This window comes from Kogia breviceps, chromosome X (assembly GCF_026419965.1).
Source record: "Kogia breviceps isolate mKogBre1 chromosome X, mKogBre1 haplotype 1, whole genome shotgun sequence".
Lineage (NCBI taxonomy): Eukaryota > Metazoa > Chordata > Mammalia > Artiodactyla > Physeteridae > Kogia > Kogia breviceps.
In genome coordinates this window covers 40,897,658-41,041,836 of record NC_081330.1, presented here as the reverse complement: position 1 = coordinate 41,041,836, position 144,179 = coordinate 40,897,658, and positions in this window count along the sequence as shown.

Here is a 144,179-nt window from a genome sequence, read left to right as displayed (position 1 = left end):
CATTTTTTTCCAGACAATCTGTGATAGACTTGGTAGTACCTTTTTTCTAGGATCTTTGTGAGAATTGGAGATAATGCATATCAAGAACTCAGTGAAGTGACTGGTATACTAGGTACTCAGCAAATGATGGCTAAAGTGTATTACATTGTACCTGACATACAGTAGGTGTGTAGTTAAGGAAAGTTCTCTTTTATGCCCACTCTCCTTCCCTCATTACCTGGCTATTAGAAGAAAACTGTGATCCAAGAAAAGACCCCACAAAAACAAATAAAAAAGCAAACAAACCCACACCAATGACTTTAAATTTAATTGAATTTTTATAAATTAAACAAACAAACATCCACAACAAAACACCAAGTGAAAAGAAATTCCCAGACCCAAAGTAACAGGATTTTGGGACTGAGCACACACTTTATTATTGTACTTTCTTCACCCCTAATGATAGGGTCTAGTGACTCTGAGGCCATACAGGATACTGGGTGTCCAAAGAAAAATTTCATTATAGTGACCAAGGCAGTGAAGAAGACACAGACATTTAACAAAGAATTTCTACACCTGGGAGTTGAACCAAAACAGGTTTTGGGGTTAACTCTGTTTTCCAGACAATTCCATTGAAATCCTTGACTCTTTGAGTTAGAAGGGACTTCAAGAGGCCTTTGCATTTTAGACCCTCCCTTCCTCCTCAGCAGTTCTCAAACTTTTTGATCTTAGGGCTACTTTACATTCTTAAAAATTATTGAGGACCCCAATGTGCTTTTGTTTCTGTGTTTTATATCTATCAATACTTACAATATGAAAAATTTAAACTGAGAAAAATTTTTAAAAAAGAGTATGCAGCATATATTTAGTTACTTGTCAAAGCAATGTTTCATCATATATCATATAGCTCCTGGAAAATTCCACTGTACATTTATAAGAGAATGGGAGTGAAAAAATAATTGCTTAGAATTATTACAAAAATGGTTTTGACTTCACTAAACATCTGAAAGAGTTTCAGAGATTCACAGGGGTCTCTAGACCACACTTTGCAAATTGTTGCTCTACAATCTTCCTGTTAGATAGGAGTTGCTCAACTGAAAAATTTGGAGGCAGTGTGGTATACTGAAAAGGTTCCACTTGGGACACATGAGATTAATTTCCCCATCCATAAAATGGGGATTATAATAATTAAATCAACCTTATATAGTTGTAGAGACTAAACAAAATGAGGCAATGCACCTAACTTATATTAAGGGCCTTGTACAAAACCTGGTATATATCAGGCTCTCAATGAATGTCTGTCCTCCCATCACTGAAATAAATACCTAGTATCTCACTGCCTCATGAGGCAGCTTATTCAGGCTCTGGCTTTTAGAAATTTTCCTCCTCCTGCCTCTCTGTGATTTCTATCCCATATCTCTAGTGCTTATTCTTCTGTACAGAATAAGGCAAAGCACTTGAGTTTTAGATTAAAGCAGTTGTGGCAACTTTAGTTCTTCTTTCTTATAAGTTATGTTATGGTTGTCAGATTATCCAGATCATTTTGTCTCTGGATGCAGTAGTTCATTAAACAAATATTTATTGAGCACCTAAATGCTATGTACCAGTAGTGAAAAAATAGACAATCCCTTTCCTTTCCTGAGGTTTATATTCTAAGTGTAGGAGACAGATCATATGTAAGTAAGCAAACAAATAACAGATGTGATAGGTCCTACAATGGAAAACAAAGCAAGGCAGGAAACAGCGAGTGATGGGGGAGTTCTCATTTACGTAGGGTGATCAAATAAATGCCTCTCAGAGGAAGTGGCATTTGAGTAGAGACCTGAATAAAGTAGGAGGGCAAGTTAGGCTGAGGAAAAAGTCGGTGCAAAATTTGAATTTTATTCTAATCGTGATTGGAATCTACTGGAAGATTTTAGGTACGAAAATGGAGTGCTATGCAGGGAGATCAGCGTGGTGCTTTGTGACCACCTAGAGGGATGGGATAGGGAGGATGGGAGGGAGGTGCAAGAGGAAGGGGATATTGGGATATATGTATATGTATAGCTGATTCACTTTGTTATAAAGCAGAAACCAACACACCATTGTAAAGCAATTATACTCCAATAAAGATGTTAAAAAAAGATATATTTGGGTAATTGACAAAATTAACTAAAATTAATATTAGTTAATTATATAAATATTACTAAATAAATGTTTATTTTGCTGAATTTGACAATTGCAAAAAATAAATTATAAATGGTGATCAGAGGTATAAATGCTAAAAAAATGGAGTGCTATGAATTGTTTTAAAAATATCAGTCTTACCATTGTCTGGAGAATAGACTAGGAGAAAAGAATAGAAGCAGAGAGAACAGTTAAGCAGTTCTTGAAATAATCCAGATAAGAGATGATGGTGCCCTGGAGGTGGTGAGAAGTTAAGTTAGGGTAGAAGGCAGAGCCAACAGGGTTTACTGATGGATTAATGAGTTATGTGAGGGACAAGGAGGAATCAGGGATGTTACCCTAGGGTTTTGGCCTGAACAACTGGATGGGAGGTGTTGCCATTTACTAAATGGGGAAGACTGGGTGAGGAACAAGGTGGAGAGACAGAATCAAGGGTTCTGTTTGGGATATATGTTAAATTTGAGCTACCTATTAGATATCCATATGGAAATATGGAGTGAATAATATAATCTGGAGCTCAGGGGAGAGTCAGGGCTTGATATTGCCATTTGGGAGTCCTCAGTCTCTAGATAGACAAGAGATAACATTCAAGAATTGAGCCCTGGAGCACTCCAATGGTTGGAGGTTGGGAAGATGGGGAAGAACCAGCCAGGGTGTCTGAGAAAAGGTGGCTGAGATGTAGGAGAATAAAACAGGAGACTGTGTCCTCACAGAAGCCAAGTTATGTTTCAAAAAAAGGGAGTAATCAACTGAGTCAAATGATGCTGAGAAGTTTAATAAGATGAGGAATAGGAGCTTGCTTTGGCCTTGGCAAAATGAAGGTCGTTGGTAACCTTGGTAACAGTGCTGTCAATAGCAATGAGACACAAGCCTGTTTTGAGTGGGTTGAAGAGATAATGAAAGTTGAGGAAATGAAGACAGCACTATAGACAATTATTTTGAGGAATTTTGCTATAAAGAGGAGAAAAGAGATTGTGAGGTAACTGCAGGTGGATATATGGTCAAGGGGCTTTTTGTTTGTTTAAGGTGGGAGATTTTTGTAGCATGTTTATATGCTGATGGGAATGGTCCCTCAGCATACTGATGGAAAGAGAAATTGGTGACATCAGAGAGAGAGAGGGGCCTTAACTGCTGGAGCAAAATGCTTGAATAGCTGACAGTGGAAGAGGTTCTGTGCACAGTTGGAAGGACTGGCCTTACAGGAATGTGCAGTTCCTCCTTAGTAACAGGGTATATGGATAGTGATGCAGGTAAGTTGATAGACTTGTTTGTTTGAAGATGAGGCAGTTCTCTTCTGATTGTTTCTATTTTCACCATGAAATAAGAATTGAAATCATCAGCTGAGAATTCTGAAGGGAAGTTATTTGAGCTTTCACGGGGGAAGAAAGGCATGAAATAGTGGCCTTAGAGAGAAGGAAAGTGAACTGACTAGGAACATCTAGAATTGTCAGGCATTGCTGAAGGCTCACTTAAGATTTCTGGACAAATTAAATTTAAAGTGGGACAATTCTGCTGTGTAAGTGGAGTCGTTCCTAATCAGGACTAAGTCCAATGGAGGGAGTACGAGGACACCTCCCCTACTTGCAGATTTATACAAGACAGTGGATATAATGATAGAACCTGGGATTTAGCTGGGTAGTGTGGAAAGATATGAAAGGACAGATGGACAGTGAGGGTAAAAGGATCCGTGGGTTGCAGGTAGAGGTTATGTGGCAGAGAGGGAGGCCTGAAGTTGAAATTATGGAGGTGATGCAGTTATTATTGGTCATGACAACATCTAGAGTATGACCATTAGAGTGTTTGCCTGCACTGGGATGATGGGAAATAAAAGATTGTTTGAAGTGACTTCAAGGGATGGTGGGACCCAGGGATTGGCTATATTGTCCAGTGGACATTGAAATCACAGGAGAAGTGGTGGGAGAAGAAAACTGTGAGCCAGGTGCTAACATTTCCAATGAATGAATGAAGGACAGTGACTAAGAGGTTGATTGAAGGCAGCCATAAGGAGGGTTGGCATAGTCGATGGTGTACACTTAAATTGGGATGGGGTTTTTGAGGAAAGAGGAGAAATGGCCTGGAAGTGGGAAAGAGGAGGAAGGAGAATACTCCTCTACCTCCAGGTCCAGTGAGTGATACGAAGGGTATGGGAAAGAAAACATCCACCATCTGAGAGGGCTGAATGGAAGAAGAGACCTCAGGGAAGAGCTAGACTTCCTTTAGAACAAAAAATTGAATTAAATGTTGAGGATATAGAGGAATTTACTGATAATGGGCTTTGAGTTTCAGAGGCCATGGCAGGAGGGCTTGGGGGTTCATTGATAAGCAGGGTATTGTGTAAGATTAGGGAATATATGGAGCCTAAAGGGATTCAGAATCCAGATAAGGATGCATGCTGGGAGGCTGGGACTTGTGGAGGTGACTGATGTAAATGGAGATGGAAGATGTGTTGGGATTAGTCCTGCTGGGCTCTTAGGAGGTGGTGGATGATCAGTGCTAATTAGAGCCTCCTTCTGGGGCTGCTCTCTTGGCCACTTTGTATTGGTGAACTGGGGGAGAGGAGCTTACACCAGGGGCACTTGATACTCCCTGGCCTCCCTTAACATTTTCTGTGGTCCTTTTCAAGCCTGGAGTAAGAGATTTATTAGGGCTTTTCCACAATGATAGTACCTTGGGGGATTTTAAGTTATGCCCTCCAAGTCTCCATTGGTCCCCACCAAAGCCATGTCAAATAAATACACGATCTAAATAAAAATGTGTGCTTGATGTGTAAATGCAGTTTAAAGACAAATACCCTAGCCACCCCAAGCACCTTCCAACCAGATTGCTACACTAAAGCCCCTTACCATATAGTATCAAAATTTCAATCATACATAAAAGTAGATTCACATAATGAGCTCCTATATACCCCATCACCTAGATTTAACAGTTGTTAACATTTTGCCATCCTTGTTTCATCTCTTCTATTCTTTTACTGAAATATCTTCAAGTAAATTACAGACATTATGACATCTTATTCTTAAATACTTCAGTATCATAAGCCCTTTCTATATAGAAATTCTGAAGCTGTCACTGCCTTTTAAAATGCGGTGCCAAGAACTGGACAAGAGTGTTCCAGATGTGGACTGATCAGCTGAGTGTACAGAAAGTGTGACTAGACCCAGTTTTTGTTAATGCAGATTACAATCTCTAAATTTAGTCACTTTAGAGGCCACAGCACACTATTGACTCAAGTGCATTTGTGGTCAGCTAAAGTCCCCAAGTGCTTTGCACATGAACTGTGGCTGTCAAGTCAGGCTTCCACCATCTTGTATTTGTATAATTGAATTTTTGTTGGTTTTAACCTATTGAAAATATCTTGAATTGGAATTCTGCCTTCCAGTGAATTAATCTTTTCCCGCTTTGGTTCATCAGCAAAGTTGATAAGTAAACCTTTTATATATTCATGCAAGTGTAGAGTAGCTACTTTCTAAAATTGAAGGTTATGCTACCTCAAAATTGTGGAGACTGCAGTAAGATCATCTCAAGTGTTAAGAGTGGACTCTTTGTAGGGTAAATAATCTAAGTTAAGTGTTCTTGATTAAGGATTGAAATTCAATTCAAACTTTCTGGTTTAACAGACTGATGGTGTCCGAGTACAGTTTTTTAAGACATTCTAAATCATTCCAGAATAAATATTTAATATAAAAAATCACTGAACAGTTTCTTAGTAGAGCCTTAGAAATACCCACATTCATGACAGCTAAATCCAGGGGTTGGATTGGCTTTCTGAGAATTCCTTGGGTTTGCTTAGGTGGCTTCTCAGCCAACTGTCCTCACAATTACACAGGGATCGTTTTTTAAACTCATGTGTGTGAGTGAGCTGAATGGACAGCCCCTGCCTCTGTCTCATGCTTAGAAAATGGGACTGTACTGGGAACATGTCGTCAACTGCCAGACAAGTGATATTTTTGTAAATTTTCAAACTGGATATGTAATATGCCTAAACAGAAGGCATAGTCATGGCAATTTTCAAGGCTCAAAATAGCAGATCAGTATTGTAGAACTCCGCATTCCTTGGTATGTTTCCCAATTCTTAGGTTATTTCAGAATGAGAGTTCTCTGACACTAGCCTTCATGGAGAGGCACCATACCATAGTAATTGAGACCATGGGTACTGGACCTTGACTGTCTAGGTCTAAAGTCTGCCTTACCACTTATTGACTCTGGGACTTGGGCTACTTATTCAACCTCAGTGGAGAGTAATTTCCTCATCTATTAATGACGAAAATAGTATAAGCACCTCTTCTATACAGCAGTGTGAGGATTAACAGTGTTAATTCAGGCAACATACCAAGCATTTAGTAAATGTTAGCTACTATTATTTATCATGGTTCTGATAGTTCTATGGGGACCCAAGTTATTGCATACCATTTGGTGCCATGTTCATGAAGTTCTTCATCTACATTTAAATGCATCTAGTCTAGGGATGCTCTAGGCTGCCATGTAGTCTCCTGTATTTACCTCATCATCCTAATTTCCACTTCCGTGCATCCAGAGGCCTGGTAAGAACAATTTAAAGGTACATGGAGAGTAATTACACATCTTCTGCTTTGAGCAAGCCAAAGTAGTAGTTCTGGCCTCTTGATTGCTTGTTCTACATCTTCAGATTAGTTCCCATGGTGGCTGACAACCACACTAACATTCCAGGGGAAGAAATATAGGGAATCCTTCTTTTCTTCATATATGAATCTACAGGTACATACATTGCTTTCAGCATCCCAGTAATAACCTAGGAAATGATAGTGATATCACCTCCTGTGTATATCCAGTTACGTGGTAAGAAAACTACTTAAAAACAGTGACAAAAATTGACACAAGTAACTTTGATAGGTATTGCCCAGAGAAAGAGTTGACATGTATGCCTTTTTCTTTTTCTTCACTCTAAGTTATAATGTTCCTTTGCAATGATTGTTATGAAGGGTAACTATTCTCTTAGCCAATAGGAGTGTACATCTTGTACTTTCCATTACTAGACTTACCTTTTCCAAGAAAACAAAAGTAGTAATTCATTTTTTGAAACTTTTTATTTTTAGGTAATTTTACACTAATGGTAAAAATAGTCCAGAGTATTTCTGCATACCTATCACCCAGCTTCCCTTTATGTTTGCATATTATTGATATATAACCATGGTACCATTATAGAAACTAAGAAAATAACCATGGTAAAGTACTATTAACTAACCTATAGAATTTATTAAGATTTTACAAGTTTTTCTACTAATGTCCCTTTTCTGGTCCAGAATCCAGTTCAGGACCTCACATTGCAGTTAGTTGTCATGTCTTCTTAATCTCCTCTGATCTGTGACAGTTCTTCAGTCTTTCCTTATCTTTCATGACTTTGAGACTTTTGAAGAGTACTGGCTAGTTATTTTGTAGAATATTGCTCCACTGGGGCTTTTCCAATGTTTTCTCATGATTAGATTGAGGTTACATATTATTGGAAATGCTAACACAGTGAGGTGCCCTTCTTTGTGCAATCAGGGGGACAGGATGTTGCTATACATTACGGGTGATAATCTTGGTTAAGGTGGTGTTTGTCGGGGTTCTCCACAGTAAACTTACTATTTTCCCCTTTGTATTTAAGAATATTTGGGGGGATATTAGAAAGTATGCAAATATTTTATTTATGCTTATGATTTGCCCACTAATATTAACATTCATCAGTTGATCTTGCCTGCAGCAGTTATTACTGTGATTCACTAATGGTGATTTTCTATTTCTCTCACTCCTGGTACATTTATTAATTGGAAAACTGTAATTCTTCTGTTAGTAAGAGTTGTCTCTACTTTATTTGTATCAGCACACACTAATGGATATTTATTTTATTCTTTGGGTTATATTCTTATAATATTATCTTTATTTAGTTTGTTGCTCAAATTATTTCAGCTTTGGCCATTGGAATCTCTTTCAGGTTGGCTCCTGTGCTCAACATGCCCTTTAACTTTTTTTAAAAAAGCATGTTCTTATTTTCATCACTACAAGATGCACCAGGTTCATCTTCTCTATTCCCTACTCTAGCCCTGGGGTCAGCCTGCCTTTTGTTTAATGGGGAATAGCATTTCAAAACCATGATCTGTGCCTTAAGTGTGCTTGCTATTGGGATATCACTGCTTCTGGCTCCTTTCAGTGGGTATAGGTATATATATATATATATATATATATATATATATATATATATATATATATGTGTGTGTGTGTGTGTGTGTTAACTTATACATATATACATTTTTATCTATTTCTCTGTCTATCTGGAGTATGTTAATTAAAAAAACCCACAAGTCTATATTGATACCTATGACTCCAACCCAGCATGTAGGGTTCATTTTAGTCTTCTCCCTTTCCTTATTTGTACCTTTTTTTCTCTGACCCTGAGAAACTGGGTTCTCGTTATCTACAATACATTTATTTAATTTTTCAACCCTAGTGTATTTATAAAGTAGTTTCAGAATCCTTAAGCTGTACCCCTGTGAGGAACGAATTTATGAACTAGAGTGCAGTGTTTGTACACCAGTTTTTGTTGTTGTCTTTAGCCTTATAGTAACCAGTCACCCTGTTTTCCAAAATTATTTAGGTCAGCTCCTTTCTTCCCAATCCCCTTCATCATGTAACTTGTTTGTAATATAGTTAGATTCATTTATCATAGTCTGCAGTCCTATATCCCTTCCCCCAACACTCTGGTTGAATTTTCTAAAATTTGCATACATTAAAATTCACTGGGGACTTCCCTGGTGGCACAGTGGTTAAGAATCTGCCTGCCAACGCAGGGGACATGTGTTCGAGCCCTGTTCCGGGAAGATCCCACATGCCGGCAGAACAACTAAGCCTGTGAGCCACAACTACTGAACCTGTGCTCTAGAGCCCAAGTGCCACAGCTACTGATGCCCATGCACCTAGAGCCCGTGCTCTGCAACAAAAGAAGCCACCACAATGAGAAGCATGCACACTGCAACGAAGAGTAGACCCTGCTCGCTACAACTAGAGAAAGCCCACACATAACAACGAAGACCCAACATAGCCCCCAAAAAATTCACTGAAGGATGTATAGTTCTGTTCTATGGGTTTTGACAAATGCATATAGTAGTGTATCCACCGATACCATACACAGGACAGTTTCATCACTCCAAAAAGTCCCTCATGATGCTCCATTGAGGTCAGACCTTTGCCACACCCCTGACCCTTGGCGACCATTGACCTATTTATCGTCAATGGTCAATGGATTTCTCTTTTCCAGAGTGTCATATGAATGGAATTATATGATGTATAGCCTTTTGAATTTGGCTTCTTTAATTTAGCAAAATGCATTTAAGATTCATCCAAATTATGTGTATTGATAGTTCCTTCCTTTTTAAAGTTAAGTGGTGTTCCAAGGTATCATGCACCATAGTTTGTTTAATCATTAACCCATTGAAAGGCATTTATATTGTTTCTACCTTTTGACTATTATGAATAATCAGTATAGCTTTAAGCATTTGTGTATAGGTTTTTGGGTGAACATAAGTTTTCATTTCTCTTGGGTGGTTACCTAGCAGTGGGATAAGTACTTTTTAGAATGTATTTATTTAAATATCCAGAAAATAAGAAGGAAAACATATGTATTCAGTACTACATTTTTGTAAATACCGTATTAATACTGTACCATTGCAGTGTAGTTTCATAACTCTCAACCTTACACCTCTATTACCATTTACTGTCAGAATATTCTGATTTTGGTCAAACTGGATGCATATGTGTTCTCCCAGAATTTCTGTCTTATAATCTCCATAGTGATACAACACGTTATATTTTGGTTTATTGTTACGTGGATTAGAATCAGCCCTGAAACAAGTGTACATGGGTACAAAATGGGTAGTCTTGAAGTCAGATACTGGCCCTGTTTACTAGCCCCTGAAAAATTTTGACTTTATAATGACCATTCTTTAAGGAGATTAAGCCCTTTGTGTAGTCAGAATGAGCAATGACCTACCTGAAGTTAATTGAGAGTCTTCTTAAAGAACCCCTGTCTTAATATATCAAACCTATCAGCTTGCTACAGAACCTGGAGTCGCTGCCATTAGCATCACTCTTCTGGGCCAAGGTTCAATCATTTTCTCTGGAAGGTTTCCGTTAAAAATGAACATTTTTAATCTGGGAGGGCAAATGTTTAGCACATTAGCTGGCTGTCACCTCAGAGATATCACGGCTCTGGTCTCTGAGATTTCTCTCTACTGACACCTTTCTGTTAGCAGGCAAATATTCATTTCTGTTTCACTGAACTGTGAGATCTTAGACTGAGGGCAGAGTTCATGTCTGTATTTCCTGTGCTTGGCATTATAGTAGTTGGTCCACATATACATCTAGAATGGATGAATAAATGCCAGATGAGTATGTGATTCTTGAGGATAGAAGGTGGGGGATTTGTAAGGAAAGGCTCCCCATATGTGGCACAGGCAGGAAAAGGCAAGCCTAGGGGGAAGGGCAAAGCATGGGTCTGGAATAGGAGAGAACAACAGGATGATATAGGTCTATTGTGGGAACAGTAAACAAGTAAATGTAGGAACTAATTGGAGGCCAGCTTCAAAATTTAAAGCTTTGGGGAAGCTGTGGCTAAGGGTGTGAACTCTGAAGACAGAATAGGATAAATTCCAGCCTTGCTACTTTCTACTAGAATTTGGCTTTTGCTTCGATTGAGACAGTGGTCAACTTGGGGTGGGGTGTTTGAGTAAACGAATAATTTGATCTGACTTTTATTTTGCCGGGATCACTCCGGTTATAGTGTTGGGAGTAGAATGAGGTGTGAGGGCAAGGCCAGCATCAGAAACATCAGTAAAGAGGCTATGAAAGTAATCCACACTAGAGATGAGAGTGGCTTAGACCAAGACGGATGCAGTGCAGCTTGTGAGAAGTGGTCAGATTCAGCATATGTGATGAAGATAGAGTTGTCAACATTTCATGATGGATAATACTGGACCTCTTTCCTCTATGCCCAACAAAGCAAAATGAAACACTATAATGTCTATAAACTATAAAATAGAAGTTGATATTAGTGGGTTAAGCAGAGCTAATTTCCCAGTAAAGCAAAACTTTCTTGATGTGGAGTTAGCCTTGGATTCAGTATGTTTCCACCAACTGACATGAGGCTTTCAAGTCCACATTTTCCTGCTGTCTTCTATAAGGAGCTTCAGCAGAGTAGTATTTACATTACCTCTTTTCCTGCCGATTGAATCTGTAGGAAACAGAGCAGTGTGTACAGTTTCATCTCACTTGAGAGTATTTCTGACTGTGGATCTGTCACTCTTTATATGGGGAATAGAATTCTTTCAGGATGTATTTCTTGCAGGAAAAGCTTTTACCCAGTGGGGTAAATACACTATGAAAACAATTTGATCAGATAAGGGTTCATGAACCCCGCCTTATCCACCCATGTACACGCACTCAACTTCATGTATTTTAAGTGCAAGTCTCTCTGGCCCTGATATGAGAAGACAAAGCCTTGGTTAGAGTAACAACTGATATCCTAATCCCTGAGTAAAACTTTCATTATTGAAATTCTTCTATTTATTAGCCAGATGATTTTTATAGGATTGTGTAACAACTGCTCCGTGAGGATATTTGTGAATAGGGAAATCTCTGAATAGAGTATCCTTATGTCACTCAGATGGGAATTAACCTCCTTAATTCATTAGCACCTCTCAGAGTAGTGCCCCATCCCCTGCCTGCTCTGACATAACTAAGTATACAAGCAGCAAGGGGTGTGTTGGTATAGGGACCTGAATCCCTCCAAAGATGTGTAGTCTCATGACTGAGCCTAACTGTGATTGAAAAACATAGTCCACCTTCATTCCCACGTCTGTGGCAGCAACTAAGAGCAATCTCCAGGAGTCCTGTGTATCTGGGGAAGTCACCCGGGGACAGCGGGTAGATGCAAATGGTTTTGGGCAGTTTGGATAAAACCCCTCCTTTGCAGGGATGACATTTGATCCATTGACTCTTTCGTTGAGGTGAGAGCTGGAAATGTCCTTGTGATTACTGTCAGTGTGCCTATCCACAGATTAGTAGCCAGAGGATGAGCTTGCAGACAAGAGGGTGCCTGTAAATGCAACAGTTATATCCCATTTATCTGAAAACTCAAGGGAAATTCCATTTAGATGTACTCTTCTTTGGGCAGCAGTAAAATTTTTAAAACAAGTGTTGAAGACTTAAGTGATAGTTTTAGAACTTCTTTTTTATTGTGCTTCAGTGTATCGTAAAAAGTATACAAAGTCAGAAAGTTTATTCTTCCATCACTATTTAAATATCAATAGATTAGAATTATCAATATGTTCATAGAGCAAATTACTAATTCCTGGAAAATCTGTTCTTACAGAGTGCATTTTATGTCTGTCCATTCTGTAAAAATGTAATTTTCTGGGTAAATATGTATGTATGTATATATATATATATATATATATATATATATATATATATATATATATATTCAGAGCCAGCTTATGAACCACATAAGAATATCAGAGTCATGACTGTAATCTCATGACATACAAACAGAGAATAACACAATGCAATCCAGAACCAGGCAGTGAGAAACAAAAAGGCCTCTGAATAATAAAAATATTTTCATTTATTCAACTTTTAACAAATATTTATTGAACAATTATTAGATGCTAAGAACTATTGTAAGAGATATTAATACAAATATGAGCCAAACAGATAATATCCCTGCCCTCTTATGTTCTAGTATGTGTGTTGAGGGAGATGTGAAACAGGCAATAAATAATCAATAAAGCAACATGCAAAATGAGTTTCATAAATAGGCAAATGCTATAAAGAAAATAAGATGGGACTCTGTGATAGAGTGACTATGTTGGGGTGCCAGTGGAAATCAAGAGTCCTGCTTTGTACATGTTAAGTTTAAGTTGCCAATTAGACACACAAAAGCCATTGCCAAAAAGTCATCACCATAAAACTCTTGTTCATACAGAAATTCCTTGGGTCCTCTGTCAGAGCTATTTTTTGTTTTATGCACAGATTAAATGAACTTGGTTCTCTGTTTTTTTCACCCACAGCAGAGTAAAAGCTTGGCATCTCTCTCTCTCTCTCTCTCTCCCTGTCTCAAGCACCCGATCCCATATGTATAAAATTCCCTGCTGAAAATATCCACCCAACCTAACATGTTCACAGCTAAATCTAACTTCCTCTTCACACTTGTTCCTTCTGTTTTTTTATGCAGCTTAATGATTCCTTTATTCACCCTATGACCCAAGCTTATTCCTAGACTCTGCCCCTCCCTCACCCCAACATTCAGTGAATGACTAAGTTGTGTCGAATAATACCTCCCAAATGTCTCTCTAATCTTTCTCCTACACTCCATCTGAGCTGCTACTACCATTCAACACCACATTACTTCTTGCCTGGATTACCATATAAGCATATGCTGCTGAACCATCTTCTTAAATCACCCTTTACCCCCTACATTTTGGGTAACTCCTGCTTAACCTTCAAAATTCAGTTCAGTGATAACTTCTTCCAAGAAGACTTCACAAACATCTCTGACTTGTCCCCCACCCCATCTAGATTAGATAACCTCTATTATATGTCCCTATAGTACCCTGTGATTACATTTATTTTAGCACATATCACATGGTATTATAATTCCCTCTTCACTTGCCTGTCCTACCATTGCACTGTGAGCTCCTAGATGTTAGGGACTGTATCTCTTATTGTCACATCTCCAGTGCCCAACATGTGTCTGACACATGATTGACACTCAGTAAATGTTTTTGAATGAATACATGCTTGAATCAAATTAGGAGAAAGATCTGCTTAAAGAGAAACTGACAACAATAAGGAATGATAGCTTATACTTGTATAAGTGAAGAAGGAAACAATGAAATAAGTCATAAAAATCACAAAAAGTACCATAGTCTGCAGTCACTTAGCATTGGGACTATTAATATTATACTGTATTATAATTTTGTGCTATAGCTTGTATAGCATAATATAATCGTTCCCATTAATTTTAAAGACTTTGGAACATCTAGAAAAGACTAAATTATATTTAGTAGCCTCCATTTAAAAGTGTGGGAGTATGTACTACATAATATAACTTATGACTTATGACTGATCTACATCAAACCAGGTTTGGGAAAAACGATTAAAGACAAATACTTTTAACACACTCAGTTCTGGATCCTATGTGTTTCCTTCAAATTGATTTGAGGGTTTAGATATAGATAAATGATATCATAGCTGAAGCCCAAACCATCATATTATTTTTACACAAAGATGCTATTGAGTTCACTTTCTGAGACCATCCTAAAAATCTCTCACATACTATACAATCAAAGAAAATATTTCTCCAAATAGAAATGTCTTTAAAATGTTCATGATTCATAAAAATAAAGTTATCAATGCTTTGATGTAAAGGAGCTTGGAATTGATGACTTGTGCCCAGACCCCCTGCTTAATTCCTCCATAACACTATACTTGTTGGCCTCATTTTTCTGTCCCTGATGTTTGCCCTAAAACTATTCTCTCCTGTTGAGTAGCTCAACAAATGGCTAGAGTACATATACAAAATATAGGTAATAAAGATCTGGGTAACTATGAACATACTAAGTGGTCAACAACCTTCTAAATATTTGTTTAGGAGTGATTGATGACTATCACTTGGAAGCAACAGAACCAGGATGAATTGTTTGGGCACAGTCCACTCACTACTTACATCTTCATAGCAGGATCATTTTTGTTGTTGTTTTATATATATATATATATATATATATATATATATATATATATATAGTATCTTTATTGCAGTATAATTGCTTTAAAAGGGTGTGTTAGGTTTTGCTTTATAACAAAGTGAATCAGCTATACATCTACATATGTCCCCATATCTCTTCCCTCTTGCATCTCCCTTCCTTCCACCCTCCCTATCCCACCCCTCTAGGTGGTCACAAAGCACCGAGCTGATCTCCCTGTGCTATGTGGCTGCTTCCCACTAGCTATCGGTTTTATATTTGGTAGTGTTTATATGTCCATGCCACTCTCTCACTTCGTCACAGCTTACCCTTACCCCTCCCCATGTCCTCAAGTCCATTCTCTAGTAGGTCTGTGTCTTTACTCCCAACCTGCCCCTAGGTTCTTCATGACCACTTTTTTTTAGATTCCATACATATGTGTTAGCATACGGTATTTGTTTTTCTCTTTCTGACTTAATTCACTCTGTATGACAGACTCTGGCTCCATCCACCTCACTGCAAATAACTCAATTTCATTTCTTTTTATTGGTGAGTAATATTCCATTGTATATATGTGCCACATCTTCTTTATCCATTCATCTGTCGATGGACAGTTAGGTTGCTTCCATGTCCTGGCTATTATAAATAGAGCTGCAATGAACATTTTGGTACCTGACTCTTTTTGAATTATGGTTTTCTCAGGGTATGTGCCCAGTAGTGGGATTGCTGAGTCATATGGTAGTTCTATTTTTAGTTTTTAAGGAACATCCATACTGTTCTCCATAGTGGATGTATCAATTTACATTCCCACCAGCAGTGCAAGAGTGTTCCCTTTTCTCCACACCCTCTCTGGCATTTATTGTATCTAGATTTTTTGATGATGGCCATTCTGACTGGTATGAGGTGTTACCTCACTGTAGTATTTTTTTTTTTTTTTTTTTTTGCGGTACGTGGGCCTCTCACTTTTGTGGCCTCTCCCATTGCAGAGCACAGACTCCAGGTGCGCAGGCTCAGCGGCTATGGCTCATGGGCCCAGCCGCTCCACGGCATGTGAGATCTTCCTGGACTGGGGCACGAACCCGTGTCCCCTGCATCGGCAGGCAGACTCTCAACCAATGTGCCACCAGGGAAGCCCCTCCCTGTAGTTTTGTTTTGCATTTCTCTAATTATTAATGATGTTGAGCATTCTGTCATGTGTTTGCTGGCAATCTGTATATCTTCTTTGGAGAAATGGCTATTTAGGTCTTCTGCCCATTTTTGGATTGGGTTGTTAGATTTTTTATACTGAGCTGCATGAAATGCTTGTATATTTTGGAGATTAATCCATTGGCAGTTGGTTCATTTGCAAATATTTTCTCCCATCCTGAGGGTTGTCTATTCATCTTGCTTATGGTTTCCTTTGCTCTGCAAAAGCTTTTAAGTTTCATTAGGTCTAATTTGTTTACTTTTGTTTTTACTTCCATTTCTCTAGGAGGTGGGTCAAAAAGGATCTTGCTGTGATTTATGCCATAGAGTGTTCTGCCTATGTTTTCCTCTAAGAGTTTTATAGTGTCTGGTCTGATATTTAGGTCTTTAATACATTTTGAGTTTATTTTTCTGTATTTTTTAGGAAGTGTTCGAATTTCATTGTTTTACATGTAGCTGCTCAGTTTTCCCAGCACCACTTATGGAAGAGGCTGTCTTTCCTCCATTGTATATTCTTGCCTCCTTTATTAAAGATAAGGTGACCATATGTGTGTGGGTTTATCTCTGAGCTTTCTATCCTGTTCCATTGTTCTATATTTCTGTTTTTGTTCTAGTACCATACTGTCTTGATTACTGTAGCTTTGTGGTATAGTCTGAAGTCCAGGAGCCTGATTCCTCCAGCTTTGTTTTTCTTTCTCTAGGTTGCCTTGGCTATTCGGGCTCCTTTGTGTTTCCATACAAATTGTCAAATTTTTTGTTCTAGTTCTGTGAAAAATGCCACTGGTAGTTTGATAGGGATTGCATTGGATCTGTAGATCGCTCTGGGTAGTATAGTCTTTTGCACAATGTTGATTTTTCCAATCCAAGAAAGTGGTATAACTCTCCATCTGTTTGTATCATCTTTAATTTCTTTCATTAGTGTCTAATAGCTTTCTGCATGCAGGTCTTTTGTCTCCTTAGGTAGGTTAATTCCTAGATATTTTATTCTTTTTGTTGCAATGGTAAATGGGATTGTTTCATTAATTTTTATTTCAGATATTTCATCATTAGTGTATAGGAATGCAAGAGATTTCTGTGCATTAATTTTGTATCCTGCCACTCTACCAAATTCATTGATTAGCTCTAGTAGCATCTTTAGTATTCTCTATGTATAGTATCATGTCATCTGCAAGCAGTGACAGCTTTACTTCTTTTCCAATTTGGATTCCTTTTATTTCTTTTTCTTCTCTAATTGTTGTGGCTAAAACTTTCAAAACTATGTTGAATAACAGTGGTGAGAGTGGGCAACCTTGTATTGTTTCTGATTTCAGAGGAAATGGTTTCAGTTTTTCACCCTTGAGAATGATGTTGGCTGTGGGTTTGTCATATATGGCCTTTCATATGTTGATGTAGGTTCCCTCTATGCCTACTTTCTGGAGGTTTTTTATCATAAATGGGTGTTGAAATTTGTGAAAGATTTTTCTGCATCTATTGAGATGATCATATGGTTTTTATCCTTCAATTTGTTAATATGCTGTGTCACATTGATTGATTTCCATCTATTAAAGAAGCCTTGCATTCCTGGGGTAAACCCCATTTGATCATGGTGTATGATCCTTTTAATGTGCTGTTGGATTATGTTTGCTAGTATTTTGTTGAAGATTTGTTGTTGTTGTTGTTGTTGTTGTTTGCGGTACACGGGCCTCTCACTGTTGTGGCCTCTCCTGTTGCGGAGCACAGGCTCTGGATGTGCAGGCTCAGTGGCCATGGCTCATGGGCCTAGCCGCTCCGCGGCACGTGGAGTCTTCCCGGACTGGGGCACGAACCCATGTCCCCTGCATCGGCAGGCGGACTCTCAATCATTGTGCCACCAGGGAAGCCCTGTTGAAGATTTCTGCATCAATTTTCATCAGAGATATTGGCTGTAGTTTTCTTTTTATGTGACATCTTTGTCTCGTTTTGGTATCAGGGTGATGGTGGCCTCGTAGAATGAGTTTGGGAGTGTTCCTCCCTCTGCTATATGTTGGAAGAGTTTGAGAAGGATAGGTGTTAGCTCTTCTCTAAATGTTTGATAGAATTTGCTTGTGAGGCCGTCTGGTCCTGGGCTTTTGTTTGTTTGAAGATTTTTAATCACAGTTTCAATTTCAGTACTAGTGATTGGTCTATTTATATTTTCTGTTTCTTCCTGCTTCAGTCTTGAAAGGTTGTGCTTTTCTAAGAATTTGTCCATTTCTTCCAGGTTGTCCATCTTATTTGCATAGAGTTACTTGTAGTAATCTCTCATGATCCTTTGTATTTCTGCAGTGTCTGTTGTTACTTCTTTTTCATTTCTAATTCTGTTGATTTGCTTCTTCTCCCTTTTTTTCTTGATTAGTCTGGCTAATGATTTATCAGTTTTGTTTATATTCTCAAATAACCAGCTTTTAGTTTTCTTGATCTTTGGTATTATTTCCTTTGTTCCTTTTTCATTTATTGCTGATCTGATCTAAATGATTTCTTTCCTTCTGCTAACTTTGGGGTATTTTTTGTTCTTCTTTCTCTAATTGCTTTAGGTGTAAGTTTAGGTTGTTTATTTGAGCTGTTTCTTGTTTCTTGAGGTAGGGTTGTATTGCTATAAACTTCCCCTTTAGAGCTGCTTTTGCTGCATCCCATATGTTTTGGGACATTGTATTTTCATTGTTATTTGTTTCTAGGTACTTTTTGATATTCTCTTTGATTTCTTCTGTGATCCTAGGTTATTTAGTAGTGTATTGTTTAGCCTCCATGTGTTTGTATTTTCTACAGTTTTCTCCCTGTAATTGATATCTAGTCTCACAGTGTTGTCATCAGAAAAGTTACTTGATGTGATTTAAATTTTCTTAAATTTACCAAGGCTTGATCTGTGACCCAAGACATGGTCTATCCTAGAGAATGTTCCATGAGCACTTGGGAATAAAGTGTATTCTGTTGTTTTTGGATAGAATGTCCTATAAATATCAATTAAGTTCATCTTTTTTAATGTGTCATTTAATGCTTCTGTTTCCTTATTTATTTTCACTTTGGTTGATCTGTTCATTGGTGAAAGTGGGGTGTTAAAGTCCCCTACTATTTTTGTTTACTGTCAGTTTCCCCTTTTATGGCTCTTAGCATTTGCCTTATGTATTGAGGTGCTCCTATGTTGGGTGCATAAATATTTACAATTGTTATGTCTTCTTCATGGATTGGTCCCTTGTTCTTTATGTAGTGTCCTTCTTTGTCTTTGTAATTGTCTTTATTTTAAAGTCTATTTTGTCTGATATGAGAATTGCTACTCCAGCGTTCTTTTCATTTCCATTTTAATGGAGTATCTTTTCCCATCCCCTCACTTTCAGTCTGTATGTGTCCCTAGGTCTGAAGTGGATCTCTTGTAGAAAGCATATGTACAGGTCTTGTTCTCCTATCCATTCAGCCATTTAGTGGCTTTTGGTTGGAGCATTTAATCCATTTATATTTAAGGTAATTATTGATATGTATGTTCCTATTGCCATTTTCTTAATTGTTTCTGGTTTGTTATTGTAGGTCTTTTCCTTCTCTTGTGTTTCTTGCCTAGAGAAGTTCCTTTAGCATTTGTTGTATAGCTGGTTTGGTTGTGCTGAATTCTCTTAACTTTTGCTTATCTGTAAAGTTTTAAATTTCTCCATCGAGTCTGAATGAAATCCTTGCTGGGTAGAGTAATCTTGGTTGTAGGTTTCTCTCTTTCATCACTTTAAATATGTCCTGCCACTGGCTTGCAGATTTTCTGTTGAACCATCAGCTGTTAGCCTTATGGGGATTCCCTTGTATGTTATTTGTTGCTTTTCCCTTTCTGCTTTTAATATTTTTTCTTTGTATTTAATTTTTGGTAGTTTGATTAATATGTGTCTCCACATGTTTCTCTTTGGGTTTATCTTGTACGGTACTCTCTATGCTTCCTGCACTTGACTGACTCTTTCCCATGTTAAGGAAGTTGTCAACTATAATCTCTTCAAATATTTTCTCAGACCCTGTATTTTTCTCTTCTTCATCTGGGATCCATATAATTTCAATATTGGTGCATTTAATGTTGTCCCAGTTATCTCTGAGACTCTCCTCAGTTCTTTTCATTCTTTTTTCTTTATTCTGCTCCCTGACAGTTATTTCCACCATTTTATCTTCCAGCTCACTCATCCGTTCTTCTGCCTCAGTTATTCTGCTATTTATTCCTTCTAGAGTATTTTTAATTTAAGTAATTGTGTTGTTCATCACTGTTTGTTTGCTCTTTCATTCTAGATCCCTGTTAAATGTTTCTTGTATTTTCTCCATTCTCTTTTGTTAATTTTGGATCACCTTTACTATCATTACTCTGATTTCTTTTTCAGATAGGTTGCCTATTTTGTCTTCATTTATTTGGTCTTGTAGGTTTTAACCTTGCTACCTTGTCTGTAACATATCTTTTTGCTGTTTCTTTTTTTTTTTTTTGATGGGTGGTGCTCTATTCCTGTCTTACTGGTTGTTTGGCCTGAGACGTCCAGCACTGGAGTTTGCAGGCAGTTGGATAGAGCTTGATCTTGGTGCTGAGATGAGGACCTCTGGCAGGCCTTATTGCAGTTTATATTCCCCGCAGTCTGAGTTTCTCTGTTAGTCCAGTGGTTTGCACTCGGTGCTCCCACCACAGGAGCTCAGGTCTGACCTCCAGCTTGGGAACCAAGATCTCGCAAGCTTCAAGGCATGGTAAAAAATTTAAAAAATAAATAAATAAAATTGGAAAGATAAAAATATAATAGGGAAAATAAAACTATAATTGAAACAACTGCAACAAGGTAAAATAAAACCACAAGAGAAAAAGGAAAAATAGAAAGGTGGGGGGAACAAGCCAAAAGGAGAAAACAATAACAAAGTATAAAGAATAAAATAAAATTAGAAAAATAAAAGATTAAGAAAAATAAAAATATAAATGCATCAACAGCAATGAATCAGCAAGGTAAAACAGAACCTGAACCTAAAAGAGGAAAAAAGAAAAGCAAGGCTTAGCTATGGGGGTGGAGTTTAGGCAGGACTGGAACTTAGGCAGGGGCAGTGTTTATTTTGGGGCAGGACCTAGGTTGGTCGGGGGGAGTGACGTTTGATCGTGGGGCCAGGCCTAGGCTTAGGACCTGCCGGGGAGAGGCAGCACATGGAAAGGAGGGCCTCTGGAGTGTGGAGTTCCAGAGTTCGGAGGCAGGGCCCTGAGTGAAGGTGTGTAGGTGGGGTTTAGGCACTGTGTGGTTGGAGGATGTCTCAGAGGGTGTCTCCGAGTGTAGAGGTAGGGCCCTGGGTGGGGGTGTAGGGGAGGGGCTTGGGCTCTGCACAGCAGGAGGGAGTCTCTGAGGGCAGAGGATTAGGCCCGGGAGCCCAAAAGGCTCCCCAGTGCCTAAATGCACAGGGAAGACACTGGCTGTGTTCCCTTCTGTTCCTTTGTGCTCCTCTCCCACTGTGTCCCTCAGGGTCTCCCCTGTTGCCCACTGGACCCGTAACTGTGGGTGGGTCCTGCTGGGTGTAGGAACTCCTCCCCTCCCCCAGCCACCCCTCAGGGATGCTAGTCCTTGAGGTCCAGCCTTTACTTTTGCTCCCCCTTCCCTCACTCCCACTCCATCAGGACCCACATGGCTGGAGGAGGCCTCAATGGGCAGAGGATCAGGCTTGGGATCTCAGCAGGTTGCTGGGGCCCCAAGTGGGCAGGGGAAAACTGTCCACACTCCCTTTTGGTCCTCTGCCCTCCCAGTGGTTCCCCAATTCCCCCATTGAATGTGAGATCCCTTCCCCTACCCCAGCCACCCTTCAGGGGTGCCAGTCCTGTCCCGCCTCCACTTCTCCTCCCCCTTCACTCCCCCCAAGCCTCACATCCTACCCAATCGCTGGGGGTTCTTCCTATCCCCTTAGGTATCTGTGTTACCCCGCCGGTGTCCTAGTTGTAGGTGCCCTAGTTGTGAGGAGACACAAATTCTGTGTCCTCCTAGGACACCATCTTGACTCTGCCCCCAGAACAGGATTTTTAAAAGAAGAGAAATATCAGAATGCATTTAATGTTTTACACTGGAAGGGCGACAAGATTTCTTTCAACTGAGATAGAAACCAAAATATTTCAGTCACTCCTGTGACACTAATGAATCACAGATATGGTGAGCTTGCCAAAGACACAGAAGCAAAATATATTCTTTGTTGTGCCTGAAGAATTTTAGGATATAAGTAGATTTTTATAAAGCCTTCAACTTTGAATAAATGAATGAATGAGAGGTGAATGAATGAGAAAGTCTTCTGTAAGGTGTCCTCTGCTCCCTGCTGAAATTCTGAAAACATTTTCTCAAAGACACGATGTTAGAAATGGTGTTATTTCTGAAAAATCCACTAAAATATATCTGTATACAAATTGTAACAACAACAATAGCTGTTTATTAGAATTCACTCTGTTCTAAGCACTTTCTAATGTAATACCCACAAGAACTATATAATATTGAATACCATTACCGATATTATTTTACAGATGAGGAAATAGGTTCAGAGTGCTTGTATTTCTTGATCTAGGTTACACAGCTAGAGACTGGTGATTTTAATTGAGCCCACAAATCACTCCCCTAACTGTTACACTATACTGTTTAAGAATTATGTGGGGCTTCCCTGGTGGCGCAGTGGTTGAGAATCCACCTGCCAATGCAGGGGACACGGGTTCGTGCCCCGGTCCGGGAAGATCCCACATGCTGTGGAGCATCTGGGCCCGTGAGCCATGGCCGATGAGCCTGCACGTCCGGAGCCTATGCTCCACAATGGGAGAGGCCACAACAGTGAGAGGCCCGCGTACCGCAAAAAAAAAAAAAAAAAGAATTATGTGTATAGACTACCCTTAAGTAACTAGTCCAAGATAAGGGACACAGGTGATAGTAGAGATAAAGAATTAAGCTCATGGGGGACCTTCAAATGGCAGAGGAGTAAGATGTGGAGATCACTTTTCTCCCCACAAATACATCAAAAATACATCTACACGTGGAACAACTCCTACAGAACACCTACTGAACTCTGACAGAAGACCTCAGACTTCCAAAAAGGCAAGAAAATCCCCACGTACAAGGGTAGAGCAAAAGAAAAAAGAAAAAGCAGAGAAAAGAATAGGGATGGGACCTGCACCTCTGGGAGGGATCTGTGAAGAAGGAAAAGTTTCCACACATTAGGAAGCCCCTTCACTTCCTAATGTGGAGATGGGCAGTGGGCACTGGGGGGAAGCTTCGGAGCCACGGAGGAGAGCACAGCAACAGGGCTGTAGAAGACAAAGTGGAGAGATTCCTGCACAGAGGATCAGTGCCGACCAGCACTCACCAGCCTGAGAGGCTTGTCTGCTCACCCACCAGGGCAGGTGTGGGCTGGCAGCTGAGCCTTGGGCTTTGGAGGTCAGATCCCAGGAAGAGGATTGGGGTTGGCTGCGTGAAGTGAGCCTGAAGGGGGCTAGTGCACCACAGCTAGCTGGGAGGGAGTCTGGGGAGAAGTCTGGATCTGCCTAAGAGGCAAGAGACCATTGTTTCAGGGTGTGTGAGGAGAGGGGATTCCTTCCCCATCTGCCCACAGAAGGCAGAGAACCACCTAAACGAGCTCCAGAGATGGGCATGAACTGTGGCTATCAGCTTGGACCCCAGAGACAGACATGAAATGCTAAGGCTGCTGCTGCTGCTACCAAGAATCCTGTGTGCAAGTGCAGGTCACTATGCATACACCCCCGCAAGCCTGTGCAGCACGCCACTGCCAGGCTCCCATGATCCAGGGACAACTTCCCCGGGAGAACACACAGTGTGCCTCAAGCTGTTGCAACATCATGCTGACCTCTGCTGCAGCAGGCTCACCCTGCATTCCAATTATGACTACCATACCCCTCCCACCCCCCAGCCTGAGTGAGCCAGAGTCCCCTAATCAGCCGCTGCTGTAACCCCCTCCTGTCTGGGCAGGAACAGATGCCTAAGGACGACCTACATGCAGAGGTGGGGCCAAAATCAAAGTGGAACCCCAGAGTCTGTGTGAACAAAGAAGAGAAAGGGAAATTTCTCTGTGCAACCTCAGGAGCAGTGGATTAAATCCCCATAATCAACTTGATGTACCCTGCATCTGAATAGATGAGAAATCGTCCCAAAATTGAGGTGGTGGACTTTGGGAGCAACTGTAGACTTGGGGTTTCCTGTCTGTGACTGATTTGTTTCTGATTTTTATGTTTATCTTAGTTTAGTTTTTAGTGCTTGTTATCATTGGTGGTTTTGTTTATTGGTTTGGTTGCTCTCTTCTTTTTTAATTATTATTTTTTATGTTAATTAAAATATTTTTATTTATTATTTATTTATTTTAATTTTTATTATTTTTTCTTTCTTTTTTTCTCCCTTTTCTTCTGAGCCATGTGGCTGACAGGGTCTTTGTGTACCAGCCAGGTGTTAGGCCTGAGTCTCTGAGGTGTGAGAGCTGATTTCAGGACATTGGACCACCAGAGACCTCCCGGCCCCAGGTAATATCAATCGACATGAGCTCTCCTAGAGATCTCCATCTCAATACTAAGACCCAGCTCCACCCAATTGCCAGCAAGCTCCAGTGCTGGATGCCTCATGCCAAACAACTAGTAAGAGAGGATCACAGTCCCATCCATTAGTAGAGAGGCTGCCTAAATCATACTAAGTGCACAGACACCCCAAAACACACCATTGGACGTGGCCCTGCCCACCAGAAAGACAAGATCCAGCCCCACCCACCAGAACACAGACACCAGTCCCCTCCACCAGGAAGCCTACACAAGCCACTGAACCAACCTCAACCATGGGGCAGACACCAAAAACAATGGGAAGTACGAACCTGCAGCCTGCGCAAAGGAGACCCCAAATGCAGTAAGTTAAACAAAATGAAAAGACAGAGAAATATGTAGCAGATGAAGGAACAAGGTAAAAACCTTACAGGGTGGAGGTGAAAGGGCAAGGCAATCACCCTTCTACATTATATCTATGCTAAAAGTGCATCATTCTGCTCAAATAACTTTAGTGCCTCCCTAATGCCTGGAGTATCAAGTTCTGATTCCTTTCCTTGGTATCCAGGGTCTGCCACATGATGACCACAATCTAATTTGGCAGTTTGATCTTAGGCTATTCACATATACTCCAGACTAACTGCATGACTTGTTCTTTGGATATGCTGTGTGCTTCCCTGTAGTCTTTGTGTTTTTGCTTAAACTGTCCCCATTCCCCTTTGACCTTTGTATATCACTTTCCTTCTGCTCCTTCTATGCCGTGCTCCCCCCAACAATTCGTTTCTACCTGTCAAAATCATATTCATCTTTCAGTGATCTTCTCAAATACCACTTTTGAAATAAGACTTTATTTTTATTTTATTGAGGTATAATTGACATACAACATTATATTAGTTTCAGGTGTACAACATAATGATTTGATATAAGTATATGTTGGAAAATGATCACCACAGTAAGTCTAGTTAACATCCATCACCATATGTAGTCAGAGAATTTTTTTCTTGTGATGAGAAGTTTTAAGATTTTCTCTCTTAGCAACTTTCTCATATGTGATACAGTATTATTAACTGTAGCCTACATGCTGTATGTTATATCCCCAAGGACTTTATATTTTTAGAGCAGTTTTAGGTTTACAACAAAATTGAGAGGAAGGTACAGAGATTTCTCATATATCCCTCATTATCAATATCACACACCAGAATAGTACATATATATATATATAATTTTTAACAAGGATGAACCTACATTGACAAATCATAATCACCCAAAGTCCATAGTTTGCCATAGAGTTCACTGTTGGTATTGTACATTCTATGGGTTTGGACAAAAGTATAGTGACATATATCCATTATTGTAATATCATAAACAGTGTTTTCACTGCCCTAAAAATCCTCTGTGCTTTGTCTATTCATCTTTCTCACCCCCAGAAATCACTGATCTTTTTATTGTCTCCAGAATTTTACCTTTACCAAAATATCATATAGTTGGAATCATACAGTATGTAGCCTTTTCACATTGGCTTCTTTCACTTAGTAATATGTATTTAAGTTTCCCCGATGCTTTTTCATGGCTTGATGGCTCATTTCTTTTTAGGGCTGAATATTCCATTGTCTGGATGTACCACAATTTATTTATTCACTCACCTACTGAAGGACATCTGGGTTGCTTCCAAGCTTTGATAATTATGAATGAAACTGCTATAAATATCCATGTACAGGTTTTTCCATAGACATAAGTTTTCAGCTCCTTTGGGTAAATGCCAAGGAGTGTGAATGCTGAATCACTTGGTAAGAGTTTGTTTAGTTTTGTAAGAAACTGCCAAACTGCCTTTCAAGGTGTCTGTACCATGTTGCGTTCCTACAAGCAATGAACAAGAATTCCTGTTGCTCCACACCCTCCTCTGCATTTGGTGTTGTCAGTGTTCTGGATTTTGGCCACTTGAACAGATGTGTAGTGGTATCTCATTGTTGTCTTAGTTTGCATTTCCATGATGACATACAACGTGGGGCATCATCTCATATGCTTATTTGCCATCTGTATATCTTCTTAGATAAGATGTTTGTTTAAGGTTTTTGGCCCATTTTTAGATTAGGTTGTTTTCTTGTTGTTGAGTTTTAAGAATATTTTTATATATTTTGGATAATGGTCCTGTATCAAATGTGTCTTTTGCAAATATTTTCTCCAAGTCTGTGGCTTGTCTTCTAATTCTCTTGATACTGTCTTTTACAGAACAGAGGTTTTTTTTATTTTAATGAAGTCCAGTTTATCAATTATTTCTTTCTTGGATCTTGTCTTTGGTGTTTTATCTAAAAAGTCATTGTTATACCCAAGCTCATATATTTTTTTCTTCTATATTATCTTCTAGTACTTTTATGCTTTTGCATTTTACATTTAGGTCTATGATCTATTTTGGTTTGTTTTCTCTTTCGAAATTTTATTTACTTGACTATTTTCTGAAGTCCCTACAATATTTTGAACATACATAGAAGTCCTCTTATCTAAAGTGATTCTACCTACATAGTTAATTGAAGAAGTCAGGTAAAGAAGAATATTAAGTAAACATGATATATACTTACCTTAAGCACATTATTGGAGAATTAGTTAAGATAATATTTACTGTAGAAGGTTCTAGTAAATATTGGTTGAGTTTAATTGAATTTAACTGAATCTTTAGGAAGAAGCTTTTCCACCTTCCATTTTTATTGGCAATTTATGTACTGTGTCTATGAAAGGGGAAATGCAGATAGGATGACCAGTTTTATTATTAAAATTAAAATTTCAACCCTTGCCCCTTTTGGCACTCTTTATCCTTCCTCTGCACATATTTTTTTTTTCTCCAAAGTACTTACCACCATCTGATATATTAAATAAACTATTTATTGTTTATTGTCTGTCATTATACAGTAGGATCAAAGGTCATTAAGTACAGGGGTTTGGGGCTCTTTTATTCACTAATGTGTTCCTGGAGCCTAGAACCAGTGACTGGTATAAAGTAGGTGCTCAATAGGGAATACTCTGGTGGTCCAGTGGTTAGGACTCTGTGCTTCCACTGCCAGGAGCCTGGGTTCAGTCCCTGGTCAGGGAACTAAAATCCCACAAGCTGTGCCGTGTGGCAAATAAAAACAAAGTAGGTGCTCAATAAATATTTATTGAATGAATAAATGCATGACAGAATGTTATCACAGGTGTCATAACTGCAAGGAACTTTTGAGGTAATCTAGTTCAATCCTTTATTTTATATAGCTATAGCATAGCATAGAAATTTAGTATGGGACACATAGATCTGTGTTCAAATCTATCACTTGCTATGTGATTTGGGGCAAATTACTTAACCTTTTTGTGCCTCAGTTTCTTCATGTTTAAAATTGGGTAATAACAGTGACCTGATATAGAGCAAAAATTGTGAGGATTCAATGACATCATGCATGCAAAACATTTAGTATGGTGCCTAAGACATGGTAGTTTTACATTAGTCAAAGTTTAGAAATAGAGATCACTTCAAGGGTTGACAATAAAAGGAATTTAATGTGGAGAATTGGTAATAGAGCAGATGGAGGAGCTGAGAAGCCAAATGGGATGATAAAGTAATCCTTATATTAACAACAGAAAGCTAGGGCTTGGAGGAACAATGGAAGAAGGTGTTAACAGAGCCCAGAGGCTTGTTCATCTGAGGTAAGCTTGAAACGTAAAGGGCTTGTCTGTCAGGAGCTGAATCTGTAGGGAAGATTCAGCTGCTATAGGAGATGCCAGCCTAGGTGGAGAGGGAGGGAGAGAAACTCTGCTTTCTCCCTTCCTGCTGTGTAACAGTCTCTCTTCAGTATCTCCCATTGGCTGAACCTAGCTGGAAACCAGATCACGTGGGAACCTGGCAAAGGCAGACTACCGAGGTCCTTTGATTCAGAGCAGAACCTGGGAAGAATGAGGAGTGGCATGCTGTTTAATCAACAAGAACTATTATTGCTATTACCGGCCTCACTAACACAATGCAGAGCTAACCAGCTAGAGGCAGTTTGTTACATAAGAGAAAATGTTCTAAGTGATGAGTCAGAGCCAGATTTTGTCCTGTTCAACACTATTTACATTAGTCATGATGTGACCAACTCACAAGGGATTGGTTGGATATTTTAACCCTTTGAGGTTCAATATATAATGTTTCTGAGTTGGATTACCAGGTGTTAGCTATGGACATAAGCTTTTCCCTACCCCTAAAGTTAGGCCATTTCCCAATTTCACAACTAAATGTTACTTACAGTTCCATAAGATCCAACAAAAATTAATGTAAACTGAAACGTTTAATTTTTTTGATGCTCAGTTTAAACAGCCCAGTTACGGGCTAAATTTAAATTAAAAACTCAGCATGAATCAGATGGCTTATGTCTCTGTGTGACGGCTTTTATATTAAATGGTTTACATGAATGCTGTTGTTTATCTTGGAAACAGGTTGTCATGCATATTGATGAGACCCAGGTGTTAACTTCATGCTGTTTTCTTTCCAACGAAGAAAATCTTTACATTAAGTTAAAGTGTTTTTACAAGTGTTTGTTGTGATAATTGTAAGACATCATTTTACACATCGCAGTGTTTACCAGGTTTATTTCCTAATTCCAGCTCATTTCTTAATTCCTCTCCTTTCCCACTGCACTTTTGCTTTTATATGCTGAGGGCTTCTGGCCAGATATGACAGTAGCCTGAAGGTCTGCAGGAGCTCAAGGAGGACAAACCTTCCTCCAGAAGCTCTTCAGATGGCAAGACTTCATGTTCATCTGTGTTCTGCCCAAGGTCATTTTATGTTCACCCCTTGTGGTTTTCTCCGTCCCTACCAGGAAGGGAGATTGACCAATTGATTACAGGTTAAAAGACCCCATATCTTTTATAATTTTCTAATATTTCCTTTGAGGGTACTTTCTTTTAATTCCTTTGATCATTTATGCAACTTTTCTGTACCTCTCCAGCTTTTCTTAAAGTGCAGAAACTCGGGCTGGTTGGACTTCTCTAAGAGGAACTGACTGATGCTACGTATAGCAGGACAATAACTTTGTGGATCTTGCTTATCTTAGAGCAAATTCTCAGGGCAGCAATAGCCTACCTAATTTTCTGAGATTGATGTTGTGGGGTTGTGTTCAAAGGGACCACCCTCTGAATGAGTGGTAGGTGCACACTCCTCTTGATTTTACAAACAGTTTTTGAGCACCTGCTGTATGCTGAGCATTGTGCTATGTTCTGGGAATACAAGTGTGTGTAAGACATCATCCCAGCCCTTGGAGAATTTGTAGTCTCACAGTGGAGACTTGTACATAAAGTTTTAAAAAGTGTGGTACAGTTTTCGAGGTGTACATTAGGTAATTCTGAATCTCAGTAGAGGTACCCAAACCAGCTTTGGGATAGGGACCCTAGAGGAGAAGTAGGACTTTGTGATTCCATTGCAAAACCTTGTCTTAGGTTCATATGAGGTGAGAATTGTAAAGGAGATCCCTGAATAAAACCAAGACCTTTAAAGAACTATACATAGTTTGGATTTTTTTTAACCCATCAGAACAGTGAGATTCCAAGAATCTGAACTTTTCTTGTTTGGGCCTCTGGGTGGAAAAAATTCTCTCCTGAGAATTTATAAATACAGACCTGGATGTCTAGGGATACCCAAAGTAAAGAGTTAAAGTGCAGTTCCCAATACATAATACTCCTGGGTTGTTTGGCAGTAATAAAGTCAAAACTTGTCTAGAAGGATGCATGTTCAATTCAGGCAGAATAGAATTCCTAAAGATAAATCATCTTTAAAGATTATCTCCAAGTTCAAAATTTACCATAGAAAAGAGTTTGAGTGAAGAAGTGAGCTAAGGGCATTCCTGGAAGAGAGAAGAGATGTGAGATAATAAGCAAGGAGGTATGAAGAAACATGATCTATTCAGCATTTCAGTGTTACTATGGATTTATGAGTGAGGTGAGAGGTGATGGGAGATAAAGTCTGAGGAAGAGGTGGGGCCAGGTTGTGGAAGGCCTGCTTCCCATGCTGTGGAATGCAGCCTTTCACCTTGAATTTGTTCTTGGGGTGAAGATGGGGTGGGATGACATGAGGAGGAATGGAAGGCTATATGGAAGAGTAATGTATTTTCTTTGAGATTAGGAAGGAAGAGATGGGCTGAACAACACTTTATCTTGAAATGGCACTTTTTTTCTTTATATTTTCCAAAGCTGACATGTATACCCTGAGGCTTCTGTCTGTTTGCATGAGCGTGTGTAGATTTTTTTAATTATGAAAATTTAGAAAAAAGCAAGAGCCAAAATCCAAAGAACTCAATTTTAAAGTAACATTTATTGTGTGGTTTTCTCTGGTTCAAAGTAACACATGTTCATTTTTTAAATGTAGGAAGAACAGAAAAGCACAAAGAAGAAAAGTTAAATTACCAATAATCCTGATATTCAGAGAATATATTATTAATATTTGGAAACTTTTCTTCCAATCTTTTCTGCACACACACACATACACTCATACATACACTAACACCCACATATATATGCATTTACAAAGTTGGGATCATATTAAATACATTGTTTTGTAACCTGTTTTTTTTTCACTTAACCTACTATGGTGAACACTTTCCACGTTATTAACTATTCTTCTACAAATAATTTTAGTATCTGTGTAAGTATTTCATTAAACTTATGTGCACAGTGCTATTTGCCTTCCTCTGTTGTTAGACATTCATTTTTAAAAAATAAACTTATTTATTTATTTTTGGCTGAATTGGGTCTTTGTTGCTGCACGTGCGCTTTCTCTAGTTGCGGTGAGCAGGGGCTACTCTTCGTTGTGGTGCGTGGGCTTCTCATTGCTGTGGCTTCTCTTGTTGCGGAGCACAGGCTCTAGGTACGCGGGCTTCAGTAGTTGTGGCACACGGGCTCTAGAGCGCAGGCTCAGTAGTTGTGGTGCACAGGCTTAGTTGCTCTGCAGCATGTTGGATCTTCCTGGACCAGGGCTCGAACCCATGTCCCCTGCATTGGCAGGCGGATTCTTAACCACTGTGTCACCAGGAAAGTTCCTCATTTTTTCACTATTATGCGGAATACTGTGATACTCATGCCTCTACATAAATATTTATGTACCTTACTGATTATATTTTGTTGGATGAATTCTTAGAGGTGATATTGCTAGAAAAAAGAGACTGCATATTTTAAAGAACTTGAATGGACCTTGCTAAATTATTCTCTAGATATGTTATTCCATTTTATTTCCACTTCTTATAAATGTTTATAAAAATGCTGGTTGTTTCTCCATATTTTTTGCAAATTTTACAGGTGAAACTGGTATCGAATTTGCTCTAATTTACTTGGGCACTAGTAAACTTTACCATCTTTTCTCCTATCTATAAGTCATACATATCCTTTTATGAATTTCCATGTGTATTCTTTCTAAATTTTTTATTGGTGTGCTCTTTTCTCATTATTGATTTTTAAAGGGTTTATATACTAACAATACATTACCATTTATCTGTCACTTATGTTACATTTTTCTCCAGTTATTTTTCTCTTTTTATTCATGGCATTTTTGTATACATTTTGATATAGTCAAACCTATAACATTTTCATTATGGTTTCTTTTTACTTTTATCCTTAGAATAAAGAATTTCCCCACTCTGTGTTCAAATATACACCCATAACATTTTTCTTTTTATTGAAAAATATTTAAATGTCTACTCTGCATGGAATTTAGTTGATATATATATTTTGAGAAAGGGGTCTAAAGGTTTATTTTTCAAATAGTATGCCTGTTAATCTGGCATTATTTATGGAATCATTGATTTGTTCATCTCTCATACTAACACAGCGTCTTTATTGTATATTGAAAACTCATTTAAATCCATATCTCTTTCTGGACTTGTTATACTCTTGCTCTGAACTACCTATTCTGGCACCAGTGCCCTTTACAATTATTTTAGTTTTTGATATGTTTAATAAAGAGTGTGCAAAAATCTTATTTTAAAATTTTAGCTATTCTTTCCTGTTTATTACCCCATATTACCTTTACCAAAGTAAAATAAATGTGATTTTAATTGGAATTATGGTACATTTACAGATCACAGATAGAGGAATTGATATCTTTATAATATTTGGACTTATTGCCCAGGAACATCATATGGCTCTCCATTTATTTGACTTTTTAAACAATGTATGTCTTTAGAATTCAATTTTGAAAATGCCCTGTAGACGAGGATAGACAGCTTGCATGTAGAACTTGCATCTTCGTGTTGAGTATTAGTTGGTTCATCATCTGACCTGATGGGATAATTTGACACCTCAAGCACAGGGAAAGAAAGCAGCACTAATTAGAAGAGAGCTTACAACTAAAAAGAGTCAGGGAAGGGCTGGGCTTCCAAGCAGAGACCTAATTTTAAAGCACAAAATTGGGCTTCCCTGGTGGCGCAGTGGTTGAGAGTCTGCCTGCAGATGCAGGGGACACAGGTTCGTGCCCCAGTCCGGGAAGATCCCACATGCCGCGGAGCGGCTGAGCCCGTGAGCCATGGCCACTGAGCCCGCGCGTCCGGAGCCTGTGCTCCGCAACGGGAGAGGCCACAACAGTGAGAGGCCCGCATACCGCAAAAAAAAAAAAAAAAAAAAAAATTAAAGCACAAAATATAGCCAGAAAACTCTTAGGTGGTAAGATTCTCTAAGTTGGTTGTTAGCATTCCCAGACACGCCCACTCAGCTTCAGACACACACACACACACACACACACACACACACACACACACACACACAGCAACACACACAATTTGCTGTTTGAGTTGTTGAAGTAGGAACATTTTCATTTTTCAGAAGAAAAAAATGTAACTTGCATTACTATATCACTTCATCTTTTTTTCCCATTATATTTGTTTTTATTGAAGTATAGTTGATTTACAATGTGTTAATTTCTGCTGTACAGCAAAGTGATCTAGTTATACATATATATATATTCTTTTTCATATTCTTTTGCATTATGGCTTGTCACAGGATATTGAATATAGTTCCCTGTGCTCTGACCAATTTTCAACTGGGTTATTTTCTTTTTTTGATATTGAGTTGTATGTGTTCTTTATTTTAGATATTAATTGCTTATCAGACATATTTGCAAATCCTTTCTCCTGTTCAGTATTTTGCCTTTTTGTTTTGTTGATGGTTTCCTTTGCTGTGCAAAAGCTTTTTTTTTAACACTTTATTGGAGTATAATTGCTTTACAATGGTGTGTTAGTTTCTGCTTTATAACAAAGTGAATCAGCTATACATATACATATATCCCCATATCTCGTCCCTCTTGCATCTCCCTCCCACCCTCCCTATCCCACCCCTGTAGGTGGTCACAAAGCACCGAGGTGATCTCCCTGTATATTACTTCATCTTGTTTGAAAATTGGAGACCTTAAATTAAAGTTTCCTTATTCAGTTAAGGAAATATGAAGATTATTGGGCTGATAGCCTATGGAGATATGTTGAAAGTGCGAAAACCCAAATTCTGAAGTAAGTAGTCAGCAGTGGTGAGGGAAACATTAACAGTTACTTCAAAGAATAGAGCAGATTGATTTGGATATGTTGGGGGACATAATTAGCTCATTACAGACTCTGTATAGTAATAGCCTGATGAGACAGGATTAATCTGTGAGGTAGGGTTTATAGTAAGTTTCATTCTATGCAAATTAAGCATCAGTACTCTTGTTTGATCTTTGTAATGCCATTGTATAGGTGTCCACAAGGATAGGACTGGTTAAGAAGGACAGGGAAAGAGAGACAGGACTTCTGAAATGGTGGAGTAAGGACCTCCACAAATTTGGATGAACCTTGAAAACATAATGCTGAGTGAAAGGAGCCAGTCATAGAAGACCACATACTGTATGATTCAATTTCTGTGAAATACCCAGGATATGAAAATCTACAGAGACAGAAAGTAGACTACTAATCCCCTCAGATTTGTTCTAATAAATAAATGGTTGCCTAGGTTTAGAGCAGGGCATGGGGGAGAGTGGGGAGTAATTTCCTATGTGTAGGATTTCCTTTTGGGGGTGATGAAAATTTTCTAAACTTAGATTGTGGTGATAGTTTCATAACTTGTACATACAGTAAAAACTACTGAATTGTACATGTTGGGTGAACAGCATGTGAATTAAATATCAATAAATCATTTTTTAAAAAGAGGGAACAGAATAAGAATTTAGAAGAGCAGGAATGAATGAGCTGGTATCATAGGTCTTGAGCAACTACCTAACTATTCTGGACCTTATTTTCTTCATCTATAAAACATGAGAGTAGTAATAATATCAAAATCAGAGCATTATTCTGATAATTAAATGAGATATCTTTAAAACACTTAACTCAGTAATTAACACAGTAGTTTTATAGGTCATCAAGAAATAGGTCAAATTCCAAGTGACCAGTTGCTAAGGTGGAGAAAAAGTAGTTACAGAACATTCAGGTTGACAATCAGGATCAGGGGTCCAGGAAGTCAGAGTCAGCAGAAACAACACACATGTAGGGCTGGTACCCAATAATCCCTAGAATACGTGACCTTTGTTTTATCTTGTTTTTATACTGATTTCTGGATTGGATAACCTGGAAGGGACCATGAGATAGTGATTTCAACTAGATGGAGACAAGGGCCTACAGGTGAGTTTGCCTTTATATGACAACTGGGGCAAAGATACTAGGGTTTTCTTACACAAAAATTCTGGTCTTTCTAGCTAATTCTCCTACCACATGGAAAAATGCAGCATCTGTCATATATCTTCCCTTTATATTATCACCAAGTTAAGAAGCTCTGCATTTTCATGAAATGGAGTGAAAAAGGTATAATCACTGAGCTGAGATTTGGCTTGGAACCATGTTTTCCCATGTGTGCTGGTGAGGAAATCAATCCTCATCTATTAGTCATCCCTTTGCTTCTCCTAGAAATGGCAAGTATTGGGCCATCTTACCCATTCTTGGAACCATCTGATCTACCTATTTGGCTTTCTAATCACAACTGCGTACTTGGTCAGCTTCTGTTAGGTGGTCTGGGGGAACTGCAGCACTGTTGAATGCTTGTCCTTGAGCGCTTGTCTGAAGACAAAGTAGCTCTTTCTCTTTTGCCAGTTAACTTAATGAGGTTCTTCGGGATGACTCCACTGAGGTTTGGTAAAAGTGAGAAGGAATGTTGAAACTAATTAAAGTTCAGTCTTGGAAGAAGAAGCATAACTGGTGGATTGAGTGTTACCACCAGAGACAGCAGTAGCTCAGAACCTTGGCCATGAAGGATCATAATACAGCTGGTGGAGAAACAGGAGGCAGATGGAGTCCTGGAGCTTTGCAACTAGAGGCAAGAAGCCCGCTAGCTAGACAAGTTTTATAAATCACTTTCACCTCACTCATGGTGCTTATGGAAAGGTTGACCTCTAGGTTATAAAAGTTATGCAATGTACAATTCATGCTGCCTCTCTTCATCTTCGTTGGGATAAAATGAGTGAGGAGTTTTGGGATTTTCGAGAAGTTATAGACACGTTAATCATTTTCATAGGATTACAGAAATCTGTCAGTCTTCTTGACTGATTAATAAGTACTATTCCTGAGATGTTGTATGACAGTTTTGAAATTTTATATGGCAGTTTTGATGATGAAATCTTGGCTGCTTAGACTGTCTTGGAGGCATTCCTCCAGTGAACTGCTTCGAAGCAGGAAGTTCTTCAGAATTCTATGAAAGGAAATCAGTCCTTGGGAAGATCAAGGAGGTGCTCTGTGTGGCACTAAAGCATATTTGGTAAGACATGGAAGTAGGAAGAAGAGAAAGACATTCTAGAAGCTGATGTCAAATTTCAACCTAGGGATTGAATTTGGTCTCAGTGGAAGGCGATGAGTATGACACTTATAAATGCTGCTGGGAATATTTCAGTTGAGGTGACACACTTTGGTAATGGATTACTTTAAGCAGTTGAATGTCTTGGAGGAAGTGGATAGTCATTTTTCTTCTCTCTATTCAGGGAGACCAGGTGGCTAAATAGAAGAAGAAACAGTGCAAGTGCCCCTTATTCCCTGACCTAGCTTCTCTGGTAAATTCCTATTGCCACTGGGTCTTTACCCAGTGATTCATTCATAACACTTGTTGCGTGTTTAGTGGGGCACTAGTCTCCTCTATTAAGGCTATTTAGAGAAGTGTGACATCTGAGCAGAAAGAGTTACAGCTGAATATCTTGCTTATAGTAAATGCTGCTTGTGGTGTCTCAGAGGGAGAAAGCTAAATAATGACAAAAATCATTTAGCCTTCACACAACCCGAGAGGTATCATTATTATCTCCATTATACAGATGAGGAAACCATGGCTCAGTGAAATTCGATAACTTGCCCCAATTCACACACTGTATAAGTGATAGAGCCAAGATTGGAAGCCAGGTCAGTCAGATTCTGGAGCCTGCATCTCTAACCACAAAAGAGTGCTGCTTCTTTGCATGGGGAGGTGACTCTCCCTGAAGCAAACAGGGTTTACCAAACAGTTTACTTATATGAAATATAGTTCGCTTATATAAAGAGCCCATTTTCAATTACTGGTAATCATAACAAAATGGGTTTTGAGTTGTGTTTTCTGGTTAACTGAGAATATTCATGAATATCTGTTCCACTCTTTGTTCACATGGTGGTGGTTGCAGGATCACCAACAACAAAAGAAGGCAAGCCTCAATACACAAGCACTTTTCAAGTCTCACAATTGGTATTGTCACATTGCCTAAAACAAGTCATATGGCTGAGCCCAGACTCAAAGGGTGGAGAAATAGTCTACAGTTTGTTGGTAGGGGTAGCAAAGTTGCAAAGGGGTATACATCCAGGGATCTGTGGACAAATTGGGAGCCAGTACTAAAACAGTCTACCATGCTTTCTATTTCATGTCTCACTTGTTGAACCTTCTCCCTTTGCCATATAGACTTGCTTTCTCTTCCCAGGACATGACAGGCTGTTTCATGTTTCTGTGCCTTTGCTTGTGCTGTTCTCTCTAGTTTAACAACATCCTGCTACCCATGTCCCCTCACTGCATCACCATCTGGTTGGTTAATACCTATTTATTCCTTAAAGGTCACCTCCTGCTTCCTCAATCTCCACTGTACCCTGTGCAGACATCCATCAATGCACTGTATTGTATTCATCTGTTTACATATTTATCTCCTCTTGCCAGGCTTTAATCTCCTTGAGGGCAAGGACTGCATTTGATTTTGTGTACTCTGCACTTGGCAGTGTACTTGCTACATAGCAGGAGCTTAATATATATATTCCTAATGAAAGAATAAGTGATGTGCTTCCCAATATTTTGGTAGCTGTGGTGCTGCCTGTTTTTTTGACCTTGCAAACTAGTATTTTAGTTGAAGTTGTAACCACATGTCCAGTTGCCTCAATGGTGCTATAAGGCTTTCAAAATTCAGGGTGGATTTTCTATTGAGACTTGCAAGACCATCTTGAGACATGGGAGATACTGTGGGATGTTATCAAGACCAGGATTGGGGAGCACATGCTTTAATGGGCGCTAGCCAAAGCCTTGCTAAGAAGAGGGGCTCACATCTCACATTTGATGTGAAAATACAGTCTCAGGTATAAAGTGCTAAGTGGGTAGCAGAGGGGGAGGTAAGAGTGTTGCCTAGCAATTGAACATATGTACCATATACAATATTTGTGTTTCTGGATGACAGAGGTTGGAGAGAGAGTTAACATGCTGAGGAAATATGGTGACAGCCATTTGTACCCCGAGATTATAAAAATGAAGTGTGGCTCATGATGTACAGGAGGTGCTGAGAATGACTGAAAGTCTGTGAACTTGTATGGTTTCATGTTTGTCAGGAGGTATTTTTCTCCTTCCTTCAGATGCCAGGCTTTTCATAAATAGTCTTTATTCTTCCCCCCCTTTCAAAAAACAAAAAAAAAACCAACCCAGCTTTTAATAGCCTTTGCTGAGAGAGAATTGAACACATTCTAACGTGTTAGATATCCATTTCGCCTAGGCTGGCAGAGGCTTTCACTTTGGAGGCTACCATGATGGACTGCGAGCTTTGGCTGTCTGGGGATTTCAATGGTTCCAGCTCACGTTTTCCACCAATGCCATCATCTTAAAAAAAGAAGCAGTGGCCCCAATGAGGTTTTCTGGCCTTGCTCTTCACTTCTGCAAGTTTCATCATCTTTTCTCCCCTTTACCTCCTGCAAAATTGTTCACATCATCTAACTCTCCTTCTGGTTGGATGGAGGCACTGCCTTTTCCCTCCAATGTTAGATGTGTCTACAGGGAAATGTTCAGGCCTTTAAAAAGAGCTAGATACTGGAAGAAAGGTAGAACTTGGAGAAAAAAATTAAAACCAAATGCTGTATATGCTTCTTTTTCAACACATGACCTTGAAAGCTCATAGAAATCCTTGTCACAACTTAAAATTGACAAGGGCTTTGAGGATTTGAGGACCTGATGTCAATGGGTCACATTAACCTATATTGGATCTTTCATTTACTACTTGAAATTTTTGCAAAGTGCAAGGCCTTTGCAATGCCATAAATGCATAAAGACTGGCTCCATCTTTCTCCTTGTTTTCCAGTCAGCTTTGCAAGATAACCACCACCAAACCAACACCTACCATTGCCTTCAAGATTTGGAAAGTGCTTCTTAAAATCTTATGAGCCAGAGCTGCCCCATGAACACATTAATGGGACTCAAAATAGTTTATCAGCACAAGCTTGGGATATGAGTTGGATGATGAAGGGGAAGACAGGTGGATAGAGGGGTCGTAGAGTGATGGGGGTAACTGACTTTCTCTAAAAGGTTGGTGGATGAAGATAATTAGGAAAAGACTGGATTTGACAGGAATGCATGAGTTCCTGAGGGGAAGAGAAAGAATTTTTATAAAGATCTTACAATACACTGTTATTAGTTTTGTAAGTATCATTCTAGAGTTTTACTTTACATACACAAGCAAATATAAATATATGATTATCTCCACCTTTTTTTACACAAATAGTAGTATAGTATACACATCATTCTGCACTTCACTTTTTTCACTTAACAAGGTATCTTGGAAATATTTTGATGTCAGTATAGAGAGGACTTCACCATTCTTTTTTTTATAGCTGCATAGTATTGTATTTAATTAGTATGCCCTACTTTTTTTCTGACTATATCCTTATTGATGGAATTGTGTTTTTTCTAATCCTTTGCTTTCTTGTCTTAGTAAGTATATCTGTAGGATAAATTATTAAAAATGGAATAGCTGATCAAAGGGTAAATGCATTTGTAATAAATTTGTTATATATGTTGTCAAATTGCCCTCCATAGAAGTGTACCAATTACACTCCTACCAGCAGTGTATGAGAATGCCTTTCCCCATAGTCTCACCACATACCAAGTTATCCGATTTTTAATTTTTGCCGATCTGATAGATTAAAAAGTATATTTGTTTTATTTTGCAATTATTTTTATTACTAGTGAGGTTGTACATATTTCCATATGATTAAGAGCCATTTGAATGTCTTTTTCAGTGGATTATTGCATTATTTGACCATTTTTTTCTGTTGGGTTGTTGGGCTTTTAGCATAGTGTACTAATCTTCAAAATTTGAATCTATTAAGAAGCCTTTCCCTGATGATGTACAAAATGAGATGCAGAACTCCGTTACATTCAGTGTAAGGTACTGAGCTTCATACTGTTAGAAGTAGAGCTGAGTTGAGGTGAGAAGAGCATGGGGGAGAGGTCGCTCCCCATGAACACAGTCTCCAAGAGGGGCCTTTTTAACGCATATTGTAAAGGTTTTATGCTGATATGATGAAAATACATCAGAGGAAGTAGTGTGAAAATGAGACACATAGGGAAGGTAGCCAAGGATAGCATACGTCCTACCAGCTAATAGCCCAGGCCAACATAGCTCCACTCTGGCTCAATCCCCGCCCCTGGTTGGAAACTGGCTATACCTCTCTTTACTGACTGCTGATGACTAGTTCTGTTTGGGTGGGTTTCTACGAGTAGTGGCAGCTTCAGGTCAACACAGGCAGAGCTCACTCTGTGAACACTTAATTTTCTTAAATTTTTTTAATTTTTTTTTTTTTGTGTGTGTGTGATACGTGGGCCTCTCACTGTTGTGGCCTCTCCTGTTGCAGAGCACAGGCTCCGGACGCACAGACTCTGTGGCCATGGCTCACGGGCCCAGCCACTCCGCGGCATGTGGGATCTTCCCATACCGGGGGACAAACCCGTGTCCCCTACATCGGCAGGCAGATTCTCAACCACTGCGCCACCAGGGAAGCCCAAATTTTTTCAATTTTAATAATATATTTTATTTAACTCAGTATCTCTAAAATATTATCATTTCACATGTAATTAATATAAAAATTAGTGATATATGTTATGTTCTTGTATTTCATATTAAAAGTTTAAAATCCAATGTGTATTTTACAATTACAGCATATTTCGCTTTAGACTAGCCATATTTCAATGGTAAATAGCCATATGACCTAGTGCCTACCATATTGAACAGCACAGTTATAGATGGTGGAGACCTACTTAGGCATTGAAAAAAAATAACTGTACTTTTAATACATTTTACTTTGAAATAATTTTAGTTTTACAGAGTTCTCATATGCCCTTTATTCAATTTTCCCTAATGTCAATGTTTTTATTTTTCCTATTTTACAACTCTTTGTCACTTTTTCTACTTTTTGAGAGATTTCCTCCATTTTATCTTTAAAATCTTCTCATGTGTATTTTATTTCATATTTTTAATTTCTAAGTGCTCGTTCTTGTTCTCTTGTTCTTTTTATAGCATGCTGTTCTTGCTTCATGGATGCAATACCTTTTATCTCTCTGGAGATAATAATCATAGTCTTTATGTACTATTCCCTGCATTGTTTCTATTGCCTATTTTTTAACTCTTTTCTGTTAGTGGCTTTCTTAAAATGTTTGGTGATTCCTGGCTGTCATTTTATATTTAAGTATGAGGCATTATTAAATATCAAAGGACATGAATGTACATGCATCTATGGGCAGGACTTGCCAACTAGTAAAAATCACACTGGATAATAATGTGAGGACACAACTTTTTAATTGGGGATCCCCTATTAATATCTGTAGACCTTTTGTCACAGGCTGTTCAGTATCCCTGTAGAGGTACTCTTCAATTTCCTGCCTGAGCAATATAATCATGTCCATTGTGGGAGATGCATGAGGGAAAAGAGCTGAGGGTTTTAGTATTCAGCATGAGGACATTCATTTAATGCCTTTCATTTCAATAAGATTCTTCATTTGCATCTTCAGCTGTTCCTGGTGTCCCCAGGTTCAGATCCTGTCTGGTTTAACCTTACTAGAAATTGATCTGGGTGGAGTAGGAAGTAGTTGTCTGTTATCAGCTTCATTCTATACCCCTTCTTTCAATAATATCTTATATCTCTAATTCTTGAGGATTTTAAGGCCCAGATATACTTGCTTCTTGATGACTACTCTTACTACAGGTTTAGATTCCAAATTTACCTGATCTGCTAAGTCACCTATTACTTAGTCTTTGGCTTTCCACTTTTCTAAAATACTTACTTCTCTTGTTTGCTGTTTTCTCCCCTTTTGTTCTCTTTGTACTTACAGGGTTATCTCTTTTTATTTATTTTTGTCATTTTAGTGGGGTTTCAGGAGAAAGTGGAGATAAACATGTATGTTTAGTTATCCATGCTTAGCCAGAAGTTTGAGCATTTGATTTTAAGAATTACTTCTGGGCTTCCCTGGTGGCGCAGTGGTTGAGAATCTGCCTGCCGATGCAGGGGACACAGGTTTGTGCCCCAGTCTGGGAAGATCCCACATGCCGCGGAGTGACTGGGCCCGTGAGCCATGGCCACTGAGCCTGTGCGTCCGGAGCCTGTGCTCTGCAACAGGAGAGGCCACAACAGTGAGAGGCACATGTACCACACACACACACACACACAAAGAATTACTCCTGTATAAGAACAGCTGCTTTCATTGGCCTGGTGTGTTTTCTAACTGTCAGAGGCTCAAGAATGTCTCTTGTGTGAGCTTTGGCAGATTTTCCTGCCCTGGGTGCTTAAAATTTCAGAGCTGTCCTGGATAACATTAACCCAACTGCCTTAAAGTGAATAACTGAATAAATTTACTCTCATGTAAGCCTGTGATTTTTCTCTAAAGGTACAAAAGGACAGAACTATAGTATGCTAGAGGTTGAAGAGGACTTACAGATCATTGATCACAGGGTTTTCCAAGTTGTGATCTATGGAGCATTTTTTCCTCAGGTTTCTCTGAGGGAAAAGGTTTCTGTGGTCAAGTAAATTTAGGAAACTCTCTATAATAGAGCCCCACTTTGAGATTTCACAGAATATATGTTTCTAGTCCTTGAAACTCTGCAGAAACCTCCATTTCCAGCATATGGCAGACTTTGCTGAGTTGGCATAAAACGAGGCATTCTACAGAGGCCAAAATGTAGTTGAAAACAGGAGGAACCCTGAGAGGTAAACTAGTCTGCAAACTAGCTTTTTCCCTTAGGGCTTCTCTTGAATTCTAGAGACTCTGAGGTACCCTCTTAAAAGCTGCATTAGAAGTGGGGAATGGAAGGTGAGATCCAGAGTCAAGACAGATGGTTGTTATAGGAAATCCATGCATAAAACAACTAATCCAAAGCCCACATCCTCAATGTGATGGTGAATGGTAACTAATCCTATGACTATTAAGGAAATAATATCAGTAGTTTAAAATTGCCCCATAATGAGAACACCAGGCTCAGATTGTTTAATGCATAGCCAAATGCTTAACAAAGAGGTAATTTCAATTTTATACAAATTATTCTAGAGAAGTTAAAACAAGGACTATACCTACGTTCTTTCTGTGGAGCTGGCAAGAATCTTGATAACAAAATTTGATAAGGATAATTTTTAAAATTACAATTACAGGACAAAGTCACTCATGAACTCAGATGTAAAAGTCTTAAAATATCATAAACTTAAATCCAACAAAGTATAAGAAAGGTAATATTTCAGAGCCAAGCAAGAGTTATCCTAGAAATATTAGGTCGATATAACATTAGAAAATCAATTAATGTAATTCACTGCATTAACAGAAAATAATGTATGATGATCTCAGTAAATGTGGAAAAGCATCAGGCAAAATCCAAAGTCCATTGATAAAAAAAAAAAAAAGAAAAAGCTTTGCAAGTGAGAAATAAAAAGAAAGTATCTCCTTTAAGTTAAGAAAAAAGACGAAGGGACTAACTCTCATTACTTCTATTCAGTGTTATGGCTAGAAGTGCTAGCTGTTGTATGAAGATAAAGAAAGAAATACAAGATCTAATAATTGGAAAGGAAGAAATAAACTATCATTATTTGTAGATTATATTATTTTCTACTTTAAAGAACTTAGAGTATCTAAGGATAAATTATTCAAAGTAACATGAATTTAGCAAGATTGGTGGATTAAAATCAATATACAGAAATAAACTGCATTTCTATTCAGCAGGAAAAATTATTAGACATGTTAGAAAGTATAATAAAAAAGAAAACATTCAATAGCAACTACAAATGTAAGGTAATCAATAAGTTTTTTAAAGGTTGCAAGCACTTTATAGGAAACATTGTAAAAATGGAGAGATATGCCATGAATAGGAAGACTCAATTCCAGCAACTAGAGAATTTCCCCCAAATTCATATAGATTCAATACAATTCCATTCAAATTCTCAATAGGGTTTTCCATGGAACTTGATAAGCTGCTCCTAAAACTTATATGGAAGACTTAGAGCTAGTAATCACCATTACACTCCCAAAGAACAAGAGGTCATTACTGGAAGTGGGGGGCTTGTCCTTCCAAGGCACATTATAAAAATATAGTAATTAAGAGTGCATAGGCAAAGAAGATAAAAACACTAATTCGAAAAAATATATGCACTCTTATGTTCCTTGCAGCCTTATTGACAATAGCCAAAATATAAAAGCAACTTAAGTGTGCATTGATGGATGACTGGTTAAAGAAGGTGTGGTATGTATGAGTGTGTGTGTGTGTGCGTGCACACACACACACAATGGAATACTACTCAGCCATGAAAAAGAATGAAATATTGCCATTTTCAACAACATGGATGGAGCTTGAGGGTATTATGTTAAGTGAAATAAGTCAGATGGAGAAAGGCAAATACTTCATGATTTCACTTATATGTGGAATCTAAGAAAAAAACAAGCAAAGAAATAAAACAAAATCTAGACTCATAGATACAGAGAACAGGTTGGTGGTTGCCAGATAGGAGGGAGGTTGGCAGGGCAAAACGGGTGAAGAGGATCAAGGGGTACAAATTTCCAGTTACAAAATAAATAATCCATAAGGATGTAATGTACAGCATGGGGAATATAGTCAATAATATTGTATTAACTTTGTATGGTGACATGTAATTAGACTTATTGTGGTGATCATTTTGCAGTGTACATAAATGCTGAATCACTATGTTGTACACATGAAACTAATATAATATTGTATGTCAAATATACTTCAATGAAAAGAAAATGGAATAAAAACTGAAAAGTTAGCTCATGCAGCTTAATATAAAAAACAAAAAACCCAATCAGAAAATGGGCAGAAGACCTAAATAGACATTTCTCCAAAGAAGACAGACAGATAGCCAAAAAGCACATGAAAAGATGTTCAACATCACTAATTGTCAGAGAAATGCAAATCAAAACTACAATGAGATATCACCTCAACCTGGTCAGAATGGCTATCATCAAAAAGTTTACAAACAATAAATGCTGGAGAGGATGTGGAGAAAAGTGAACCCTCTTACACTGTTGGTGGGAATGTTGTTGGTACAACCATTATAGAGAACAGTATAGAGGTTTCTTAAAAAACTAAATATAGAGTTACCATATGATCCAGCAATCCCAGTCCTAGGCATATATCGGGTGAAAACCATTATTCGAAAAGATACATGCACCCCAATGTTCATTGTAGCACTATTTACAATAGCCAAAGACATGGAAGCAACCTAAATGTCCATTGACAGATGAATGGATAAAGAAAATGTGGTACATATATGCAATGGAATATTACTCAGCCATAAAAAAGAATGAAATAATGCCATTTGCAGCAACATGGATGGACCTAGAGATTTATCATACTAAGTGAAGTTAGTCAGATAAAGACAAATATCATATGATATCACTTATATGTGGAATCTAATAAAAATATACAAATGAACCTATTTGCAAAACAGAAACAGATCTCAAAATCAAATTTATGGTTACCAAAGGGGAAACATGGGGGGAAGTGATAAATTAGGAGATTGGGATTAGCATATATACACTACTATATATAAAATAGATAACTAACAAGGACCTACTGTACTACTGTATAGCACAGGGAACTCTACTCAATATTCTGTAATAACTTATATGGGAAGGGAATGTGAGGGGAATGGATATATGTGTGTGTGTGTGTGTGTGTGTGTGTGTGTGTGTGGCTGATTCACTTTGCTGTACACCTGAAACTAACACAAAATTGTGAATCAACTATACTCCAGTAAAAATTTAAAAAAATCTGAAAAGTGAAGAACTTTAAAAACAAAAGGGTGTGTAGAAAATGAGACCAATTTTATTGAAGTATGGCATACATAGAATAAAATTCACCTCTTTAAAGCATATAGGTTAGTGAATTTTGACAAATGTATACACCTGTGTAATCACTACCTCTTTGCAGTTGATCACTACTCCCAACCCTTGGTCCGTGGCAATCACTGATCTACTTTTTGTCACTACAGATATTTTTTTTGAATCACCACTTTTGAAACTAAGTTAAAGTTAAACTTCTGCATACCCTTTGATCCAGCAATTTGACTTCTAGTGAAATACAATACTTTACAGAAACTCTTGCACATGTGCACAGGAGGCAGGTACATGAGCATCTGTTAGCATCACTGCTGCATGCAGCACCCAGCCCTGCTCTGCACTGCTCTTGCTGCATAGGTATGCTGCCCATCTTTGACTCACTTTTTCCTTCTCCTTTTTTCTTCTCTTTTTTGTAACTTTGGTCTTTGTTTTTTTTTTTTTCTTTCTCGTTTCCTTGTCCTTTCTCTATTGCTTCTAAGTTTTCATATCACTGACTTTATTTTTCAAGTCATTACTAAGCAGGAAACCTTTCTTTTATACTTTGCAATGCATATAATCTTAGTATTGGAGTTTTTCCGGCTATTTTTATCGTCACCCACTCTTCAGCAACTGTTTTCTGCAATAGATGCGGTTTTGAAAAAACGAAAAAAAAGAAACCAAAATCCCTCAGGTTTGATGCTTTTTTGGATGCTGCAGGTGACAGAAGACTGACCTCAAGGCAAGTGGGCAACACTACATTTATGTGGCGATCAGGCTTCCAGAAACCACAGTCACCTGGAATAGTTGTGACTGCAAGTGAGAAAGACCTCAGCACATTGAGGAAAGTAATAGTCACAACACTGTGCAATTTATACTACAGGAGAGGTGTGGAATTAGTTTTCAGCCAAATTTAGATTTATTGATTTATAATTGTATGAAATTTAGGATTATATTTTCCTTGCTATGGACTGTTACCTTCTTGCATATAAACATGTTCACATCTCTCCCATTAAAAAAATTTTTTTTGACCTGGGGTCCACTACTGGCTAATGCCTTATTCTCCTTTACATAGCCACGTTTCTTGAAGGAATTGTCTACATTCCTCTTTTGCTTCCTCATCTCCCTTTCACCTCCTCAACCCACTGCAGTGTCTTTTCATTCCCATCACTTTACTGTGTTAGCACTTTACTAAGATTACTGATGAACTCCATGTTGCTAAATTAGATGGACATTCATCTGTGCTTGTATAGCCTTGAACTCCCTTGCAGTGTTTGTCCCTGTGGATCACTTCTTTCTGGAGAATTTTTCCTTCCTTGGCTTCTGTGAGTCATTCTCTCTTGACTTCCCTCACCTCTCTCCAGCGACTCATTTCTCTAAGTCTCTCTCTTAATGTTGATGTTTCTTCAAGTTCCCATACTTTATCCTCTTCTCTTTTCACTCTGCATACTCTCTGTGGCTGAGCTTATCCACTCTTATGACTCCCAAATTCAATCTCTTCAGTTTAGGCCTCTCACCTGAACTCCAGACGCAAATTTCCAACATCTCCATTTAGATAGTCCCTCAACATGCTCAAACCTGAACACCAGACCTGCAGCATGAGGAAGAACAGAGAGAGTGTCTTCAATGCCTTTCCTTATTATCTCTGACCTGACAGGTGCCTACAGTAAACTTCCTGTTTTCTGGTTAGATGGCCCCTAACATTCAGCTTCTTAAGAGCTGGCTGTGAATCCTAGTTCTCTTAAAATGAGACTTAGGCCAAGTCACTTATCCTCTCTGAGTATCAGTTTCCTCATCCATGAAATGGAGATCATAATAGTAGTATCTTTTGTACAGAATTGTGGTGAAGATTACATGATTAAAGGATTAAATCATGGAAACTCCTATGTACTGATTCTGGCATTTGGTGAGCGCTCAGTTAATGGTAGTTGAAATTATTAAATATCACTGTTAAATTTTTGTTATTGTGTTGAGTTTGAATCCAGGTACTACTACTTACTGGCTGTTGTAAGCCTTAGCTTTATCTTCTGTAAAATGGGAATAAATATATCATCCAAGTAATATATATTTTTTGTGGTGAGCATGAAATGAAATAATGCAGGAGTCTACAAACTTTTTCTATAAAGGGCCAAGTGGTGAATACTTTCAGCTTTGTAGGCCATATGGTCTCTGTTAACTATGCAATTCTGCTATTATAGTACTGAAGCAGCCATAGACAATATGTAAATGAATGAGCATGGATGTGTTCTAATAAAACTTTACTGATGGGCACTGAAGTTTTAATTTCATATAATTTTCATGTTCTGTAAAATATTATTCTTTTGATCTTTTCAATCATTTGAAAATGTAAAAACCATTCTTAGCTCTCAGGCTAAGAAAAACAGGTGGGGACCAAATTTGACCCAAGTGCTATTGTTTATTGATCCCCAAAATAATGCATGCTAATTGGAGATTCTAGCAAAGGAGCATAAGTACTTGTATTTGCTCGACTGAAGTACAATTCTCTATTTGGGAAGGTTAGTTCAAGGAAAGCAGACAGATGGCCTTTTCCCATATGGAAGCTAGCTGTGGCCTTTATGGAAGCCATATGGAAGCTATCTGTGGTCCTTATTCCTGCTGTGTGGGAAGAAGAGGGAGATACTTTAATCAGTCTTTGGCCTCTTTGAAATCTACCTCTTCAAAATGTACACCACCCTTCCCCGCAAAGTGTCCTTAAATCAGACCAACCAGGTCAGTACTTCTCCTTCTGGAGGAAGAGCAGAGAATGGCTATTCAATGCCTTTCCATTTAAAATCTGACCTAATCAGAGAACGAAATTCTTTGCATCTTTTCCTTCCTTCCACAAATATTTATTGGGTATCTACTATTTCCCAGGAATTGTGTTTGGTACTGGAAATGCAAGGAGAATAAGACAGACAATATTGCTGCCCTCATAGAGCTTATATTTTAGCAGGGCTGACAAACAATAATTATTTGTATAATTATTTGGGGGAAAATTTAATTGACACTAGTTTATTTGTATACCTTTCTTTCTTCTACTATATGATTGTTTCTGATTCATATATTTTGCTTGCCTACTTGACATCTCTACTTGGATGTTTCACTAGTTTCTCAAACTTAGCTGACTCCAAACGGAATTCTTGATTGCTTCTATGCCACCTTCAAACCTGTACTTTGCCCAAATCTTTCCAACTTTGATAATTGCAATACCACTTACTCAATTAGTTAAGCCAGAAATGGGGAAATGTTTTTACAGTTTCTTCTCTCTCACCTCTCACATCTGGTCAGCCACTAAGTTCTGTCTCTTTTGCCTCGAAAATATATCCAGAATCTGAACACTTCTTACAACTTTTAGCATTTTAACACCCTCCTCCAAGTCATTGTCATCTTCAACCTTGACTACTGCAATAGCTTACTATTTGGCCTCCATACTTCCATTCTGGCCCTTTTTCTGTCTATATGATAGGCTTGAAATCATATCATAACCCACTCCCCCCAACTCCGTTAAAATCCAGTAACTTCCTATTGTACTTAGAATAAACCTCAAACTTCTTACCATGGCCTATCAGACCCTGCATAATCTAGTCCCTTCCCACCTCTCTCATCTCACCTTGTACTGCATCTCCACCCCTGACCCCCATTACTAACTCAGCTCCAGCCACACTGGCCTCTTTCTTTTCCTTAAGCACAACAAGCTCCTTCCTGTAATTGGACCTTTGCAATTTAGTTCCCTCTGCCTGAAATGCTTTCTCTCAGGTTTCCTCATGGCTGGCTCATTCTCATTATTCAAATCTCAAGTTTAAAGGTCATCTCTTCTCAAAGGTCTTAATCATCCTATCTAAGGTAGCTACACATACCTTTTCATCCTTTTTCATGATCCATCCGTATCATTTATTTTCTTTGTAATGGTCATCACTGCTTGATATTACATATTTATTTGTTTATTTATTACTTGTCTCCCCCTATTAGATTATAAGCTCCATGAAATCTCTTCTGTCTTTAAAAGTCCCATTTTAGACATGGTAAACTTTAGTTACCTATGAGACATATAAGTAGTGATGTCAAATAGGCAGTTGAATATATTTAGGTAAAATGCTTAGGCCAGTGCCCGGCACATAGTACACATCCACTGCCTGTTAGTGATCATCAGCAACAGCAGCAGTGATAGCATCATTATTATCATTACCATCATCATCTAAGTCATTAGTTGAAACGTATTTGGGCAACTTTGATCTTATATCATCACATCAAACAACCAACTTGATTGAACTAAGTAACTCTTTTAAACTTCTTGAGCCAATTTTCAAATAGACAAGTAAGTAACAGGAATTTAGGAGCCCTCCAGGATTTCTGTTGCAGAAATGACTGCCTTATTTTCGGGGGGGCGGATGGGCTGTCCCATAGTAAGCTTTGGTGTCTGTCAAGAAAAATAAGTCAGAGATAATTTGGGTGGCATTTGGAAACTCTTCTTCCCACAGCAGTGTTGCTACCAGACAGATGGAATGATGTGTTTTGAGGCTGTGCTTGTGTTATCCTTAGGCTGTGTCAACTTGTAAAGGATGTTCCTTTCACAGATCTTGTTATCCCTTATAAAATTGCTGTCAGTTGGGACTTCCCTGGCAGTCCAGTGGTTGGGACTTTGCCTTCCAATGCAGGGGGTTTGGGTTTCATCCCTGGTTGGGGCCAAAAAGCCCAAGGCATAGGACAGAAGCGATATTGTAAAAGATTCAATAAAGACTTTAAAAATGGTCCACATAAAAAAATCTAAAATTACAGTCAGTTTCTTCCCTCTGCTTTCAATTACATATTATCTCTCCTTTGTGTTGGTGATACCTGTATTTATACAAAGTACTAGATAAAATATGAAATGTATGGAGGTATCAGCATGTTTTCAATGCTTTAAGGCAGCCTAAGAAATCCCAGTAAACTTGCTCTTTCTCATGACATTTGTGCTTAATACAGTAATAAGTAAGAAGTTGTGTCTCTCCTCTATTGTCTTTCTAAGGACAGTTGCCACAGAATGTCCTTGAAAACAAGAAGAAAATAGTCCATACACCCAGGCTGAAATGTAATCACTCATATTTACCTCCTTTCCAGCAAAGCAGAGGCAGAAATGGATAGGTAGAACTCAGGGGCCAGGGTCTTTGTGGGAAAAAAGTATAATGGAAGGTAAAGGCATCTACTGACTTGGAAAGTACGTGAAGCTCCATATTTTAGTGACAGATTCCAGTCTCTGACACAGATTTTGCTCTATGAACTTGAAATGCTATTTAAACTCTCTAGACCTCAGTTTCCTCATCTATTATGTGAGAAATACACTTTGGGCTTGGAAGGATAAGTGATATGGTGATATTTGGGAACTGCAGGAATAGATGCTCCATGAGAAGCTTTTTCTACATTTTGTGTCTACTCATCTCTGACTTTCTTTCATATGTTCTTTGACTTCTATACCTGCCTCACAGGTTTCCCAACAATCTGATTTCTTGTCATCTGGACAGGTAGTCAGTACAACACCTTGAGTTTTCTCACAAACTATGCAATTCCTCTCTACTCCACTTCAGCCAACCATAGCCACACCTTGGACATTTCTGAACTTCAAAATATTTCATCTCTGTGATTTCAAATTCAGAGCTACCCCTCTCTCTCCATAACCTGTGATCCTTTAACTCTCCTACTCTCTTATTCACACTGAATCTGCTTTCTTCCCTTCATATCGCAACTCTAGATACCTTAACCCTTCCTAATTCACAATGTTATTCCTGCCTGTCCTTACCTTCCTGCTCCCCAGAGATCCCACAGCAAGCCATGCCACTGATGGTTGCTCTAATATCCTTGAATTCTACACTCTTTGACTTTGTCACATGCTCACCAAGCCTGTCTCCACCTTGGATTATCCCTGTTACCTGCTTTCTCAGCGTCTGAATGCTAATAGTTGTGGAAGAAAGGCATGGACATTTGTTGACTAGGTGGCCTACAGAATAATTCTATCTGGTCTTCCACCTTCATACCTTACCTACTCTCTACCATTACTGCTCCATCAGCGATTATTCTATTCATCTTTGTTGACATCCTATCATATTCACCACAATGGATGTTCCAGATATTTTCTGTATACAAACTCTCAATCCTACTCTCATACACTCTCAGTCGATGATCTTGCATGGTACCTCATGAGAAGATGAAGGCCATGGATTGTGGAACACCAGATATTTCTTGATTTCCATATCTTTTTTATACAGTACTTTCTTCACCTACTCAGAATTTCTCTGTATCTTCAGTTTCCTGTCAACTTCCCCTCCTATCTCAGTGAAAGAAGTGCTCTTCTTCTTTATAAGGCTATCCCGTCCTCCTGAGTTTAAAATTTTCCTTTTCCTTTCAAAGGTGGGGCTACACTCCATCAATTTTTGCTCTTTCTCTAATATAATCAGTCTTTCTCTCTTCATTACCTTCTACTCATACTTCTCTAGGGTGAAATAAAAGTCCCTCAATCATTCATAGATACTATTTTATCTCTTTGCTTCTTTTCATTGCCAACTTCTGAACATAGCAATCATACTATCTGCCTCATTGCCCTACAACACACTCACTCTTTCACTCTTTAATCTAACTCCTTCGCTTAATGCTACTCAACAACCCAGAGAGGCCTTCTTTGAGCACACTATTTAGTGGGTTCCCTCCATTATTCACTACCCCTGCATACTGTTTGTTTTTTATAATAATTGGATTTGCTATACATTTATTTGCTTGTTTATGTGTTTATTGTCTATCTCCCCCACCAGACTGTATATGGTATGAAGAGATTAAGTATATAATTATATTCATAAATGTATTACCTAGGACCTCACACAGTGCCTGGTCCCTGGTAGGCCGTCAGCAAACATTTATTGAAAGAATTATGGATGAATACTCAACTAAAATTCCTCTTCTATATATTACCCTGTTTGCATTCCAATGGCTTTCACTCAATTCTCATCCAACTACATTTTTCCATAGCATTTGGCACTGTTCGCACTCTCCTCTTTGCCTTCCTTGAAACAGTCCCCTTCCTTGACTTCTGTGGCATCACGCTGGCCTGGTTTTCTTCTTACTTATTTTATTCTTCCACCTCCTTTTTATTTACAAGAATGTTTCTCCTTAACCCCTCTCTATGGCTGTTTCCTAAGGAGCTTAGGTTGGTCATCATTGCTGTCATCATGGTTATGGTTGTTGTTTCTCCTCCCCCTCCCCTTCATCTCCCTCCTCCTCCCTTTTCTCTCCTTCCCCTCCTCCCTTTCTCTTCTTCCTCCTCTTCTTTTTTTCTCCTCATCCTCTTTTTCCTTCTCATCTCTCTCTTCCTCTTCTCCCTTGTGACCTAAGTAGTCAGTCATCCAGTCTTCTAGAATCTTCTTCCTTTCTCAGTAGCTCTTATACTCACCTCCTTCCAATTCAGACCCTTATTACCATATTTTAGTGACTATTAGTAACTAAGAGAGTGTGACTGCGGAACTATATTTAAATTTTTATTTAGTTTTAATTAATTTAAATTTAAATAGCCTCCAGGGTGAGGGTCTAGAGAATGCTCCCTTTTGGTCTAGGGCACGTGAGTCTGTGCCAACAGATATTCTTGGTCAGATATGCAAGTGGGCTCAATAGAGCAGGGGCTGTGGAGCCTGGAAGGTAAGAAATTTGAGTGGGGAGTTGGGGAAGTGGCAAGGGCAGGGGCTGTTACTTGTAGCCAGGAGTTGTACTGAGGCCAGGTGCAACAGGAAAAATTTTCTGTAGAGAGGTGAATTGAGTTAATGAAAGTTCTTAATCAAGTGCCACTTTTTGTGGGGAGTCTGATGACTGGAGGGCTAGGTAAGTTTTTTCCAATCTTAAAGAGTTCTGGACTATTTGAAGAACAGGATAAAAGTGGTATGTCCCTATCTCATATGTTTGTTGTGAGTATCAAGTGAGATAATGCATGTAAAGTACTTAGAACATGATGAGTATGTGCTCACGAAATGGTAGCTATTTCCACTAATAGCTACTTATACATAATATAGTAGTTAAAGGCATGGGTTTTGGAATCAATAGATCTGGGTTCTTGTCCTACTAGCTATGTGACCTTTACTAAGTCACTTTAATTTTGTAAAACCTCTCAGTTTCCTCAATGCCAAAATGAGAATAACACCCATCCCATAGGGGTTTTCTGAGGCTATAAAGAATTTTAAGCACATCACACAGTATCTGGCACATAGTCTGTACTCGTCCATGCGGTTATCATTGTGTCTGTTATCTCCCTGTTAGCTACTTGCTCAGGAGGCATTGCTGCTCTTTTAAGGTAGATAGAAGTTCTTTTGAAGCCTGGACAGCATCTCCTTCATCCAGGAAAGCTTTGGAAGGGCGATCAAATACGTGTTTTTTTTTTTTTTTTTTCTTTTGCAGTGGAAAGGCTTCATTAACAAGGATATGGATGTAGATGGAAGTTTTTGCACCATACCCTTTCTAGTTCACAAGGTATTATATAGGTTCTTTGGCCTTAGGGGCCAGGAGTCCAGACAGACCTGTGCTCTGTAAACCTGAAATTTGTACACCACCAGAGTAACAATTTTGGCAGTTGAGCAGGGGCCTAGAAAATGGATAAATAGTGCCATGAATGACTGGGAATTACAGAGGCATTCAGGTGAATAACCAATCTAGTTTTAAGAGGTTTGTGAAGACTGTTGCCATAGAATCTTTTCTGACCTGCATGGTTTTAAGGTGCATCTAGGGGGCACAAGGTTCAGTAGTGGAGAGAAGTAAAATCACTTTATCTTAGTGGTGACTGAAGGAGCATTTAGAAGACCTGCAGATAGTGTGCTGAAGAAATATGGGTTTTGACACAGAATGCAGAAGAGAAGCTTGGCTGAAAGTGTGATATAGACTGGAATTCCAAAGTCTAAAATAATTTGTCTAGAGCATCTAGAGAGGTGTAAATGCCTCGATTCCCACTCCCTCATCACAAATTTATTCCTTCCCCTGTAGTCTCCATCTTAGTAAAAGGCACCACCATCCACCTAGTTGCTCAAGCCAGAAAACTCATCATCTTTGATTTCTCTCTCTCACCCTCCAAAACCTAACAGTCTTGTATACTTTCAATATATGTCATAACTTCTATCACTTTTCCACCTTGACTGCCATTACCCTAGCCCATTCTTCCATCACTTCTCACCTGGACCACTGCAATAACTTCCTAACTGGTCTCCCTGCTTCTACCCTTGTCTCTTACAATTCATCCTCTGGAGTGATCTTTTAAAAATGTAAACCATATTTTGGTCTCTCTTCTAGTGGCTTTTCATCACATATAGAAAAAAACTGCAATATTTTGCCAAAAATAAATATTTTTTTTACTTTTTACAATAAATAAATGTAAAAATATTACTAATAAATAAAGTAACTCTTTACTTTTACTAAAGGACCCTCCAAGATTTGGCCTATGCTCAATACTATCCACCTTGCTTATTTTATTCTGTCCTCACTGGCTATTTTTGATAAACAGAAATGTTTTCTCTTGTATTGTTCTTCCCTCAGATCTTTTCATGTCTGGCTCCTTCAAGTCATTTAGGTGTCAGCTCACATTCTACCTCTTCAGCGAGGTCTACTCTAGCTACCATGTGATCAGTTACTCCTTCTCATCACCATATTTTATTTTCTACATGTCACTCATCACTTTTGAAATTATTTCGTTTATCTATTTAGTTGTTTGATGTCTATCTTCCTCACATGACTGTAAGATCCATGAGGGCAGGAAGAAGTATTTGAAATAAACCTTTAGAATTTAAAGGAGTTTGCCAAATGGATATATGCAGAAGGGGGATTCTCTAAGAATTGAAAACTGATGACTCAGAGCTGATGGAGTATACAGTAGGAAGACTGAAAAAGAGCAGAGAAGTAGGAAGAAAACCAGGAGAGTGTGGCGTCATAGAAGCCAAAGGAAGAGGAAAAATAAGGATGGAGGGAGCTGGCAAGCATCACATTTTGCTGAGAGGAGAAGATAAGAAGAGAAAAGGGTCCATGTATTTGAGAAACAAGGAGGACATTGGTGAGTTCAGTGAGAACAATTTCAGTAGATCAGTGAAACTGAAAGCTAGGTTATAGGTTGGAGAGAGAGTCGGTGGTGAGATGTAGAGATATCAAATGTAGATTACTTGCTTTAGAAGCATGGTCAGGTGAGGAGAGATGATGGATAATGTCAAGAAGGGATAGAGTATCAAGGGAGGTAAGAATTTGTTTATTTAAGATGAGTGAGATTTTTCAATTTTTATTTGTGGAGGGGAATGAGCCAATCAAATGTTAAATATATGGGAGAGATAAAGGCTAATTATTGGAGCATAATTCCAAGGTAGACAGAGGATGGGATTCAGAACCCAGCTGGAGGTTTGGCCTGAGTTAGGAGGAGGACCCTTCCTCCCCATAAGAGACAAGAAAGTAGGCATTGGTACAGATATAGAAAAGTATGTAGGGAGGGGCCTAGAGAGTTGGGGGAGTTTGCACCCAGTGGTTTTCTTTTTCTCTGGGCCAAGAAATAGACCATCTACTGAGAGAGTCATATTGGGAGAAAGTTGGGGGGTGCTTTGTGCCGCGAGTCTTCAATCATCAGTTTGGGATCAATGTTTATCTAGCAGTTGAGCAGGGTGGTCTCAGCAGATATGGAGGATGTGGCCCATCTGGCCAATGTTGAACAAGAAACCTATAATTTACTGATCTCTGAAGAAGGCCATGGCCTATGCACTTTGAGAGCAGAGTATCAGCATTACTTATCTATCTTCCCCAATTGGGAGAAAATGCCTTTTACCTTAGTTAATAAGAGACGAGTTTGGACTTTTTCAAAAGGAACTTTTAATAGAAAGTTGGTGGGAGGGGGAAAAGACAGAGAAGGGAACAACCTTCAAGAATATAGATTCCTTATTTGAACTACCTCTGATATGGTGCAAAAGATCAACTTAGTTGACCCAAATTTCAGGGTCCCCCACCAGGTTCCTTCTCCTCTCCTTGGCCTATTTCTATAGACTTACAGTGGCTCTCCCTCCACTGCAGTTGGATCATATCAGACAGTTCCTTCTCCGTCATATCTTTCATTGCCTTCACATTCCTTGTTCCTCCATTATGGAAGACCCACTTCCTTCCATCTAGCCTAAATATTGCTTATTGTGATGGTTAATTTTACATGTCAACTTGACTGACTGTGGGGTACCCAGATTAAACATGATTCTGGGTGTGTCTCTAAGGGTGTTCCTAGATGAGATTAGTATTTGAATTGGTGGACTCAGTAGACTGTCCTCCCTACTGTGGGTGAGCCTCATCCAATCTGTTGAAAGCCTGAATTGAACAAAGGGTAGGAGGAGGAATTTGCTCCTTTTTGCTTCCTGCCTCACTGCTTGATCTCATCTCATCTTCTCTGGTCCTCATACCGGGACTGAAACCATTGGCTTATTGGGTTCCCAGGCCTTTGGACTTGAACTGAACTATACCACCAGCTTTCCTGTGTCTCCAGCTTTTAGACCCCATATTGAGGAACTTCTCAGCCTCAGTAACTGCATGGGCCAATTCCTCATAATAAATTTCCTTTAAAAATTATCTATCCACCTGTTGGTTCTGTTTTTCCGGAGAACTTTGAGTAATACACTTACCCTTGGAGATTCTGATCAACATTCCCATCCTCTCAGAAGCCTTCCTGACTAAGGTTACCCTATGGTAATCTCTTAAAGCTGTCCAGCACTTTAAAGCAGTGGTGTTCCACCCTCACTAATCATTGTAATCATCTGGGTAACTTTTAAAAACACTGCTGCCTGGGCTGCATCCTAGAGATTCTGATTCAGTTGGTCCATGGTAGACCTTGGGCTTTGGTACACACTGATTCTAATGGTCAGACAATGTGGAGAAGCCCTGCTTAATGGCTCTCTGGGGAATAGAAAATCAAGCAAATTGGAAAAGCAGCTAAGCAACTGAAATTGTTCCTTTGTTCCTTAGTCCCTTGTGTAACTTTTGACAGTCACCTTGACATAGTTTTTGACTTCCTTTGGTATTCTTCTGTCTGCTGCTGGGCCTTTGCCCTGTCTGACAGGTCATCGCATAACTTCCTGGTTTGACCTGCCTTGACTTTTAGGTTCCTGTCGCCATGTCTGACATTCTGTTTGAACCAGCTCCTTCCCCAACTCTAGGTTTCTAGCTACTATCTCCCCATCTTCCAGGCTTCCCTTCACCTGGAATCTGATTCCATTTTCAGGCTTCTGACTGCCATGTTATGAGGATTCCATTCCCTGCTCTACTTCCTCCCAGCAGCTCTTGGGACTTGGAAACTCCATGGTTTTGGATCACCTTAGCATCCTAGGATGTTCTCCCTGGATCTTACCCTTGCTCAGCTCGTGCATTAAAACAAGTCTCCAATGTTTGGTACAAAGATATATAATCATCTCACCTCTATCACAAGCTACTTGAAGGAAGACCTTAGGCTTTTGCTGCTTGATTTTCCCTTCTAGCACCTATAACATAGCTTGTTACCTAGTAGTTATTCAGTAAGGTTGTTGGGTTTAATTTACAGACTTGCAAACCTGTGAAGTTGGAGAAAATTTGGGTTCCAGAGATGGTGAAGGGCCTGGGTTGCTTTACTCTATCAGGACATCTTCATTGTCCTCATCTAATTCTAGTTCATGTTTAATCATCTGAAAAAGACTGATTACTATTTGATCTAATATTGTCTTGTCAAGTACTGATCAGATTGTTCCATCAGCATACAACTGACATGAGGAAGGAAAGAAGAAGATTCTTTTTAGGAGAAATAGAGAAGGCCAAAGCTCTTCTACCTGGTAGAAGACTGTTGGGGAAGGTGGCAAACCAATGATGGAAACCCTACCCTCTTTCCATGCCATGCCCAAAGCTGCTGCTGGTGCCCTCCTGTCCACAAGCCCACTAGCTAGGGTCTGGCCTGATTGCTGGCATCCAAAGGTGAGAAGCTAACTTTTCCCTTTTCATTTCCTCTTCCCTTCAGTAAGCTTACAATTTCTTGGCTGGTGACAGCTTAACATGCTACTCTTTCTGAAATGATACAAATTTTAGGAGGAACTGCTTAGGGGTAGCAAAACAGCTGGAAATTCTGTCAATAAATCAAGCAAATAGGGGTAATCTATTTTTTTTTCCTAGAAGGAGGGAGAATTGACCTTCCCAGTGCCCTCAAAGCATGTTATGTGTCCTCAGTGGTGAAAAACTGAAAACATTTCCACTAACATCAGGAACAAGACAAGGGTGCCCCCTCTCAACACTATTATTCAACGAAGTTTTGGAAGTTTTAGCCACACCAATCAGAGAAGAAAAAGAAATAAAAAGAATCCAAATTGGAAAAGAAGAAATAAAACTGTCACTGTTTGCAGATGACATGATACTATACATAGAAAATCCTAAAGATGCTACCAGAAAACTAGTAGAGCTAATCAATGAATTTGGTAAAGTTGCAGGATACAAAATTAATGCACAGAAATCTCTGGCATTCCTATACACTAATGATGAAAAATCTGAAAGTGAACTTAAGAAAACACTCCCATTTATCATTGCAATGAAAAGAATAAAATATCTAGGAATAAACCTATCTAAGGAGACACAAGACCTGTATGCAGAAAATTATAAGACACTGATTAAAGAAATTAAAGTTGATACAAATTGATGGAGAGATATACCATGTTCTTGGATTGGAAGAATCAAATTGTGAAAATGACTCTACTACCCAAAGCAATCTACAGATTCAGTGCAATCCCTATCAAACTACCACTGGCATATTTCACAGAACTAGAACAAAAAATTTCACAATTTGTATGGAAACACATAAGACCCTGAATAGCCAAAGCAATCTTGAGAAAGAAAAACGGAGCTGGAGGAATCAGGCTCCCTGACTTCAGGAAATACTACAAAGCTACAGTAATCAAGACAGTATGGTACTGGCACAAAAACAGAAATATAGATCAATGGAACAGGATAGAAAGCACAGAGATAAACCCACACACATATGGTCACCTTCTCTTTGATAAAGGTGGGAAGAATTTACAGTGGAGAAAAGACAGCCTCTTCAATAAGTGGTGCTGGGAAAACTGGACAGCTACACGTAAAAGAATGAAATTAGAACACTCGTTAACACCATACACAAAAATAAACTCAAAATGGATTAAAGACCTAAATGTTAAGGCCAGGTACCATCAAACTCTTAGAGGAAAACATAGGCAGAACACTCTATGACATAAATCATAGCAAGATCCTTTTTGACCCACCTCCTCGAGAAATGGAAATAAAAACAAAAATAAACAAATGGGACCTAATTAAACTTAAAAGCTTTTACACAGCAAAGGATACCATAAACAAGATCAAAAGACAACCCTCAGAATGAGATAAAATATTTGCAAATGAAGCAACTGACAAAGGTTTAATCTCCAAAACATACAAGCAACTCATGCAGCTCAATATCAAAAAAACCAACAACCCAATCCAAAAATGGGCAGAAGACCTAAATAGACATTTCTCCAAAGAAGCTATACAGATCACCAACAAAGACATGAAAGAATGCTCAACATCATTAATCATCAGAGAAATGCAAATAAAAACTACAATGAGATATCATCTCACAACAGTCAGAATGGCCATCTTCAAAAAAATCTACAAAGAATAAATGCTGGAGAGGGTGTGGAGAAAAGGGAACACTCTTGCACTGCTGGTGGGAATGTAAATTGATACAGCCACTATGGAGAACAGTATGGAGGTTCCTTAAGAAACTTAAAATAGAACTACCATACAACCCAGCAATCCCAGTACTGGGCATATACCCTGAGATAACCATAATTCAAAAAGTTATGTATCAAAATGTTCATTGCAGCTCTATTTACAATAGCCAGGACATGGAAGCAACCTCAGTGTCCATCAAGAGATGAATGGATAAGGAAGATGTGGCACATATATACAATGGGATATTGCTCAACCTTAAAAAGGAATGAAATTGAGTTATTTGCAGTGAGGTGGATGGACCTAGAGACTGTCATACAGAGTGAAGTAAGTCAGAAAGAGAAAAACAAATATCATATGCTAACACACATATATGGAATCTAAAAAAAAAGAAAAGTAAATGGTCAGAAGCACCTAGAGGCAAGGTGGGAATAAAGATGCAGACCTACTAGTTATTGGACTTGAGGATACAGGGAGGGGGAAGGGTAAGCTGGGACGAAGTGAGAGAGTGGCATAGACATATATACACTACCAAACGTAAAATCGATAGCTAGTGGGATGCAGCTGCATAGCACAGGGAGATTAGCTTCGTGCTTTGTGACCACCTAGAGGGGTGGGATAGGGAGTGTGGGTGGGAGGGAGATGCAAGACGGAAGAGATATGGGGACATATGTAGATGTATAACTGATTCACTTTGTTATAAAGCAGAAACTGACAGACCATTGTAAAGCAATTATACTCTAATAAAGATGTTAAAAAATAAATTTTTAAAAAAGCACGATATTTTCAGGGAAGCTCTGTAGGCCATTAAATAACAAAGAAGAAAACTGAAAATTCTCAGCCAAAGGCCACCTGGTGATCCTTAGGTCAGAAAGTAGCTTTTCCAAATGAGAGTCAGACTTCTTAATTTTCCAGTGGAGAAATAGGCTCCAAGAAGGAAAGTGATTTGCCAAGTATTACCCTGAGAAAGGTCTAAACTGTATGCCTCTGTTGTTCCATACGGATGAGAATTCTTTGTATTCGTCTACTCTGATTCTTTGCCATTGTCTCTGCTGAAAGTTGACATGAGATCTTTAGTATTTTTCACATGTAGGAGAGGTAGAAGAGAGTTTTTTTATTTATTTTTTATTTTTTTATTTTTATTTATTTTTTTAACATCTTTATTGGAGTATAATTGTTTCACAATAGTGTGTTAGTTTTTCCTTTACAACAAACTGAATCAGTTATACATATACATATGTTCCCATATCTCTTCCCTCTTGCGAAGAGAGTTTTTTTAAAGAGGAGGAAGTAGAGGTTTACTTTAAATAGAATTCTTAAAAAATTAAAGTGGGAATATGTTACGGAATTTGCATTATTGATGGAGACCAGATAAATTTATTCAAAAGTGTTTATTTAGAAGTAATAAACCAAAAACAGTGTTACATCTCTGTGTGTGTGTGTGTGTGTGTGTGTGTGTGTGTGTGTGTGTGTGTGATGTTACTGTTGGAATCTCGAACAAAGTGTCACAAGAATGAACGTTAATAATCAGGATAGAGTAGGGCAAGAAACTGGGGTGAATAGGTCGTGCCTGGCACCTGGATTAGTGAAGAATGAAAAGGAGAATGGAGTTGGGAGAGTTCTGAATTGAAAGTCACAATTAGACTTGCTTTTCAAAGTTTTCTAAGTAAGTGCTGTCAGCTTTGGCTTAAGAAGGGAGTTTCAGGGAAGATTCCCCTTTGAATTGGGCCAGGGCATCATGGACAAAGCTACATAATGCATATGGGTGCGTGAAAGGCCCATTTCTCAGTTACTGCTGTCTAGAGCAGGCCAAATCACCAAAATCCCATTTGATGGATTTCTGAAGTCTTCTCATCATATTGTGGGTTCCAAGTAGAGCAGCAACTAGAGTCTGTTTCCATCACTTTTGAGGAGTGAAGTAGATTTGGGAGAACCCCGATCCCTTCTCTGTCCTTCTGGTTGAAGGGTAGTGTGTCAGAGGTAGGGAGACAGCATAAGATCAGTCTCAAGTGTGATTCCTTTCTGAACAGTGGAGTTTATAGTGATGGATAAAGACATTAGAAGACTTTTAAACCTTTGGTGCTGATACTGTCCAGGAAATATCTAAGACATTTGCCCTAATACTGCCATTTCCTCTGCCTCTGCCTCTGCCTCTGCCTCTTTTGCTCATTGCTCTTTTGCTCTTGCCCACAGCAAACAGTCACAGATGTGAGGCTGCAAATAACCTCTTAGTGCCCAGGTTTCTACATTGTACACACAGGAGCACTTCCCTTTGACCCCCACACCCCTACTTTGCTAGTTGATAGGGTGTGTTAGGACATTGTATTCACTGAGTCCATTTCAAATCAGCTGACCAACCCTCATCCTGGAAGCACAGAGAGCAGCTCACTGGTTGCCATGGAGGTGAAGAAGCAGGATGCCCTTCCTTGGCAATCATAATCATGTTCATCCACACATTGTCCTAGAATCTCTGGTATAGGAATCCTTCAGGAGTGAACCAGAGGCTTCCTTCACTGGATAAAGTAGCACACCACCTCTGGTAACTCAGTGGGTAAACAAAGTGAAGTAAGGCTGGATAAGGAAGGGAAAAGATGGGAACAGTGTTGTAGCAAAACCTGTCTTGCTGAAGAGAGATTCTTATTTGCAGTATCCTACTGAGTGTGGAATTCTGTGAGTGCTTCCACCAGGGAAGAGCAGATGGGGGAGTGACACAGTTCTCAGCGACCATGGCTAGATATAGAAATATATAGAAGAGGCAAGAGGTGATTTTCTGAAGTCAGCATGAAACAGAATTTATTCAGAAGCACACCCAACTTTCTGAGATTTTGGAACAGATGAAGCAGAAAAGGTGCTGAGCAGTTGCCCTAAACTGTCAATAACAATGAATCAAACATTCGTGAGTTTAAAATCAGAACACAGCTCATAGACTTGAGGCTGAGTCTGAACTAGGGTTAATATACAATTGAGAGAGTTGCCTGTTCTAGATTCTTCCTTAAGCTATAAAGGCCTGAAATTGGTTGTGTGTATCCATGGAACTAGTCAGTTTGTTTAAAGTCCATGTTTCAATTTTTCTTTCTTAATGGTGACTTGGCTAACTGGATTGATTTGGTGCCAACTCAACAGGAAGTGAGCATGGGATAGTTGATTTACACCAGAGCCCATCTATTAGTTTGATTTCTATTTTAAACCTTTTGATAAAATTTAAAATCAATGACATTAGGATGGACCTAGTAACCTGTTAAAAATTTTAGAAAAGAGTTCTTGAGTAGCTTTGCTTAAATGAAGGAGAGGAGAATGTTTTTCTGATATTCATAATGTCTCACATATTTAAATGAATTATAGCAATCATCTTGGCCAAACCCTTGAGTGATGTGCTCTGTTTAAGAAAGGAGATTCATCACTAAGATTTGGTACAAGAAAAGAATATGCAGAATGGCTTCTAGGAAGCATCCAGGAACCCCGTAGTCTCCAAAGTCTCAAAGAAGAACAAAGACAGATGTCTGGGTGCCCACAGGCATGCTGAAGGCATAATCAGAGAAGGGTAAAACAAAGGGATGAGAAAAACCAAATAGAGAAGCAGAAAGAGATCTAAGAGAAGAGGCAGAGAGATGGCAGTGCAAATGGGTCCAGAGCCACCCAAAATGCTAAGTTAGATTTCCTTTCCTTGTTTTAGACTTTTGGAGGCATTTGGGGATTACAAGTTGTCGGAACCTTGATGTTCTCTAAATGTTGATAGCATCAGCCTGGAGACTGGCTCTTTAAAATATCTCTGAAATCTGTCACTTTAAATCACCACCACCCCACCTTGGTTTGTGCATTCATTCAACTAATATGTGTGGTGCACATCAATGAACAAAACAGACAAAAATCCCTTCTCTAGTGGACTTTATAATCTGGATGGAGAGGAAAAGAACTAACACATAACAAAATATAATTTCAAATAATGGTAAATGTTATGAAGAAAAGAAAGCAGGAGTATGGGATAGAATGATGCACAATGCATGTGTGTGTGCACATACTTAAACTAATTAAGTCTGAATAGTAAGAGAAGGTATCATTAAGGAGGTGACGTTGGAGCAGAGACTTGAATGACAGGAAAGAGCCAATCAAAGACCCAGAGGAAGAATATTTGTTTTGTTTTGGCTGCGCTGCTTGGCATGCGGGATCTTAGTTCCCCGACCAGGAATCGAACCCGTGCCCCATGCAGTGGAAGCACAGAGTACTAACCACTGGACCATCAGGGAATTCCCCAGAGGAAGAATATTTGATGTGTAAGAAAGAGCAAGTGCAAAGGTCCTGAGGCAATAACATGCTCTGTGTGTTTGAGGAACAGCAAGAAGGCCAGTACAGCTACAGTATATTGAATGAAGGGGAGAATGGTAGGAGATGAAGTCAGAGATGTGAACAGGTCAAGAACTAATAATTCTGAACTCTGTATGCTCACAAAGGAATTTGGATTTTATTCTGAGAGCAAAGGGAAGCCACTGGTGCGCTTTAAAAAGGGGTGTTACATGATTTAGTATACATTTATTTTTTAAAAATGCTCCATCTACTGTATGAGGAATGAATTTTAGGAGGGCAAGACCAGAGATAGAAAGACCAATTGTAAACTGTTGGAAAAGTCCAGGCAGGAGATTATGGTGACTTGAATCAAGGTGATGGTAGTTCAAAAGGGATATGGAAGGATATAGGATATATTGTGAATGTACATTTGATAGGACTTGCAGACTAATTACTTATTAGTTATGAGGGAAAATGAAGAGTCAGTGAGGAGCTTATGCAACTGGATAACTTGTGGAATATTTACTGAGGTAGGACAATCACCCACCTTAGTAGTAGTGGCGTTTTGGTTTGGGTGATGGTGGGGTGTAGGGATTAAGACTACAGTTTTGAACATGTTAAGGTTGAGGTGTATGTCACTGAGAAATCTCAGTTAGGCAATTGGGTATATAAATTTGAAACTCAGTGGAGAGATCCGGCCTGGAAATATAAATTTTGGGATTGTTATTTTAAGCCATGTAGATGAATAAGGTCACCAAGGGTCAGAAAGTAAAGATAGAGAAGAGATAACTGGGACCAAGCCTGAGCAACACCTTCATTTAGAGATCGAGCAAAGGACAGTAACAAGCAAAGGAGACTGAGAAAGAGGAGTTACTGAGGTAGGAGAAGAACCAGGATGGCCTCCTGGATACCAAGAGAATGGCATATTTCAAGAAGGAGAGATTGTATTTTCCAAAGATGGTCATAACAATAATTCACATTCCACATGCTTTTGCTACAGTGTGACCTTGCCACTTTCCCATTAAGAAGTGGATTCTACATCCTCTCTCTTTGAACCTGGATGGAATTTTATGATTGCCCTGTCCAATATGATATGATAGAAGTGGCATTATGTGACTTCTGAGATTAGGTAATAAAATGTAATTCAAATTCTGTTTGGCTCTCTGTCTCTGTCTCTGTTCTCTATTGGGACATGAGCCTTTGGAGCCCTGAGGCACCATGTCAGAAGTTTGGTGACCCTGACATAACCATGCTGGAGAAACCAGGTGACGAGACCACATAGAGATAGGGAGAGATGCCCAAGGAACCCCAGATGTCACAGTCTCCAGCTGTTTGAGCCTCTCCAGAGCAGGCATTAGACATGTGAATGAATAAGTCTTCAGATGATTCCAGCCCCAGCCATCATCTGACTGTAACTGTGTATAAGACATAAGAGCTACCCAACTGAGTTGTTTCCAAATATCTGACCCTCAGAAATTGAGAGAAGTAATAAATGATTGTTGTGTTAAGCCACTGTTTGGGGTGACTATTTTATGCAGCAGTAGATAATGGAAACAGGAATGAAAAGAAAAAAAAAATGTCTGTTGGATTTGGCAACATGGAGATCATTGCTGGTTTCAGCAAGAGCAGATTCAGTGGAATATAGAGATGGAAGCCCAAATGGAGTGGATGGAGGAGAGAATGGGAAGTGAGGAAGTAGAAATGGTGACTGTAGATGATTCTTTCAAAATTTCAGTGGAGGGGCTTCCCTGGTGGCACAGTGGTTGGGAATCCATCTGCCAATGCAGGGGACACGGGTTCAATCCCTGGTATGGGACGATCCCACATGCTGTGGAGCAACTAAGCCCGTGTGCCACAACTACTGAACCTGCGCTCTAGAGCCTGCGAGCCACAACTACTGAGCCCACGTGCCACAACTACTGAAGCCTGTGCGCCTAGAGCCTCTGCTCTGCAACAAGAGAAGCCACTGCAATGAGAAGCCCGCACACCACAACAAAGAGTAGCCCCCACTTGCCCCAACTAGAGAAAGCTTGCGTGCAGCAACAAAGACCCAACGCAGCCAAAAATAAAATACATTTTAAAAAAAGATTTCAGTGGAGTGGAGACTTGGGACAGTGGTTAGAGAGATCATGGGAAGGTTCTTCCTTTTTTAAAATGGCAGATACTTGACATATTATGGTAGAGGAAACTCAGAAGAAAGAAATAATAATATAAGAGGCAATGACTCAGTTCCTCATTACCTCTTACTTAGACTAATGCAATAATTTTCTAAAGGGTCTCTCTCTCTCTCTCTGATTTCTTCCCACTCTGTTTTGTCCCCATTCTCAAGGTGAGGAGACTGAGGCACAAAGAGTTAGTAATGTTGCCAGGAATACACAGGTGCTAAAATTCACAGCTAGGCAGTCTAGCACAAAAGCCCATGTACTGTGCTGTTCTCCATGTAGCACACAATCACAGCTTTTCATGCACCCAATGCTACAGTCAATCTGAGCTGCTCACTTTCTCCCAAAGATGTTTTATGCCTTTCTTCCTTAGGGCCATTGTTCTTTTGCCCCAGTGATATTACTGGAATGCTCTTCTTGCTGATCTCAGCCTATCCAAATTGTACTGATACTCCAGGCCTCAGCTCAGATCTCTTCCCTGACTCTTATTCACTAGAGTGGCTGAGCTTATGGCTGAATTGTGGTTTTGCAAGCTTGGCAGCAAATTGCAGCAACATGGATGGACTTGGAGGGAATTTAAAGGGCAGATTCCTAGTCCTGACCCTGGTACCAGCAGCTGGGGTGCTATGAGGTATTTTCTGCCTCTTCATCTGAATGGTGTGTGTGTGTGTGTGTGTGTGTGTGTGTATTCAAAAGGACAAGACTAAGTAGGAGCTGGTCCTGTGGAAGGCTCTGGGTGTCATGGTAGGGAAAGGTCCTTCCCCAAAGAGATTTGTCTTTGAGTGAATATAGTGGGGGGTTTTTCAAAGTGTGCTGGGGAGAAATTAAATTCGGGCTTGGCTTCCTCTGTTGTTGTCTTTTTATAACAGCATGTTTCTACTCCCTCGGGAGTGTTGACTGGGATGGTATTGCTTGTATTGGTTCCCAATAATCTTTACGTAGTGTTGGATTACAGACTGACAGTAGAGAGAGAATGCAGAGAAAAGTGCACGCTGGGACAATTTCTAGACAAAGAACGCTCTACTCAGCGAAGAACAGCTGAAATGGGTGGGGTTTTAGGGGGGAGGCGCAGGAGACAGGCAAGGAAGTATTCAAGAAAGGATGGTGACATTAGCCGTGCCCATTCCTTTTGGAATAGGATTTTACTATCTTCATCGTTTTTTCAGGGACTCAAGTAGTTTTGTATGAAAGGGAATCAATCAAAAGTCACTCTATCCTTCTCATTGTTTCACATGATTTTAGTCCCCAACTCTCTCTGTGGGGTTTATCTGGTAGTCAGGGAATATTTGGTTTTGCAGGCATATATTGTATGTTCTGTGAGAGCAGTGCCAGCAAATCTTTCCTAGACAGGTTATGTTGTTTGAGGGGTTCCCTGTCTCCTCCACAAACCTGTGAACTGATTGAGGGCAGTAACATATCTTTAAAAAAATCTTGTACAAAGGTTACACTCCATTTACAGTTATTGCAAAACATTGGCTATAATTCCCATGTTGTACAATACATCCCTGTAGCCTATCTTACACCCAATAGTTTCTATCTTCCACTCCCCCACCTCTATAATGCCCTCCCACTGGTAACCACTAGTTTGTTCTCTATATCTATGAGTCTGCTTCTTTTTTGTTATACTCACTAGTTTGTTGTATTTTCTGGATTCCACATAGGAGTGTAATCATACAGTATCTGTCTTTCTCTGTCTGACTTATTTTACCTAGCGTAATTCCCTCCAAGTCCATCCATGTAGCTGCAAAAGGCAAAATTTCATTCTTTTTTATGGATAAGTATTATTTCATTGTATGTATATACACACATCTTCTTTATCCATTCATCTGTTGGTAGACACTTAGGTTGCTTCCATATCTTTACTATTATAAATAGTGCTACTATGAACATTAGGTTTCATGTATCTTTTCAAATTAGTGTTTTTGTTTTTTTGGATATATACCCAGGAGTGGAACTGCTGGGTCATATGGTAGTTCTAGTTTTAGTTTTTTGAGAAGAGGGCAGTAATATATCTTCACCAATGTATTTGCCATTCCTCACACCTTGCTCAGAACACAGTGATTATTGAATATCTATTGAATGAATGCATGGATACTATATGTCTGATAGAAAAAGAATTTGGATTATAAAAGTTTCTACTAAGAAAGAAAGGGCCAAGGAGATTCTCTAGATTTTATTATGTGGGCAGTGTAGAAGCTGGGAAGTCATCATAAGATAGTGGCACCAGGACAAAAGAGCAATCTGGTTAAATTCTGCATCTAAGACAGAAGTATATTATATGCTCTTCTAGGTGTTTCTTGTAGCCCAATGCAGTCAGAAGAAAGCACGTGAGCCCTGGCCATGCTTCTGCTAGTGGTAAAGGTGGTGGGATCCCCTAATGGTGCATAGATATTTCTGCCAAAAGTCTCCCATTTTCTGCCGAAGGATCAGGTACATGGTAGATGTTCAAGAAATATACATTGAGTAGTAACAGCCTATTTGTATTGATATTTTCAATGCACCTTTACAGATGAGGAAACTAAGACACAGACAGTTAAGTAACATGTCTGAGGCCACACAACTAGTGAGTTGAAAGACCTGGAATTCAAACCTATATAGTCTGGCTCAAGCAGTAATAGGTTTAAGCACTCTGTTATCCCATATAGCAACCTGATTTTTAGTGACTCCTTTGAGTGATGGCATTGGAATTACTGCTAAACTTGCAAATATCTAAGAAGGGAAATACCTTTATCTAGTATTTATCATCTATTTTCAGCTTCTTCATCACACAAAATATTTCTTGATGCTATATGCAGCCTATACATACATGAAAATGTACTGACTAAACTTAAAACAATTTGGTGTTTTAACACATGCATGCCATCAACACAATCATAATGAATATATCCATCACTGTAAAAGTTTCCTTGTACCTCCTTTATAAAACTTCCCTCTTACTCTTCTTTATCCTCCTTGCTCTATCCCTGGGCAACTATTTATCTGCTTTCTGTCATTATAGATTATTCGTTTATTTTCTGAAAGTTTATATAAATTAAGTCATACTGTATGTATTTTTTGGTCTGACTTTTTTCAGTATAATTAGAGATTCATCCATGTTGTTGAGTGTATCAGTAGATCATTCTTTTTTATTGCTAAGTAGTATTATTTTATGGATATACCAAAATTTGTTTATTCATTCATCTGTTGATGTGTTGATGGACATTTGGGTTGTTTCATTCACATCTGGGGACATCACAAAGTGTTTATGAACATTTGTGTACAAGTTTCTGTATGAATATGTTTTTATTTATCTTGTGTAAATAACATTTTAGGGGGCTTCCCTGGTGGCGCAGTGGTTGAGAGTCCGCCTGCCGATGCAGGGGACACGGGTTCGTGCCCTGGTCCGGGAAGATCCCACATGCCGTGGAGCGGCTGAGCCCGTGAGCCATGGCCGCTGGGCCTGCGCGTCCGGAGCCTGTGCTCTGCAACGGGAGAGGCCACAACAGTGAGAGGCCCGCGTACCGCAAAAAAAAAAAAAAAAAAAAAAAAAAAAAAAAAAAAAAAAAAAAAATAACATTTTAAAGAAACTTCCAAATGATTTCTAAAGTGGTTGTACCATTTTACATTCCCAGTAGTAGTGTATGAGAGTTCCCGTTGTTCTATATCCTCAACAATAGTAGGTATAGTCATTTAAAATATTTAGACATTCATTTTAATTTTAATTTCTATATCCCTAATGGCATATAATGTGAGGATCTTTTCATGTGCTTATTGACCATCTATATATCTACTTTGGTGAAATGTTTGTTCAAATCTTTTGTCCATTTTTTATTAGATTGTTTTCTTATTATTACGTTTTCACAGTTCTTTATATATTGTATTCTAACACAAAGTTTTTTAAAAATCAGATGTGTTGATCTCCTATTGATGTGTAACAAATTACCATGAACTTACCAGCTTTAAACAATACCCAATCATTAGCTGAATTCTGTAGGTCAGAAGTTTAGCACAGCATGGCTAGGTTATCTGCTCATGGTCTCACAAACCTGAAGTTAAGTTGGTGGTTGGCCTGAGTTCTTGTCTTGAGGCTCTGGGAAAAAATCTGCTTCCAATGTCATTCTTGTTGGTATAGAAGTCAGTTACTTGGAGTTGTAGGACTGAGGTCCACATTTCCTTGTTGGCTGTCATCCAGGAGTCACTGTCAGCTCATAGAGGTCACTCACATTCCTTACTATGTGGCCCCCTCCATCTTCCAGCACCATTTGTTAGAATAAACTATCCTATTTTCCCTGAATTGCCTTGATAGATAAAAAATCATTGTCTATATACATGTGGGTCTGTTTCTAAACTTTCTGTTCTGTTTCATTGATCTGTTTGTCAATCTTTATGTCAATACCACAGTGTTTGGGTTACAGTAGTTTTATAAGTCTTGAAATCAGACACTGGAAGTCCTCCGACATTGTTCTTTTTTTCAAAGTTGTTTTCGCTATTCTAGGTTGGATGTATTTCCATATGAATTTTAGACTCAGCTTGTTCATAACTAAAAAAAGAGCCTGCTGGAAGTTTGATTGGTATTGTGTTGAATCTATAGATCAAATTGAGGAGAATCGACATATTTAACATTTTGAGATTTCTGATCCATGAACACTGTATATTTCCACCATTTATTTAGGTCATCTTTATTTCTTTTTTCGTTTGTTTGTTTTCAGTACACGGGCCTCTCACTGCTGCGGCCTCTCCCGTTGCGGAGCACAGGCTCTGGTCGCACAGGCTCAGCGGCCATGGCTCACGGGCTCAGCCGCTCTGTGGCATGTGGGATCTTCCTGGACTGGGGCATGAACCCGTGTCCCCTGCATTGGCAGGCGGACTCAACCACTGCGCCACCAGGGAAGCCGATCTTTATTTCTTTCATCACTGTTTTTGTAGTTTTCAACATACAGATCCTGCATATATTTAGTCAGATTTATCCATAAGTACTTCATATTTTTGATGCAATTGTAAATGATATTGTTTTAAATTTTCAGTTTCAATAGTTTATTGCTGGTGTATAAGTAAGTTTGATTTTTGTATGTTAATATCTTGTATCTTCCAACCTTGCTAAATTCCCTTATTCATTGTAGTAGCTTTTATGTAGATTACATAGAATTATCTACATAGACAATCATCAAAGACAATTTTACTTATTTCTTTCCAATTTGGTTGTCTTTTATGTCTTTTTCTTGCCTTATTGTACTGACTAGTATCTGCAGTATAATGATTAATAGAAATGATGAGAATGGAAATTATTGCCTTGATTCTGACTTAAGGGAGAAACAATTCAGTTTTTCCCCATTAATTATGATGTTAACTGTAGTATTTTTCATAGCTGTTCTTTATCAGGTTGAAGACATTTCCTTTTATTCTTAGCATCATGAGAATTTTTTTGGTCAGGAATAGATGTTACATTTTATCAAATGTTTTCTCTCGCCCTATTCAGATTATCCTGTTTTTTCTTAATTTTAAAAATTAAAGTACAGTTGATTTAAAATATTATGTTGGTTTCAGGTGTATAAAATAGTGATTCAATATTTTTATGGATAATACTCAATTTAAAGATATTACAAAATAGGGCTTCCCTGGTGGTGCAGTGGTTAAGAATCCGCCTGCCAATGCAGGGGACACATCTTCTTCCCCTAGTCCAGGAAGATACCACATACCATGGAGCAACTAAGCCCGTGAGCCACAACTACTGACCCCATGTGCTACAACTACTGAAGCTTGCACACTTAAGCCTGTGCTTCACAACAAGAGAAGCCACCACAAATGAGAAGCCTGTGCACTGCAACAAAAAGTAGCCCCCACTCGCTGCAACTAGAGAAAGCCCATGCGCAGCAATGAAGACCCAATGCAGCCAAAAATAAATAAATTTTTAAAAAGATATTAGAAAATAATCACTATATTTCCTATGCTGTACAATGTATCATTGTTGCTTATTTATTTTATACATAGTAGTTTTTACTTCTTATGTATTTTTAAAAGAAAATTTTGTTAATATGGTGAATTACATTGGTTGATTTTGAAATATTACATCAATCTTGCATTCCATTTGGTCATGATGTATCAAAATTATTTTATTTTTTAAATTTATTTTATTTTTACTTTTTTAACATATTTATTGGAGTATAATTGCTTTAAAATGGTGTGTTAGTTTCTGCTTTATAACAAAGTGAATCAGTTATACACATACATATGTTCCCATATCTCTTCCCTCTTGCATCTCCCTCCCTCCCACCCTCCCTATACCACCCCTCTAGGTGGTCACAGAGCACAGAGCTAATCTCCCTGTGCTATGCAGCTGCTTCCCACTAGCTATCTACCATATGTTTGGTAATGTATATATGTCCATGCCACTCTCTCACTTTGTCACAGCTTACCCTGCCCCCTCCCCATATCCTCAAGTCCATTCTCTAGTAGGTCTCTGTCTTTATTCCCATCTTACCCCTAGGTTCTTCATGACATTATTTTTTCTTAGATTGCATATATATGTGTTAGCATACAGTGTTTGTTTTTCTCTTTCTGACTTACTTCACTCTGTATGACAGACTCTAGGTCCATCCACCTCACTATAAATAACTCAATTTCGTTTCTTTTCATGGCTGAGTAATATAACATTGTATATATGTGCCACATCTTTTTTTTTCACATGTACAAATAATGTTTATTATGGCATGGTTGTAAAAATTAAAATAATTGGAATGTTTACCAGAAAGGGAACTGTTAAATACGTGATATACTCCCTGCATGGAAGACTATGTGGCTAGCAGAAAGAGTGGGTTTGGACCTATGTTTTCTTTTGTTTTTTAAACATCTTTATTGGAGTATAATTGCTTTACAATGGTGTGTTATTTTCTGCTCTACAACAAAGTGAATCAGTTATACATATACATATGTTCCCATATCTCTTCCCTCTTGCATCTCCCTCCTTCCCACCCTCCCTATCCCACCCCTATAGGTGATCACAAACCACCTAGCTGATCTCATTGTGCCATGCGGCTGCTTCCCACTAGCTATCTACCTTAAGTTTGGTAGTGTATATATGTCCATGCCACTCACTCTCTTAGTCATAGTTTACCCTTCCCCCTCCCTATATCCTGAAGTCCATGCTCTAGTTGGTCTGTGCTTTATTCCCGTGCTACCCCTAGTCTCTTCATGAAACTTTTTCTTAGACTCCATATATATGTGTTAGCGTATGGTATTTCTTTTTCTCCTTCTGACTTACTTCACTCTGTATGACAAACTCCAGGTCCATCCACCTCATTACAAATAACTCAGTTTCATTTCTTTATATGGCTGAGTAATATTCCATTGTATATATGTGCCACATCTTCTTTATCCATTCATCTGTTGATGGACACTTAGGTTGCTTCCATGTCCTGGCTATTGTAAATAGAGCTGCAAGGAACATTTTGGTACATGACTCTTTTTGAATTATGGTTTTCTCAGGGTATATGCCCAGCAGTGGGATTGCTGGGTCATATGGTAGTTCTATTTGTAATTTTTTAAGGAACCTCCGTACTGTTCTCCATACTGGCTGTATCAATTTACATTCCCACCAGCAGTGCAAGAGGGTTCCCTTTGCTCCGCATCCTCTCCAGCATTTATTGTTTCTAGATTTTTTGATGATGGCCATTCTCACTGGTGTGAGATGATATCTCATTGCAGTTTTGATTTGCATTTCTCTAATGATTAATAATGTTGAGCATTCTTTCATGTGTTTGTTGGCAATCCATATATGTTCTTTGGAGAAATGTCTATTTAGGTCTTCTGCCCATTTTTGGATTGGGTTGTTTGTTTTTTTGTTATTGAGCTGCAGGAGTTGCTTATAAATTTTGGAGATAAATCCTTTGTCAGTTGCTTAATTTGCAACTATTTTCTCCTATTCTGAGGGTTGTCTTTTGGTCTTTTTTATAGTATCCTTTGCTGTGCAAAAGCTTTTAAATTTAATTAGGTCCCATTTGTTTATTTTTGTTTTTATTTCCATTTCTCTAGGAGGTGGGTGAAAAAGGATCTTGCTATGATTTATGTCATAGAGTGTTCTGCCTATGTTTTCCTCTAAGAGTTTGATAGTGTCTGGCCTTATATTTAGGTCTTTAATCCATTTTGAGCTTATTTTTGTGTATGGTGTTAGGGAGTGTTCTAATCTCATACTTTTACATGTAGCTGTCCAGTTTTCCCAGCACCACTTATTGAAGAGTCTGTCCTTTCTCCACTGTACATTCCTGCCTCCTTTATCAAAGATAAGGTGACCATATGTGCGTGGGATACTCTCTGGGCTTTTTATCCTGTTCCATTGATCTATATTTCTGTTTTTGTGCCAGTACCATACTGTCTTGATTACTGTAGCTTTGTAGTATAGTCTGAAGTCAGGGAGCCTGATTCCTCTAGCTCTGTTTTTCTTTCTCAAGATTGCTTTAGCTATTCAGGGTCATTTGTGTTTCTATACAAATTGTGAAATTTTTTGTTCTAGTTCTGTAAAAAATGCCAGTGGTAGTTTGATAGGGATTGCTTTGAATCTGTAGATTGCTTTGGGTAGTAGAGTCATTTTCACAATTTTATTTTTCCAATCCTAGAACATGGTATATCTCTCCAGTTATTTGTATCATCTTTAATTTCTTTCATCAGTGTCTTACAATTGTCTTCATACAGGTCTTTTGTCTCCTTAGGTAGGTTTATTCCTAGATATTTTATTCTTTTTGTTGCAATGGTAAATGGGAGTGTGTTCTTAATTTCATTTTCAGTTTTTTCATCATTAGTGTATAGGAATGCCAGAGGTTTCTGTGCATTAATTTTGCATCCTGCTACTTTACCAAATTCATTGATTAGCTCTAGTAGTTTTCTGGTAGCATCTTTAGGATTCTTTATGTATAGTATCATGTCATCTGCAAACAGTGACAGCTTTACTTCTTTTCCGATTTGGGTTCCTTTTATTTCCTTTTCTTCTCTGATTGCTGTGGCTAAATCTTCCAAAACTATGTTGAATAAGAGTGGTGAGAGTGGGTAACCTTGTCTTGTTCCTGATGTTAGTGGAAATGGTTTCAGTTTTTCACCATTGAGGACGTTGTTGGCTGTGGGTTTGTCATATATGATCTTTATTATGTTGAGAAAAGTTCCCTCTATGCCTACTTTCTGCAGGGCTTTTATCATAAATGGGTGTTGAATTTTGTCAAAAGCTTTCTCTGCATCTATTTTGATGCTCATAAGGTTTTTCTCCTTCAATTTGTTAATATGGTGTATGACGTTGATTGATTTGCGTATATTGAAGAATCCTTTTCTGTTGTTTTTTGTTTGTTTGTTTGTTTGTTTTCCATACACGGGCCTCTCAATGCTGTGGCCTCTTCCTTTGCAGAGCACAGGCTTCAGATGCATGGGCTCAGCGGCCATGGCTCACGGGCCTAGCTGCTCCGCGGCATGTGGGATCTTCCCTGACCAGGGCACGAACCCATGTCCTCTGCATCGGCAGGTGGACCCTCAACCACTGCGCCACCAGGGAAGCCCTTGCATTCGTGGAATAAATCCCATTTGATCATGGTTCACGATCCTTTTAAAGTGCTGTTGGACTATTTGCTAGTATTTTGTTGAGGATTTTTGCATCTATGTTTATCAGTGATATTGGCCTGTAGTTTTCTTTCTTTGTGACATCTTTGTCTCGTTTTGGTGTCAGGGTAATGGTGGCCTCTTAGACTGAGTGTGGGAGTGTTCCTCCCTCTGCTATCTTTTGGAAGAGTTTGAGAAGGGTAGATGTTAGCTCTACACTAAATGTTTGATAGAGTTCGCCTGTGAAGCCATCTGGTCCTGGGCTTTGGTTTGTTGGAAGATTTTTGATCACAGTTTCAATTTCAGTGCTTGTGATTGGTCTGTTCATATTTTCTATTTCTTTCTGATTTACTCTTGGCAGGTTGTACATTTCTAAGAATTTGTCCATTTCTTCCAGGTTGTCCATTTTATTGGCATAGAGTTGCTTGTAGTAATCTCTCGTGATCCTTTGTATTTCTGCAGTGTCAGTTGTTATTTCTCCTTTTTCATTTCTAATTCTATTGATTTGAGTCTTCTCCCTTTTTTTCTTGATGAGTCTGGCTAATGGTTTATCAATTTTGTTTATTTTCTCAAAGAACCGGCTTTTAGTTTTATTGATCTTTGTTATCATTTCCTTCATTTCTTTTTCATTTAGTTCTGATCTGATCCTTATGATTTCTTTCCTTCTGCTTACTTTTGGCTTTTTTTTGTTCTTCTTTCTCTAATTGCCTGAGGTGCAAGGTTAGGTTGTTTATTCAAGATGTTTCCTGTTTCTTAAGGTAGGATTGTATTGCTATAAACTTCCTTCTTAGAACTGCTTTTGTGCATCCCATAGGTTTTGGGTCGTCGTGTCTACATTGTCATTTGTTTCTAAGTACTTTTTGATTTCCTCTTTGATTTCTTCAGTGATCACTTCGTTATTAAGTAGTGTATCATTTAGCCTCTATGTGTTTGTATTTTTTACAGATCTTTTCCTGTAATTGATATCTAGTCTCATAGCATGGTCGGAAAAGATACTTGGTGCAATTTCAGTTTTCTTAAATTTACCAAGGCTTGATTTGTGACCGAAGATATGATCTATCCTGGAGAATGTTCCATGAGCACTTGAAAAAAATGTGTATTCTGTTGTTTTTGGATGGAATGTCCTATAAATATCAATTAAGTCCATCTTGTTTAATGTACCTTTTTTTTTTTTTTTTTTTTTTTGCGGTACGCGGGCCTCTCACTGCTGTGGCCTCTCCCGTTGCGGAGCACAGGCTCCGGACGCGCAGGCGCAGCGGCCATGACTCACGGGCCCAGCCGCTCCACGGCACGTGGGATCTTCCCGGACCGGGGCGCGAACCCGCGTCCCCTGCATCGGCAGGCAGACTCTCAACCACTGCGCCACCAGGGAAGCCCTAATGTACCATTTAAAGCTTGTGTTTCCTTATTTATTTTCATTTTGGATGATCTTTCCATTGGTGAAAGTGGGGTGTTAAAATACCCTACTACGAATGTGTTATTTTTTATTTTATTTTATTTTTTTGTGGTACGCGGGCCTCTCACTGTTGTGGCCTCTCCCGTTGCAGAGCATAGGCTCTGGACGGGCAGGCTCAGTGGCCACGGCTCACGGGCTCAGCCGCTCCGTGGCATGTGGGATCCTCCTGGACCGGGGCATGAACCCGTGTCCCCTGCATTGGCAGACAGACTCTCAACCACTGCGCCACCAGGGAAGTCCTGAATGTGTTACTTTTGATTTCCCCTTTTATGGCTGTTAGTATTTGCGTTATGTATTGAGGTGCTTCTGTGTTGGGTGCATAAATATTTATAATTGTTATCTTCTTCTTGGATCAATCCCTTGATCATTAGGTAGTGTCCTTCTTTGTCTCTTGTAATAGTCTTTATTTTAAAGTCTATTTTTTCTGATATGAGAATTGCTACTCCATCTTTCTTCTGATTTCCATTTGCATGGAATATCTTTTTCCATCCCCTCACTTTCAGTCTGTGTGTGTCCCTAAATTTGAAGTGGGTCTTTTGTAGACAGCATATATATGGGTCCTGTTTTTTTATCCATTCAGCCAGTTTGTGTCTTTTGGTGGGAACATTTAATCCATTTACATTTAAGGTAATTATCAATATGTATGTTCCCATTCCCATATTCTTAATTGTTTTGGGTTCGTTATTGTAGGTCTTTGCCTTCTCTTGTGTTTCTTGCCTAGAGAAGTTCCTTTAGCATTTGTTGTAGAGCTGGTTTGGTGGTGCTGAACTCTCTCAGCTTTTGCTTGTCTGTAAAGGTTTTAATTTCTCCATCAAATCTGAATGAGATCCCTGCTGTGTAGAGTAATCTTGGTTGTAGATTTTTCTCCTTCATCACTTTAAATATATCCTGCCACTCCCTTCTGGCTTGCAGAGTTTCTGCTGAAAGATTAGCTGTTAATCTTATGGGGAGTCCCTTGTGTGTTATTTGTTGTTTATCCCTTGTTACTTTAGTATGTTTTCTTTGTATTTAATTTTTGATAGTTTGATTAATATATGTCTTGGCATGTTTCTCCTTGGATTTATCCTGTATGGGACTCTGTGTGCTTTGTGGACTTGATTAACTATTTCCTTTCCCATGTTAGGGAACTTTTCAACTATAATCTCTTTAAATATTTTCTCAGTCCCTTTCTTTTCCTCTTCTTCTTCTGGGACCCCTATAATTCGAATGTTGGTGCATTTAATGTTGTCCCAGAGGTCTCTGAGACTGTCCTCAATTCTTTTCATTCTTTTGTCTTTATTCTGCTCTGCAGTAGTTATTTCCACTATTTTATATTACAGGTCACTTATCCGTTCTTCTGCCTCAGTTATTCTGCTATTAATCCCGTCTATAGTATTTTTAATTTCATTTGTTGTGTTGTTCTTCGTTGCTTGTTTCCTCTTTAGTTCTTCTAGGTCCTTGTTAAATGTTTCCTGCATTTTCTCTATTCTATTGCCAAGATTTTGGATCATCTTTACTATCATTATTCTGAATTCTTTTTCAGGTAGACTGCCTATTTCCTCTCCATTTGTTAGGTTTGGTGGGTTTTTATCTTGCTCCTTCATCTGCTTTGTGTTTTTCTGTCTTTTCATTTTGCTTATCTTACTGTGTTTGGGGTCTCCTTTTTGCAGGCTGCAGGTTTGTTGTTCCCATTGTTTTTGGTGTCTGTCCTCCGTGGCTAAAGTTGGTTCAGTGGGTTGTGTAGGCTTCCTGGTGGAGGGGACTAGTGCCTGTGGTCTGGTGGATGAGGGTGGATCTTGTCTTTCTGGTGGGCATGTCCACGTCTGGTGGTGTGTTTTGGGGTGTCTGTGGCCTTATTATGATTTTAGGCAGCCTCTCTGCTAATGGGTGGGGTTGTGTTCCTGTGTTGCTAGTTGTTGGGCATAGGGTGTCCAGCACTGTAGCTTGCTGGTCGTTGAGTGAAGCTGGGTGTTGGTGTTGAGATGGAGATCTTTGGGAGATTTTCGCCGTTTGATATTACATGGAGCTGGGAGATCTCTTGTGGACCAGTGTCCTGAAGTTGGCTCTCCCACGTTAGAGGCACAGCACTGACTCCTGGCTGCAGCACCAAGAGCCTTTCATCCACACGGAAAAAGAGGAAAAGGGGAAAAATAATATATCTTGCTCTCAAAGTCCACCTCAATTTCGGATGATTCGTTGTCTATTCAGGCATTCCACAGATTCAGGGTAATTCAAGTTGTTTGTGGAGATTTAATCCACTGCTCCCGAGGCTGCTGGGAGAGATTTCCGTTTCTCTTTTTTGTTCGCACAGCTCCCGGGGTTCAGCTTTGGATTTGGCCCCGCCTCTGTTTGTAGGTCGCCTGAGGGCGTCTGTACTTCACTCAGACAGGACGGGGTTAAAGGAGCTGTCGATTTGGGGGCTCTAACTCAATAAGGCCGGGGGGAGGAAGGGGTACAGATGCAGGGGCAGAGGCTGGCGTGACGTTGCACCAGCCTGAGGCACGTCATGCATTTTCCCGGGGAAGTTGTCCCTGGATCACGGGACCCTGGCAGTGGCGGGCTGCACAGCCTTCTGGGAGGGGAGGTGTGGAGGGTGACCTGTGCTCACACACAGGCTTCTTGGTGGCGGCAGCAGCGGCCCTAGTGTCTCATGCCCGTCTCTGGTGTCCACGCTGATAGCCGCGGCTCGTGCCTGTCTCTGGAGCTCCTTTAAGCAGCACTCTTAATCCCCTCTCCTCACGCACCAGGAAACAAAGAGGCAAGAAAAAGTCTCTTGCCTCTTTGGCAGCTCCAGACATTTTCCTGGTCCCCCTCCCAGCTAGCCGTGGTGCACTAACCCCTTCAGGCTGTGTTGATGCCGCCAACCCCAGTCCTCTCCCTGGGATCTGACCGAAGCCTAAGCCTCAGCTCCCAGCCCCCGCCCACCCCGGCGGGTGAGCAGACAAGCCTCTCGGGCTGGTGAGTGCTGGTCGGCACCGATCCTCTGCAGGAATCTCTCCGCTTTGTTTTGTCCTCCGCACCCTGTTGCTGTGCTCTCCTCCGTGGCTCTGAAGCTTCGCCCCTCCACCACCCACAGTCTCCTCCCCAAAGGGGCTTCCTAGTGTGTGGAAACCTTTCCTTCTTCAGAGCTCCCTCCCAGTGGTGCAGGTCCCATCCCTATTCTTTTGTCTCTGTTTATTCTTTTTTCTTTTGCCCTACCCAGATACGTGGTGAGTTTCTTGCATTTTGGGAGGTCTGAGGTCTTCTGCCAGAGTTCAGTAGGTATTCTGTAGGAGTTGTTCCATGTGTAGATGTATTTCTGATGTGTCTGTGGGGAGGAAGGTGATCTCTGCGTCTTACTCTTCCTCCATCTTCCCCGAAGATCTCAAACTTGTTTTATATTGTTGAATTCTATTTGCTAAAATTTTGTTTAGAATTTTGCATCTATGTTCATGAGGGATGTTGGTGTTTGGTTTGCTTCTTATAACAACTTTGTTCAGTTTTGGTATTAGAATAATATTAGCCTCTCAGAATGAGATGGGAAATATTCCTCTCTCTTCCATTTTCTGCAAGAATTTGGGTAGAATTGACCTGATTTTTTCCTTAAACATTTGATCGAATTCACACCAGTGAAGCCATCTGGTAATGAGGTATTCTTTATGGGAAGGTTTTCGATGACAAATTCAACTTTCTTAATAGATAAAGGACTGTTCATATCAGGACCAGGACTAGAGTGAGGTGAGGGGGCATTTACTCTCAGGGTCATGCAATTTCTAGAGAGGGCTCAGCTCAGAGCTGTCAGGCCATCAGTACTTTCAGCAGGTTGGATATGAGTGTGTTAGTCCTGAATGGTGGATCTGGAGGCACATCAGAACATCCACTATGCTGTTTAATATACTCTAATCCATTTCATAGCATTGATATGGACATTCTTAATTTCTTATATTTATAAAAGAACCTTGGCATGTATTCTGCAAGAGTGATTTCATAGTGAACCCAACTGTCAGTTTCAGTCAATATTCTGGTCCCAAGAGTAGTCAAAGCTGTGGTACAACAATCTCCCCTCCTGCAATTATACTTACTGTGATGGAAACATTAACAGAACTTAATTTATCATTAGGATGTTGAGGTTATGGGACATAGTACAGGTCCATTTTCATGGAATTGGAACCAAGGTCCTGGTGTTACCATAGGGTTTAGGTCTGGGTGGAGAGATGACTCAAAAGGAGGGAAATACAAGTCACTGGAAATAAACAGAACTGCCTCTGTACCATTTTCTGGGCCCTGCCCTGCTGTGAGCTCTTAGATGTAGTATTTAGTCCATAGACTCTTTTCTCTACTACTTGAGTAGAGGGTAGTGACTTTCATTTCCATCTTATGGTCCAAAGAGAAATAGGAAAAAAAATGGATTTCATATCATAGTGCTAAATTTGAAAGTGACAGAGAACATTTTGAGAGGACACCCTTACCAGCTTGCAGTTGAAAACCTTCATATAACTTACAGTCGGCCCTTTGTATCTGTGGTTGCTCTGTATCCACAGTTCCGCATCCATGGATTCAACCATTGCAGATCGTGTAGTACTGTAGTATTTACTATTGAAAAAAGTCTGAGTATAAGTGAACAACAAACCCATGTTGTTCAAGGGTCAACTGTATATGAAAGCACAGCCTTATTTCATATACTCTCTCTAGTCAGGGTAGATCTATGGAGTCCTTGACCCATAGCACACAGCTCAGCATTGAGACAGCCTTGGCATTTGCTTCCTGATGGATTCCTTCCATGCCTAAGAGCCAATTTTGATGTAGCTGTGCCCTTTCCTTGTGCTTGTCTGACCTCCTGGGCACTGGAGTTTTCTTCTTGATTCCAGGCCTGGTGATAGGATCCTTGCTAGGTTCTGTTTTACTTCTACACACTGCCCTGCCTGACACCCTCCCATCCTCCAGCCTCTACTGGACTTCCTTGATGTCAATTACCTATTGCCCAGCTGTTCTTCTGCCAATTTCCTGCTTGATTCTTCCCCTCCAGGCCTAGAAATTTTCATGGCACCTACAGCAACATGGTATAGTAGTTAAGGGTACTGGAGCTAGTGTCAGACTCTCTAGGTTTGAATCTGCCACTAAATTGTTATGTGACCCTTGGCAAGTTACTGAACATTTCTGAACTTCATTTTTATCTCTCTTCTTTAAATGATAATAATGGTACTTACCTTATGTGGCTGTTGTGAAAGGTGCCTATTGGAATATCTGACATATACTTACTGAGTAACTCAATAAACATTGTCAGTTACACTGGGAAATTCCTGGGTCATCTGTTATGCCCAGGTTGGTTTGTCTCATCTCCTCTTCCCAACTCTCTCACCTAATACACCTAATTCTGTCACAGGTAATGGAAAAGCCACTCTTATTTTTTGCTTAAGGAGCTGGGGAATAAGTGAAAGGATGAAGGCTTAACCCAACCTCTGCTTGGTTGTGGGCACCTGGCAAAGCTGTGATTCTGTACCAAGTGACTATTCTCCTCAATTTGGGGAGAAGAAAGCCTGCTTCTTCTGGAAATTAGAATTACTTTTCTAGAAGGGACAGGAAAGGAAGATATCAATTCTTTTCCACTGGAAATCTTTCAGATCTCAGTAATAAGGCCAAGGGGGGGAACCTGTAATTTCTCTGCTAGGTGCTGGATAGAGACTATTCTGTGTACCAGGGTAGAAGGGATGAAAAAAATACCTGGTTTAGTGTTAAAGTACAGGACAAGCCTATGAAAAGTAACTTGCTTACAGGCTAGGCCCAGGATTCATTCAGAGAAGGATCTTGCCATGGCACCAGCTGGCCTAGAAACCTGCTAAGAGTCCAGCATTGTGGATTCTGGAGTGCTCCAGGGCTCCAGGTAAAGTGATATGCCAGAGGCCCAGACCACTGAGAGTCTTTTCTCATCTGGTGCCTAGAAGTCTTCCCTGCCCAGCATAGAAGCCCTCACTTTTAGGATGAGTCCAGTTCTTCAAATAGCTTCTGCTTTAGTTTTGAAGGTATTGTCTAAAATTCCCACCATTAGTTATTTCTTAGGGGGTTTTGGAGGCTTTCATATTAGCCTGATTAAGCCAGTATATTATGTGGGCAAGATAACACATTAATAGGAATTACTTTTGACTAATTCATTAGCACCCACTGACTCACCAGCAGAGAATGGCAACCTGTGAGACTTGTACTTAGGTTGGACCTGAGATAGGTAAAGTTTGATATAAGTAGTGGTACAAAGTGGGGAGAGGGTGGTAGGGAGAATCAGGCAGGGACAGTTTTGACAATGTGGGCTTAGAAAATAGAAACTCATTTTAACATCGGATGAGCAGAACATAATTAAGGAAGTTAAATCTGCTGGTAAAAAAAAAGTAAAAGTATACATGATACCTTCCAAAGACAAATTGAAATAATTCTTGGATTATTCACAGTTTGAGATGAGCTGTACATTGGCTGTGCTTTCTTTGGTCATGAGCCCAGGGAGTGGAGTCTGTCAGTGGGAAAAGCTGCCCAGGGAGCCAATAAAGACAATAAAGAAGTTCTTGGGATTCCCTGCCTCTGTCTCCTCTTCAATAGAACTCCAGACAGAACAGAACTGGCTCCCCGTCCTATTCAGATCTTACCTTGTCTTCATGTCCAGCTCAGCAACCACCTCTTCCTTGAGGCTTTCCCTGTCCACCCCAGTCTACTGTGCTCTTTCCCCCTGTGAACTCCATACTGGGTGTAGATGGGTATTTAATTTTAGAGAATCTTTTCATGTATTCACATCTTATCTTTCCCTCTAGAAGAGCAGCCCTTGGAGAACGGGGCCCTGTAGCTCATTCATGTTTCCCACAGCATCTGCCACAGAGTCTGCTCTCAGTAAATATTTGAAAAGTTGTATAGGAAAACCTGTATTTTACCTTTGCCCCTGAAGACGTATGCAGGGCTGTTCTTTCTTTTAATATTTTTATTCATTATAATTTACCCGTGTAACATCTGACTACATTGTCATTGTAAAATTTCAAATGATGCAGATGGTGTTAAATTCTCTTTGACTTAACCACCCTCCTCACCCCAGTCCTCTTTCAGGAGACAATCACAATTTACAGTTTGGTAGGTATTCTTCCAAACATTTTTCTCTGCATTCACATACATGTATGCATACATAGAGATATAGTAGCCCCCCCCACCCCAATCCATGGTTTTGCTTTCTTGCAGTTTCAGTTACCCATAGTCAACTGCAGTGCAAAAATATTAAATAGAAAATTCCAGAAATACATAATTTGTAAGTTTTAAACTGTGCACTCTTCTGAGTAGCAGGATGAAATCTCATGCAGTCCTGCTTGGTCCCTTCCTGATGCCCAACCATCGGCATCATCTGCTCCTGACATCCCACCATCAACACTGTCCTGGCTCAATGATCTAGGATCACCCAAAGCAGATAATCCTCCTTCTGATGTATTGTCAGAAGGTCAATGGTAGCCTAATGCTGCATAACAACACCTGTGTCATTCACCTCCTTCATCTCATCACGTAGACATTTTATTATCTCACATCAGAAGAGGGAGGGTGAGTATAGTACAATAAATATTTTGAGAGAGAGAGAGAGGGAAGATGAGACTGCATTCACATAACTTTTATTAAGTATATTTTTATAATTGTTCTACTTTATTATTACTTACTGTTGTTAATCTCTCACTGTGCCTAACTCATAAATTAAACTTTATCATAGGTATGTATATATAAGAGGAAAACATAGTATATGCAGGGTGTGGTACTATCTGTGGCTTCAGACATCAACTGACAGACTTGGAACATATCCCCTGCATATAAGGCAGAACTACTGTATATATATATATATATATATATATATAGATTTGTGTTTTCCCATAAATGGGTGTCATATTGTATTATTCAGCAGCTTGCTTTTTATTTTTTTTAATTTTTATTCTATTTAAAAAATTATTTATTTATTTATTTGTTTATTTATTTTTGGCTGTGTTGGGTCTTCATTGCTGCATGAGGGCCTTCTCTGGTTGCGGTGAGCGGAGTCTACTCTTCACTGTGGTGCGTGGGCTTCTCATTGCGGTGGCTTCTCTTGTTGCGGAGCATGGGCTCTAGGTGCGCAGGCTTCAGTAGTTGTGGCTCGCGGGCTCTAGAGTGCAGGCTCAGTAGTTGTGGCACACGGGCTTAGTTGCTCTGCGACATGTGGGATCTTTCTGGACCAGGGGTCGAACCAGTTTCCCCTGCATTAGCAGGCGGGTTCCTAACCACTGTGCCTCCAGGGAAGCCCTGCAGCTTGCTTTTTAAATTTAATGACAAGTTTTGGGGATCTTACCAGGTAAAGACAAATTTACTGCATTCTTTTAAACTGCTGCATCATATTTTATAGGATGGATGTATTGCTCCTCTATTAACACACATTTAGTGTTTTCGCAATTTTGGATTTAATCACTACAATCAACAGTATAATGAAAAATCCTTATACACAGCTCCCTGAGCACACACGTGAGTGTTTCTCTAGAGAAAATATCTAAAAGTGGAATTGCCGAGTCATAGGGTATTTGTTTAAAAATAATTTTTTAAAATAAAGTCTTCCAGTATGGATCATGTATGCCTTTCTGCCCCATGTGGAAGGAGCTGGAAGAGTGTTTTTCCCTAAGATGCACTGCTTACAGCATCAATGGGATTATTTTTTAAAAAATCTTGTCAATGAGGAGACAGTAAAACATTTATACAAGTCATATCCTGGAGACTCCTAAACAGTGTATTTTACTGCCATTGTACAATCCTAGGTGGAATTCAGAATGGTTTTGAGGTTGCAGGGCAACACAGCAGCTAGACCAGTAACAGGCAAGGTAAGGCTGCTACTCAGTGAAACTTCTTGTTATGGGCTTTACTACTGTGGGGCTCTGATTGCGCTACTCTGTGCTCCAGAAAGCCACCTGGCAAACAGATTGTCGTTAGCCTCAACAGGCAGTAAGTGAATGAGTTTAGAAGGTTTAGGGGCACATTTCTGTGCGCTTGGGAAAAACAATTGAAAGCCAAGCTTTGATGTCAGTGGGATGTTAAGCCAACTTGGAATATAGAGGCTGGCCCAAAACAGTGAACACTCAACAGTAGTTTAAAAATAAATGCAGTTCAATTAAAATATAAAATTAAATTTTGAGGCAATCTTGCAAATATGAATATGTTCTAGGTTTTAGATGATACCAAGGAATTATTAAGTTTTGGTGTTTGGTGTGACAATATCATTGGTGATATATAATAAAAATGTCTATACTATTTAGAGATGCATACTGAAGTATGTAGGGGCTAAAGGATATGTTTGAGATTTGTTTTAAATTGCTCTATAAGTAGAGGAAAAAAGGGATAGCTAAAGTGAAGGTTGTGACATTTTGTTACTTGTTGCTTTGGGTGATAGCTTTATATGTGCTTCATTATATTATTCTCTACATTTTTGTACGTTTGAAAATGTTCATAATTCATGTTTATGAAGAAGACATGATAAAGATCCACTTGGAGCAAAGGCACATCCAAAGCAACCTACCAAAGGAAACTGTGGATTCATCTCTTGAGATAATTTGTAATGTACAGTCAGATATTCTATTCTCTGATGGGATTTTCAGGTCTGTCAAAAAGACTGGGGGCTGGGCTAGATGACCTTTGAATGTCTACTCTGGCATTGCTATTCCTGTGGTACTCCAGGCACAGGTATCTGTATTCAAACCTAAGGTAAGAAAATCTGAATTCTTACAGATGTAACATTTAGGGCATTTTTTCTTTTTATTTATTTTGTCAAATGTATTTGACATATAACATTGTGTAAGGCCATTTTTAAAAATTTAAAATTTCTTTCAGAACTCATTTAAGTAGTCAATTGCCTTCTTGTTTTCTGATTGGATTAAAACATTTTTTAATAGTCAAATACTTTCAAGAACATATATAACATCTATGTGCTTATTATGTCCTCCATCCCTCCCCCCTTCCTCCCTCTCTACCTTCCTTCATTCCTCCCTCCCTTCCTCCCTCCCTCCCTCCCTTCCTTCCTTCCTTCCTTCCTTCCTTTATTTTTGGCCACTTGGCATGTGGGATCTTAGTTCCCCAACCAGGGATTGAACCCGTGCCTCCTGCAGTGGAAGCATGGAGTCTTAACCACTGGACTGCCAAGGGATTCCCCTACTTATTTATTTTTATTTGACAAAATAATATATATTAAAATATACAACCTGATGATTTGATATACATATACTTTGTGAAATGATTACCACAATCAGGTTAATTAATACATCCATCATTTTACATAGTTACTGTTTGTGTGTGTGTGTGTGTGTGTGTGTGGTAAGAATGCTTAAGATCAAAAAAAAAGAATGCTTAAGATCTATTCTCTTAGCAAATTTCAAGTATGCTATACAGTATCATTAGCTATAGTCACCATGCCATACATTGTATCTCCAGAAGTTTTTCAACTTATAACTGAAGGCTTGTGCCCTTTGACCACCATCTCCCCATTTCCCCCACTCCTCCAGCTCCTGGCAACCACCATTCCATACTTTGCTTCTATGAGTTCAACTTTTTTAGATTTCACATATAATTTTTTTAACTGGAATATTTGGTTTTCTTTGCTATTAAGTTTTGTAAGTTCTTTATATATATTGGATATTAACCCCTTATCAGATAACTAGTTTGCATGTATTTTCTTCCAGTCCATAGGTTGCCTTTTCATTTTGTTGATTGTTTCCTTTGCTGTGTGGATGCTTTTTAGTTTGACATAGACCTATTTGTTTATTTTTGCTTTTGTTTCTTGCACTTTTGGTGTCATATCCAAAATATCATTGCCAACACCATTGTCAAGAAGTTTTTCCACTATGTTTTCTTCTAGGAGTTTTATATTTTCAGGTATTATATTTAATTTAATTACATTTCAAATTAGTTTAGGGGGGTGGTTTAAGATAGCTGCCCAGTTTCTTTCTTTTTTTTGGGGGGGGGCATGTGGCTATCCAGTTTTCTTAACACGATTTGTTGAAGAGACTATCTTTTCCATGTTGTGTGTTCTTGGCACCCTTGCCAAAGATTAGTTGACTATATGTGTGTGTCTTTACTTCTGGGCTCTCTGTTGTTCCATTGGTCTATGTGTCTGTTTTTATGCCTGTACCATACTGTTTTGTTTACTATAGTTTTGTAATGTAGTTTGAAATCAGGACGTGTGATGCCTCCAGCTTCATTCTTTCTCAGGATAGCTTTGGCTATTTGGGGTCTTTTGTAGTTCCATATAAATTTAGGATTGTTTTTTCTTTTGTTTTCTTCTACTTCTGTGAATTAAGTTGGAATTTTGATAGGGATTGCATTGAATCTGTAGACCCCTTTGGGTATTTTGGACATTTTGACAATATTAATTCTTGTGAACTAATATTTTAATGACCATGGGATAGCTTTTCATTTATTTGTGTCTTCCTCAATTTCTGTATGTGCATTTTAAAGAGCAAAAACAGAGCGAAAAAAAAAGCACTCAAGTCATCACCACCCAGCTTATGAAAATAAAAGTTGCTAGTAATTCTGAAGTTACCTGTCTACCTCTGAGTGCATCACCCTTCCTCCCACCCAGAGACAACTGCTAGCCTGAAATTTGGATAAATTATTCCCTTGTTTTTCATTATTTTTATCACACATGTGTGCATTCCTACATATTGTTTCATTATATGTTTTTGAAATTCATATAAGTTAAATCATACTGCTGCTTGTTGTTTTGCTCAGTATCTTTGAGATTCATTCATGTTGATGTAAGTGGCTATAGTTCATTTAACTACTTCATGATATTCAACTATATGATTATATTAGGATTTATCTATACTGTATGTGGATGTATGAGTTATTGCCAGGTTTTTTGATATTAAAAGTATTGGTGTTATAGATATTCTTATGCATGTTTACCATTGCACACGTGTAAGGGTTTCTCTTGGTGTATAGCTAGAAAAGGAATTTCTGGATTGGTTACATGATATGTATATATTTAACCTGAATTCAATTAGAATTCTTCCAGTAATGCTTTGCATTTGCTTCTGTCAGTAGCCTGGAGGACACTAACAACCTTGGGCCACTTGAAGTTGAATTTTTTTGCTGGAGGGTTTTTAGATAAATAGCACAAATCTCAATCAGAAACTCAAATGGTGGCCAGCTTGTGCTTACAAAATCTCAGGGGAGTGTTTTTTTTTTTTTTTTTTCTGGCTGCTTTTGTTTATTGTCCAGATCCCTCGGGTAGTTGTTCGTTTATGCTTTGTTTCAGAGTTTACCATTATTATCTGCAGGAGGGTAGGTTTATTAGGCGCTTACTTCTCTATATTGTACATGACATATTGTAGAGTGAAAAAAATATTAAGGTACAAAATAGCATAAATGAAATGATTCTATAGCTTAATAAAATCTGGAAGGATAAATATAATTTTTTCTTTATGGAGAAGTGGCATCATGAAGGACTTTTACAATTTACTTTCTATACATTTGTATTGTTTGAATGTTTACAAAGAACATGTATTACTTCTATAATCACAATAACAATAAAGATATTTCCATTTTGGAAAGAAGAAAATATTACTCCCAGAATAGGTTCTAGTCTCAGTCATTAAAAGAACAACATATGTAAAAGTAAGTGTGTTATCCCTCCCAGGGGTATATGCATGCTAAGGCATCTACTTCATTGGAAAGTGACAGGTCATATGCAGGGAGAAAATGATCTTTGTCATCTTGGGTCAGGGCAAGACTTTTCGGCAGTGGAACCTTCCCTGGCCTTCTGAATAACTCTTTGGGCCTGTGCCTGAATTGAGGTAGTATATGAGTTGAGACTTTTGAACTAACTTTCTGTCTCTATGGGAGCTATCACATCATTGCTTTGGTTCCATTAAAACAGTAACCTGGAAGATGTTAGTGACAGCAGGAGAATCAGTCACTTTTCCATGTGCTCTCATAGAAATAACATCTTGCAGGGCACCATATTGGACCTAGAAAAATATATAATGGGTAAAAGTTGTCTTCTGGAGGGCCTCTAAACCCTTTTTCAGACATCCTAGATGAGAGCTGCTTCCAGAGCCCAGTGCCCTGATTTTTCTCACACTGTATTGCCACATTCTGGTCCGTCTTCCTGGCAGCACACCATGTCCTACTTCTTCCAGACTTCTCTGGAGCTTCATTTTCTTAAGGTCCATGCTCCCAAGGTGACAGCAAGCTAATCTGACCCTGAGCTCCATGTAAATGTATTTGTGGGCATCACTGGGTGCTCATGTGTTGCTAGGTGATCTCTCTCATTTTGATACATCTTCATAAAACATAACCTTAACCCAATAAGTGGCTTAATAATTGGAAATTCAGGTACAGTGGCTGGCTGTAGTGGAGAACGTTCTGAATAAATAGGCAGGGAGGCAACATAGTCCAAACACAGTAGTGAGGTTTTAGGATATGGGGCAAGAGACATGGAATTTGGAATGATCTGAGCCTGGCATTAAAACTTCCCAGGAAGCCAGAGAGACTTTTTTTTGGCCATGCCATGGAGCACAGCTTGCAGGATCTTAGTTCCCCCATCAGGGATCGAACCTGGGGCCCCAGCAGTGAGAGCACTAAGTCCTAACCACTGGACAGCCAGGGAATCCCCCAGAGAGACTTCTAATAGCTTCCCACTTGACCTCACTTATTAACCAAGACTTGCTCTTTATGGAAATCCGACCCTTCCCTCTCCACTGACAGGAAAACAGTTCTAGAACTGATGAGCCCTACAGGCTAAAACATATCATTCTTCTAGTTTTTCCTGCAAAATACAGCAGCTAGGCTGCTTGCTCCACTGGGTCATTTGTCTCTATAGAGACTCTTGAAGGAGAAACCTGAGAGTGGGGTCTGGTCAGATAGCATTTGCATTCATTTGAGGCCAGAGCCTTACTCTTACTGGAACCAAAGGTTAAGAAAAGGCTTCAAGTGCCCCCTTGACTGCCCTTCATCAGGAGACAAGAGGGCCTTCTGTTCTCTCTCAGTCACCACTGACATCAAATCTCCTTTGAGCCTCACAGCCCCGTCTCTTCTTTTGAACCTTGAATCCCTTCATTGTATTCTTAACACATCCGTGTCATTACCTCCACCTCTTCTCAACATTTCTCTGGGTTCCAGTGTATTCTTTCCTCATTCCGTATCCATGCAAAGGAAGACGCGTGCCCCACTCTTGCCCCCCTGTGAACAAGACTAACCTTTCACTTCTCTTTGGAAACTTCTCCCGATTTTATTCATTCTTTTTACTGTATCCTCAACTTTTCTTTTTCCATAACATATTTTCCTTGGCTTAAAAGAAGGCACAGGGATTACTTAGTCCAAATAAAGTAGATGCCTTTCCTAAAAACACCTTCCTCTATTAGGGAGAATACAGGGAATAGCTATCTCTCTAAAGCTGCTATTCTCTCTCCATCCTTCCCTTTGCCAGCAAATTTCTTAAAAGAGTGGCCTACATTTCTTGCCTCTATTGACTTCCCACCCACCTGTCCCACCCCACTGCAGGGTGGCTTCTGCCTTCACCACTCCACTGGAACTGCTCTTTTTAAAGTAACCAGTGGTCTCTTGCATGTTCAATCTAGTGACCTCTTTTTCAGCATTTAGTTTAATTAAGGTTTCCTAAATACATTGGTGTTTTCAGTCACTGTGGCCACATACGAAAGGCCCAGTCCCTATTTCTGAGGAATACATGAGAACTCATGATGACGAGGCTTGTTTCTGGAGTGGCACCAGGGCCACATGCAGGTGGTGGGAGTAGCGAGGAGCTGTGGGCTTTCTTTCCTTGCTTAGATTAAAATCCAAATATGCATTCAATCTTTCATTGACTTGTTTGACATATACTTTTGTGTATCTACTGTGTGGCGAGATAGCAGACCCCAACTCTCTGGGATGCAGTGAAGCTTCTTTCTGCTTCTGTAAGGAACAAGAGTTGAGAAAACCTTCAAATTGTCTTAGTATCTGAGTTACCAGTGCCAGACCCTCTGTAGGCTCAGCAGTCAGTTGTCACACCTATCTGCTACTCATCAAGAGCAACGCTCACTTACCTGAGGCTGAATTTTAAAAGCCTCACCCTAAGATACAAAATTATCCACATTGCATCATTTTAAAAATACCACTAGGATGAGGTGAGAGGAATGATCCAAGTGTAATTTATTTGAAAACTTGGTCTGGCAGAGGGAATTTAAGTTAATGTTAATAACAGAGCCTCTTGAAAAGAGGTCAATGGGGTAACATAGCTTTAAAAAATTCTGCTTTATAATCCTGTCCATTTAGAAGGAGGAGGAGTGCAGTTTGTCTGAAGGAGGCAAGGGGGAGCCATGGCCTCCGGTCCTCGCTTTGAACTTATGAGCTTATTATCAAAGGGAATCAATATTCAGAAAGATTTCACCACAAGTTACAAGAACTTGGACTCTTCGTTCAATGTGATTATTTCCTACCCTCTAGCTGTCCATAAGAGAGGCTCTTAAACTTGCTGTTCAGACATGATCAAAACATTAGCCAAGCCTTATGATGTTTGGACATGCTAGGCAACACTGGAGTCACTAATCACAGGGTTACTGACAGATGCTAAGTACAAGCATCTGTATGTTAAGATTTTTTTTTACTGATCAACATGTAACAGGGCCTGAGGACTGGATAAAAAAGGATAAAGCACATTGGGGGATGTGCAGTGCATGCAGATTTGACCTAGATTCAGGAACCAGAAAATAAAATGCAAAATGAGAATCTTGACATTACTAACTACATCTGAAGAGTACTAAACATCTTAATTCTCTTAATGATCCTGGATGTTTTAAGGATAATTAACAATAAGTAAAATAAAAGGGCCTGCTCTTCAAATTACACATGGTGAGAATATTCTGAGAATATGAAATTATACATTTCTCTTTCTCAGGTAACAATTAATTTGTAGAAAGAATCCATCCATAGAAAAACATTTATTTGATACTCCTATTTTAGAAGGTACCAATTCCTTAGAAATTTTCTCAATAACCAAGAAGAAACTTCCTATATTATTTTACCAGTCTAATAGATCAGTGTGTTAGTCACTTAAGCCTACAGGAAATGCATTTATTAGGGTGTAATCTATGTTATTAAGTACTCAAGGGAATCACTATTAAGTTATAAATCAGTGTCACTGTTGATTTAGGAAAAGAAAAACACAACAATGAGTCTTCACAGATTTTTCTCACTAATCTCCAGGCATCTAAATAAAATGAGGAAAACCTCAACCTTGAGGCTTAAATATATGCATACAATATGACTCTTTTAAAAGGAAGAATAAAGGTCCCTTCAGGGTTGGCATATTTTAACTCTAATTACATACATGAGATTATGAGAAATCTATTGTATAACTGCATTTTAGAAAAAAAAGGGTTTGAAGTGTGCTTAAGAGGTTCACAATGAAGAAAGGACAAAATTCTTTTTCAGAACCGAAGCTCAAAAACCAAACAAGTACCAGAATTGTTACTAGCTGTTAGTAGCAAAAATTGTCAAAAACGCTGGTTTGGACAATGTAATTATTTAATACTTACCTTGTATAACTGAGGTAAACAAAGAGAATCACAGGTGACACTAGATGTGTACTTGTATGGTCCTCACTGAATTGTTAAATTATCTTTGTGACATTAAAGCAAATGAGTTCATGAAGAATAATAGTTAAGTATTGAGGGTTTAATGGGTATCAGGTTTCTCTTCTACATGTATTACCTCATTTAAGGGTTAAAACAACTTTATGTCACGAGTAAGTACTATTATAGTCCCCATTTTACGTTATTATCTACACTTTACAGAAGAGGTAACTAAGGCTCATAAAAGTCTTACCCAGAGTTACATATAATTAGCAAGAGGTGGAGCTGGGATTCAAACCCGGGCAGTCTAGTCTGTGTTTATAACCATCCATAGGAATAGGGGCTGCTGCTCTTCATAGTCTACTGGAGGGAACCTTAGAGATAACTTATACCAAGTCCATCCCACTCTACCATATCCTTATTGTGGGGATAGACAATCTGAGGCCCAGAGTGGAGAAATCAGTAGCCTAAGGGCTATGGCCCCTGCTGGGATATGTACTGCTAAACTCAGCATGTTCAGAAGCAGGAAGAGTATCCTTAATCTTTATTTATTGCCAAAATAAATAAGTAATCAATAAACCAGCTCCTGGCCACTTGGGCAGCACTCTATGGCACCAGGTTTAATGACCTGTACGTCAGGATACTTCTGGGGCTCTATGGTTAGGGAGTATGGAGTAGAAAGCAGCTTTGCCTTCAAGTCAGAACGACACAGCAAGTGTGGGGCCTCTGAGGATGGGAGACTGCTTGCTTGATGTGTCTCTTTCTTGACGGGAAGGCCAGTCTGATTCCAAGTCCCAGTGAGGCTGGCAGCTCAAGTTCAAATGGATTCTAAAAGGTCCCTGCTCATTGCACAGGCTCCAAGGTTAGTGGGTAGATGGGAGCAAGAAGGGGAAGGGCAGTGTGCTTGGGGAAGTGGGCCGAACAGGGAGCTGAGGGGCTGTGATACGTCCAGCAAGGAGCACCTCCTCTGAGCTTCTTCCTTACCCTCCACCATCCCTCAGAGCCTCTACCCTCCCACTCTGACTCGCCCTTCTTCCTTTGTCACTGGGGAACTTTGAGAACCAGTTCAGAAGGAGAGGGCAAATTAAGCTGCAGTTGGAACAATTAGTCTTCGTTGAAACCCCTGCTCGTTTTTGGATGTTTAGACAAAAGAGAAAAAATGGTGAGCCCTGAGCTTGAAATATTTTTATGCAATCAGGCTACTTAAAAAAAAAAGGAAACCATTATTTTTAGGTTTGTCATGTTTGTCTCACCATGATAAAGTGAACCATCTAATTCAAACTGAGGCCAGAGAACGAGCCCAGTGCAGCTGTCAAAGAAGCTTGCAAAAAAGGAGAAAAAATAGTTTTCACGTGCTGTTCCTTCTGTCTGGAATGCTCTTCTTCCACCTCTTGAGATTGCAACTCAATTGTCACTTCTTCAGAGAAGCATTCCCAGTGGTGGGCCACCCTCTCCTTCAAGGTCACGGTCCTCTATTACCTGTTTTCAGAGAACTAGATATTCCTTGGTATCACCTGTTACAGTTGTGGTTTTACTCTTACTGGTGTGAATTTTTTAGACGAATGGCTATCTCCTAAATTAGACTCAAAGTTTCACAAGGGCAGGAACTTTTCCCCTGACCTTTAGGCTCCTCAGTGTTGGCGTAATTCTCTGTACACATTAGGTGCTCGGCAGTGGTTTGCTGGATAAATGAATGATTCCTTAAATAAGATCCAGTATATGAAAGTAGAATATTTTTCACCATTTCCTTTGTCAAGAGAGGCAGTATAGCCTATGAATAAGATCTGGAGTCAGACTACTTGAGTTCAAATCTCAGCTTTTCCATTTACTTGCTGTTTAATCTTGGAAAAATCACTTGAGGTCTCTGCCTCAGTTTCCTCTGTCATAGTTTTGTTGTATGGATGAAATGAGTTAATATATACAAATCACATGCTTGGCATATTTACTACATTCAATAAATGTGAGCTATTATTTTATTAAAGCCCTTTCTTCAGACTACACTAAGCAATTGTGTATAGCTGCTCATTACAGAAATTACACCTTCTGACACCAGTGGCAGATATATTGCACTGCATTTTGATTCATACTCCTTGGGCTAACTCCTTACCCTCTACCCCACATTGTCTGTTTCACTACATTACTTGATTTGATGTCACTGAAGCAGGTAGTGAAAGGATCCTTTTGTTTTTGCAGCTCCTGCCTTGCTAATGTCACTACTGTTTCTAGAAGAGGAATAAACTCGAGGACAAAGCATAAATCCAACAGCTGCCTAGGCAGCCTAAATTGCAAAGTGGTAAAATGAAATAAGTGTCTTGTGCATTTTACTTTGAAGTGACAGGAAAATAAGTGACCCATAAGCCACTAATTACTTAGCAGATCACCGATGAGGGGTTCTGGCTTCCACAAGATTGCCTCGGAGCCGGCTAGGTGCTTGCGGATCAGTACATTGGCCATTACATTAGTCAATGAAGAGGAATTAAATGAAGCAAGGGGTTCCCATTTATTTGGTGCAGAAATTTTATACATGAGGTTACTAGGCTTTGAAGCAATTAAGCGATGCTAAGGACGTTGTGCCTTCTAATCCTGCCACCCATAGGCAACCCTGGTGGGTGTCCCATCCATGACCACTGCAAATCCTCGTCTCCTTGACCCTTTGTACACTGTTGATGAAAAGCGCTCTCATTTGTTTTCTTATGCTCAGTTGGATCTAGAGATTTGAAGATAAAGATTTGGTTTTCTGCTTCCAATGGGTATAGTAGCTTTGACTTTTGTTTGAGAGGAGCTCTGTGGTTCTAAGCTCAGTTTCCAGAATGAGACAGCCTGGGTTTGATTTCTAGTGCCATCACTTGTGAATTCTGTGACTTTGGCTATGCCACCTAACCTGTCCCAGTTTTTTTCATTGGCAAAATGATTCCAATCATAAAGATTGTTGTGAAGATTAAATGAGTTATTACTCATAAAACAATAGTACACTGCATAATGTAAAGTAAATGCTTAACAAATTATTTTAGTGATAATATTTGTTTCCTGTTTTTGATATCCTTTTAAATAATTTATGGAGTACATGGCTATCTCTATGCTAAAAACCTTGCATACATTATCTTGTTTAGTCCTCTCAATCACAGATGTGAGATAGGTATTATTCTTATCTCTGTTTTACAGGTGAGAAAACTGAGACTCAGAGAGATTAAGTCACTTGCCGAGGGTCACACAACCAGTAAGTAGTAGAACTTCCTCTCCCCACAACTTCATGGGGAAGAAGGGAGGAGGCTGTAGAGAAGAGGGAGGGCTATCAAGGCTCCAGGCAAGATGCTTGCTGTGTCCTCTGGGCAGACTGAAAAGTGAGGTCTAAGGACCCTGGACAATCAGCCACCCCCAGCTGAGCAAAGAAAGCAGCATGCCACTGGGCTTTCCCAACATTTATTCTCATTGCCATCATGATTATTGCTCCCTACCTATGTAGCTACCCCTTTCCTCCTTGACTCAAGAGCAAATCAAAGAATTATCTTTTAGGGAGACGATATAACCCAGTGATTAAAAGTGGGGCCTCTGGACTCAAAACTGCAGTGGTTCAAATCTGATTACTTTTTGAGTGATCTTGAACACTTATTCAACCCTCTAAGCCAATAGTTTTCAAAGTATGGTCTGGGTTTTAAATATTGAGATACATATATGCTGTTGATACATAAACAGAAGCTCATTGAGATCCACCATGATTTTTATGAATGTAAAGTGGTTTTGAGAACAAAAAGTTTGAAGGCCATTGCTCTAGGCTTTAGTTTCTTCTGCAAATTAGGAATGATAACAGTATCAACCTCATAAAATTATTAGGAGATTAAATGAGATAATGCACATAAAACTCCTAGCCTAATACCGGACATATAGTAGGTAGTCAGTAAAGCATTATGATTTTTCAATATCATTATTGATCTTCTGCTTTGGGTTTGCTGAGGGTCTACAGCTAACCTCCTTGTTAATTGTAAGGTAGAAATATATACATGATTATTTACTAGGAAAAACACATACATTATCTGTCATTTGTGTGGTCATCACAGTCCTGGGTACAGTAGCAAAACATATAGGAGCTTTCAGTCTGCCTGGAGAGACAAGACTCATATGTGAAACATCAAACCTGGTAAGATGGCATATACTACTAAATCAAGTAAAGTATATGTGCAAAACTGCATGGAGTGAGACACTTCTGTCCTTATGTTCAGAGAGGAGGAAGACCAGAGCCAGAAATTGAAGGAGGTTTGGCTGGGTGATACATGTCCCAGAAATGTCCTAACCATACCCAGTAAGAGTATACAGGCTTCTCAGGGAACCCATAGGGTGTGTACCAGGCCCTTAATATTAACATTGGAAATTGGATGTTCTCTGGTATCTGGGAATACTCTGGTACACTTTAACAAAACAAAAATCAAATTCCTAGCACTTAAATCACATTATCAGAAAATGCAGAGATATGGAGTCATCTGACCTGGTTTCAAATCCCAACTCTTTTACTTCCGTAACTGTGGAAGCTGGGCTCTGTCCAGTCACCGCATGGAGTCTCGTAATCCTATTGTGGAAAATGAGGTTGGTGCTAATTGGCCCCCAACATAAGTGGAGCAAATGAGATCATGTAGGCAATGGAGCTTCACAAATTATAAAGCCTTAAATCAATGTGCAGTGGTGTCACCACATGGTCTTTTGCCTCTTTTGCCTGTTAAATCTCTACCCCCGTGATGTTCTGAGACTGGTGGCATCTGCTCCAGAGAGGAAGCAGGCCTGGAATAGCCTGGGTATTTACAGAGGAGATTGGCAGAGTCTGAGTTGTGAAACTCAGTGGTCTGCTCCAGATCATCCTGTTGAGTTCCTCACTCTCAGGAGTACTAAATTTACTCTCCCCATTTAAAAAAAAATAGCTTCCTAATTTTGCTTATAATGTTTCTCTTCACTTGATGTTGAGGGGTTTGGGGATTTAAGAATACTCCCATACAAAGGGCCGCTCCTTACCTCAGAATAATCCTGTTGGGCTCATAGCTCACCTCTCATTGTCAGACACACAGCTAGAGTAACTTGCTCAGAATTCGTGGTCTTTTCGAAACCCATCGGAGAAACTCTGAAGAATAGCTCTGCCGTTCCCAGGCACGAGAAGGATTATTTTATGTAGATTGGGTGCCTCCAATAAGCTAGTCACTAGAGGAAAAGTAGCTGCAGCCTGCCTTCCAAAGGCTTGAATTCATAATGCACTCATGTGTGACCTAGGACAACTAAACCAGTCACTGTGTGACCTTAGGTGATTCACTTCACCTCTCTGATTCAATTTCTGCATCTGTCAAAGAGGGATCATGAGTCCTGACCCTGTAGGGCTAATGTGAGGATTGAAGGAGATAATGCATGTATGTTTATCTCTGTGCCTGGTATATAGTTAGCAGTTGGCAAATGTTAGCCATGATTATGCTAGGATATGGTCACAGTGTAAAGGAAGCCACACTCCTGACCTCTGAGGGCTTGTATGCAAAATGAGATAAGATATAGAAGAACAAATAACCCAAACGTGGGCAGAAGGGCCAGGAAGGTTGCATTCAGTCCAATGGCCATTGCTCAATCCTGATGGTGTCACTGAATTCTCCTTCCTTTTTATGCCTTCCTACCCAAATTGCTGACCTCACCCACAGAACAAGGCATTCTTTCAACTGCTTAGAAACCACTTTCCCTTTAATTTTCCCCCTAAGTGGGGTGAGGGCGGGGGGAGGGAAAGGGAGAGGGAATAAACACCAGCTGGGATGCGAATATGAAGAAAAGACAGGTTTCTTTCTTTTCCTCATTAAAAAAAAAAGGGGTAGGGTAGTGGGGACAGGGAGAAAAACGTGTTCTTTATGAGGAGGGGCTGCTGGGAAAAGCTGTGCAGGCGGTTTCACCAAGGCCCTGCTTCTTCTAATCATCTCGTCGCAGGCAATGCTCTGGTCCTAGCCAATCATTTATTCACACCAAAAGGTGCCGACGCCAGACGCCAGAGGCAGGTGTCAAAACAATTAATAACACTCCTGGAAATGAATAGTCTCTTCCTAACTCTGCCAGCCTGAGGGGAACTTTCTTCTTAGGAGCGCTTCTTGCAAAACTGCGCTCCCACCCAGAGCAGTGGGGAGGGTCCACTCTGAGAACATTTGACACCGATCTGCAGCCACCCTCCAAAGCCCAGTTGAAAATGGGGACAAAGCTTTGTCTTTTCAAAGGACTCACCCTCAGCCTTCCTTGTAGCACCTGGCACCCCGAAAAAGCGAAATCTTTGCTTAGATTGAACTTTTGTGCCCAGAGAAACGCAGAGGCTGATAAGGGACTTAAAATGGTGGGACCTGCTGTTCTTTGGAGATAAATTAGAAATAAAAATGAATTCTAGAGTTGATGATTGAAAAATAAATTTTTAATATGAATTGAAACTGAGACAGACACAGAAAGGCTAAGTGATTTGCTCAAGTAAGTGGCAGAGCCAGAATTTGAACCCAAGCAGTCTGGCTCCAGTGCACATACTCTTAACCACTATATACTCTGCTTTGCTCTTTCCTGTTCAGTTCAGAGAAAGGGTTTTCTTTTCTTGACCCTACAGCCAAAGAGTTGTGATTACAGCTTATAATATCCTTTCTACAACTGTGTGTGTGCTGGTATTTATTTCTCATTTCAGTCAAGAATCTCTTGATGCTTTGAACACTTTCTCACTTGTTCTGTGCACAGTGCACATACTCTCAAATAATTAAAATATTTTTCTTCTTGATTTAATAATCAGAAATTGTTCTCTTTGGAGCTGGAGTGTCTTATGAGTGCACTGTAATCTGAATTACAACTAAAATCACTGGAGATGCACTCAGTTTTCAGAGAATGTCTTGCCATTCTAGCTGTGGAATAATGGGAAGGTATTTCCCAGTGACCTGACCTAGAAATTCTGTACCTGAGCTCTCCAGACTACATGATTCTCTTGGAATCCTGAGATCACGTAAGCATCTGAATCTTGGAATTTTCAACCTCCTGGAGAATTCATTTTTCTTCATTACCTCCTCCAATCCTGCTCAGGAGAAAGCTGGGCCTTGGGGAGTAGGGGTTTGAGCTAATTATCAGGTTGCACTCAGTCAGTTCTTGATGGGGGGTCGATTGCTAGAATCTGCTCCAGAAGAAATTTTGGAACCTCCAGGGCAAAAGATATTGTGCTCCAGATCCCAGGGCCAGGTTCAATCTCCTCAAAGGATTTAGGAGGTCAGAATTTCCTTGACAAAATCCACATTGAGCAGCCTTAAGAAAGTTCCTATCACCTGCAAGATAGAATCATCTCCAGGGAAGGTAATAGGTACTTGTTTCATGTGTTGGCTTTCATTACAGATAGAAGCAGCAGCAGCAACACAACTTTGGACCAACTGAGCATTTAATTGAACTTCACCTGATGGGGTGACATTTTGTTTCTCAGGCAAATTTTGTTGCTATTAAGAGGGAGGTAGTTATAATGGTTAAATATACTCTCATTGCAACAGAGTACTAGGGGAGCTTTTTAATATTTATGTGACAATAATTGATCTCTTACCACTGTCAAGTACTGCTAAAGACTTATCAGCTTGCTGCTTCAGTACCATATGTTGTAGCCAAGATGCGCTCCATGTGTCCTTCCTGTGCCTTGGGTAGAGAACATTTGCAGTAGATCAGAATAGAAAATGATATGGGCTTCAGAAAAGCTCCTTGCTCTTAGCTTTCTCCTCAATGACCGGGTATGTGAGTTATAAAGTAATGAGATCACCTCGCCAAACCACATGTGAAATGAAGCCTTGGTCCTTAATTGTTACCTCCCCCAGGTACGGACCAGGAAGGGGGTGACCCAATTAAAGGGGATTCCTTGTAAATTCACCTTGTATTGCATATAACTTATTTTAAATAGGCCATTTTGTGAAATCTGAAAGCCCGCTCACAATTAAAATGCTAACATCTATATCATTTGGTTTTTCTTAATGAGCCATGTGTTGATTTTGCTTGTCTTACTTCAGCAATAACAAAATTTAGCACACACATATCATAAATCTCCCAGGAACCTAAGGAGTGGGCCTTTTTCAAATTTTATTTGAGCCAGACTTTCGTTAGGAATTTGTGGGTATGAGTGAGCTACTTGGGGAAAGATAGTTTAACTGCTTGAAGCTATGAGGGTCCCCTTAGGTAAACTGCATCAGAGAATCACAGTGGGGGGTCAAGGAGCCTGAAACATTAATGTAAGCATTCCACAGCCATATGCACAGGGAGAGCGGCCCAGTGGCCCTTCCTTCCTTTTACGCTGGGGTTTTCATGTCTCTTGGATTCTTGTAACTGGAGGGTCACAGTTCTAGTGGATGAGGTTTAATAAGGCAAGTGTGTTGTGTTACATGCTCATGATAATATTTATATATTAGAAGAATCCTGACATGGTGGATCTTAAAGAACTGGCATTCATAAGTCTTTCCTCAGACACACTATGACATCACTCACATAATGAGATCGTTCTATTACAAAATCTAAACACAGCAAATATTTTGACAAAAAACTGGACATGCCAACCACATTAGAATGCTTTTTCCAGAAATCATGGTCCATCTTTTCTGGGATGGAGAATCTTCTTTTCTGTTTGTTCATTTGTTTGCTTGCTTTTCTGGGGAGTAAGGGGAAGGATGTTTTCCAAGTTATTTGAAAGAGACTTAAAGACATTTAACCCTTCTTCATAGCTACTGATGAAGGCCTAAGAGAAACTTTTACTGTATTTACCTTTGGGGAATTGACCTTTGGAGAATTCTGGAAACAGGTTGAATGTGGTCATCAGGCGCCCTGGGCAAATGATATCTGTATATTTCTTAGACAACTTTCCAGATACTTGGAAAATCCAGTACACAGCCCTAATGCCACAGTCCAAGTGAATTATTTCTTAGAACTCCTCTGGATATTCTGTTTTTCCTCTTCTCCTCCCCTCTTTTTTACTTGATCTGATAAGCTTGTTTTTTTAATTAAAAGAAATGAACCTTTAAACAGAAATGATTAATTACCATGCTTTATTCTTTTTCTAAGCATTTTCCTACCCATAATGTGACCTGGTTCTCATAACACTTCTGGGATTGGAACTGATCATTTTCTTTGCCCAGGTGAGGAAATTTAGTGACATTAAGGCTGATGCCTAGGCTTGAGGTGTTTCTATTTCCAATTAGTTGACATCAATAACTTGAATCTGGTACAACTTTATTGTTATATCCCAACCCAGTTGCCACTCATTTTCAGCCCACCCCTGACTACTTTCTATCTTCTACCTATACAGTTAGGCAGCTTACTAATTATCTGGGAATTTTTTTTCTGGATGCTCCACGTGGCATGTGGGATCTTAGTTCCCCAACCAGGAATCAAACCCATGCCCCCTGCACTGGAAGCATGGAGTCTTAACCACTGGACTGCCAGGGAAGTCCCTATCTGGGAAAATTTGTGAAGAAATTGCTCCTGCTATGGAGGCTTTCCCCAGAAAACTGCAAACCCATTTAAAATTTTTTTCATAATTCCATTCATAGAGTGATCCCAAGGAAGACCATGACCCAGGTTTGGAACCTCTTAGTTAGACAGTGGTGTACCTGCTTCTTTTGAGATTACAGTGTCTGTGAAGGTAGATCTCTTAGAAAGGTGATGACCTAGACCATGATTTAGCAAAAATTTTTTTCTGTAAAAGGTCAGATAGTGTTTTAAGTTTTGCAAGCCATGAGGTATCTGTTGCAATTACTCAGCTGTAAATTCGTAGCACAAAAGCAGTTGTAGATAATGTGTAAATGAATGGGCATAGCTGTGTTCCAATAAAACTTTACTTATGGACACAATTTGAATTTCATATATTTTATGTGTTATGAAATGTTATTCTTTTGATCTTTTTTTCAACCATCTAAAAAGGTAAAAACCATTCTTAGCTTGTAGGTTGTAGGAAAACAGGTGGCCAGCTGGATTTGTCCCAAGGGCCATAGTTTGCCAACCCCTGCCCTAGCACACATCAGGGTCACCAGTGGAGCCTTTAAGAAATACTGACAGTTGGCTCAGTCTCTTGTGATTCTGACTTAGTTGGTCTAGGGTCATGCTTGGGCATCATTTCTTTTTAAAAGCTCCTCAGGTGATTAAAATGTGCTTCCATGGCTGAGAGGAACTTCTGGTCTAGAGCTGTGTTTTCTAGCTTCAGGTTTGGCCCAGGTCTTTTGTAAATCATGGAACTGCAGGCTTTTAAGGGTCTCAGCATACTACATGGGAGAAAGCTGATATCCAAAACAGATTTCTGAATCATTTTTAAATGGTTCTTAACTTACCCTTCTTGAAGATGCAGTGCACTGTTGGGGAAAGAACATCAGATGGTATGATTTATATAGACAAAAAAGAAAGAATAAAACAAAATATTTATTTCACATAGGTACATGCCTATGTATATAAATGCATAGAATGAGTTTTGGAAAGCTGCACATCAAACAGTTAACTCAGGTTACCTCTGGAGAGGGGATTAGAACTGCAGGGATGAAGTTGGGATCAAGAAAGACTTTTTAAAATTGAAGTATAGTTGATTTAAAATATTGTGTTAGTTTCAGATGTACAGTAAAGTGATTCAGTTTTACATATATATATATATATATATATATATATATATATATATCTCCACTTTTTCAGATTCTTTTCCACTGTAGGTTATTCCAAAGCATTGAATATAGTTTCCTGTGTTATACAGTAAATGTTTGTTGTTTATTTTATATATAGTAGTGTGTATCTGTTACTCCCATATTCCTAATTCATCCTCCCCCCACTTCCTCTTTGGTAATCATACTTTTGTTTTCTATGTCTGTGAGTCTGTTTGTATTTTGTAAATAAATTCATTTGTATCATATTTTTTGGATTCTACGTATAAGTGATAGCATATGATATTTGTCTTTCTCTGTCTGACTTACTTCACTTAGTATGATAATTTCCAAGTCCATCCATGTTGCTGCAAATGGCATTAGTTCATTTTTTATGGCTGAGTAATATTCCATTATATATATATATCTTCTTTATCCATTCATCTGTTGATGGACATTTAGGTTGCTTCCATGTCTTGGCTATTATAAGTAATGCTGCTATGAACATTGGGGTTCATGTATCTTTCCGAATTAGAGTTTTTCTCTTTTCTGGATATAGGCCCAGGAGTAGGATTGCTGGGTCATATGGTAGCTCTATTTTTAGTTTTTTTTAAGGAAACTTCATATTGTTCTCCATAGTGGCTACACCAATTTACATTCCCACCAACAGTGTAGGAGGGTTTCCTTTTCTCCACACCCTCTCCAGCAATTATTATTTGTAGATTTTTTTGATGATGGCCCTTCTGACCAGTGTGAGGTGGTACTTCATTGTAGTTTTGATTTGCATTTCTCTAATGACTAGTGACGTTGAGCATCTTTTCATGTGCCTGTTGGCCATCTGTATGTCTTCTTTCGAGAAATGTCTATTTAGGTCTTCTGCCCATTTTTGATTGTGTTGTTTGTTTTTTCAATATTGAGTTGTATGAGCCATTTGTATATTTTTGAAATTAAACCCTTGTCAGTCACGTCATTTGCAAATATTTCTCCTAGTTGTAGGTTGTCTTTTTGTTTTGTTTATGGTTTTCTTTGCTGTGCAAAAGCTTTTAAGTTTGATTAAGTCCTGTTTGTTTATTTTTGCTTTTATTTCTTTTGTCTTGGGAGACCAATCTAAGAAAATATTGCTACAATTTATGTAAGAGAATGTTTTGCCTATGTTCTCTTCTAGGAGATTTTATGGTGTCATGTCTTATATTAAGTCTTATATTTAAGCCATTTTGAGTGTATTTTGGTGTATGGTGTGAAGGAGTGTTCTAACTTCATTGATTTACATGTGGCTGTCCAGCTTTCCCAGCACCACTTGCTGAAGAGACTGTCTTTTCTCCATTGTATACACTTGCCTCATTTTTTTTTTTTTTTTTTTTTTGTGGTACGCGGGCCTCTCACTGTTGTGGCCTCTCCCGTTGCAGAGCACAGGCTCCGGACGCGCAGGCTCAGTGGCCATGGCTCACGGGCCCAGCCGCTCCGCGGCATGTGGGATCTTCCCGGACCAGGGCACAAACCCGTTTCCCCTGCATCGTCAGGCGGACTCTCAACCACTGCACCACCAGGGAAGCCTGCTTGCCTCCTTTTGACAAAGATTAACTGACCATAAGTGTGTAGGTTTATGAGAAGGACTTTTGATTTCAGCCTGCCTTGGTTCAATCTGGACTCAGCCACTTACTAGTTATGTGATTTTGCTTCTCTCCTCCTCAATTTTCTCATCAGTAAAATGAGGAAAATGGCAATATCTACAGCATCAGGTATATCTGGTATTTAAATGAGTTATATACAGTTAAATAAATTTAGAGCCATATCTGGCATGTAGTAAATGCTCCATAAATGTTAGTCATTTTCATTAAAAATGGTTTGGAAAATATAAAATATTATACTGATAGTGATCAACCCTTTTTTTCTTCCTCCACACCATTTTAGTGGGTAACTAGACTCTTTGAACACAGTGATCATCACACAGCAGGAATACTTACCCCCTCAGGAGGCATATTAGACTCCCTAGAAGTTAAATCTATGGCTTGAAAACAACCCTCTAGAGATTCTGATGTGCATTCCAAGTGGGCACGACTCTCAGTCTTATGAATGAAATTATGTTTTTATTCATAGTAAAATATAAGTCAACCCTCTCTCATAGGGATAGTGAAGTTGGGTTCCCAGAGACCAGGAGTAAAGTGATGTAAGTATGGGAATTTATGCAGCTTAAAAGCCTCACAGCTAACACCATCTTACTGCATACAAATACAGCTCCAAATAAAGATTAACTGTATGCAATCAAAAGTAGTATTGAACCACAGTACATCCTCTTACATACAATAGGTAATCTTTAAAATACACGGACTCCCCAGTTCCCAGCACTATGAATGATATGGTATCTGTTAGGGATCATTCAAAGAATGAAAAATGAATAACCTGAGTATCTTTGACTACTTTTTTATAGGCAGCATGTTTGTCTTCTTAACTATGATCCACTTAAATTGTTATTGATATGAGTTTTTGGGACTTCCCTGGCTTTCCAGTGGTTAAGACTCTGCAATTCCACTGCAGGGAGCACAGGGTTGATCCCTGGTCAGAGAACTAAGATCCCACATGCCACACAGTGGAGACCAAAATAAAAGATGAGTTTGTAAGTTTGACTGGGGGAGAAACTGGGAATGTATTTGGTACTAATGAGAACTTGATCTGAGAGGAAAAAATAGGTTTTAAATGACCTATCAAACATATAATTAAAAGTGGTCTATGTAGGAACGTGGTGAAGTGAGAGAGGTTGTAAAATTGTCCATCTGACCAATCAAGGTGGTAGCTTTACTACAGAGTTCAGAAGAAAGAATGAGGCCATGCGTTTTAGTAAAATAATACTCAAGTATCAGAAGACCTGGCATCTCATCCCTTCTGTTACTGATTTTGGTTTCATCAGTTAAATTCTCTGGCCCTCATTTTTCTCCTCCATAATTTGACAAGACTGGACTTGATGAGTTCAAAGGTCCCTTTGGCCTTAATATTCTATTAATTGTTAGTAGCAGTGTCCAGAGACATGAAATTCTGCCTGGGGCCTTAGTCTGAGGCAACCATCTATGGTATGTGAGAGAGAAACAAAGCTCTGACGAATCCTTACCCATTTGTGGAGCCAAATTAAACTTTGAGACGTCAGTTTTCATTGAAATGTCATGTCTGGATTGACTGCTTTTTATTTAAAAACAAAGGTCTTTTGATGCATCTTTGCATTAGTCAGCGATGGTAAGCCTTGGGAATGTTTTCTAAAATGATGGTACATTAGGCTGCTTTCTTTGGAATTAACTTCAACAAGGCAGCCCTATCATCTGTTGTAGAAAATATACATGAAGCTGATGGAGGTGTCTGCACAAATTCTACATGCTAGTGAAGGAATCTCCAGGGGAACCACACTCTACCAACACTTCTTCACTTCCTTTGAACCTCTTGCTATTGATGCTATTGTTTAAAAAAGCTGATTTGGTTCTGACTGCTGCATGCTGGGCAGTGATGACTGAGAGAATCCATGGGGCCTCTGGCTAAGCAGAATTTCCTTCTTCACATTCTACCTTATCAGTCTGCTTTCTGGCTCAAATGCTCTCAGTTGTGGTGGTGGGTCTGTTTAGCTACAATGGAGAGAGGTGGCTATGGTATTGCACTGATATTTGTTAACATTCTCTATTAAGGGCTCTGTGGTTCTTATTTGGGATAAACCTGAACCAGCTTGAACCAGGGATTTGCTTTCTTTTGCTTTAGTAAAAGTTTTTATTCTTAAAAAAAACCCATGTAATTCTGTGAATTGCCAAAGGAAGGCTAATGAGTAAGTCAGTAAAATAGTGACCACTAGTTTAGTGAAGAACAAAAATAACAACAATCCCTTTATTTAATTAGCATATCCGTACCATCATTTTTTTTTTCTGCTCTTTGGACCAATGTATGAGTAGGCAATGGTACCTCCATTTCATAGATTAGAACGTTAACAAGTCTAGTGACTTGTCCAAGGACAGCGAGTTATTGACTGAACTGAGACTCTAATCCTAGCCTTTGGTCTCCCAGCCTAGTGCTTGATTAGAATGATTACAGCCCTGCCTCTCTACACTCTTTCTGGTAGGAAGCCACAACGACATACTGTTGTTGGGAAGAGTAGGTAGTGGGAGTGATCTGTCTAGGTGCAGGCAGTAAGGGAGTGCATTGTAGAGAATTCAAAAACAACAATAAACCCAACTCCAAGTCAGTCTGTTCTTTATTATCATGATGCCTCAGCAAGTTTAAACAGTATCAGCAATAAAATAATTCTCCCTGCCGGAATGTACCATTTCCGCCACTCCTTCCTGGGAGGCAAGGCTCCTCAGGGTGTCTGTCTAGTGCCAGGGATGCTGCTTAGGGCCAGAATGGAACACAGGAAGCCAGTGAGCAGGCTTTAAACTGAAAAAGACCCTCACTAGGGTACTGAATCAATTAGCAAGTGCTTAACTGAACATTGATTCCTTGCACAGCACTTGATTAAGAGTTCAGGGGAGCAGTCAGGCATGGTCCCCGCCTCAAGGAGCTCACAGTTACCTTGAAGAACTAAGACTTAGGTTGAGGCTGCTACAGCTCACACGTGACATAGCAAATAATTAAGAGTGTGATAGGGCAGACTATATATTCTGCAACAGCTCATTCATTCATTCAAGAGTGGAACCTAGATTTAGGTTCAAATTCTTTCTCCATCATTCTCTAGCTCTGTGATCCTGGGCAAGTGACTAAATAAGGGCTTAGTCTTTCTATGTCTCATTTTCCTCACCTGTGAAAACTGAGGGTGTTAAATTGGGTATTATAATAATAGCAATAGGATTCCTTTGAGGATTAAATGAGATAGGAAGTGCTTAATAGATTTTACCTATTATTTATTCACCAAACATTTAGTGAAAATCTACTGTTTGCCATGCACTGTGCTAGCTGGAGATAAGGCCAGCCTTCGGGGGACTTCTGTGACTCATTCATTGTTACCCACAGTTGCGAGGTAGTCTAGTATAATGACCTAGAACATAGGCTCTGACACCAGATCACCTTGGCTCAAATACAATCTCTATTTTCTGCCTGTGTGTTCTTAGGCAGGTCACCTAATGTCTGTGTGTTTCATTCCCCTCATCTGGAAAATAGGGATAATAATAGTACATATCTCATTGGATTGTTGTAAAGATTAAATGAATTCATACATACTAAATACTTAGAATAGTGCGTGGAATGCAGTTATCACTCAGTAAGTTTTAGTAGTTATCATTATTGTGGTTTGCTTTCTCACCAGTGCTAATGGAGATAGCATTAATTTGGAGATTCAGTTACAGAAATGGTTGAACCTTGAGGTGATGTTTACCTTTTGACTGCACACTGCTTACAGAAAAACCTAGATTATCCAGTATGGAGTATTATGCTGAGCTTAATTTTCTAGTTAATTAACCAAGGGTTGTTAGAACACCCTATTGATTTCAACCCTTGTGATTGAAAACCTTTCTTAAATGTCAGTAGCCACTTTCCCACTTTAGTAAATAGAGTCTAGTGACTATCTCCAAGTCTGCAATAGAGGCAAAGGGTCCTCCAATGCCAAGGTGATGGGTTTGAAGTTAGGTGGTCTGTGAGTGCAGTGAGCATGCCCTGGATGCCATAGAATTCTTGGGATTTCTAGTTTTCTGTTTGGACTTTTCCAAGGACTGTTTTTCATAGTTTTAGTAACCTACAATGTAGGGATAGGTTAATGGCTTTATAATTCTTCATGTCGCTAAGGTAGGAACTCAGTTGAAGGTTGCTCTGTTTCTAAAAGCAAGGGCCAGGCAGCTGTGTGTCACTTTCTCCATCTATCCTTATGGGTGGTTGGGGCACAAATGACTTTTTTGGCAAAGGCTGATAGTCTCTTTGGGCAGCAGCAGAGAGTACATTTTGTACAGGCAAAAGATAGCTCACAAAGGGTTCAGAATGGTCCTTTTGCTCCCTACATCTCTCCTACCAGTTTTACTAGCTTACCACAGTGCCTGAAAGTCCCACCATTAGGGTCAGCCTCCAGAGCAATCTGGCCCAATAGAAATTTCTGCAGTGGTGGAAATGTTTTAAATCTGCACCATCTGATATAGTAGTCACTAGCTACATGCGGTTATTGAGCACTTGAAAACTAAATTTTAATTTAATTTAATTTAAAATAGGTATAGGTAGCATCTAGTGGTTATTATAACAGATGCTTTAGGTAAATGTTCTGTTACTTCCCGCGGCCCCAAGTTATTGAAGGTCCCTATTAAATTCCAGGTGTGCTACTTGGGGGAAGAGTATTAATTTATTTTCCTCTGTTCATAACTGTTGTACACACTGGCTTGTTTGTTTTTATCACGTAAAAGGGCTCAATAGGAGATGAGTACAGATTATTGGGAAGTAAGGGCAATGAGCATTTTAAGGGAGGAGGGAGTCTGGCCTTTGAGAACTTTTACAAAGAGTACAGGCAAGAGGGTACCACTGAAGGGGCAAGTTGGGAACCTCATGTTAGATTTTAAGAGATGGCAAGAACAAACAAAAATTGTCCTAATTTATCTTACTGTTTAGAGCTTGTGCAGATTTAGAGAGACAGAGTGAGAGAGGAGACAGGGGCTTGGGAAGTGAGCTTGGAGTCATGCTGGCCTGTGTCCAAAGGGCTTGTCTTGTGGTGGCCAGTCCTGCAGTAGAAATGCCAGAGCTGTGTCCCAGAAGGCCAGGTTTGGTGAGTCATAGGCCAGAGGGCAGAAGGCAAGAGGGCAGGGGGCAGCTCTATAAAAGCTTCAACTTTGAGAGTCTTTTGCCAACCTGCCCGTAGAGATACAGTCTACCATCTTTTTTAAAAAAAATTTAATATCTTTATTGGATTATAACTGTTTTACAATGGTGTGTTAGTTTCTGCTTTACAACAAAGTGAATCAGTTATACATATACATATGTTCCCATATCTCTTCCCTCTTACATCTCCCTCCCTCCCACCCTCCCTATCCCACCCCTCTAGGTGGTCACAAAGCACAGAGCTGATCTCCATGTGTTATGCGGCTGCTTCCCACTAGCTATCTATTTTACATTTGGTAGTGTATATATGTCCATGCCACTCTCTCATTTCATCACAGCTTACCCTTCCCCCTCCCTATATCCTCAAGTCCATACTCTAGTAGGTCTGTGTTTTATTCCCGTCCTACCACTAATCTCTTCATGACATTTATTTTTTTCTTAGATGCCATATATATGTGTTAGCATACGGTATTTGTTTTTCTCCTTCTGACTTACTTCATTCTGTATGACAGACTCCAGGTCTATCCACCTCATTACAAATAACTCAGTTTCATTTCTTTTCATGGCTGAGTAATATTCCATTGTATATATGTGCCACATCTTCTTTATCCATTCATCTGTTGATGGACACTTAGGTTGCTTCCATGTCCTGGCTATTGTAAACAGAGCTGCAATGAACACTGTGGTACATGACTCTTTTTGAATTATGATTTTCTCAGGGTATATGCCCAGTAGTGGGATTTCTGGGTCATAAGGTAGTTCTATTTGTAGTTTTTTAAGGAACCTCCATACTGTTCTCCGTAGTGGCTGTATCAATTTACATTCCCACCAGCAGTGCAAGAGTGTTCCCTTTTCTCCACACCCTCTTTTCTTCAGTAGATGTCCTTAGTACTTAGATGAAATGTCAATCAGCAAACTACTACTTCTCTCTGGGATCACTGAGGCTTCTGCCAACCAGAGCGCTCACAGATAAGCCAGCCATTTCAGCATAGAAACAGGTGAGTGATTTTCTTATTATTTGGAAGTGTGATACGTTGGACATACGGTAGCTATTCATGGTGCAATAATCACCGTTTCAAATGTGCTTGAAACTGAATAAGCCTCTATGGACAGTATTAGCAATGCCCAGACTCTTGGATGGATGGGGTCTTGTTTTGCTAGAGACCATCAGCTTTTAGTGGTTTAAAATTTCTCTGATCCAGTTTAAGAGTTTGGCATTAAGGAAGTTTTATGCTTCAAGATTTACCCTGGAACAGATCAACAACCCCACAGTGAAAGTTAATAGTCAGTTTTGAGAGCTAATCACATTCCCCCATGAGGGTGAGCACCAGGGTAGCAGAGATCTGGAGCTAGTAAATGGCAGGGTTCTCTTGGTGTTGAATGAAGGACAGGGAAGTACTTGGACTGTGTGTGAAGGAGAGAGGAGGACTCCAGGGGTTAGGATAGTCATGAGGATGCTCAGGCTGCCTGATTCTCTTCTATTGGGAGGGGCCTTAGGGTTCATCCTTAACGCAGATCTGTCCAATGACAGACACAGAATAGAGGTGCTGTGAGGAGAGCTTACATAAGGAACTAGGTGTGGATGTGGAGGGCTTTACTGAGCCCCAAATTGGAATATTATAGACTGACACATATTTGACTTAGGAGAGAATGTTTCAACTTAAGCCTATTTTGGAAATTCTCAGCATTATGGTTGATTTCTTTCTGGATTACTCTCCTCTACCAAAAAAGAAATTCTACTTAGAGAGCCAGTGTCTCTATTCCGTTAGGGAGGTTAGGAGATGGGGCTACCACCCCTCTGCCTCCTCCATGTAATTCATAAGAATCAAACAGCATCAACATGCAATCTTGCTTCTCATATTTGTATGGTACAGGCCAAAGTTATAAATGGAGGCATCTGGCCTGTATCTTGCAAACCCCTGTCCCCTCCTCTTTCTATGCCTGGCTCTCCTTCTGTACCACCAGAGGCCTCATGCACATGCACATGGACATGCCAGATTGTATATCCAAGCTCCATTCAGCATTCCTTTATCTTAAATAACTGGCCCTGGGTCACCAAACAGGCTAGTGGTGTGTACAGCTGTGGTGTTGTCCACCCTTGGGAAGAAGAGGCCTGCACAAATCCCCTGGAACAGGCTTCATGCTTTTGGGCAGAGAATTATGGGATTTATTTATGTGGACTTTGGTCTAGAAGCTGAGAGTCTGGACTCTAAGAGGGCACGTCCTCTTTGCCCCATAGACTCCTCAGTTTGAGGGGGAGAGGTGCAGCCAGAGGAGAGCCAGAGCGAGCTCCTCTAAAGTATGAGTCTTAGGACAGGGCCTCTTGCCTGGGTCTAGGGCCCTACTCTTAACCTGATATTGGTATACTCAGTTAGAAAATGTGGACAGACCACTGTGTTATTGTTTTTGGTCAAAGACTCCATCAACCTGTGATGTAGTGTTGTGACTTTTGTGAAAATAACTTCAATGAACTGAAAAGGAGTGGATACCAAAGACCAGCTAAGGTGGTGACCGCCTATTCCTGCTTCATTGTACGCGACCATTCCTGTGCAGCTGAGCATAGTGGGAGGTGTTAGGATGAGACTCTAGAGCTGATAGCTGCCCCCTCATAGATAGTTAGGTGGGAGTAGGCAGTTTAAATGCAGTGAAGCAGGAATAGTCCTCAACAGCCTTGAGTTTCAGGGACTGATGCCTCAGAAAGTACTGGAATCACAACATAAAAGCTGAGCCCCACTGTAGGGCTTGCTTCATGGAGCTCACTTGGGCACCATTCCTAGCAACAGAAAAATTATTGTCATTACTGGTGGAATGAAGGATCCCAGGAATTGACATCTTGCCTTTGTCTTTTGGAGGTGGTGGACACTGACAGCTGTATCTGTGCACAGCTTGGGCTCCTTTTCTGGCTGTCCTGGTCACTGGTAAACTGTAGAGCTCAGAAGCACCCACTCTGGTCAGGTGGTGGCCAGAGCGTGTGTACCTCATCACTTCCTGTATCCTCTTTCTATGCTGTGCCTATCCCAAGGAAGCCAGACAGTTTACCTGCTTGACGCATGCTCCTGACAAGGACTGTGGGTATTTCATTAGGTGATATTAATGATAAGAGTTTCTCCCATTGAGCTCCTGACTCCCATGATATGCCAGGCTCTGTGCTAAGTGATTAACATGCAACTTATAATTGAATTCTCACAGCAGTACTGTGAGAGTTTTGTTATTATCATCCCCATTTCACAAATAAGCAAACTGAGGTGGTTAGAGGTTAAGTAAGTTGCCCAAACTACATGCAGCTATAAGTTGCAGTCAGTTTACAAACTCAAGTCTACTTGACTCCAAAGCCCATGTCCCTGTCTGTAACCCTAACCTCCTGGCCATTCTCTCCTCCATCTGGCCCTGGTGTCTCTGCATAGAATTAACAATGAACTCTCCCCTACTTTTTATTTCGGAGCCAGGCTATCCACATGCATTTGGTGAATTCTTACTGTGTGCATCGTCCTCTGTGCTGCTGTGGGAGAGTGCAGAGTAAAGAGGGGTGCTGAGCATGCTCAGCAGAGCTGAATGAGTTAAATTAGGCTCAGCATCCTGGAAGAGAGGTCTTGAAATGAACTTGTGAAGGACAAGAGAGACATAGCTTAGCAAGGAGGAGGACATTTGGTGTGGGGGCTTGGCACAATGTCTGGAATATTGCACACTCTCAATTCCTATTTGTTGGATGCAGTGAGAGGCTTGGCAGGTGAGGGCCAGCCACATCTTTCTTTCCTCTCCCTGGAAAGGAGATGAACTAAGCTAACTTTTACCCTCTGTGCTTAGCAAAGCACTCTTTCTGTCTCCTATAGCCTTTGTGTCTAGAAAATGGCCAGAGTGCACATAGCCAGGTCCCACCTGAATGGAAGGAAGATCACTGTTGACAGAGGGTGTTGTAGGGAGAGGCTGGGTTTCAATCTCAGTTCTGTCACTTGCTAGCTCTCTGACCTTGGGAAATTTACTTAACCTCTTTAGGTTTCAAGTTTCTACATGTATCAAGTGGAGATCATAATGATATCTACCTTATGGGGTTGTTATTAGGATCAAATGAGCTATTCATGTAGCTCTGGGCCTGGCATATAGCAGGCACTCAAGAACTGTTGGCTACAATTATTATTATCTTTGTTTAGAAACTTGATAACATCTAAGCAACCTTCAAAAGTCCTTATCTCAAAATCCTCTCTAAAAGCAAGAATGCTTTAAGAACATATAGAAACCAATTTACCTATTTTTGAACATATATAAACATATACCCCTATGCACACATGTGTATGTGCACAATGTCTAATTTCATTTCTTTTTCCTGAATTTTATTTTATTTTTTTATACAGCAGGTTCTTATTAGTAATTTCATTTTAATCAATGTCTGTACGATTTGAAAGCTCAGAGTTTTGTTGTAACATGCAAAGTTACAATTGAGAGAGGGAAATGAATGAGTTAAGAATTGGATACTAGGTTGGCACAGGATAAATGCTTATTGTTACCTTAGATATAAAGGATGAGATCTTTAAAAAAAAACCACAAAGAAAACACCATTTTGGAAACTAATATTATATTAGTAGGAACCACAGTTTAATTTGAAAATGATTCTTCTCAAAGAACAATTCAACAAGATTTGAGGATAGGTCCTGGATCCTAGATTCCATCTCAGTAAAGGATGGACAGTCTGATCTACTATCTAAGCTGAGAAGAGTGATGAACCAATTCATTCCTTAAAGTCTTGAATATACTTCTCTGGTGAATAGTAATCACTTATGTGACATAAAGTCTCCTGCTTTCACTGCTGTCATTAAGACTGTAAGTGAGCGAGAATATTTTTTGAATTTCCACATGAATGAGTGATTCTCACTTTTCGGAGTAGGGGCCTATTATGCAGTAGATTCATGTGCAGAATATATCCACTGGCAATGCTAAGGAGCACTGACATGGTACTTGCTACATGCCAGCCACTGTCCTAAGCAATTTACATTCATTAACACATGTAATTTTCATAAAAACCCATTTAACTTTTCACAAGAGAAAACTGAGGCAATGAGAAGTAATATAGTTATATCTCAATAAAACTGGAAAAATACAAAAAAATAATATAAATGTACATAATATAGTGTCTGGCACATAGTAGGAGCTTAAAATATTTTTCATTCCTTCTATTCTTCCTCTTCTTTCTCTTTTTCTCTCCTCTTTCTCTTTCTGCTCTCCCTCCTTCCTATCTACTGAAGCACCTAGTGCAGTGCTGAAGGGCCCAAGAAATACTAAATAAACAGCCATGGTCTTGAATTTAGTGTATTTTATGTGAGGTAAGGATTGACCAAGACCCTTTCTTCTCTCAAAACTGGTGGTGGTCCCTGTTTGTAAAATGCCTGCTGTTCACTCCATCCAACATGATTCCTTTCTTCCCTTCTTGGCTCTGGGAAGCAAACTAAGCAGAAGCCAAATTAGAGCCATGTGTTGGGCTAAATTGGACCTTAACAGTGTGTCTGGAATCCTGCTTAGGTTTCCTGTAAATATTCTTGAGCAACTGCTGGACTGTAAATTACTCAAAGGTGGGCACTGTGTTGTGTTTAGTGCTGTATCCCCAATACCTGGCACAGTTCTTATCCACAATAATTCAGTAAATATTATGAAGCTCTGCCCTATCAGAACCTCAGCTGGCTTCATAGTAGATATTGACATACTGATCCTAAAATTCTCAAGGAATTACATGGAACACTGAATAGCCAAAAAATCTTGAAAAAGAAGGAAAAAATAGGGAATTCCTACTTCCCTATTTCAAAACTTACTAAATAGCTACAGTAATCAAAATAGTATGTTACTAGCATAAAGATAGCCATATAGATCAATCGAATAGAATTCAGAGTCCAGAGATAAACTCATACATCTATGGTCAATTCATTTTCAACAAGGGTGCCAAGAACATTCAATGAGGAGAAGGTATATTCTCTCCAACAAATGGTGCTGAGACAACTGAATATACACATGCAAAGGAAATTTGGACCCCTGCCTCATACCATATGCAAAAATTAACTCAAAATGGATCAAAGACATAAATGTAAGTACTAAAGCTACAAAATTCTCAGAAGAAAGCATAGGGATACATCTTCATGACTTTAAACTTGGCAATAAATTATTTGATATGACGCCGAAAGCATGAGTGACAAAAGAAAAAAATAGGTAAATTGGACTTCTTGAAAATTTTAAACATTTCTGAATCAAAGCACACTATCGAGAAAGCGAAAATGCACTTGGAGAAAATGTTTGTAAATAATATATCTGATAAAGGACTTTTATCTATAATGTATAAAGAATGTTTACAATTCAATAATAAAAAGACAATAACTCAATTAAAATAGGCAAAGGATCAGAAAGACATTCCTCCAAAGAAAATAAACAAATGGCTAATAAGTGTGTGAAAGATGTTCAACATCATTAGTCATGAAGGAAATGCTAATTAAAACCAAAATGAGAGGGCTTCCCTGGTGGCACCGCGGTTGAGAGTCCGCCTGCCGATGCAGGGGACACGGGTTCGTGCCCTGGTCCGGGAAGATCCCACATGCCGCAGAGCGGCTGGGCCCGTGAGCCATGGCCCCTGAGCCTGCGCGTCTGGAGCCTGTGCTCCGCAACGGGAGAGGCCACAACAGTGAGAGGCCCGTGTACCGCAAAAAAAAAAAAAAAAAAAAAAAAAAAAGAGATATTACTTCATATGCATTAGAATAGCTATAATCAAAAAGACAGATAATAACAAGTGTTGGTGAAGATGGTGAGAAAGTGGAAACCTCATACATTCCTGGTAGGAATGTAAATTGGTGTAACTACTTTGGAAAATATTCTGGAAATTCTTCAAAATGTTAAATATAGAATTACCATTTGGTCCAGCAAGTCCACTCCTAGGTGTATACTCCTAAAAGTTGAAAACATATGTCAATACAAAAACTGTATACAAATGTTAATATCAGCATTATTATAATAGCACAATATGGAAAGAATATGAATGTCCATCAACTGATGAATGGATAAACAAAATGTGTTATATTTATACAGTGGAATATTATTTGGCCTTTAAAATGACTTAAGTATTGATTCATGCTACGATATAGATGAACCTTGAAAACACTATGGCTGTGAAAGAAGCCAGACATGAAAGGCCATGCATTGTATGATTCCACTTTTTTTTTTGGCGGTACGCGGGCCTCTCACTGTTGTGGCCTCTCCCGTTGTGGAGCACAGGCTCCAGACGTGCAGGCTCAGCAGTGATGGCTCACGGGCCTAGCTGCTCTGTGGCATGTAGGATCGTCCTGGACCGGGGCACGAACCCGTGTCCCCTGCATCGGCAGGCCGATTCTCAACCACTGCACCACCTGGGAAGCGAAGCCCTGATTCCACTTATATGAAATGTCTAGTATAAGTAAATTTATAGAGACAGAAAGTAGATTCGAATTTACCTAGTGCTAGGGTGGAGATGCAGGCCTGGGCGTAGGTGATGGTGATAGTTAAAGAGTGAAGGGTTTCTTTCTTTTTACTTGCATCATTTTATTTAGTTTTCACAAATACAAAATTAGAAGGTATTATTTTTCACATTCTGCAGTTAAGGGTTCAAAATACTGAAGGTTAAATAACTTGCCCAATGTTCTACAGATAGTATTAAGTCAGGATTGGGATTGCCTCAGGTCAGGGTTTCTTTTTGGGTTGATGGCAATGTTCCAAAATGGATTGTGGTGTTGGTTGTACAACCCTGCGAACATACTAAAAGCCATTGAATAAGACACTATTTTTTGATAGGTAGGAAGTAGATTTATTAATATCCTTTGTGAAGAGGTTGCAGGACAAATGGGGCATGAGAGGAAAGAATTCAAGAGCGAGCCATAGTAAAGTGAAAGCAGAGATACACATTCCATAGGCAGAATGCAGTCTATTTCAGAAGGTGAGAGCCAAATTAGACACTTCAAATGAGTGAATTATATGGTATGAGAATTATATCTTAGTAAGTCTGTTAGCAAAAATACCCCCAAAGTTTACGCTTAATAAGTGATATTATATTTATTCTTCCAATGCAAAAAAATCAGATCTGGGTATGTCAGTAATTTTTAAAAGCTCCCCAGTTGATTCTAATATGTAGCCATGGCTGAGAAGCTCTTCACTAAGGGAATGAATGACCATATTCCATGTGAACTCTGATTAAATGAATCAGTGAATGGATGTATGATGGAGGTCAGCCTTGCTTCTGTTGCCTGGAATGCAGCCATAGTGTGTGGGGTAGAGGAAGCAGGGGATGTCAATTTTATGCAAAAGCCCAACTCCTTCTCAGGCCCCGGCATGATGTGCAGGGTGTGACCTTGCCAAGTTCTTCCACTACATACCTACCCACACCCAGACTCTCAGGACTGTGCTAAAGAGAAAATACACAGGTCTGGAGATTAGAGCTCCTTTCAAAGAAGGAGCTCTGTCAACACAAACATGATATTATTGCATTTTTATAAAGCTGTATGAATTTCCACATACCATCTGCTTGTTATATTTACAAGTTTCTGCCTAAAGTAGGTTTGCATTTATGCTGACAGAATTTGAAGGCAAAATTGTGATATTGTTCCTCAAAATTATTATTGTATTGTCTTACTAGTGGTGATTTTTTTTATTATTATGAGTTTTACTTTTCTCCCAGGGAGGCCTACATGAGTGAATCTAATGCATATAAATGAGGGCACTTAGATGCCATCCTTAGCACAAGGTGGTCAGACTGTCAAAGTTAATGAGCTAATGTCGTGCTAATCAGTCCAGCTTACAACATAATTTAATAGAGATAATTGAAATATTGAACAGAACCAAGTACTTTGCACTTTGAACCATTTCTATTCTTCATTCACTTTCATTAAATAGAAGTAAAAAGTGTGTGCTTGTTATTTTACTCTTTTGTTAGCCATGCTTGGTAACAGCAAAGCTATTGGAACAGGTACATAGAACTTTTTACCCAGAGATCTCTAAGCACGCATCACTTCTATTGATCGGTTACAATTCAGTTACAGTTTGCAGCACACAATTTTTTTAAAAAAATCATAGAATAGTTGTGCTTCATACAATCACATGTAGAGCCAAGATACCTGGGAGCTTTCCTGACCCTGGGTTTGGTATGACCCTTTTGGAAGGGACTGAAAGATATTTATAACATCCCGTACCCCAGGCAGGGGCCTCACAGATAGGACTGCTCCCCTCCAAATGCCAGGCAGGATCCCCAGTGCTCTGCACAGCACCTGGCATGATCTGAAATCCTCCTTTCTCCAGGTCACTCTTCGCTCTTTTTGCTATGTTATTTCATTAGTGGTCATCCTTTACTTCATCTGTTCTTGAGCCCCTTTCCTCTGTTAGGCCTTCAATTCTAATACCCCCGAACTCATGGTTCCTGTTGATTTGTGTCAGTGCATCTTATGATATTCATGGCACAATTTCCATCTGCTCAGGCTAAAGCTGAGAACTGCAAGGTGCAGTGATCTTATTTTACCAAAATTTTCATTTGTGTGTGCACGCGCACAAACACACTCTTTCCTTTCCATTCTAACCTCTTAACCCTGTAGAGGAGTACACTAAGTTTGTAGAGGCAACACAGAAAAACTCTATCTAGCTAACCAAAAAACCTTCAAAATCCTGCCCAAAATGCTATATTTTTTTCTTATTTATAATGATATTATCAATATTATTATTTTGAAGTATAGTTGATTTACAGTGTTGTGTTAGTTTCAGGTGTACAACAAAGTGATTCCGTTTTTTAATATATATATATATTCTTTTTCAGATTCTTTTTCATTATAGTTTATTATAAAATATTAAATATAGTTCCCTGTGCTATATAGTAGGTCCTTGTTGTTTATTTTATATACAGTAGTGTGTATCTGTTAATCCCAAAATCCTAATTTATCCTTCCCTCCACTCCCTTTCCCCTTTGGTAACCATAAGTTTGTTTTCTATGTCTGTGAGTCTGTTTCTGTTTTGTAAATAAGTTTTTTAGATTCCACATATAAGTGATATCACATGATATAGTGTCCAATACTATGGACAATGCAACTGCCCAAATTAAGAAGGAAGAAAACTAAGAACAGTGGTGGAATACACAGTGATGAATAGTAGGTGTTCAATAAGTATTTACCTAATGGATTTTTATTCGTTTCACACAAAGCTCTAACAGTAATTTCATACAACCTTGGAGGTAGAAAACAAAACAAAACTTAAGCAACAGGCTTTCTCTCAATAGCATGTTTTATTTGGATGTTCAGAGAAAAAGGCAGGAAGATAAATGGGCACATTTCCCAGTCATCTAAAAGGTTTATTTTGGACAGTGTTTCTTACACTGTAGCATGCATCAGAATTGCCTGGAGGGCTTGTTAAAACAGATTGCCAAGTGCCACCCTCAGAGTTTCTACTAGGTCTGGGGTGGTGCATTTCTAACAACTTCCCAGGTGATGCTGGTGCTGTGGGTTAAAGGGTGACTAACCATCCTAGCTTGCCTGAGATTGAGGAGTTTTACAGAACTTTGGACTTTTAATGCTTAAAACTGGGACAATCCTGGGAAAACCAGATGATAGGTCATCTTACTGGTCTAGGACGAGACTTTGAGAACCGTTAGTCTTGAAGGTTGCATGGTAACTAGCAAGGCACCTTACATGTTCAGACAATACTAGTATCCCATACTATCTCAACTCTAGATAGCCAAACTCAGTGATTGAGCCAATTCATAGAGGAGGCACTTACACATGGAAATTCAGCATAAGTGGTCTGGTGTGCTCTCCTGACCTGCATTCTAAGCCCTCTGCCCCACCCCACCCCTCCCCCACCCAAGTCCCTGGATTAGAAGGGACCTCCAGTTCAGCTCTTCCCTGTTGTCCAGGTGGAATCTGCTTTGAAGCAGGGAGCATAGATCCACTGTGGGACGCACTGTGTATAGAGCAAACTCTTGGGTCAGACAGACCTATGTTTGAATCTGCCACTTCTTAGCCATGCAGCCTTGCTTAAGGCACTCAACCTTCCTGAACTTCAGTTTCATGTAGAAAATGAGTATTAAAATATATTTCTTACAGGCATTTTTATGAGAGCTGTTGTGAGGATTAAAGCAAAGGTATGAATTAAGTCATATGTATGGTGCCTAGCACATAGTAGGCACAAAATAAATGGAAACTATAATCTTAAAAATCCCAAGGTCTAAGGCCCATTATTGGATAGTTTATGAACTCAGCAAAAATGGAAAGTTTTCCCCTCCCCAAAGAGTTGTACAGTCACTGATATGAGGTACTTTGACTTTATCGTGTGGCTTAAAGAGCCCAATGAAAGAACAGAGGAGATCTCAAAGAAATCAATCTAGAAAGAAATCTGCCTAACTGGCGAATAAGTGGGGTTAATGAGTTAAGAATCATTTAAAACATTTTCAGTAACAGACCTTCTCCCTACACCCACCTAGCCCCACCCTCAGCGACATTTTTAAGTACGCAAAGTTTGTTTCCTCATCCTCACTGGCATCTGATATGTTCAAGTTACCCTCTGCTTGTCTAGGACCACCTTTCCCAGGCCTCAGTCTAACTGTATCTATTACTACTGACAACTGGTGGCTATAGCCCAGAGATACTGCTAAACATTGTACAGTGCATGGGGCAGCCCTCCAACAGCAAAGGATTATCCAGCTCCAGATGTCAATAATCCCACAATTAAGAAGCTTTGCTCTATGACTTCACTTCTCAAATTGCTGGCAGAGGACAATGTGTTCTGTTTTTGCAGCCTCCGGGCAAACATCTTCCAAGAACAAGGTTGGGCCAAGATTTTGGAACCCTTTTAGAAGCATTGAAACAACCATGGATATACTATGGTCTGGAATGCAAAACATTTTAAGATACAACTCTTTGTAAAAATTTTATAAATACCAGTCACATAGTATTATCATAAGGGTTAGAAGTATTATGGTAGGCAGGTAGTAATACTTTTTTATTATAGTAAAATATATGTAACATAAAATTTACCATTTAACCATTTTTAAATTAATTAATTTTTTTTTGGCTGCGTTGGGTTTTCTTTGCGGCACGCAGGCTTTCTCTAGTTGTGGCGAGTGGGGGCTACTCTTTGTGGCGGTGTGTAGGCTTCTCACTGAGGTGGCTTCTCTTGTTGCGGAGCTTGGGCTCTAGGCACACAGGCTTCAGTAGTTGCAGTGCGTGGGCTTGGTAGTTGTGGCTCGTGGGCTCTAGAGCGCAGGCTCAGTAGTTGTGGCACATGGGCTTAGTTGCTCTGCGGCATGTGGGATCTTCCCAGACCAGGGCTCGAACCCGTGTCCCCTGCATTGGCAGGTGGATTCTTAACCACTGTGCCACCAGGGAAGTCCCCATTTAACCATTTTTAAGTGTACAGTTCAGTGGCATTAAGTACACACTCATTGTTGTGCAACCCTCACCACCATCCATCTACAGAATTTTTTCATCTTCCCTAACTGAAATTCTATACCCATTATACAATAGCTCCTTAATCCTCCTTGTTTCCCAGCCCTTGGAAACCACTGTTCTACTTTCTATCTAGACACCTAGAATTTGCCTATTCTAGGTATCTCATATTAGTGGAATCATACAATATTTGTCCTCTTGTGACTGGCTTATTTCACATATAATATCTTCAAAGTTCATTCATGTGGTAGCATGTATTAGAATTTTCCCCCTTTTAAAGACTGAATAATATTATTTTATGTGAATAGACCTCATTTTTTAATTCATTCACCTATTGATGGGCATTTGGATTGTTTCCACCCTTTGACTACTGTGAATAATTTTGGTATGAACATGCGTGTACATATTATCTGTTTGAGTCCCTGTTTTTAATTCTCTTAGGTATATACCCAGAAGTAGAATTGCTGGATTGTATAGTAATTCTATTTAATATTGTGAGGAACCACCATACTGGTTTCCACAGTAGCAGCTGCATTTTACAGTCCCACCAATAGTGCACAAGGGCTTCAGTTTCTCCGCATTCTTGCCAACAGTTGCTATCTTCTGTTTTGTTTTGTTTTGTTTTTTGTTAGTCATCTAAGTGGGTATGAAGTAAGAGTTCATTGTGGTTTTGATTTCCAATTCCCTAACGATTTGTTGATGTTGAACACTTTCATGTGATTATTGACCATCTGTATATCTTCTTTAGAGAAATGTCTATTCAAGTTATTTGCTTATTTTTAATTGGGTTGTTTGTGTTTTTTCATTGTTGAGTTGGAAAGGTACAAACCTGGAAGCAAAGACATTCAGGGTGTTCTCTGCTTTTTTGGCTCTGTCCCCCAAGCACTGGGGTGAACTAGCTCCCTCACCTCTGTTCTTTTCAGTGAAGGTCCAGTGAAGATCTTGGGGAATCTAGGCCCTAGGACCTTGCTCTCAGCTCTTGGTCATCTGGTGATAAATTTCACACTACTAATTTAAGCTAATAATGGGCTAATAAATGACCTTCCAGCCCATAATTACAGTCCAATGTGTGGCTTCTGGAAAAGATGCCTTAACCCAAAGAATTGAAATTCAGTCGGTGAAATTTCTGGTACCTGGGGGAAATTAACTGTGAGTCGGGCAACTTTCAGTTTTCTCTCCACACCGTTTAGGCAGCTCTGTACTTCACTTATTTGATTTTCACACATTGCATGTCTTTTTCCCAACTCTTTGTACTTATATAATAGAAGAAAAAATTAATAACCTCTGAATTTGGTTTGAAGAATGGTTGTGTTCATAAGAATGAGGTTGAGGATATGTTTTTACTTAATTTTCTTTGCTTAATTTTCTTTACCAACAAATTAAGAATTTGCTTACAATGTGATGCTCTGCTACTTTAAAAAATTTGTTTGAATTCACACATGGCAACTGAGGAGGTTTGGACTGGAAGATTGTGTTTCCACAGCTCAGAAACTTATTCTCACCAAAATATGTTGGATTCTGTGCATGGGCAGTCAGTAGCCTCTATGCTTTTTTTTAGGGGTGGGACTCTGCCTCGTTTGCACACATCATGCATGTATTTTTATGAGAGGATTAATCATAGCTAAGATTTCTATTGTGGTTACTATGTACCAGGTACTGTTGTAACCTCTCTTTCTGTTTCTCATATCAAATGGCTTGGAACCTATTTCCAGAGCTTTCATAAGCCTCTTTCTAGGGTCTGTTCTCCCAGAGGCAGACCATACCATTAGTGTGCATACATCTAGGCCCCAGGATGACTCTGTGGGATGTGTGGGTGGATCTTTCACACTCAGACTAGAGCTTCCACTCATATAGTACATACCAGACAGGATGGTGTACTGTGGAGCCAGGAGTGGGTAGAGAAGGGCGGTGGGCTGACTTTCCCTGTGCTACCAAATTTTTATGAAGAACTCTGAGGAGCCCAAGAATTCTGCAAACCTACACTTCCAGGTTGTTATGAAGGTATAGTTATCAAGGTAAGAAGATAGAACATATTTTATTTAAAAGTTTGTTCAACTTATTTGGACACGTGGTATATATAACTCCATTCGTACATTTGTCACAGTTCCCCACACATGTTAGGGACAGGCTTCTTAAAGGCTATGGATACATAGGTGTAACCAGAATGTTTGGTTTGAAAAGGCTATAAGTGAGGTGGGGTGGCAGTGGTTGGTGGGGGGGTGGAAGGGAAGGAGGACACATACCTGGCTGAGGCTAACTCATCACTGCTCCTCAGAGCTACATCTGGAGAGCTCCAGTAAAATGAGTGGTTTAGTACATAGAGTCTTAAACCAGAATCTCTGGGTTTTAATTCTGGCTCTACAACTTGTTAGCTGTATAACCTTGGACAAGTTGCTTTCCCCCTGTTTCTCGGTTTTCTCATCTGTAAAATGGGGATGATATTTATCTATCTTACATGGTACTAAAGTGCTTAAAGTAGTGTCTGGCAAATAGTATGTGCCATGTAAGTGTTAGCTCTTAAATTTATTTCCACCTTAGGCTAGCTGCATGTGGTATATAGATATCCTGAGGGAATTCTCAGCAAGAGCATCCCTATTCATCTATCACTTTTCCCAGTTCCCAGGACAATATGAGCACCCTAGAAGATGATCAGAGTGGAAAGAGTTATTCCTGAAATGAGCATCTCTGTGGGATGGGAGGAGGTGAATTGGGCTAGGGTTTTTTTCTCATTCATGTTTGGCCCCACAGCACAGAAGGAAGGCCTGGCTGATGATCCTCTGGGCAGGTGTTTGCAGTGGGAGTCCCCCAGAGGGTAGTTGTATCTGCTTGGAAGGCTGGGTAGTCACTTGTCCTATCGTAGGCTGAAGACTATAGAATGGACAGCAGTGGTCCTCTATTTTTGACATCTCTTCTTAATGACCTATGTGCTTTGGAAATTAGTTTGTCAGAGGCTGTGGTAGTAGCCACATTCAAATAGTGTATATTCAAATAATGTGCCATTTAGCTCACGAAGTAATTCCTAGGCAGTAGTGACATCAGCCAGAGCAAACTTACAGGTTGAAGTGCTTCCTCCTAGGCACTTTATAGATCTCAGGTTGCAGAATCATGGATCAGACATCTGCATCTGTAAGAGATGGCTGGGAGGGATTTATGGACACCTGTTAACACCCCTGAGAGTTTCTAGAAATATTCTGCAAAAGGTTGAACTTCCTGCATTCAAACAGGTAGGATCTGAGAGCTATTGTGATTTTGGTAAGAGTATTAATGTTGCCTCATTTTTATTTACTGATTGGCAAAGGCCAAGACATTTGCACACCAGAAGGATTTTCAGCAGTGGAAAGACATGGTTAGATTTAAGGCTTCAGGCACTCTCTGGTATTAGTGTAGAAATGGGATAGGAACTTTGCAGAAGTAGCAGTTAAGAAGGGATTATGGTAGCGTTCTGGTGCTAAGTGATGAGGGATGACATTAAGGCAGTGAAAGAAGGGATAGAATGGAGGGGAGAGATTTGAAAAAATACTTCTGAGACATACTCAGTAGGACATCATATTTATTTTGATACAGAATATAAAGGAGAAGGAGAGGTCAAAGATGACTCTCTAGGATAGAGAGAGTTTTGTGAGTGAGAGAAGAGGTCAACAAAAGTCATTCCCATGGTGAGGTCAAGTAAGAGAATAAGTAATAAATATCCACTGAAAGGGGAAATTATGGAGCCATCAGGCCTTTGGTGCTTCATATCCAATGGTCCATTCACTCCTGGCTCATACTCTTCCTTTATGTTTACCTTGCATGCTCTTGGCCTCATAGAAGTACTAAAACATGAGCCTGCCTTCTTGCTCTGACCTTTCCTGAAACCAGTTCTCCCAACTAAAACTTCTCAGCCCTGGGTCCCTTTCCTTTAGGACTCCCCAAGTTGACACTCCCCTATGGTTCATACTAATGGGATCATATATAACTTTCCCAGGAATGCAAGCATTTCTAAGGGTGATTTTAGAAATACTCATTCAACCTGAAGAAATGAATCTTTGGTCGTGGAAGTTTCTAGTTACATGGCATAGGGGAACATATGTTATAGAGAGGATATTTAACTCCTTTACAAAAGGAAAATAAAAATCATAATGGATTTGCCTCAAGTCACACTGAAGAAGAGATGAAATCATTTTCTATTCCTTCATCCCAGACTGTTGCCTCCTCACTCTCCCTAGTTTCCTTCTCCCTGATGGAACCCTTGCTACCTAGCATCCCCTATCCATCATACCCCAAGCACTGGTCCTCTGGGTGATTCATATGGTTTTGCTTTGGACTCCAGGCATTGTGTGCTTCACTGTATCTCCTTTGTCATCTTCTGTGTGATGTGTCTGCCATGGTCAGCTTCCAGCCCCTTCTCAGGCCTGCTCTGTCTTGCTACCAGGGAACTATTCTGATTTGAGGATGAATTCCAAAATGTGATAATCACCTGTGAAAATAAATGGGATAAAGATGGAACAAGTGACAGTTGAAATGTGTTTACTCCTGTCTGAGGTCCTGGTTTTGTGTGACAGAAGGTGCATATAACATTTAGGTAGGCTGTCAGATTGAGGGTATGAACATTAGCCTTGGAGGGATCCTATATTGAGTGGAAAGATAATTAGGATTTGGGAAAGTGGCCAAGGGGTGAGGAAGGAAATATATGGCAGCAAGCAATACAGTTTTACGTGGAGAGGGGGCACAGGAAATCTGGCTTTTTAAATGCAAAGTTTGAGACTTTAATCATAATAACAAGAGTAACTACTGTGTGTTAAGCACTTTCCCTGCATTATATTTCATTTTATCCTCACAACAACTTGTAAGGCAGGTACTTATATTATCCCCATTTTACAAATGAAGTAATAGAGACTTAGAGAGGTAAATTAACTTGCCTGAGGGCACACAGCTAGTAAGATATAGAGCTGGGAATAATACTTAGGCCAGCTTGTCTACAGAGCTCACCCTTTAACCATTTACTACTGGCCAGACACTGTTCTAAGCAATTTACATGTACTATAACATTGAAGCCTCACAGCAGTGCTATGACATAGCTGCTATTGTTATCTTGACCTTATAGATGAGGAAACAGAGATACACAGAAGTTGTCTTTTTAATAAATGGCAGAGCCAGTGCTCTTATCCATTACTCCATAAAACACAAGCCACACTATGTGAGGCAAACAGGAAAATTTCAAAGCAAAGAGATGGTATAAACTATGGAGATGAAGAATAGATCATTGAGAGGTCCGTGTAAGTCACAACTAATAGGGATGGGTGTCAGTAGATGGGTTTGAGAAGGCCACAGGTAGGTTCTTGAGTTAGCCTTTTTTAATCACTGAATGAGCTCTATTAACCAACTCGATTTTAAGGTGGATCCTAACATTCCATAGCACCTTCTGAAGAAGTCTACTCATTTGGATGGTTCACTAATATCTGCTATCAGGTCATATGTAAAGTTCAGTTTATGGCTTTGTCCACAATCTTGAAACAAAATGACAGCCAGTGAGATTTCAGCAAACATTATTCACACGAGTCTTTCTATGTTATGGTCCAGCTACCTCTCCCATCCCATATGACTCTCATTCTGCTCTAGCCCTGATGGGCTTCTTGCTATACTTTGAATACTACAAGTTCATACCTGCCTGTCTACCCAAAGTCTGGGAAAAGTGTTTGACACATAGTGGGCACTTAACAAACGTTTGTTGAATGACGAGAGGTTCCTGGTATAAATGGAAGAGATGGGATATTAGGCACAGGTGGAATAATTTACCTTAGCTAGGAGGAATGCTGGCTCCTTTATTATAGAAAGGAGGATAGTTATAATAACATTCAAAATAGTAAATAGTTAAATAGGGCTTAGCATGTGCCACACACTATTGCAAACACTTTACACATATTAACTCATTAAATTTTACAAACTTATTAATTAGTAATTAATTATTACTATTGTCCAATTTTATAGAAAACAAGAAGCACAGAAAGGACAGGTGAGTTGATAAAATTCACACAGCTAGCAAGTGGTAGAGCTGGCTCTTAATGGTGAAAGGACACACACAGGTGTAGGCCAGTGTTTGTGTTTATAATCAAGAAGAGTAGAGCAGTTATGTCTAATGGTTTAATTTTCTCTGTAATTTGTTGAGACAGAGGGAGGAGGATGGAGTCAAGAGATGGAGGTTTGAGGATGATGAAGAAAATTTGAAGTAGTCTGTAGAGAGTAGGAAAATGGAATTGGCCAAAGACACATATTAGGATTGCAAGTGGTGTTGAGAACATGTATGAGGCTGGAGGTCTTGAACACATCGTTGTCCTAGTCTTCCTCATGTGTGACTTTGTCTAGCACTTACTGATCACTCTGATACAGATCTGGTGAAAGTGGACAATAGTGTTCATCCTGGGTTAAGGTTTTGCCAGATAGGTGCAATGAAACAAGAGAGAGGCAAGGGAGTTTATGATGTTGACAAGAATTATGGAAAAGATGAACTGAGGGATTGAAACTGGATAAAAAGCTAGATAAAGAAAAGCTAGCTGATAGATTGGGAGTAAAGTGAAGAAGTCAATGAACTGGAGAACTTAAGTCAAAAATGGTTGTAATGGAAGTACTTGAATATGCAAAGCAGAAAGAGAAGAGGTTATGAACAGAGAGCAGGATGCTGGAGTTAGTGATATGGAAGGTGAAGCAGATTCAAGAATCTTAGGGATGTGTGGTAAAGCTGGGGTGCAGGGGCAGGCCAATGGAAATTCAGAAGTCAAGGAACTATTAGAAGCCAGGGGTTTGGACAAGCCATCTATATGAATGTTGACGTCACTAGGAAAGATGACAGGACTTGGGTTGGGGAGGGTGATACCGAGGTGTGATAAGTAAAAGAATTGTTGATGGCTACAGAAAGAAGGAGAGAGAGGGGTTGGTATAGTCAGATGACATAAGCCAAAGAGAGATTTACAAGAGTAAAGAGCACTAGAAATAGCAATGGGGTGTGAGGATGATTTCTGGCCCTGGGATACTTGGGGTGTGAGAAGATAATCAGCTACCAGTTCAGAATGCTGCAGGGGAAGTGATATCCACATTCCACTATTTATTTCAGTTCCCATATACCTGAGGGTCCTCTTCCTCATTCTTCTCTCCCCTGGTTATTTTCATATATTGATCAGTGTCTGTGTGTGTGTTTGTGTGTGTATATTTACTAAACAAGACTAATTAAGATAATCATTGATTTTTTTAAGAAAAATTCTAGTTCAGATGATAGACTCTCACCCAGTTAAGAAAGTATCTTCTTAGATGCTGTCCAACAGTTCTCTTTGGAACTCTAGTTAGAGCAGGGTTAGATGGAAAAAAGTTTTTGAAAATAATTTCTTCTACAAGGCCTGGAGGTCCTGCAGCTCTCCTCTGCCAGGCTGGCGATGTCAAAGAGCTGTAGAGAGAGCTCTGTGAAAGGCTTGGAGCAGAACTTGGCCTGCTGTGTGTGTTTCACACAAATCAGAGCCTTAAGGGGCCCAGTCTGCTGCTGCCTTCAGTGTGATTGCTTCAAATGTTGTTGAAGAGTTAAATGCCTGAGAGTGTTTCCTGGCTTCCTGGTGGTGGGAAATAAAATCATCTTATCTTTGGAAAGGCCATCATTATTCCTTTCCAGGGTGTGATGGATCAGAGGGAGGAAGAGAGGAGGGGAGGGAGGGAAAACAAACAGGAGTGAGCCAACTTATGTGCCATTCAAGCAACAGGTCTGCTCTATTTAGTCTTGTTCACATTGAATAAGTAGGAAGTCTTGGATTGTAGCTAGATCTAATCTCCTTTAATCCTATCCTCCTTTGGGCTTTCCTGGCTTAATTAGTTCTGGATATTTGGTCAGTATGATGCAGTCTTACCTGGGAAAGCAAGGGAAGAGCCACTCCAGGTCTAGCAGGGAGCAAGGGCACTGTCTGGCTGTTAGGTTTTAGGTTTTTGATCTATTCTCAAGACCCTCCTCTCTAAGGGCTTTTGTGTTGAATTCAGAAGCAGGACAATTTTACACAGTCATTTTGAAACAGATGGCATCAAGAGAGCCATGTCAAACTACAAAAACACTGCTTACTTTTAATTATCAATAATGTTCACAAGAAACATTTTTGACTGACCCTTCAGGCAACCTAACCCATACCCCAGGCTCAGAGACTTTCACCATATACTTTATTACTTAGCAGTGTGGATCAATGGTTGAGCCAGCTTAACACAGACTGCTTGGGTCCAAGTTCTGGCTCTATCACTTACTAGCCATGTGACCTCAGGAAGGGTACATGGTTTCTCTAAGCTTCAATTTCCTATTCTGTAAAAACAGTAATGATTATAGTAGTCCTACAGATATATAATAGTCAGCATAGTACCTTAGTGATTGATTAGTCACTATCAGCTCTTATTATTACTTTATTCTATAGTTTTAAAATTTTATGGAGGTTGGGGTAGGGAGCGTGGGAGGGAGATACAAGAGGGAGGAGATATGGGGATATATGTATATGTATAGCTGATTCACTTTGTTATAAAGCAGAAACTAACACACCATTGTAAAGCAATTATACTCCAATAAAATGTTAAAAAATTTATAAGTGCTTTAATTTAATCATCATTGAAAATAATAAAGATTTTTTAAAAGCCTATTAGAATTAGGTTGGCCGCTGGTCCTGTTTTAAAAAATCACTACAAAGAGATGTACTCATATGAAATATAAGTATATATAGCAAGACTTCTGCAGGAACTGTTCAGTCTGGAAAGGAAAACAAAAGACCATGTTGTGGTTCACCTGATTTTTCCATAACATTGTCTAATAGATATCTGATCAGGTAAAATTTGTATACTTAAGAAAGCTATAAATATCAGAGGTGCCTCATCTTCTAGATTTTTAAAGTGGAAAACTGTGTATTTTATTATCAAGTAGTGAAATTGATCATTAAAAGTAAATTGTAACTCTGAAAGAACTGTAGAAAAATTTGAGAAGCAGAACTTTCAGAAAGCAGGTAAATTCCCAGATGCTCTGCTCAGAATGCTCAATGGCCCTTTCTGAGATGAGCACATCCTATAACCATGAGACTCTTGGTTAAATGTGGAGCAAATGCAAGATATGTCTGATCCCCACCTGATCCTCCTTCATCTCCATCTCATCTGTGATCTTATTTTTCACATTGAGTTGAGGACCAGAATAGATAAACAGCAAAATTATGAGGTGATCTTCAGTCTCTTTCTCCTCTCCTTCTCTACCCCTGTTTTCCAGATGCCTATTCAAGGCCTTCATTCCTCATGCTTTCCCCATCTCTCCCTGGTGGTTCTTCCCCCACATTGACTCTCTAAAAGTGCCTTTGTCCTTTATCCCCCCCTCCCCCAGGAAAACCAAACAGTTCTATCTGATAGCAGGCTGATATGATATAGTAATGTATCCTGTGTTGATAGTGATAGTTTCTAAATTTTATTTTATTTTATTTTTTTTTTTATTTTTTTATTTTTATTTATTTATTTTTTTTTTTGCGGTATGCGGGCCTCTCACTGTTGTGGCCTCTCCCGTTGCGGAGCACAGGCTCCGGACGCGCAGGCCTGGCGGCCATGGCTCACGGGCTTAGTTGCTCCGCGGCATGTGGGATCTTCCCGGACCAGGGCACGAACCCGTGTCTCCTGCATCGGCAGGCGGATTCTCAACCACTGTGCCACCAGGGAAGCCCTAAATTTTATTTTTTATTAAAAAAGATGATCATATTATAGAAGTTTGGGAATGCAAGAAATAGAGCGATTGCTATGAGAACATATAATGGGTGGCCTTAGCCTGATCTGAGGGCACATGGAAGGTCTGGCTGGGGAAGGGACATTTTGAACAGAAACCTGAAGGATGAGTAGGGGTTATTTGGATGAAAAAGGGTAAGAGTGAAGGGCCTTCCAGGCAGAGAGCCTATTCAAAAGCCCAGAGGTGGGAAGAAGCATGACACTTAATGAAGAATTCAGAGAATTAGGAACATACATATTGATAATTACCTTAAATGTGAATGGATTAAAGGCTCCAACCAAAAGACACAGGCTTGCTGAATGGATACAAAAACAAGACCCATATATATGCTGTCTACAAGAGACCCACTTCAGACCTAGGGACACATTCAGACTGAAAGTGAGGGGATGGAAAAAGATATTCCATGCAAATGGAAATCAAAAGAAAGCTGGAGTAGCAAAACTCATATCAGATAAAATAGACTTTAATATAAAGAATGTTACAAGAGAAAAGGAAGAACACTACATAATGATCAAGGGATCAATCCAAGAAGAAGATATAACAATTATAAATATATATGCACACAACATAGGAGCACTTCAATATATAAGGCAACTGCTAACAGCTATAAAAGAGGAAATTGACAGTAACAATAATAGTGGGGGAATTTAACACCTCACTTACACCAATGGATAGATCATCCAAAATGAAAATAAATAAGGAAACAGGAGCTTTAAATGACACAATAGACCCGATAGATTTAATTGATATTTATAGGAGATTCCATCCCCAAACAGCAGATTACACTTTCTTCTCAAGTGCGCACAGAACATTCTCCAGGATAGATCACATCTTGGGTCACAAATCAAGACTCAATAAATTTAAGAAAATTGAAATTATATCAAACATCTTTTCTGACCACAACGCTATGAGATTAGCAATGAATTACAGGGAAAAAAACGTAAAAAAACACAAACACATGGAGGCTAAACAATACGTTACTAAATAACCAAGAGATCAATGAAGAAATCAAACAGGAAATCAAAAAATACCTAGAGACAAGTGACAATGAAAACACAACAATCCAAAACCTATGGGATTCATCAAAAGCAGTTCTAAGAGGGAAATTTATAGCTATACAAGCCTACATCAAGAAACAAGAAAAATCTCAAATAAATAATCTAACCTTACATCTAAAGGAACTAGAGAAAAAAGAACAAACAAAACCCAAAGTAAGCAGAAGGAAAGAAATCAGAAAGATCAGAGCAGAAATAAATGAAATAGAAACAAAGAAAACAAAAGCAAAGATCAATAAAACTAAAAGCTGGTTCTTTGATAAGATAAACAAAATTGATAAACCATTAGCCAGACTCATCAAGAAAAAGAGGGAGAAGACTCAAATCAATAAAATTAGAAATGAAAAGGAGAAATTACAGCAGACACCGCAGAAATACAAAGCATACTAAGAGACCACTACAAGCAACTGTATGCCAATAAAATGGACAACCTGGAAGAAATAGAAAAATTCTTAGAAAGGTATAACCTTCCAAGACTGAACCAGGAAGAAATGGAAAATATGAACAGACCCATCACAAGTAATGAAATTGAAACTGTGATTAAAAATCATCCAACAGGGGCTTCCCTGGTGGCGCAGTGGTTGAGAGTCCGCTTGCTGATGCAGGGGACACGGGTTCGTGCCCCGGTCTGGGAAGATCCCACATGCCACAGAGCGGCTGGGCCTCTGAGCCATGGCAGCTGAGCCTGAGCATCCGAAGCCTGTGCTCCACAGTAGGAGAGGCCACAACAGTGAGAGGCCCATGTACCAAAAAAAAAAAAAAAAAAAAAAAAAAAAATCATCCAACAAACAAAAGTCCAGGACCAGATGGCTCTACAGGTAAATTCTATCAAACATTTAGAGAAGAGCTACTACCCATCCTTTTCAAACTCTTCCAAAAAATTGGAGAGGAAGGAACACTCCCAAATTCATTCCATGAGGCCACCATCACCCTGATAGCAAAACCAGACAAAGATACTACAAAAAAAGAAAATTACAGAGCAATATCACTGATGAATATAGATGCAAAACTCCTCAACAAAATACTAGCAAACAGAATCCAGCAACACATTAAAAGGATCATACACCATGATAAAGTGGGAGTTATCCCAGGGATGCAAGGATTCTTCAATATACACAAATCAAACAATGTGATACACCATATTAACAAATTGAAGAATAAAAACCGTATGATCATCTCAATAGATGCAGAAAAAGCTTCTGACAACATTCAACACCGGTTTATGATAAAAACTATCCAGAAAGTGGGCATAGAGGGAACTTACCTCAACATAATAAAGGACATATATGACAAACCCACAGCAAACATCATTCCCAATGGTGAAAAACTGAAAGCATTTCCTCTAAGATCAGGAACAAGACAAGGATGTCCACTCTCACCACTATTATTCAACATAGTTTTGGAAGTCCTAGACATGGCAATCAGAGAAGAAAAAGAAATAAAAGGAATATGAATTGGAAAAGGAGTAAAGCTGTCACTGTTTGCAGATGACATGATATTATACATAAAGAATCCTAAAGATGCCACCAGAAATCTACTAGAGCTAATCAATGAATTTGGTAAAGTTGCAGGATACAAAGTTAATGCACAGAAATCTCTTGCATTCCTATACACTACTGATGAAAAATCTGAACGTGAAATTAAGGAAACACTCCCATTTCCCACTGCAACAAAAAGTGTAAAATACCTAGGAGAAAACCTATCTAGGGAGACAAAAGACAGAAAACTATAAGACACTGAAGAAAGAAATTAAAGATGTTACCAATAGATGGAGAGATATACCATGTTCTTGGATTGAAAGAATCAATATTGTGAAAATAACTATACTACCCAAAGCAATCTACAGATTCAATGCAATCCCTATCAAATTACCAATGGAATTTTTTATGGAACTAGAACAAAAAATCGTTAAATTTGTATGGAGTCACAAAAGACCCCGAATAGCCAAAGCAGTCTTGAGGGAAGAAAACGGAGCTGGATGAATCAGACTCCCTGACTTCAGACTATACTACAAAACTACAGTAATCAAGACAATATGGTACTGGCACAAAAACAGAAACATAGATCAATTGAACAAGATAGAAAGCCCAGAGATAAACCCACACACCTATGGTCCACTAATCTATGACAAAGGAGGCAAGGATATACAATGGACAAAAGACAATCTCTTCAATAAGTGGTGCTGGGAAAACTGGACAGCTACATAGAAAAGAATGAAATTAGAACATTTCCTAGCACTATACACAAAAGTAAACTCAAAATGGATTAGAGACTGGACACTATCAAATCCTTAGAGGAAAACATAGGAAGAATACTCATTGACATAAATCACAGCAAGATCTTTTTTGATCCACCCCCTAGAGTAATGGAAATAAAAACAAAAATAAACAAATGGGACCTAATGAAACTTCAAAGTTTTTCCACTGCAAAGGAAACTGTAAACAAGACAAAAAGACAAACCTCAGAATGGGAGAAAATATTTGCAAACGAATCAGTGGACAAAGGATTAATCTCCAAAATATATAACCAGCTCATGCAGCTCAATATTAAAAAAACAAACAACCCAATCCAAAATGGACAGAAGACCTGAATAGACATTTCTCCAAAGAAGACATACAGGTGGCCAAGAAACACATGAAAAGCTGCTCAACATCACTAATTATTAGAGAAATGCAAATCAAACAATGAGGTGTCACCTCACATAAGTTAGAATGGGCGTCATCAGAAAATCTATAAAAAACAAATGCTGGAGAGGGTGTGGAGAAAAGGGAACCCTCTTGCACTGTTGGTGGGAACGTAAATTGATACAGCCACTATGGAGAACAGTATGGAGGTTCCTTAAAAAATTAAAAATAGAATTACCATATGACCCAGCAATCTCACTACTGGGCATATACCCAGAGAAAACCATAATTCAAAAAGACACCTGCACCCCAATGTTCATTTCAGCACTGTTTACAATAGCCAGGTCATGGAAGCAACCTAAGTGCCCATCGACAGATGAATGGATAAAGAAGTTGTGGTACATATATACAATGGAATATTACTGAGCCATAAAAAGGAACGATATCGGGTCATTTGTTGAGACGTCGATGGATGTAGAGACTGTCATACCGAGTGAAGTAAGTCAGAAAGAGAAAAATAATTATCGTATGTTAACACATATATGTGGAACCTAGAAAAATGGTACAGGTGAACCAGTTTGCAGGGCAGAAATTGAGGCACAGATGTACAGAAGAAACTTATGGACACCAAGGTGGAAAGTGGCAGGGGGTGGGGGTGTGATGAATTGGGTGATTGAGATTGACACGTATACACTGATGTATATGAAATTGATGACTAATAAGAATCTGTTGTATAAAAAAGTAAATTTAAAAAATTCAAAAATTAAGAAAAAAAAGTATTCCAGAAATAAATTAATAAGAAATAAAAAAATAGAATTCAGAGAAAGCCAGTGTGAATGGAATATATAGATGAGGCTGTGGGAGCAGATGGGAGTCAGATGATTTGTTCTTATAGGCCATGGTAAGGATTTTGAATTTCATTCTAAAAGTAGTGTGAAGAAATTGGAAAATTTTGAGCATTCAAAACACAAATGATCGGATTTGTGTTTTGAATGGAGGATTATGTCTTTCTTCAGTTCAGCCAAAGCTGATGCCAGTTTACCTAATCCTGGTTTTGTCTTCTTTTCATTTGAATTTGGTTTTTCTTTATAAAGACAAAGATGATATACTAATTAAGGGCAATCCAAGAGACTGCTATTTGGTTTTAGAAATGGGTCTCTTTAAATCTTTTGTGTTTTCCTGTTGGGATCATGCTCCCATCCTTTTTTTTTTTTTTTTTTTTTTTTTTTTTTTTTTTTTTTTTTTTTTTTTTGCGGTATGCGGGCCTCTCACTGGTGTGGCCTCTCCCGTTGCGGAGCACAGGCTCCGGACGCACAGGCTCAGCGGCCATGGCTCACGGGCTTAGTTGCTCCGCGGCATGTGGGATCTTCCCGGACCAGGGCACGAACCCGTGTCTCCTGCATCGGCAGGCGGATTCTCAACCACTGCGCCACCAGGGAAGCCCTCCCATCCTTTTTAAACTATTATTCTTGGAGGAGGTGACACGCCAAGTCTCCTGAATCAAATTATGAAGACTGTTAAATCAAGCCTTCATCTTATGGGCTGGGCAACAGCTTCTGAATCACTAAAATGCCTCCTAAGTATTCCTCAGACAGCCATTGGATTGCCACTAACTTCAATGCTGAGAACACTCAATATCAATACTATTGCTTTTGGCTTTGGGGCTGAATAACACATCGAAATCAGTAATTGAATGATTTACTGTTCTTTAAGGTGGTTACATTTCATGGAGGCAGCCTAAATGGAATTAATTGTGGGCTAATTAAAGTGCTCCCTGCTTCTCTCTCAATTTCCCCTTGGGCATTGGCTGCAATGAGTTGTGCAAGCTGCAGAAAACTGTAAATTATGACTGGGCTTAAAGAAAAATGGATTGCTTTTCTAATACTTATTGAACACCTAAAACAGATGTTTAAATCTCTACAAGTTTTAGATAATTAAAATGATAATTCTGTGCTCTTTGAACAGGAACATGAGTAGGGATCAGAGGTATAAATAGTACCACACTGAGGTGATTCATCTTGTGGCATCAGGTTTATTACTTTAACAAGGGCTGTCCCAGGCAAAATGGTAAAGGGGAGAGGTTTGTCTTTGCTGCAACTTCACCTCCCACCATTCCAGACTCCCCAAACTGCCCTATGGCTGCCCAGTACTGTAGGACCCAGACAATGCCAGTTCTTTCCTCTGTCATCAAAGCTTTATCTGTCCTCTGTTTCATTCCCTAAAGGCTCTGCTGGAGTATTAGCGTAATGGAGCTGCAATAACAGTTAAACTGCCAACTCTCTGTGAGCTGACACAATAGTTGATTTTTCTTGCAAAAGAATCCAAAATGGGTGCTTCTGATTGGCTGGAGGTTCCCCCTCTAGGGACTCATGCTACTTTCATCTTGTGGCTCAATCATCTTCGATATGTCTATCCCAAGGTTGCCATTCTCTTCTGTGTCAAGTTGGCAGAAGAAGGAAGGGCATGGAGAATCATGTGTGTGAGGTTTTTATGAGTCAGGACTAGGCATAGCTACAGTTAACTTCATCGGAGCCTGGGAAGTAGACTCTAGCTGTGTGTTTAGGATGGAGAGAAAATGGCTTTGAAGGATAACTAGTCAGTCTCATTGACTAAAGCACATCTGATAAGTTTGCAGTAAGGGATTAGTGGCTTACCCCTCCTTTGGTATTTTCTTTTCAAATGTGGCTTTCTGAAACAAATATATATAGTTGGAAAACTGGTTGATGTCTGTTTTGCTGTCTTGTGCACTCTCTCTCTCTCTCTTTCTCTTTCTCTGTGTGACACACACACATGCACACACACAGGATGGTAATGATGATGATGATGATGATGATTGAAAAAGTAATGAGAAGCTTTTCTTGGGCATTTCCCCCTTGAATTCAATTAGGATTTCTGCTGAGGACTGCTGTGATCATGATTCCAGTATTTTTTGCCACTAAAGCAGTTGCTTAAATGTTCACTCATTATGTTATTAATCTTTTCTAATAAGGGATCAGTGGTTTAAGTTGTTTTAAAGCCAAGCATCTTCTAACATTTTACATTCTCTAAGAGATACGAAAATAATAGAATAAATATATCTAGTGAAACTTCATTTTTACATGATAAGTTAGGATCAAGGACATTTGAAAAATGTAAACTGGTAATTTATCCAGAAGGTTTTATATAAGAATCTGTTCTATTTTGCTTGAGCAATGATGGGAAATTAACAAATATCTCTGTTCCTTTGCTCCTTTATCAATGTATTAGGATACCGAGAACCTTAATAGAAATAACATAAATGTATAAGCTTTACTCATGCCTTTATTTCTAACCAGTCAGTTGATTTCATTTAAATGGCATTTTATTTCACTCGTGGGAAACTGGCTCTGACCTTTAAACTATCCTCGCTGGGGGCTAAGAATATTTCTCATCCTGAACCAATTTCATAATATACAGATACAGTGATGGCTATTATCCAGTCACTTTAGAACTAAAATAATTTCTTAAAGCAATTGGAGACACATTTTTAGGAGCAAATACTGTAATACTCCTATTGTTGAGCTGGTGAAATTTTAAGAGCTTGACTCATTGGAGTTGTTAAGGAGGATTTTTAAAGCTCTTGCCCCATCTTTGGTAATGTAGGTTTTATATCTTCCCAATTAAGAGCCTTCATGATATGTCAGTTCTATTCTCTCCTCTGGTTTCCCCCCCACTCTCCACATATTAAAAGACAAAGCTATGAAAAATTTCATCCTATAGTGCTATATCTGGTTTCAGTGTATGTGAAAGATCTTTCAGAGAAGATACCTTCTCTGACTGTTCAGATTAAGCCTGTTCTGGATATAGTTTTCAAATCTTTTTCCCTTTCACCTTGCCCTCCACACAAACTTTGCTCTCCACTTCACCCTTAAATCAGAATATGAAACGAGTTACTTTAGGCAGTAACACCTTTCCCAGTATCTGCACCAGCAGAAACTTTGTAATACTGATTTCTTAATTCTCATGTACTGATTGCATGTGGTCCCTGCCTTCAGGAAGCTTATATTCACTGACAGAGAATACCATGGCTAAACAGAACTATTGATAAGGCCTCAATGTGAACTCCCTCCAGAGATACAAGTGATGTATCATTTAGCAGTTAAGTGTGGTCATTTTGTGGGCTCTGGAATCAGACAAGTCTGTGTTCAAGTTCAGATCACCCAGTTCCCAGCTGTGTGATTTTGGGCAAGTTATCTAATTTCTCTGAGCCTCAGTTTCCTCTTTGATAAAGAATGATGTTGCTGCCTACCTCATGGGTCACTGTGTAGACGAAATTAGATAATAAATGTAAAGTAGCACAATGCTTGGCACAAAATGAACACTCCATAAATGTAAGATACTATTAGTGCAGATGGTACTTATGAAATCCCCGATCATATAGGCCCCTGACCAGGGAACTGAGAGATAGAAGATATTTTCCCATGTTAAAGAGCTAAACATTCTTTCCCTCTCCACCCCCGTCTTCAGTTCAGATGAGTTCAGGGGACAATGGCATATTACCTCATAGCATCTTTATTCTAGGATTTTAGAATAGGGAAAGAGTAGAAGGGATCATCTCTGGAAGCTGCCCAGTGTTCTGGAATTGATTGATTCCTCCTTCCCAGGGGCTAAGGTGAGCCCAGTCTGGGTGCCAGGACCTGGGCCTCAGAGCTTGATTTGGGTCTTACAAGGTTTTATGTCCAAATTTTCAAATGGGAGTCTTATACTTATTGAGTGCCAAAAAAAGAAAATAAAAGCCAAGTCTCATTTTTTTTTTTTTTTTTTTTTACAAAGAGTGAGAGTAGAACCAGAAACAAGGGATGAAAGTAGAGGCTCAGGAGCAGGGCAGAATTTGGAGCAGGGTAACAGGAGCAAGAATAGAGGGAAGATGAGGGAACACTGAGATAGGGACAGAGTCCCTGTGGCTTATTTTATGAACTCAGGGCCACATAGTGCATGAGTTAGTAACTCAGTACATGGTTGGTTGCACAACATTTACTCAATTTTGCCACAACTCTGCTCCTGCAAAGACACCTGATCTTTTCATAGTCCAGGCAAAGATTCCATTTTCAAAAGGGTACAAGGGCATAATTGAAGGGCAGGTGTATCTTTCAATGACATCAAAGCTCTCATGGGTTAGGGATGTACTCCAACATTTTAGTTTCTATTAGTGTCCTGTATTGCATGTACAGTTTGCAAATTATTTATATATGTTTTAAATTTTATTATATATATATATATATATATTCTCTTTGAGGGGAACAAATTATTTGAGCTCATTAAAAATGGTGCAAAGTAGTCCTTCCTTTTGCTTCTTTTCACCCTTTTTTGAGTGTGATTGGCTGTTTTTTATTGTTATTGGATGAGGGGAGACAAATTCTAGTATTACCAGGAAGAAATGACCGAGTTCTTATTCCCTCTAACTGGGCCTTTCATGGTTTTCTGGGCTCTCATCATGTCTGTTCTCAGCGTTCATCTTTCCAGTTTGAAAAAAGTCTCTTTGTCTAGTGTATTTTACTTGGCAGCTACCCATTCCTTTGATGAATCCACAATCAACCTGGTAATGCATTTTGAGCTTCTATTATGTGCCCAACACAACGTTAGACACTGTGGGGGAAATAATAGAAGAAAAAGACATCACCTCAGCCTACAGAAAGTCTAAGATTTTGTTGAAGATTACTTGGAGATGGAAAAAAATCTAGAGAAGCACTATAAATCTCATATAATCAAGAGCAGAGATGGCAACACTTCTAGATCAGCGATCTCATACGTTTGTGTGCTTCAGAATCAACTGAGATCTCTGTTAAGCACAGAAATTCCTGAACTTCAGAGAGCCTGATTCTTCAGCGTGTGGGTGATGCCCAGGAATCTGCATTTTATCATGATTCCTAGGTTATTCTGCTGCTGGGGTCTCTAAACCATAGTTTGGGAAGCAGTAGGCTAAAAATATCTGTGAAAATGGGGAGACATATAAAGGCGGGGGTGACCAGGAAAGGATTGATTGGAGCCTGGAAGGGTGGGCTGAATTTGGAGAAGAGGTAGTGGGAGAAGATTCAGAAAAGGGGTACCGGAGGTGGAGATGAGAATGGGATATGCTGCAGAGACTGTCTAGTTATTCACCAGTTCTGTTTTCTTTTCTTCCTAGACACATTGACTACATTT